Below are 144179 nucleotides of genomic sequence, written 5' to 3'. Positions count from 1 at the left end.
AGGAACAGGTTGAACTAAGTATGAAAACAATTGGGAAGGATGTATCTACACACTGTAAAACTTTCACACACGCAGAGTGAAAATTGTATTTTTACAAAAATAGTGTGCATTTCTTTTGGAGTGACCCTTGTACCTGGACTGGGCTTGTGATTGGTCCATGAAAGTGCTTAACCATCTAGGAACTTTTTCAAGAATTTTGTTTTAAATGTATCAGTCATTTCAAATGAAAAATTATCACAACAGTGCTACAGAAATCTATGAAATGCAACTTTCCTTCTCCTGGGAAACTTTTGATCAGAATGTTAGTCCACATGCCCTTACAGCTATTGGCAAAACTTTATTGTGTTACACTTTCTTGCGATTCTACTAATTTTCTATTTAAATCTAATTCATTATTTTTTTTGGTACCACAGTTGTTCTTACATATATTTCTACATCATTAACTTTGTTACTGAGAGCAGAAATTTGCTGATACCTTTGTAAAAATCTACTTTTTATTCTAAAAATCATCTAGTCTAAACAATCTCCACTTTCAGATTTAAGTTTTCTTGTTTTACAAACCTACACTATGTAATCAAAAGTATCTTGACACCCTCAAAAACATACATCTTTCATATTAGGTGCATTTTGCTGCCACCTACTGCCAGGTACTCCATATCAGCGACCTCATAGTCATTAAACATTGTGAGAGAGCAGAATGGGGCGCTCTGCAGAACTCATGGACTTCGAGCGTGGTTAGGTGATTGGGTGTCACTTGTGTCATATGTCTGTACATGGGATTTCCACACTCCTAAACATCCCTAGGTCCACTGCTTCCAATGTGATATTAAAGTGGAAACATGAAGGGACATGTACAGCACAAAAGTGTACAGGCTGATCTTGTCTGTTGACTGACAGAGACCACTGGTAGTTGAAGAGGGGGAGTCATAATGTGTAGCAGGCAGACATCTTTCTAGATCATCACACAGGAATTCCAAACTACATCAGGATCCACTGCAACTAATATGACAGTTAGGCGGGAGGTGAGAAAACTTTGATTTCGTGGGCGAGCAGCTGCTCATAAGCCACAGATCACACCGGTAAATGCAAAATGACACCTCACTTGCTGTAGGGAGTGTAAATATTGGACAATTGAACAGTGGAGTGATGCGTCATGGTACACAATGTGGCGATCCAATGGCATAGTGTGGGTAAGGCGAATGCCCAGTGAACGTTATCTTCCAGTATGTTTAGTTCCAACAGTAAAATTCAAAGGTGTTATACTGTGGTAGTTTTCTTCATGGAGGGGTCTTGCATCCCTTTTTGTTTTGCATGGCACTGTCACAGTATAGGCCTAAAGTGATGTTTTAAGCACCTTCTTGCTTCCCACTGTTGAAGAGCAATTTGGGAATGGTGATAGCATCTTTCAACACAGTTGAGCACCTGTTCATAATGCACCACCTGTGGCGGAGTGGTTACATGACAATAACATCCCTGTGATGGCCTGGCCTGCACAGAGTCCTTACCTGACTCCTAAAGATTGCCTTTGGGATGTTTTGGAACACCAACTTTGTGCCAGGCCTCACCGACCAACATCGACATCTCTCCTCAGTGCAGCACTCCATGTAGAAAGGGCTGCCATTCTCCAAGAAACCTTCCAGCACCTGATTGAATGTATGCCTGTGAGAAAGGAAGCTGTCATCAAGGCTATGGGTGGGTCAACACTATATTGAATTCCAGCATTACCAATGGAGGGTGCCATGAACTTGTAAGTCATTTTCAGCCAGGTGTCTGGATACTTTTGATCACATAGTATATACAAATTCTCAAAACTTTCAGTTTTTTTTTTGCAGTTTCTTGTGACAAATTTGATTCTACATTTTTAATTCTGTTGTCTGCTATAATACTTTCGTGATCAAATCTCTTTCCTTGTCATTGTTTGCTTCCTAATACGTAACAAGGAAATCTGGTTCTGCCTTGAGCAAACACAATTTTTTCTGGTTTTCTACCCATACATGTTTTGGAGAGTGTCTTGATTTCAGTGGGTTTTCAGAATGAAATTTTCACTCTGCTGTGGAGTGTGCACTGATACGAAACTTCCTGGCAGATTAAAACTGTGTGCTGGACTGAGACTCAATCTCAGGACCTTTGCCTTTTGTGGGCATGTGCTCTATCAACTGAGTTACCCAAGCACAACTTGTGAACCATCCTCACAGCTTTGAAAAGCAAAGGTCCTGAGTTCTAGTCTCATTCCAGCACACAATTTTAATCTGCCAGGAAGTTTCAGTGGGTTTTATTTATAATCTTGTTATTTAACATTGGTGTTCGTTATGGAACAGAAAACAGCCTCAGCCATTTTGATACTGCACATTAACAGTGCGACAATCAGAGCACAACACTGCAGAGGCTGTGCCTGTACACGATTTTTAATATAAAAACTGTGTAGCTAAAGCGTGATTAAGAAAATTGTTGATGGCTGTTAATACATATGACTATCTTAAAGTTTCATTTAACGCAACTTAGTAATAAGATATCTAATACATAAGTGGGAACTACTTCCAAGAGCATAACAACACCAGTCTACGTGCACTACGGCTTCTGACCAGTCATCGCATTTGTGTTTATTTACATCAGGTTTTTTCTTATGATGAATGGATTATAGTAACAACATTCTCATTTGATGATATCGAACTGGAACTTTGATCACTCTGCAGCAGTGTGTGCACTGATATGAAACTTCCTAGCAGATTTAAACTGTGTACTGGATCGAGACATGAACTCAGAACCCTTGCCTTTTGTGAGCAAATCATGCTGTTGTCTAATTCCTGCTTATTTGTGATGATTAACTGCTATAACAAACAGACAATTAAACTTGATTCACATAGTTCCTATGAAACACTTTACTACACTCACAAAATTTGGTTAAAAAATAGTTCTTATCTAATCATTGATGCTGTTGTCCACTATTCCCAGCCCCAAAGTTATTTTTCTGAAATTCATACCAGACTATACACAATTCTGACCATTTTATCTTTACTTGTTTGTGTCTGCTTGTAGTTGTTGATGCCCAAATCTAACTTTTTCTTTACATTACAGCTTGTAAAATTCTTAGTATGCTGTGGATGGTGAACTAATCTTTTTTTCAAGGTGGAACCAATGTCAAGAAGTTTGTTTTGGGTTGTCAGATAGATAACAGTTCAGATATGGTGATGGCTTGGTGTTTTCCATGTTGTTAAGAGACTCAACATTAGAGTGGCATCATTCAGTACAAAAGGTGTTCATAGATTTTACCTCCAGCATGGTTGCACAGTGTTTGTCAGCAGTGTAGCTACTGTTACACATGGCTGTGCATTCAGTAATTCAGTCACAGTGGGAACTCATGTAACAAGATACTCCTGCAATATTACATTAATAGTATATACCATAGTCTCTGTAGCACCCTACAGAAAATTATCAGGAGGTGTTAGATCTGGTGGGCATGGAATTGATCCCCATATAACAGTCCGCTGATTTGGGTTTGTGATATCTAGACAGTTCTGCACATTTGCATCAAAGCGGGCTCCTTCACTTTACAACCATATTGACATCTGTTGTGGTGTGTCACATTATAAGATAAAGCAAACATCTCTGAGGGGGGGGGGGGAGATAGATTAATCCTTTAAGTCTGATAGGCATTTGATATGATCCAATGATCTGATAATAAATAGTCCCAGCTCATATGTTCACAATGGACCTGTGTAGGTCACTTCAAGCCTCTTGTTCACATGGATTTCTGTTTGGCCAAACATGAATGTTGTGCAAGTTCACAAATTGTCTCAAGTGAATTTGCATTCATCAGTAAGTAACACCAAAGTTGGCCATTGGTGCTGGAGTATGGAGCACTGTAGATCCCTTTGCACAGACTGCTCTGATCATGAATAAACCTCCACTACTGTTGCCTGGATTTCTCCTGATGATGCTATGGATTTAGCTTTTGCTCAGTCCACTTTCCATGCTTATCTCAGTGTTTGTACAACTTGCTGAGTGCTGTGGGTGGTTCCTCTCTAAAGTGTTCCAAACATTATCATCAAATGTAGTGTTCCACAACAAAAAGCCTACTGCACTTCATTACAACCATGCATACAGAAAAAAAAAGTAAGAAATACAGAAAGTATACGTAGCTGTATGTTCAATCAAAAGGTCTGAAAACATTCATACAGAAAAAATGAGCAACTGTCTGGTCTTTCATGGACTTCTTACAGTTGCTGTGAACAACAAATGATGCGGACTATTTCTCTTGGGAAACAGTTACACATACAACCATGTGGAAACTGACTGAGAGAATTTTTTCAGAATTTATTATTAGCTTATTTGGTCTGAACAATTATGTTAAATCTTGTATTAGATCTGCAACTGTTTTTTGTAGGCTGTCTTCATCACATGATTTAATTAGGATATTTGTGTTGTCTGCAAATAGTACTGTTGTCTCTTAAGTAGATTTTTCTGATAGATAATTAACATAAAGAACAAAAAGAATGGGCCTAAGGACTGACCCTTGAGGGACTCCATATCTGATTCTTTTTTTGTGCATTACTATAAAAATTAGAAATTCCGTGCATTTTTACATCTCTGTGTTTTATTTGAGTGATCTGGTGATGATCATGCAGGTAAGAGCGGATCCACCAGTTTGGTAGCCCTCATATTCCATATCTTCTTTAAGATTAATGAATATGTCAGAAACATGTTGCTTATTTCCTACTGCAGTTAGAATTTCATCTAGGAAGGTAAAAATAGCTGTGTTGATCTGCCAATCCCAAATCCAAGTTGCGAATCACTTACTGTCATTTCTTTATTTAGGATGGCTGTTAGTCTCCTAAAAACAGTTTTTCAAGAGTCTTGCCAAGCCTGATAATGCTGGTACAGGCCTATAGTTTGCAGCCTCATGTGTGTCTCCTTTCTTGTACAGTGGTGTTACTTCTTCCATTCTCAGATTTGTTGAAAATATACCACTCATGAAAGATGGGTTTAAGATATCTGTTATTGGTTCTATGATAAGTACTGCACTTGATTTGATGACAATGTCAGGTATTTCATCAGCAACTGTTGAACATTTATTGAGTAATCTTTTTACTATCATAAATAATTTCTCAAGTATTATAGAGAATCAACAGAGTTATTGTATAAATATTTGTACATGAATGTATTGTACTGCTGTCTCTTTGTGAGCTGTAATGTTTAGTAATCAGCTGTTGTGCTGTATTTGAAAAGTGACTGTTAAATTTATTAGCCACTTCTGTGTGGTAAGTTATTTTATTGTCATTTTCATGAAGTTCTATGTTCTTGTGGTAAAATGATGTAGTACCTATTACTTTTTTGATGATATTCCAGGTTAATTTAATCTTGTTCCTGGAATTTTCTATTTGTTTATCATTTTCTGCCTTCTTTGATTTTGACATAACTTGTTTAAGAATTTGTTTATATTTTTGAAAATAAGTAATTAAAACAGGATTTGTGAACTTCTTTGAGGATTCATGTAATTTTCTTTTATTCTAGCACAATATTTTTATTCCTGCTGTTATCCATTTATTTAGATTGTGCACAGAATTTATTACTGCTGTTTGTTTAGGAAAAGCTATTAAAAAAAAAAAATTGTATGTGCCCATAAATGTATCAAACTTGTCATCTGTGTTGTTTGAGCTGTAAACATCATTACAGTTTTCCCTTCTCAAGAGAGAGCAAAAGTAATCTACATTTCCATCATTGTACTTCCTGACATTGGCGTAGATTTTTGGCGTTTTATGTCACCTGGAATAGCTATTGTTAGTATTTAGGCATAGTGATCACTAGAATCAGTGCTTACAATTTGTATGTTGCAGATATATTTGACTGTATTTACAAAAATCTGATCAATAGTTATTTCAGAAGTAGTAGTTACATGACTGGGTTAGTTACAGTTGGTTTTAAGTTAAAGGATTTCAGTAGGTCTTAATTTCATCTTTAAATTTATTGGGTTTGGAGAAATCAACATCAAAGTCTTTGCATGTGAAAATATTTTTCTTGAGTGTGTTGAAATTCTCTAACAGCTCATCCATATTATTATGAAAAACTGTAACATCACCTGGTGACCCATATACACAGTTGATAACTATGTTTTGATTTAGCAGTTCTACTACTGACACTTCTATGTCTGTTTCTTTGGATAAGCTATCAATTTTGATTATATTACTGAACTCTATGTTTTGTTGGACGTATATGCAGCTACCACCATGCCTGAATATTTTTGTACAAAATGTGCACACTAATTTCAACTAAGATAAGTATGTCAGTTCTAACACATCACTATTCAGTCAGTGCTCCGTGAAATGTCATATCAATCAAATTGTTTAACAAGATTTCTATTTCATTCAGGTTGTTGGAAAGAGACTGAATGTTCTAGTGGAGCAATTCAAAGTTTGACCAGAGATTTTATTGTGTCTTGCTTGAGCATGTACCTCTTTTTTTTATCTACATTATTAGAGTGTGAACAAAGGGCTGTGGGAAGGTGCAGCACAGTTGCAGGAATGCTACTGGGTACAATTTATGAATCCACCTTATGCTGATGGTTAGTAGATGCTGTAGCTACTAAACATTATTCAGATACATTGATGTCCCCATTGTCAAACTTCGGTGCTCCACAGCGCTGAAACTATGTATTTCTAGGTGAGGTTTCCCATCTGAAAAATTGGCCAGTTTACCATTATACCCTACATACTAAACATTATCAGTGTTTTTTTTTATATACTTTGTATCTCCTGGTCTATACAGTATTTACTTATGTCTTACATTATTCTATTCATACGTATTTGCTATGAATGTGTCAGCCGCTGTATTCATACCAGATTTATATACACATTTAGTTAATATGTAGTTAAATTATCCTTGTGGTTATATGGAATACAGACAGACTAAATACTTCAATTTATTTCAAATTTTTGAGATCCTGTAAACAAACTAAGTACTTAATTTAAGTTTTGCTCAACAAAAATTCTAATGATGCGATCTGATTTTGCTTTTATGTCTATTCTTATATAATGAACTGGGAAGCAGTGTCAATTTTGTTTTTAATTTCCTTAAATACTGTTGACTGGACTCAGAATTTAACCTAAAAACATGCACCACCTGACTTCAACAACGAAAGGGATTTGTGTTTGTATCATGGTGCCACTTTATGGTTTTTGCTAACGAATCTTTAAATGTGTCTTTAATTGTTTTATTCAGGTTTATGCCATGATAAATGCTTCTATATCACCCTAGAGCACTCATTGACATAACAAAGATGTGGCATATCAAAGCTGCCCTGAAGAGCCCAGTCTGTGTATTTCTCCTGTAATTCTTCTGATGACTGGAATGATGTGAGTGATTTTTCAAGTATCTGTTCCAGAAATCTTTTGCAAACTGTTGCCTGAAAAAGTGTGTGTGTGTGTGTGTGTGTGTGTGTGTGTGTGTGTGTGTGTGTGTGTTTTTCAGAATGATTTTGAATTTAATTCTGGAAATTGGTGGAAAGAATGATGATCAAGAACTTTACACTACCATCTCTCAAATAGTACCAATGAAAATTTCTTCCACCACCAGTCTTCACAATGGCTGCTGCCTTAGAACTGAGTGATGATTTCACAGGTGTGTGTTTACAAACTCTACAAAAGACATGGTTACATTCAACAGGAAAACTAACAAATACGCTATCAGGTAATCCTACATCTTCTCTTTTGAATTAGAGCCTGTCCAATCACATCTTTAATACAGCAGGAAGTTTCACAAGAGCATATAATCTGTAGAAGAGGGATCATTTTCATCCTGTATTGATATGCACTTGCACAAGAATATTCAAACATGTTTCTGACAAGTATTAGAGGGTTATCCTCTTACTTGTCCAGTTTATTGAGCATGAACATTTACCCTGTCTCAAGCCTTGGGTGTGCAGATGATCAATGTCAGTATAAATAGGTTACAGTCACTAATGGTAATCTCAGTCCAAACATTTTCATTAAGCACAAGTCTGATCTTTACCACAATGTCCAATAAATTTTCTTCATGTTTTGTTTTTCAAACCAACAGTAGCAGGCAATCACAAAAATTAGAATATTTCTGCAAGGAGTTGCTCATTGTAATTTATTGCTGGGTAATCAAACTTTCTGCAGTCACTATGACATACCACTAAACAGTTGTATTAGGATAACAGAGTACTTTGCTACTTTGGCCATTCTGCTTGTATTGTGGTAACATTTAATTTTCATCAGCCTTTCCATCACATAATTTGGAGCATGCAACTGCTTTGTTTTGGGTTTATTTCACTATCTACACTTTGCATCCAATGTCATTGTACTGCTTGCATACGAAAGTAATGCCTTCTTTCAAGCAGAGGTCAGACATTGATTCTAACATACTTCACAATTTGATGAGTGGCATGTGTATTTCATACACACACATTTCCTTTAATAACTTGCATAATTTTGTTTCCTATCAATTAGAATTTCTACATTACATTTACCTTATCTTTAAACATTTTGCTAATGATTCTCACTATTTCTACTTCTCAGCAGCTTTTGCTCTCTTACTTACCTATACTGCATGTTGTTTCACAATTACTATTACAGGATCCTAAGGGATGTAGAGGGGACTTACTAGGGGCATTCAGTACATAAAGCAACACTTTTTTTCTCAGCCAACTTTTATTGAAAATACGGAAGTTGCTGTGGGGTATTGTGTAATATTTCCACATCAGTCCTTATAGTTTCATGAAGTTCAGATATATGCCAGCACTACACATAGCTTTCAAAATGGCATCTGTAGTAGGGGTGCATTCTAAGCAGAGAGCTGTCATTGAGTTTCTTTTGGTGGAAAACCAGAGCATCACAGATATTCATAGGCACTTGCAGAATGTCTACAGAGGCCTAGCAGTGAATAAAAGCATGGTGAGTCATTGTGTGAGGTGCCTGTCATCATCACAACAAGGACAAATATATATGTCCGATTTCCCACGTGCTGGCCAGCTGCACACAGCTGTGACTCCTGCAGTGCTGGAACATGCGGTCAGTCTCATTCAAGGTGATTGATGGATCACTAACAAACACCTCGCTGTGCATCTACACATCTCTGTTGGTAGTGCTGACACACTCATCCAGCAGGTGGGGTACTCAAAGGTTTGTGCCTGCTTGATTCCTCGCTGTCTATCAGAAGACCATAAAGGGCAATGAAGGACCACCTGTACAGAATTTCTTGTGCCTTATGAGACTGATTATGACAATTTTTTGTTGAACATTGTCAAAGGTGATGAAACATGAGTTCATCACTTTGCACTGAAAACAAAATGGCAGTCCGTGGAGTGATGCCACATTACCTCTCCTACAAAGAATAAGTACAAAGCTGCACTCTCAGATGGCAAAGTCATGGCAAGAGTCTTCTGGAACTCTGAAGGGGTTATTCTGTTTGATGTCCTTTCTCATGGTGCAATGATCAGTTCTGAATTGTATTGTGCTACCCTCAGGGAACTGGAGAAATGACTTAAGGGTGTTCATTGCCACAAAAATGCAAACAAACTTCTCTTTCTCCTTTACAATACAAGGCATCATTCAAGTCTGTGCACCCAAGGCGAGCTCACAGGACTTCATTGGATTGTTCTTCCTCATCCAACCTACAGCCTGGATCTTGCATCTTCCAACTTACATCTGTTTGGTCCTATGAATGATGCACTCTGTGGGAAGCAGTAGGTGGATGATGGAGAGGTTATTGATGCAGAAAGACATTGTCTATGATGTTGACCAGTAAAGTGCTACCACCTTGCCATACAGCCCCTCACAATGAGGTAGCATAAGGCCATCATACTGAACAGAGATTATGTTGAAAAATAGAGTTTCTTAGGCAAAGAGTGGGGAATAATACTGTGAATTGGAATCCTGAATAAAACCAACCTGCTTTCAAAAAAAAGTGTTGCATTACTTATTGAGTGCCTCTCAAAGTAGATAAATTTTTGATAAGGAACCCATTTCTGGAAATATACTGTTTGGATGTAAAATAAGGTCAAAATTGGATCAGTCTCTCTCTTCATGGTATGCAGAAAGTGGAGTGAATGAGCAGATGATGATGATGATGATGATGATGTTTGGTTTGTGGGGCGCTCAACTATGCAGTTGTCAGCACCCGTACAAATTCCCAACCTTTGCTCAGTCCAATCTCGCCATTTGCATGAATGATGATGAAATGATGAGGACAACACAGACACCCAGTGAATAAACTCTGACCTCTGTGAACTACAGGAGCTGATCTATGTGGTGACCCTGCTGTTCATTGCACAAGGTGTATCTGCAACATGTGCTTTCATACAGAAGGTCCAAAACACTATTGCACCTCTGTGGAACACTACAGTCAACCCTACTGGTTACAAACGTACCAGTTACTTGCAGCTACTAATGTAATTAGATGACAATTGTATGTGATGTACTAAGGCAATCTGGAAAGTGTTCTTGATACATGTGTTGTGTAGCTCTGCCATTATGTACTGTACCCTGAAATGGGAGAATTGAAAGTAATCTGAACTTCAAACATATTTTGCATCCAAGTGGTATATTTCTGAACATGGTTTCCTCATTTAAAACTTTATCTGTAAAGTCTTCTCTACAACCCCTAGAACCCTTTAGTAGGAATTGAGAAACACCGTGTATATTTTGCTGCTTATTATTTTTAGGATGTAATGAGATACAAAAAATATCAGACATGTAAGATTTTTAGCATAATATTTGGTAAAATTTCTGCCAAAAAGCTATGAAAGGATAATTACACATACTGAGGTAATGTTTTATAGCTGAGTTGCAGGGAAATAAGCCATTACAATAGAGTACATACTAATAAAAGCTGTAGTGATGTAACTTTAAAATTTTAATTTTGATAATTATGAGCCCATATTGGTTCCTGGCTATGTGATGTTCTCAGATAATTTCATTCATGTAAAAAGTGCTGTTATTTTCTTTCACATGTCGATTTAATAATCCCATATTAGTTAAATGTTGATGCAATATTGCAAAGACAACCCTCACTTTTTTCAGTAATTAAAATAGTTTTGTACAGTAGTATCTTTACTAATGTAATGCTTTGTACTGCCTGGTTGACTAGTAATCGTGTTGTGGGATGGGCAAGTATGTTTGATTGCAGCCAGATGGTTATAAATAGATACATAGAGGGAAACCATCTACAGATATAATAGACACTGCACATTTCATGTGTCTCCATGTTAAAGCTGTGATCGTATGGCTGTTTACACTGATAGGCCTAAGCGGGGCAATTGCATCAGCTGCACTGTGTTATTTCCAGAATGTGTCCTCAATATTCACTTATGTGGTATATTCACAATGTGACGCAGAGTTATACACGGTCTTGAGGGCTCTGGAGCAGATGTGGTGTCTACCTGCTACCAAATTGCTCAGCTGCACCAACTCCCTAAGTGCCTTTCAAACTATCCTTTGCATATATCCAGCAGAAATGTATCTTCAGCTGATTCATGACACCCTTTTCCAGTTAGAGGCAGGGTAAGGAGGTGTAATTTGCTGGGTATAAGGGCAGTTGAGCATTCAGGGTAATGAAGCAGCAGATGATGCAACTAAGAATGCCTATTAGGAAAACTCACTGTTCGGGCAGAGGGCTGTGTCTGTGGGAGGAGCGGGCTGGTGTTGAGGAGCAACAAACTGTGACCAATGAAACCATTGACTTGACTGTGACATTTCCCCTTTCAGCTGCTGTGGTGGAGGAAATGCTCTTAAAACATCTGTAGATAGGGCAGTGTCCTCCGATACATAGATTCCTCCTCCAACAGCAAGATCCACCAGTATGCAGTGCTTGTTGTGTGCAGTATCTGTGTGCCACATCTTAACAGAATTTGTTTTATTCTTAGCCCTGAGGGCTGCAACCAACTTCCCAGCTGGCCTGGTCTCTATTTTAGGAAACACTGCATTGACTGTGATCCATGTTATAAGATTCTGTGAGGTGGCTGGTTTTGTCAATGGTTTCTTGTGTAGAAGAGTTTAATGTGTTCCAGAGCGGTTGTTTCATCTTCCATTTTCCAATTGTTCAACCAGGCACAATTCCCTGTTACAGTATCTTAGATCTTGTTTACTTACAGACTGTGTATTTTAATCACAAACCACCTTGAGGCACACATTTCATGGTACTCTGTGTGAAACCATGTGTGTGAGTGACAGAGTATCTCTCATTGTGACTGAAAACTAAATTTTATATTTTACTAACTGTTGCATACTTTCCATAAAACAAAACCTAATTTGTCTCCCATCAGTTGAATATGGGCGCTGATGACCTCACTGTTGAGTGTACTATACATATCACCACTACGACCACCACCACCACATTAAGCGATAGCCGTTCATAGCAGCTAGGATATTCCTTTGATATGCAAGGCCACAAGCCACCAACTCTGATATAATTCTGTTGAATTCTCTACTCTTTTTGTTAGTTAAAACAATCCATGTTTAATCAATTACTTCAGACAGAAGGTTCATTTTTCATCATAATCTAAATTTTGTGTAGTAGAAATTGGTTCTCATGTAATATAACAAACACATTTGGTTAAAACATAAAATTGCTTTTCCATATCAGTATTTTTACTTATATTTACTCTCTTTATATAAATTATTCCCAGCATTACTAACATTTAGTGGAAGCCATAACCACCTCTTATTCACAGTGAGATAACAGGATTTGTGCTGCAAGATAGGGTCCATGAACCAAACGCACAAAACATGATATGGGAGCACTGTTGAACTTGAGTTCTTGATGTTTGCTTTAAAATTTATTTTTAAGTAATTGAGCTACAACAGATATTTGGACCTATTTTAACAGTCAGGTTATTTTTCATCTAAAAACAGTTTTAATTAGTAATAAACAATCAAAACAACATTGAAATGCATCAGTAACTTAAGAAAAACTTTCCTTGTCAAAATACAATTCCAGATTTATAGTTGAAAAATCAGATGCATGTCAACCATATTACGTTCAGATTTTTAACATTTTTATAGTTCATTTCATTTTTTGTATGTTGGTAGCCATTATATCAACATGCCAACCTAGTTTAATCAGTGTATTATTAACATGATTTGCAAGCAAACAGAACCCACAGTCTATGACAGGCTCTGAATTCTATTTTGATCCACTGAATCTCATATAAAATTGTTCATTAGTGACATCTGAAATCGTACAAAACATAATTTGATTCAAAAGGAATTTTCTAATTACAATGTAATGTTTAGTTGATGTCATAAAAATGACATTACAAACTGCCGTAGTAAAAAGTAGCTGTCTTGGCTGTTAAGAGTAGATTGTCAATGAGATATGACAGCTACTAGCAGAGTCAAAGGAGCAAAAGTTGGTGCTTTGGTTTGACACTTTCTGTAGATGGTGGTGGTGATGATGATGGTTATTGAACAGCACACACAATTTTTTTCAAACTTCAATATCACCTAAAACATCAAATGAAGCAGTGCACCTGCAATCCAGGACAAAACAAGGACCACAAGATAAATATATCTATGAAGGATGTGGATTCTAGAAACTACTCAATGGGGGTTCAATTTATGGGTATATCTCAGCATCCTAGTGCACAGATTTTAATATGAGTACGGGAACACTGTTATTTGATATTCAAAGGATCGAAAAAGTTGTCTACACTGGTGAATCATGGAGTACATTGGTACTCGATAATGAGAGGATACAGAAGTTGATGTGCCCATGTTGGCAGCAGGTGTAGTTGAGACTGGCGGTTGTATCCTCAAATGGGCTATGTTTACACGTGAGGTCACCAACATGTTTACTAGCAGTCCTAAAGGCAAACAGTACACCAAAACTGCTGTCACATCATGTACGTTCAAGTTATTAATTACAACATCCTAGAGGGGACTTCAACAAGTCAGTAAACCACTCTATTGTTCCCAAAAAGAGTCACAGTGTATTGATTATACTCCTTTGCCATTACGTTTTGCATGTCCTTGGACATAACTTGGACTCAACACTACTGAGGACATACAAGATGCTGTTGAAATGGGTAATGCCATTAAGTCCATCCTTTGTGACTTTGGATGTGTGTTGAGCAATCTTTGGTCAGCAGACCCCACAACATATTCGGTGTCATGAGTTCATACTATAAGAAAACACTGTCATGGTCTGGATGTAACAAGTTGCAAGCAAAGAGGTAATGTTTCCCACGTTTTTCACTGTGGTATGATCTTCACAGAATTTTAGGGTTATGGTGAATTTCCAATCACAATCCACTTTTTTAGCTGTATCAGTTCACAGTGTTAATCATGCCTTTATCTATGAATGTCTGTGAGTTCGTAAATTTGCCTATTTTATCTCTATGGCCAGAAGTAATCTCATTTCATATAAATTACTGGTATGTATGCTATTATTTAATTTCTTATGAACTGCTATTGGTTCTTAAAAAAGCATTATGAATTGTTTCCTGTTGTGTATATTGATAATCACCAGAACTGAACAGAGCCAGGGATATGATGAATAAGACAGACTATGCACAGGTATGCTACACTAAAAATGCATACTTTTAGAAAAAAAAAATGTGTGATGGAACTTATTTACTGAATCTGCACAGTATTTCAACAATAAGGAAAACAGTCATCAACATGTTGGTTAGTGTGAACATAAAAATGCTTAGTTTCACTGGAGGGTTATATATTCACCCTCCAGTGGTGACTCTTACTTTTTAGGACTTGCACTGATGTAATACAACAGCATGAGAATTGTTTACATGGAATACAAGCTAAAATTGTTGCTGTGGACCATATTTGTCCCTTTAAGAACACACCTTTATTAAATGTCTGCATTTGATTTTGATTACTGTATCTTGGAGACTGTTAATATTGATTAGAAATAGTGCAGGATACATTGTTTTGCATGCTCAGAGAAAAGACTGATGCACAGTTTCAGAAGCACATGATGATCAGCCTGTGAAGCAGACAGTTTTGCACTAGTGTAGTGATGATAACATTTCCATCATTTTAAGCAGAGCTTGATTTTTTTTAGTGGTAAATGTGGTGTTGTGGACTGAGTCTCAGCAACATGATGATTAACAGCAGCAAAGGTTTTCTCTTTTGAGAAACACACTTTGATACAGCCTTGCAACCTCACATTAATTTCCCTTCATGTTGCCAAACGTAAAAAAACCATGCATCTACCTTTTTGTGATATGAATATTCCATTATGATTAACTGAAACACTTGTCAGGGAACACTCTGCTGTTTTACTTGAGATGTATGCAAAACAGAGAAAACTTGACACAAATGTCAAATATAATATACATACATTCTCACCAAGTATCCAGTGAGTGTATCTACAGACTGACTTGTATCAATAATATCTAAAAAAATTAATTTTAATTAATGCTTACTTAACTTCAGTCGCTGCATTTCACCATTGCACCAAAGTAATCTCTGTGGCAATAAAACATTACTCTCCACAATTTATGAGCTGTACTGAGGACTTCCACTGTGAGAAACTGGATTACTATATTAGTGAAAATTTGGATATTTATTTTGTTACTTTAGAGCCACAATAAATTTGTAAAAACTGAATTAAAATGTTTAATGCTCTAAAGAAAACATAACATCAGTGAATATTGTGTTTAGCCTTCATTTTTACTGATCTTCATATGACTTGTGTGATAAGCACTCTTACGGGTGTCAGATGTGAAATTATAGCCTGATTTGTCTATTGGATATGCTAACATAAGGTTATTGTATAGCTCTCAGAAAGATGAATTAAAATAATGAGAATTACACATTTTAGTTTTTTGATATTTTCTGTATTTTTTTTTATTTTTTTAATAGCTATCATTACATTCTTCTTCCTTTGCACATCAAGAGATACAAGAGTATCAGTTATGCCAATTATCCTCATATGTATTACACACACAGATACACTTCTATCAGCAATGAGCAATAACACCAACATTTTACAGTTACCTAAATAATCTCTATAAATGCATTATAATACTGCATTAGGTGTGCATAATATAGATAATGTTCAGAACATATTAATACTACTTAATTCATATTTGAACAGTAGAACATCTTGATGGATTAACAACAATATGTAAAGGATATACTGCTACTCACCTCATAGAAGGGGTATTGAGTCACAGGAAGGCACACTGAGAAGATTGCTAAAACACTAAGCCTTCTGCAGAAGGTCTTTGTCATGTCTTAGCAGTCTTTTTCATTTTTGCTGTCTGCAACCCAATGTTTCCTCTATGTGGTGAGTAGAAATGTATCATTTCCATATTGTTGTTAACTTACATTTGATTTCATAAATGCCTTACAATACTGCATCAACAATGCATTACACAGATAATGCTTTGACTGCAATGTTTCTTGGGCCTATTTTTTATGTGATGTGAACACTTCATAATTTAATTCTAAAGCTCACCTGTCTGTTATTTTCTTAAAACTGAAAGGGATCTCCACACCACTGGAGATCGGGCTGCCACAATGCAAGAGTTGTTGGTGAACTAAAGGACCCCCTGCATGCCAGTAATTTAATAACATTTACTATGAGGAAGCAGTTCCACATTAATGTACATAAGCTAAGTGTTTTTATAGAATTCCAGTCTTATGCTGGTGTAATTATCCACAATTGTCTTCAATTTTATTATTTATTTATTTTTCCATCTCAGTTGCATGGATAATTTTGCTTAATGGTGAGTAGTTTGGAACTTTTACATCCATTATTGAACTATTACCTGAGTGACTCTGAAAAGATTACCATAATCATTCATACATTTTGAGATACAAATAAGTTTGATCATTCTGTGCCTTAATATAAGTGTCTGTTTCACATTAAGTTACCTGTTAGCTAAAGTTGAACAGGTATTTACTGTTCAAAATTTGTGAATATGGGTATTAATCATTTTGGAACCAGTTGGGTAATGGTTTGATAATGGAAGAAAAAGTTCAGGACTAGTCACCATTAACCCAAATAACTGTGCAACTGTATAAGAAAACAAAAGAACTGAGGAAAGTTTTTAGTTGTTGCATACATGATCTAGTGTGCTACAGAGGGTGTTCACATTCAAATTGTGAGAGGTTTCTCCCAGTCTGAGTATTATTTTATCCTGTACATTGTACTGGCTTTGTTAATCTCTCTCATAGGCACCAAAAGAATATTTGCACATTAGACTTGTTAACTATAGTGAAAGAAAATCATCTCATAGTAGCAAATTACTAATTCAAAACTGTGAACTATCCTACATTATACATATAAAAATAGTATACCTATATAAAATGTAGTATTCATATAAAATAAATGTATGTATAAAATACATATAAAATGTAGTATACATATATGAAATAGTATACTTATATAAATAGTAAAAAAACTACGTTATAAATGTTAAAATGTTAGCTACTGACAAAAACACAGAACAGTGATGCAACTAGTCTCTAATTACATACCATGATACCATTGACAAAAAAATAAATATAAAAGCTGATATTGAATTTATAGGTTTCAGAATAAAAGAATCCATTTATGAAGCACAAAAGGACAGAACGAGAGCTGTAGGTACTTAATGTTGACAGAAACAACAAAAATAATGGTAAGTTTGTGGGAAATTTTAAATCTTTGTGAACAGATATCAATCCTACAATTCTCATCTGGTAAAACATAGACAATAAATACTACAGATCTGGTAAAAAGTCCTTAATTCAAGAACAATTCCATATCATATAACACCACAGTCTATAGAGTTATAATTTTTCCGTTGAAACTTAATTGTTATAGGTTTATCTTACAAAAGTATTCAGCTTTAGTCCTCAGCTTCATTCAATTTATAATCAATGTTTTCAACTAAAAAAATAAAAATAAAAATAAAAACACACTTACACACACACAAACTGAACCAATGTAGAGTAACACCTTACACATTCAGTCTTTGAACAAAAAGGAATTCCTCCTACTGAAAACTAATTATGTTATCTGAAGATCTTACAGTGGTTTCATTTAATTTTCACTAAAAAAGGGGCTTTTGTAAACTCTTCAAATGTTTAGAAAACATACACATTTGTACTAATCTCAAATGGCGAATTAACTTTTCCTATATTTGTTATATTTATATACAACAGTATTAACAGTTTAATTCATACAAGTCTCATTTGGTAGCAAATAGTGATAAACTGATAAATATAGTGTGTCAAAGAACTTGGGAACCACATGTGAGTTCAGCATTTCATTAATAAGTACATTGGCCTCAGCAAATTGGGGTACACACCCAGCTTTCTGAAGATGAATTTCATTTCTCTCTTTTTTTTGGAAATCGGATGGACTGCAAGATGCACAGAGCCAGTCTTGTCACACAGGGAGTACTCAAAAAATGAAAATAAATAGAAACTGCCAAAAACAAAGTTATGGGGTGCCTCCTATTCCTCATCCCTCAACTTTCTTACATCATGCAAGTGCATACAGGAGGATGATAGGATGGCAACTACCATCAATATTATCAATCCTACTACAACTGTAAGCAATCATGTTTTGAGCACATTTTCTTAAAAAAAAAAAAAAAAAAAAAAAAAAAAACCTTGGAAAGAAGTTTCTCAGGTTCATTTCAGTTGTGGTTCATGATCAGCTCATATTTTTCCCTAAACCTATGTCCTATTTCATAATGTTGTTCTATTGGTATTATTGAATTCTTCCTTAAAACTTGCATTTTGCAATTTTCTTCTAGTTGTAGACTGTTGATCCAAAAAAATCACTATGGTACTCAAATCTGAAACACTTAATTCTTATAAATGTACCACAGAAATTTATGCACTTCCTAGTATCATATCACTAATTTTCACAGCAAACATTACTAGAAAATTAATAGCTATTAATCTGGCGTATAATCTTGGTTTTTTTCTGTTTTCGCCGGTGCGAATTAGCAGTTTCTGATGAATTTGATGAATCATCAGATGAATCTGATAGTGTTGGTGAGGGAAAACCTGTGTCAGTTGGCCATTCATTATTAATTTGCTCTACTTGTCCATATTCGTGCTGACGTAGTTCACTTGGTGGCGGAACTGTCTCAGTTCTTGACTGGGATCTGCCAATTATAGGCCAAGATCCTTCGTTCATGTGTTGAGAACTTACTTGAGATGTGTTAGTAATGGGCCAAGATACACCTACATGCTGGGTTGGTATGTGGGAGTTGCCAGGTATGGACCAGGGTATTTCTCCTGCATGCTGGGATGGCATCTGAGATTTGATGACTGTTGACTGTGGTACTGTGAATTTCTGTGCAGCATGTGATGGGCCAGCTGTAGGCCAGGTTACTTCTTCATGGCTGGGGAATATGGGAGGTGCACTATCTGAGGGCCACTGCTGTGCTGCATGTGATGGGCCAGCTACAGGCCAGGTTACTGCATCTGCTGGCTTGGATACTGCTGGAGGTGCACTATCTGAGGGCCACAATGCTCCTTTTGCATGTTGAGATGATAGCTGTGGCACAACATTTATGGACCAGGACCTTTCTATTTGTTGGGGTAGTACAGAGGCTTGTGCATATGTTGTTTGTGGTGACTGAGATATCCCCATCATCAGGTGTGAAGACCCAGCAGTGGCTGCAATTACATCTGGTGCAGGTTGAGATGACCTTCCTGGCTGCTGATGAAACTCATGTCTTCTCAAAGTCAAATTGAGGGGCACTGTTAGGAGCAAAATACACTGATTGTAAGAAAGTTTTATGGACATAAATGGTGTTGATAATAAATATTAAGATAGCAAATAAATACTTAATGTTACATGCACAACAGTAAACTTACATTTACTGAGTTAATGTTACAGTCAAAGTAACCTTAGGCAAAAAGACTTCCTCAAGGCATCTTCCCCAACTCCTTGAACATGTTTTTATAATGATCCAAATTATAGTTTTTATTTATAATTCTTCTAAACCTTTTCTGTAATTTGAATATTGGGGTGATATTTTGTGCACTTGATCACCAAAAAGTGATAGTCATTAGCTATCATCACTGTACAAAGGAACAGTATGAAACTACCAGCCACTTGCTGTTACAAGCTGATAATAGGACTGCAAGAGCATAATGTTTGGATAACAATGTCTTCACTTCAATTGGTAGTCAATATTCACCCTTAAAAGGTTTTTGTAGTGTTAGTTTAAGGAAAAGAATACTGTCAAGGTAAATGTAGACAACAGTGCTGAAGATTGTTGCAAACTCTTTAGTGGCAAACACCGTCAATGTCAGCTGAAGTGGAATGAGCATGAGCACTAGCACTAGCACTAGCACTAGACAGAATGGCATGCTATTGTAGTCCTGTCATCAGTTTCTAACAGCAGCTGCCTGGTAGTTACATACTATTTATATGCACACATTATCATTAGCCATGATATTTTTTGGGGGATCACATCCACAAAATATGTCCTCAGTATTCATGCTACAGAAAAGCACCATAAGAAAACAACTAAAAACAACAATTGTGATAATTGTAAAAAAAAAAAAAAAAAACATTTACAGTGTTTAGATTCTAACTGCACATCTGAACGCACTTACCAATACATTATATTCATTAAGGAAAATGCTAGTAACTATTACTCTAATAGCTCCATACATGATCATGGAACAAGAGCCAAACTTAACCTACACATGCTGTGAAAAATTAAACAAAGATCTCAATATTTTATACTAAGGAATCAAACTGCAGAGTACATTCCCCAAGGCAATGAAACAAATTACAACACATACTCTCAGATTATAATGCATGATACTGAAAAATTGCATCCTGAAGATCAGTGATGGAAAATGTTAACCTCCTTTCATTTTTCTAAGTTCAACGTGTTCACTATGGAGGTATTCTGACTCAGTTTTTCTGCAAGACAAATAGAAACTCAAAAAATGTAATTGAGCGACAGGGGTAATATCACAGTTCTACTGTGAGCCAAATGGATGAGTCTGTAATATAGGCAGTGACTATTGATGGCATGTGAATGAATAGTATGTTAGTTTTGGGAATAACTAGACATTTAAGTAATTATGTTCATGTCTGATAAATTTTAATGATGTTTTATTATTGTATTAAGCTAATATCATACTAAAATGATCTATGGAGGAATAGAATTCTATCTGATTTTTTCCTGATACACATTTACTGCTATTAGGACTGTTAATTTTTAAAAGTTTGTTACTTTTGAAGGAAAGTTATTAATTGCTTAATTAAGTACAGTAATTATTGAGTACTGAATATTATGTTACTGGTATTAGAAGGAAAACTGTAAACCAGTTTTTGTGTTTTGACAAGTCTCCTGTACATTAAGTCAATGGCTTGAAATTGTAGGTAACAAGACAATAAACTTCTGTTCTATACTATTCTATTCTATTCTATTACAACTGCAACAGAAAATATCTACTACTGCTATTACCTCTAGTACTAGTATTACTAGTACTACAACTAATTCTTCTACTGTCACCATGAGCAGCACTACTGTCCTTGTGACCAGCAAATGAAATAAGTTATTTCGTGTTAGACAGGCCAGGTTATTTTGCAGATTTATCTCAATCAAGTTGGACCATTGGTTTTTACACACATAATATTTGCTACCAAATCTTATAACAGAAACAGTGTCCCTTTATTTGGGAACAACTTCATGAAACATCTTTATGATATGGGAGGGGATTCCACAAAAGGAAAATCAAGACCTCAATTGCATAAACTGATATCATCAATATCATCTGTTACACATGTGTGTAATATTTACAGGTAGAATAAATTTATTGACAGCTATTTGTCCAAAAACTGACCTCTTCCTTGGGAGACCAGATCCAACCTGCCATAGGCCAGGGAGAAACAGAAGAAGACCATTGGTCTAACTGGTCTGGCTAGTTTTAACTTCTAAGGGCCTCTTTCCAGACTTACGATGGAGACTGTAATGGTCTGAGAGATGAAAGAGACCAAGCAGTCATCAACAGTGCTCATATAACAGAAGCAACAACTCTTTTTGTTCTGGGGTTGTTATACAAAGAAGCTTCATCCTGAAAGATGATGGTATTTCTTCCTGTACTCACAGTTGGTGAATGTCAAGAAGACTGGTAGGGCAGCAGTTGTGCTATTTGCAGGAATGTTCAGGATGTCTGTATTGCCTGCAGTACTGTGATGTAGAAGACAATAGCGTATGCAGTACTCCATTAAAAATATCATGATGGCTTGGATTCTGGGTGACAATTGCACAGAAGGAGCTATCATACAAGAAAGGAATGCTACGCAAGGTTGAAAAAATTAATGTTATGGCACTAAGGCTCTGTGGGTAGCTAGAATATCTAAAACTATAAATATGAAAAGCCCAGACAGATACTTTAAGAATCAGTAGGATGCAATGGCAAGAAGAGGATAGAATTGTTTGTACTGTGGCAGATAACAGTAAAGCAGGAAGAGAATAATAGTGAACAGGGAAATTGACAATAAATTGCCGCGTTAGATTAGCCGAGCGGTCTAGGGCGCTACAGTTATGGACTGTGTGGCTGGTCCCGGTGGAGGTTCAAGTCCTCCCTCGGGCATGCATTTGTGTGTTTGTCCTTAGGATAATTTAGGTTAAGTAGTGTGTAAGCTTAGAGACTGATGACCCTAGCAGTTAAGTCCCATAAGATTTCACACACATTTGAACATTTTTTTTTTTGACAATAAATTAAAGGGTTATAAGTAGTAAACAAAACAAATGTTGACTACAAAACTGAATAGATATCCAACAGACATTGAAATCATACATGTACTACCAACCACAGATAAGGGTGAGAGAAAAACTTAAGTAGTTTGTAATAATGTTAAAGAAGTCAATAAATATTTCAAAGGGGTTATGATTTTGTTCATAATGGAGGACTAAACTGAAGTAGGAAACAGAAAATAATAAGACAGTTTGGTCTCGATGAATGAGATTGGCAGGGAGGAAAATTCATAAAGTATATGCATGAGTAGGTCAGTTGATTGAATTTTCCAAGAACCATTTGAGAAGGAGGAATATATGGGAGGTGTCAGATGGCCAAAGAAGACATCATAATGCTTTATTTTGGTATGACAAAGATTTTTGATCTAACTAAGGAGTACATGAATTATGCCAACACTGATATTGGTAGTGACCTACTAATGACATACCAACTGAATTTCAAGAAGTTGCCGGCCGGTGTGGCCGAGCGGTTCTAGGCGCTTCAGTCTGGAAGAACTGCGCGACCACTACGGTCGCAGGTTCGAATCCTGCCTCGGGCATGGATGTATGTGATGTCCTTAGGTTAGTTAGGTTTAAGTAGTTCTAAGTTCTAGGGGACTGATGACCTCAGCTGTTAAGTCCTATAGAGCTCAGAGCCATTTGAACCATTTCAAGAAGTTAAACAGGAAGCAGCTAAAATGCTCAAACTTAGACAAGTTGACAGAATTACAAAATCAGACTGCATTGGAAGAATATGTGACAAAAGGAATGGTGCACTTCAAGGAGCTACTGGTGATGAAAACCAATGGAACTGTCTTAAGAGTTGGTGTAAATGCAACAGAAAAAGCACTGTGATTGAAAATAGCAGTAAAGAGTGCCAAAGGTAACAGATAAGATTCTGGAATTAATAACATAACGAAAGAAATGTAAAAATGTAGAAAATGAACAGCAACAATATAAAGAGGAACTGATGAGAAGAAATGGCATGAGATAGATATAAAATTGAAACAGGGTAACACAGGTTCTGCACAAAGACTAACAAATAATCACTTTAGGGAGTACAGAATAAGAAGCACAGTGGTTAATACTGGAAAAGATAATTATGTATTAAAAGCACAAAGTAAAGTTAAAAATAGGAAACAGTACACAGAGAAACTTTGTAACTGCCTACAATAAATTACACTGATCAAAAATGGAGAAGACAATTGGGGAAATTCAATATTTACTTTAGAATTCCAAAAAGTTATGCATGAACTCAAAAGCTTTGGTGTTAATGAATTAGCAAGAGGCATCAAGATAAAGGGTGGAGCAAGGACTATAGACACATGTGAATTAAATTCATGAAACTAGTGAAGCTTCAGTAAAATTTGAAAAGAATTTAATTACACTTCAAAAGAAAGCAAGAGAGGTAGTCTCAAAAATGTTCATCTAAAAAGTTTCGGAGAAATTATCAGAGCTGCTCATTATGTTTCTTGGGAGGCTAATTAGGAAATTCAACTCTTCCACTTAGGATTCTTCCCAGAAATAAAAAAAAAGTTTTAAAAAAATCATAACAGTTTCTGTTCACTTTTGGAAAATACTGGCACTGTTATGTCATCAGTGACTTATATCATACTGACATTCTATCAATGACAAACAACTCACATGTGAATATACTCCTTTATTCCTCTCACTGCCTGTTCAATATATAAACTACACGAAAGTCATGATAATGAGCAACCCGGCCTTGCATTAGTTGTGATTTTGGACTTTTGTTCCATTCCATCAGTGTTGACTACATGTCTGCTTCACATAAAGAGAATTGACTTTATTTATTTATTTATTTATTTATTCAATACTTCAAGCTCCATAGCTCTATGAGCAAATAAATCACAATGATGTAGAACATATCAAGAAAATACAATAAATCTGCACATGTTATTGTTACACATTGGTCTGTACATAAAATAGTTTAATTTGTAAAGACAAATAAGTGTTAACAATGAAGTTCAAATTAAACATTTTACAATGCACTACACAATAATTCACACTGATTATACATGTTAATAAAATTTCATAAATAATAGAAATGATTTCAAACATGTAAGAATTGTATGTATGTATGTATGCACGTAATGTTTTAACTATTTTTTAAATTTGTTGATGTAAGTAATAATGGGTTTGGTATTGGCTGGAAGAGCATTAAACACCTTTGTACAGGAGAAGTGAATGCCATTCTTGAAATAGCTAGCCTCTCTTTAGTTCTCTGTACAAACAATACTCATGTATAGGGTTACAGTTGTGGCAGGCCATAGTGGTCAGAGACAGTGGCAACATGTGTGAGTTGTGCTTTTGCGAATGTGTGTTTGTTTTCTGTCTCCAAAGAAAATCTTTTCTCCAAAAATTAAATTTTTAGAAGTCTTTTCATTGTGTCTGTCTGTGACTCAGTGCCTACTCTATGTGGTGATTAGAAATCTATTCCTTTCATAATGTTGTTAATATGGTTGTGATATATGTAGTTCATTTTGTACCTCTAAGGTTCTTAGCATAACAGAGATAAGAGAAAGGGTGGTAACTGAGATGACATGATGAGGATGCTCAGTTGTTTGAAAAATTTTCTAAATGAACTCCTAGGATGGCATCTACAAATGATCCTGATCACTTGTTTTTCTGATCACATTTTCTTTTGATGTGATTAGTTGCACCAGAATACTAGGCAATAAGACATGATCTACTGGAAACAGCCCAAGCACATAGTGCTGGCTGCATCTTTATTACCAATAGAAGCCATAATGTGGGTACAAAATATTGCTGAGCTCTGACTTCACACAAATCAAGGTTGTGTAGAGAAAAATTTAGTTTTTTGTCTATATGTAATAAAGAGGACTGCATTTCCATGAATTCTTTATCACTATACTTTATTTTTATTATTCTTCCATTTCATGTGTTGTGTGAAAGTACAAGTTGTGTATTGTTGACATTATGTCATATTATTTCCAGTGAACCATTCCAGAATCTCTCCAAATGCTGTGTTTGCCATGCTCTCTGTGCTGCTGTTTATGGTTTCACAACGGAAACATCTGTTTCATCTGCAAAGAGAATAAAGTGTATATAGGTTCACACATACTGGAATATCATTTATAAAATTAGCAGATAACAGAAGCCCAGCATAGATAATTGTGGGATGCCACAAGTCATAGTACCCAAGTCAGATGAGGCAGTTGCCCCTTTTGCAAATCAGAACTACTGTTTGCTGTCTATCATTCATGATTTGAGTCATGGGCTTTCTTTTACCTCCCTGTAGCTGATACCATATTGCCACCAAGTTAAAAAATCCATTCTACATAATCAAAAGCTTTCTCCAAATGTATGAATACAATGAATGTTTCCATGTTTTACTGAATCTACCTTCTATCATTAGCTGCAAGACTAAAAATTGCTTCTCAAGTGCCCCTGCATCTGCTAAAACAAAGCTGATTATTTAAAGTTTTCTCTCCTGTGCTTTGGTAAGGTAACCTTTTAAGTTCTTTTTTTTCAGTATTTTTGATGTGTGGAATACTAGAATCCTCTGAAATATAAAAATAAGTGGATAAAAGGGACAAAATATTCAGATTTCTTCCAGATGTTTGCTCATAACTTGAAAACAATGCACTTTTTGAGTAGCATCATTTGGTACTAAATTAAGCAGGACTAATTTTCCTTCAGTTTTGAGAAAAATTATTTATTTTTTCTAGCACAACCATTTGGTTCAAATGAACACTGAAATAATTAGTTGAAAAGCACTGTTTGATACATGCATTGTTTGCTTTTCTTTTTTGTATTCTCCTTCAGCCCCTCTGCTCTCATTGACTTTGTCTCTCTATTTCTGTCTTTCCCTGTGGAGTCCAAGCCCTCACATGACCTATGAATGAGGATCTTTTGTTTGACTGTGACATTTTTCCAACTATCATTCCCCTTCTGTCCCTACTCTATTTTCATGAAGTCCTGTCAATTATTATTGACCTATCACCCTGTGCATTCAGTGCATAACTTGTTTTGAAAGATAATTCTGAAAATAATTCTGACTTTGAAGAGATTTTTGTGATAGAGTGTTGGATGGCAACAGTGCAATGTACAGTGGAAGTGGAGTGACAGATGAAAAACAAGATTCTTATAAACATTTTGGAAAGCAAGTTTGAAAAGAAATGCAGGAAAGAATGGTCATCTTAAGAAGCTCATAAAAAATATCAGAAACAATGAATCAATGAAATGTTTGTTTGCTGCCCATGTAATGAGTGTTCAAGAAGGGTGTCTGGCCCAAAAGTTATGATAAGTGACAGTAATGGTGAACTGCATCAAATCAATCTTAGAACTGATACTCAAAACAATATCTAGTCCAGAGCAGTATGCTCCTTTCTAGTTGTGGGATTTATAAGAATGTGGAAAGATGAGGCAGAAGAAATGTATGGTGCCCAAATGTAAATTTATTCATGTTGATTATATGTGTGAGAACTGTATGCCAAACTGATCCAAACTGATATTGAGTGCAGGTTCCCGAATTTTGTGGACAATGCTTTACCAATTGTACAATCTGAGCATGCCTCACAAGGACTCAAAGTTTCAACTTGTCACAGGCTCTTTTTCATTTCCTACCAAACTCATCCTCATTATAGATGTCAGTATGCAGCTTCATCTCAGCTTATCATCTCCTGGCACAGTGGTGAAGCTATTCCTGAAATTGTCAAAGTGAACAAAGACAATAACCTAGAACAGTGATTTGTTCAGGTAATTATATTAGTGACTGATCTTTTGTAAACCACATATTTCAGCTAGGGTTTGTTGGATGAAGGTACACTTCATGTGAATCACTGAATATAGGTGGTATCAAATATCAACACTAATATGAGCAATGTTAGTATTTTGTAGGAATATGATATAATAATGTATTAGAAAGACACTTCTTACTGACACTCATATGCTGCCTGTTCACTCCCATTTCTGGCTTGAGAACGATGATGTTGAACTCGTCCACTAAAAATAAGGAAAAAAAAAGGAAAGTGAGCAAGGCAAAAAAAAAGGGAAAAAAATACAGACATATGATTTAAACAAAGATTAAACTTGTGGGAAGGATATGAAACTAGAATGATTCTGAATGGCAGCAGGGTTAGTTGTGTTGCATTGCATTAAATAAGGACATAGCTGAGCTGTTTATTATTTGTCCTCATCTTGCCAAGAAATGGAAAAACATTTGTCTTGCATGCCTTAGTACCAAAAACAATCCACCTATATTAGCTATGGTTCATGCTGATTTTGTAGTGTTTTAACTTAACGAACATGGGTTTGCTTATTCAATTGGACTTAAAAATTCAATTAGTGCACTATACACTCCTCAGCAGAATGGAGTTGCTGAGAGGGAAAATAAAATCCCATGTGAGATGGCAAATTCTTGGCTCTGCTCTGCTGAACACATATCAGATGCATTGTAGGGTGGGACAATTCTAGCTGCAGTACACATTCTGAATCGAACTGGTCCCACAAAAATTAAACATCAAACTCCAGTTGAAATATTCTTGAAGAAGGAAGGTTGTTTTGATAATTTGGTCATATTTGCAGTGTAACATATGTGGATACAATCATGTAAAATTTAATTGCAAGCAATTACAAGAGCCACCATCTCAAGAGACTACAAGCATTGCTGATGTGTCAGACACAGATGAAAAGGAAGAGGTTACAAAAACCGAATGTGAAAATGTTGATTTTCAAGTCAATAGACAAGAGGCTTGTATAAACCAGCATGCAGCTCTGAGTAATGGGAATGAACCATTTGTGTGACACTGAGGGCAAGTTAAGATGAACTTGGGAGCAAGAAATGAAGACAAAGTGATGCACAATTTAAGTGGTTGGTGGAATTTGAAGAAACCACCTTGTCACTGTGAGCCCATCAACTGAGAACAATGCTTCTTTTTGAGACACCAAGGAATGATGATGAAGCGGTGCAGTATGAAGATTCTGAAGATTGGAAGAAAGCAATGAAGGCAGAAATGAATTCTCTTAAGATGAATAAAGCATGGGGACTACTTCATAAAACTAAAACAAATAAGATGATTGAAAATTGGTGTTTTTTTCCACAGAATTAAATTCAGATGATGAAGTGGGTTGACATAAGACTTAGCTGGTGGCAGAAGGATGTATTCAATGATTTGGAATGCTTTATGCAGACACATTTAGCTCTGTAGCAAGATACGAGGTCACTGGAGCCCTGTTGAGTGCTGGAATTCAACATGACTGGTGTACAATGTAGATTGATGGAATGATTGCATTTTTCAGTGCTATTCTGAAGTAGGAAATTTAAATGTGTGAACCAGAGGGCTATGCTGATGGTACTGGATGTGTAGGTAAATTACTGAGAAGTCTGTATGGTTTAAAGCATGACTCAAAATGCTTATGTGAATGTGTTGTTACATTTATCAGTGAATGGAGTTCATGGGAGAACCATTCAGATTGATTTATGTTATTATGTGAAATCCTGGTATTGCTTTTTAATGTTGATGATGAATTGGTTATGGGCCAATTGGATACATGTTTTCAGGCCACTGCGGAAAATGTAGATTACTACCTTGGCTTACAAATCATGAATTTTGACAACTGTATTCAAATAAATTAGTCTATATGTATGAAGACAATTTTATAGAAAATATGGCATGATGGATTCAAAACCATTATCTTTTCCAAATGAAACAGATACCAGGTAAATCAGCTGCTTTTACTAATACTAAACTCTGTCGAGAAATAGATGGAAGTTTATTGTATTTAAAACAGGAGACAAGACCAGATTTATTGTATGCTGCTTTCAGAGTTTAAGACTCATAAACAAAAGTGCATTTCACAGTGTGCAAACAAATATTCAGATATCATTAATTAACAACTACAGATCGTATTTAGTTAGAGAAGAATGAGGACTGTAGTGTTGCAACTTATAGTGATGCTGGTTGTTGTGGGGACACATGCACAAGATGATCAACAGATGACAGTCTTCTCATGTTTCAGAGAGGTCCAGTTATATGAAAAAGTAAATTATGTCTGTTTGTTGCTCTTTCTGCAAGGAACCAGGATATCTGGCTACAAATGAAGCTTCCAAATAACTTGTGTCATTAGACTGACTTCTGAAAGAAATTACTGCCATTAGAGTGTCCTCAGTTCCTATTTTATAAATAGATAAGTATAGTATTTTCAAAATTATTAATTGGTCATGATTTTATGAATGATCTGCATGTGTACAGACCATGTATCATTACATTCATCATCTAGTTATTCAGAAGAAGATTAGAGTGAATTACATACCAACTAGAAGAGAGGCAGTAGGCATTCTGACCAAACAGTTACTATTTCAAGAGTTATAGGTGGTGAAGGAACTTGTTCCTAATGCGTCTACCTTATGACATGTAAAACATTGTAGGAGAGAGTGAATGTTCTTGTTTTTTTGGTGTTAATATACAGGGCGATTCAAAGTAACTGTACACTCTTCATGGGTGTACTGTAACAATCAAAATAAGAGTGAAATGTTAAAGTTTTGTCTGAAACTGCTTTATTTCCGAGTTATAGTGCATAATATCATTTGCGGTAGGAAGTACATATGCGCCAGCAGAAGCTTTTGGCATGTTGTTCTCGCCTAACATCCACAGACGTTGCTTTGTCACTGAAGCCCTTCCACATTTCAGTTGAGAAGTTAGAGAGTACCTCAAAGCTGTATATCCCAGTAAGGGTGTAGGCTTACAGGTCGTGCAGGATCAATTACGTGGCCTGCCAGATCTATGGATCTTAACCCATGGACCTTTCGGGCTGCCTCATGGAGCTCGTATGTGGTGTTGCAATTGAGGATGTAGCAGAACTACAGCAGTCAATTGAAAATAGCTGTGTAGTTATGCAGAATAAGATTAACAAAGCATGCAACTCTCCAAGATTGGTAAGAAGTCAAGCATGTCTACATGGACATCATTTTGAATATGTCATGGAGTAACCATACAGTACATAGTTGAGTTGATTTTTGGGTCCCTTCGTGTCATTGCTTCCCTAGAGGAATTAATTTAGTGTTATTTGCATTGCACTTGTGATTCCTACTCTACTGTGTAGCTCTGAAATAAAGCAACTTGAGACGAAAGTTTATTTTACATTTTACTCTTATTTTAATGCATACATTACATTCACAAAGTGTGAATAGTTACTTTTGAATCACCCTGTATACAGTAATGCTATTTTAAGGTTTTGACTGGCAGTCAAATAATTCTTTGATTTGTTGTTGTTGTTCTTGATGCATGTATACTGGATGTCTGATGTCTTTCTGGAAGACAGTGAAAACAGAGACCTTTCTTTTGAGAATGCAGAGGAAGATGTAGTTTTTGATCACAAGAAGACATGTAATCTTAAACCCTGGAGGAAAATTCAATTACTTGGAGGATTATGAGTTGCCCTGTTGACAGCAGTGAATGATGAAGTCCCAGCACCTACACTGAAGCAGCCTTGTAGTGAAGCTAAAAATTGGAATGATACCATAGTAACAGAGCTGCAAGCCCTTGAAGAAAGTAACAAATGGGATTATGTATGTAGGCCAAATTATTGTGAAGTTATTGACACAAGAACAATTTTTAGGCAAAAAAGAAATGAAAAAGGCATTGTTGTTTCTTATAAAGCTTGTTCTTGTGGCAAAAGTTTTACAACAAAGATTAAAATATTCCGAGATATACATTCCAATAGCAAAACTAACTTAAGTGAGACTTTTCCTAGTTTTTTGTAATGAGAATAACTTCCCAATCTACCAACAGGGTATTTGTAGTGCATTTCTTTATGGTGAGATAGTTGAAGACTTTTATGTTAAATTACGTACTGCATGTTTCAGTAAAATGAATGGTAAAGTTTGTAAACTTAGAAAGGCTCTGTATGGTTTAAAGGACTCACACAACAATTGGAATTTTAAATTTTGCTCAGTAATAACTGACTTAGGATTTGTAAGAAGTGATTTTAAATGTTGCTTATATGTAAAGACAGAAAGTAACCACAAAGGATACACACTTGTTTACATTGGTGATCTGCTGATAGCTTCAACTTCCCAGAGTGTAACTGACAGTTTAAAGCTGTTATTGACTGACAAATTTAAAATGAAAGGTTTGGTATGATTAGGAACTATTTGGGAATGAATATTGTTCAAAATTTAGTGGAGGGTACTATTACTATTTGCCAAAGTACCTGCCTTGAAAAAGTGTTGAAAGCTTTTGACATGTTTGAACGTAATTCTGTTTCAACCCTTGTGGAGGAAAAATTGATCACAATATGTTAAAAAGAGAAAAACTTGAAACTGGAGACACTGAGAAAACTTGCAGATAATTAATAGAGTCACTGATGTATGCTATGTTAGGTTTCACACCAGATATTTGGATAGCTATAAGTATTCAAAGCAGGTTTCAATCATGTGCAAGTCTGTATTTATGGATTGCTTTGAAATTTGTCTTGTGTTACATTAAGGAAACCCTAAAACTGAATGTGTTATATGGTAGGGATGAAAAGTGTACTGATCCTATAATTGGCGATGTGGACTGTGATTGGGCTGGTGACAGAGTACACAAGAGGTCCACAAGTGGCTATCTTTTCAAAGTTTTGGGGTGCATTGTTTCATGGGCATCTAAGAAGCAACCCACAGTGTCTCTGTCATCAACAGAATCTGAATCTGTAGCCTTAAGCATGGCAACTAGTAAAGCCTGTTGGCACAGTAATTTGTATCATAGTCTTTCTGGCAGTCAAAGAGCTGTTGTACTTTATGAAGACAATGTGCCAGTAATAAATATTTGCAAGAACACACAGTACTGTCATAAATTAAAGCATGTAGATGTGAAAATTTAATTTGTGAGAGAGAAATCTTCTACTAAGAACATCTGCACAAATGACCAACAAGCTGATGTTCTAACAAAGTCACTAGGTAAAATAAAATTTGAAAAATTTAAGGCCTTGTTAGGACTTACTTGGCGCTTGTAATTATTTTTCACTGATAATTAATAATGAGAGAGGGTGTTAATGGTGCAATGTTAATGTTATCTTAAAGAAGCAACACATTTTTTTTATCTGTGTTATCTTCCATTCTTTAGATGCTTTGGCTGTTGGTGTTTATTCTGTGAGTGTATTGTTGTCTGCCATTAGTTGTAAGTTGTTACACATTACAGTAAACTCTGCACAAACAGGCTTATTTTTGTGCTTCATTTACTGCATCTGATCACAGTTATTTGTCTTTATCACTACAAATCTCACACTTTTAACAGGTTATAGGCCCCGAATAATAATCTGTGCAGTGACCTATGTAGGCCTATGTTGTGCAGGTAGGAATATAAATAAATGGACAAGCATATTGGATTATATAACCATGTTGTGAGTGATAATTGTTTAGATTTGTGTTTTGTCAAATTCATCACCATCTGAACTCCTGGTTTCTGAAAGAAAGCTGTTACTTGATTTAGTGCTTATGAATATGGGTTTCCAAAGTGTCTTCAAATGTAATTTTGACCAAAACCACTATTCTAGTGGTAGACTAAGTGAGAAACAAGGATGATTATGATAGCTTGAAGTTTGGAATGAAACTCATAGCAATGAGTGAACAATTATGAGATTATGCCATAGGTGCAAATAATGCTATGGATGCAGAAGAGGATATAGATGTGCAGAGATTTATTCTGTAGCATGTGGATACATCTCTGCATGCACATGTGAAAAACACAAAAAAGGCAAATGAAGCTTGGGATACTCTAGAAAATCTACTTGCCAGTAAGAATAAAACTATATGGACAAATCTCTGGGATGCTCTGTTAGATACTACAATACCCACATTTGAAGGAAATGTTGAGAATTATGTTACTCATATTCTGGATGTAGCCAATAAACTGCAGAGCCTGGACAAACTAGTTGATGATGGACTAATTGCATTCATTATGCTCAAAGGCTTACCAAAAGTTTGTCCGCCTTACGAGATGGGTATAGTATTCACTGCAATGGACAAAAATTTCACATAAGAAAACAACAAGGCAAAGTTACTAAATGGAAGTGTGGAAGAATACCTGAAGCTGGACAAAGATGGCAGCGACAGTGCATTATTCATAAAGCATTGCAAGAAATCACAGCAGGGTTTTTCCAAAGACAAGCAAGAAATGGGGGACAACGAAATGTTTCTGTTGCTGGAAGTATGGTCACTTCAAGTTCGACTGTCTCCAGAATCAAGAATTGCCAAAGGACTACAAGAGAGTAAACAGGTCGTTGTTTTTTGCACTTGGTATGTCAAATTTCAACTAGAATGAGTGGATCATTGATTCTGGAGCATCAACACACATGATATTAAGGAAGAAATGGCTTCAAGATATTGTACTAGAAAATTGCAAACAAAAAACTGTGAAGTTTGCAAATAATGTTGAATCAGTAAGTGCAGGAAAAGAGATATTATTGTCAGTTCAGGAGATATATCTTCAATCAAGAATGTTATTCCTGTCCCTGGCTTATCCACTTTCTTTCCAGTTTCTGCTTTGGTTAAGAAAGGCATAAAAGTGGTTTTTGACAAAGATGGATGTAATATGCTCAAAAGTGATAGGTAACTTTGTTATGGATAAGAGCCAAATGACATTTATAAACTAAAATATGTTGAACCTGTTTTGCCAGATGAGGAAGCTCTCACTTTTAAAAAATTTTGCAATATTGAAGACATATGGCAGACTTAGCCATGTTAGAGCTGACATCGGATATAAGTTACATTTAGATAGTGGTTACAAAGTTGGAGTGTTGTGGATCTGAAACCGTTGACAAGTATAAGTCATGTGCGCTTGTTAAGATGCCTAAATTCCCATTCCTAAGAGTGAAGGACAATACGCAACTGAATTGCATGGCCTTGTGCATGCGGAATTATCTGTCTCTGTGGATTAAATGTCACATAGTATGGCTAAGTTCATGTATATACTAGTGGATGATTATTCCTGAAGAACAGTCTGTTATTTTCTCATTTTCTCATAAATACAGAATTTAAAACTTGGGCAGAAAACAGAGTTGGTGCAAAGATCAGAGCAGTTAGATCAGACAATGGCAGCGAATTTGTGAACTCTAAATTCAATTCATTTCATAGAGAGAATAGAATAGAGCATTACATTAGTATGCCCTACAGTCCAAAACAGACTGGTGTATCGGAGAGGACTAACAGATCACTTTATGCGATGGTACGATGCATGCCATTTGAATCTGGTCTGCCTATGCAATGTTGGGAAGACAATAGTATCAAAAGGATAGATTGATACTCAATGTATAGTGGAGATGTTGAGTTTCAGACAGGAATAAGGAAAGACTGCAAATCAAGTAAGCTTCCAGCCACACACACACACACACACACACACACACACACACACACACACACACACACACACACGCGGACAGATACACTACTGGCCATTAAAATTGCTACACCAAGAAGAAATGCAGATGATAAACAGGTATTCATTGGACAAATATATTATACTAGAACTACATGTGATTACATTTTCACACAATTTGGGTGCATAGATCCTGAGAAATCAGTACCCAGAACAACCACCTCTGGCCGTAATAATGGCCTTGATATGCCCGGGCATTGAGTCAAACAGAGCTTGGATGGCATGTACAGGTACAGCTGCCCATGCAGCTTCAACACGATACCACACTTCATCAAGAGTAGTGACTGGCGTATTGTGATGAGCCAGTTCCTCGGCCACCATTGACCAGACGTTTTCAATTGGTGAGAGATCTGGAGAATGTTCTGGCCAGGGCAGCAGTCGAACGTTTTCTGTATCCAGAAAGGCCTGTACAAAACCTGCAACATGCGGTCGTGCATTATCCTGCTGAAATGTAGGGTTTCGCACGGATTGAATGAAGGGTAGAGCCATGGGTCGTAACACATCTGAAATGTAACGTCCACTGTTCAAAGTGCCATCAATGTGAACAAGAGGTGACCGAGATGTGTAATCAATGGTACCCCATACCATCACACCGGGTGATACGCCAGTACGGCGATGACGAATACACGCTTCCAATGCGCGTTCACTGCGATGTCGCCAAACACGGATGCGACCATCATAATGCTGTAAACAGAACCTGAATTTGTCATTGAGTACACCATCACAGGCGCTCCTGTCTATGATTCAGTGTCTAGGGTAACTGCAGCCATGGTCTTCAAGCTCATAGTCCATGCTGCTGCGAACGTCGTCGAACTGTTCGTGCAGGTGGTTGTTGTCTTGCAAATGCCCCCATCTATTGACTCAGGGATTGAGACGTTGCTGAACAATTCATTACAGCCATGTGCATAAGATGCCTGTCTTCTCGACTGCTAGTGATACGAGGCCGTTGGGATCCAGCATGCCGTTCTGTACTACCCTCCTGAATCCATCGATTCCATATTCTGCTAACAGTCATTGGATCTCAACCAACACGAGCAGCAATGTCGCGATACGATAAACCGCAATCGCGATAGGCTACAATCCGACCTTCTCAAAGTCAGAAACGTGATGGTACGCATTTCTCCTCGTTACACGAGGCATCACAACAACATTTCACCAGGCAACTCCAATCAACTGCTGTTTGTGTATGAGAAATCGGTTGGAAACTTTCCTCATGTCAGCACGTAGTAGGTGTCGCCACCGGCGCCAACCTTGTGTGAATGCTCTGAAAAGCTAATCATTTGCATATTACAGCATCTTCTTCCTGTCGGTTAAATTTCACGTCTGTAGCACGTCATTTTCGTGGTGTAGCAATTTTGATGGCCAGTGGTGTATTATACATCCAAGTCTGACTTCAGCAATCAGAGACTGTGGTTATGTGTGTGAGTTGTGTGTGTGTGTGTGTGTGTGTGTGTGTGTGTGTGTGTGTGTTTTCTCTAATTCAAGAGAAAAAAAACTTCTTTCACAGAAATTTGTTGTGCCTGTCTGCGACTCAATCTACACTATATAACGAATAACAGTGTATCCTTTTTATAATATTGTCATTATTCCATTCTTGGTTTTCCATTGTTCAGTATTGAGTAGAGGCAGGGAATATAGCTGTTTGCACTTTGTGTTATAAATTGTAATGGGACACCCTTTTCTAACTTAACCTTTTTTTTCAATAGAAATAGTCGATACCAAGTAACTTGCATAGGTGAACATTGTCTCAGCTGTTTAACTAAATGAATTTCATATGATTTTGTATATGATGTATTATATTGCAGGCTAAAATGTATAAAAAAGAAATTAATTTGTTACAATCGTTATGTACTAATCTATATGTGTGGTTAAAATTACTCATCTTTTAAAAATATTTGAAATTACAAAATATCTGGCATATTTAAAAATCATATTATTAATTGCACAATCTAATGCTAATTATTAAATTTATTCCTGGATTCATTTATAAAATAATGTTATAACTTGGTGATGATTTTCCTTTTGTCAAGAAAGTTTGTAAACTCTTTTGCTTTATAAACTCTTTGGAATATTGTGAGTACCACAGAAAGTAGATAGTAGGGGGCATGCCTGTGACGGAAATGTACATGTTTTTTAAATTTTGTCTACAACAATGTAATTGATGGTCATATGAAAATGGAGATTATGAAGTCATTTTGATATAGAAGAATGGAATAAAATAAAAGAAAATCATAGCAACAGATAGTACTTCATCAATTATTTAGTCATCTGGAACCCAGTAAGTCGAAATTTCAGCCACAAGAATGTACTCCTAGACGTGATAACTGAAACCAACAACAACAAAAACAACAACAAGAGAAAAATGAAGATAAGTAAAAAGTTTTTCTTTTTTATATCTTACGCCTCTTAAAGCTTTCGAAATCTATGAAGAGACAGGAAAAATTACTGTTGATGTGTGGGAGGGTAAGATTACAGCATGCAATGTAGCTATTTGCACAAAGAACTGTGTTCCTCACAGAGTGCTTAATGGTAAGACTCTACAGGTGTTGTGGAAGGGAAAAGTATCTTGTTTCAACCATTTAAAGGTATCTGGTTGTTGAGATATACCAGTTAAAAATAGAAGAAAGTGGGATGCCTAAGATAAAGAACTTTTTTGGATATTACAGTGAAATGACCAAAGGTTAGAGACTAATTGATCCACAGAACCACCAAAAAATTGTGAAAGTGGGAGTGTTGTTTTCCTGGAGAATGAATGCATGACTTACAGTACCAGGACACCAGCTGTATATAATGAACGTTACTGTACGTTCTCTTCAAGTGAACAAGATGCTCAATTGAAAGAGGCAGAGGAAGTAGTAGAAGTTAGCAGTGCTGGGAGTGACAGAGCCAACACTGATCGAGACCCACACTACATCCCAGATGCTCAGTCAGTAGCAGACATTCAGGAGATTGAGACACAGTCGACAGACCCTGATACTATAGAAGAGGACCAGCCACTCGGAAGGTCAGCTCGTGTACCCAAATGCAATGAGTACCCAGTTTACATCACCTATCTGGTAAGTGATGTTTCCAGTTTGGGAGAAGATGCCATGAACTTGGAGGATGTCATGTGAAGGAGTGACAGAGGAGACTGGATAAAGGCCGTGAAAGAGGAAATAAATTGATGCTAAGGAGTTTACCCAAAAGTTTAATACAGATTATTGTGAAAACTTTTTATTAAAAGGACAGGCAAAAGTCTTGCAATTGTTGCTTTGTAGATAGATAATTTTTATGTCTTGTGTAATAACAGTGTGATGAAAGACAAGTTGTATCAGGCTAGCTGAGCATTTTGAAGTTAAAGATTTAGGAGAAGGAAAGTCCTGTCTCAGTATCTGTATAACTAGAAAGTGGGAGGAAGGAAGTTTATAACTTGAGCAGAAGTGTTATATTGCAGATGTGCTGAAACTATTTGATATGTATGATTGTACTCCTGTTGTAACACCAATGATATGTGCATTAGGACTTTCAGATGTGCAAGGTGATAAAGTTCACATTCTATGTCAAGAAATTGTGGGATGTTTGCTATATATCAGTGCTAATACAAGACCTGACTTCTTATGCAGCTAGTGTTTTAAGTCAATATAATTGTAAATTTACTAGTATGCACTGGAAGGCAGAAGAAAGAGTTCTTTACTATAGCAATCGTACTATGAATTATGGCAGTGTGTTTGACAAATGAGATTTCAAAGATCTGCAAGTAACTGGGTTTGTTGGCTCAAATTTTGTAGATAATTTAATTACAGGGTTATCACAATTCACAACATGGAAGTGTTTTTCTGTTGGGGAAAAATACCATTTCATGGGAAAGCTAGAAACTGCGGGACAAAAAAATGGTTCTGAGCACTATGGGACTTAACTTCTGAGGTCATCAGTCCCCTAGAACTTAGAACTACTTAAATCTAACTAACCTAAGGACATCACACAAATCCATGCCCGAGGCAGGATTCGAACCTGCAACCATAGCGGTCACGCCGTTCCAGACTGTAGCGCCTAGAACCGCTCGGCCACTTTGGCCGGCAACTGAGGGACATTGCATAGGCAGCTTTAAATTCTGTGGCTAAAGAGGCATTCTATTTGCGACAGCTGATAGGTGAATTGTTAAATAATAAACATCAAAATACTGTAACCATTTTCCATACCAAGAAGAATTCTGCTAGACTACCCCAGAATCCTGTATTGCACTCCAGACTTAAAAAAATTTTGTACTAGGCCTAAAGGACATTTTATTAGACAACGTGTAAGAGGAAGTGAGATTGTTCATAAGTACTGGCAGTCAAAGGTAATGCCTGCTTATGTATTAACTAAACCACTTACTAGAGAGCAACACATGTATCTTTTTCATAAGCTGAAACTGTCGTCAGATTAAGTTGTAGTGAGGTTAGGTTGGTAATCTGGCTCCTTGGTTCATCTTGATCATTGCCATTTACAAGGTATGGGCTATCTCTGAGTAGTAGTTCTTTCCCTGTGTGTACCATGTGACACATATTCTGTGAATACAAGTATTACGAACAATGTAATTGTTATTTATCTTTATCACCACAAACCTCGCTTAGCTAATAGCGCTCGAGGGAAAATAAAGAGCTTCAGAATGTGTGGATGTGCACAGCTCTGTTGGGTTTCATTTAAACGAAACTTACTCCGACATTGGATCTTCGCGCACGGATAAGGAGATGGCAACACTAACAGCAAGATCAGCTGTTGCACGGTCGGCCATTTGGATGACGTCACTGGTCTTCCGCTGATGGCCGCCACGCTCCAGCGGTGGTCGGAGCGGGATGGCATAAGGGGCAGGTGGGCACTGTGGAACACTGTACTTCATGAAGAGGTGTGTCAGCTGCAGCAGATGTGCCGGTCGTGGCATTGGCACTTCCTGTGGGCCATCTACCAATGTCTCAATTGCCTGTGGCGCCCGGCGTGGGTCGCCGTACACAGTCGCTGCAACAACCAGTACAATCATGTTACTGAAATCAAACTATCATTCTTCTTTAATGAGTCACAGGAATTTTTGAACTGTCCACTTTGATTGGAGGTAGTTTACCACTAAATTTCTCCTAACTCTATAAGAACAGCACAAATGGTCACAGGTTTATTTTGCCTGTGGGAGAGCATCACGTACATGCTGAAAAAACTGAACTGTCAGATTCTTGTAAATAGGCGCAAATTATCCCGTGATAGCCTACTTACAAAGTTTCAAGAACAATATACTACAACCCCCTACATATCGCTCCAGTAGGGATCTCGAAGACAGCTATAGAATGTGAGACTTAAGCAATTACTGCTGGTGACAGAGAAAGGGATTCATGCGAGATTTTTCTGAATGTCTTCGCCGAAAATTAATTCGCGCAGACAGTTACATGAAGTCAATGTCTTAGGCGTCCTAGTACCGAACTAGCCCCAACTTTTCTTACCAGTAAACGTTAAGCAGGGAACCAGTGATAGCATCAATGAACCAGGAGAATTTAAAAGAAATAGGAAATATCTAAGGACTCTACGTCAAATATTCAGCTCTGAGGACGAAGATATGGAGCATAAATAGTTAAACTCAAAAGACTTGAACAAGTATGTACCGAGAAAAGTAATGAAAGTTAGAAAAGAACCATTGTGGTTCAGTAGCCGTAATAGAAAATTGCTGCACGAGCAAAGATAGCTGCATCTCTGATTTAACTGAAGTCGAAGCCCAGTAGGCAGACCTGAATGAAGTCAAAATGAGCGTGAGGAGAGTAGTAGGAGAAGCATTCAATTAATTTGAAAGTAAAATCTTGCCAACGATGTGACCAAAAATCGCAAACAAATTTGGTCTTATTTAAAGTCTGTAAGCGGATCGAAATCACCTTTTCAGTCCTTCTGACATTATACTGGCGCTGAAACAGAAGGTGACAGAGAGAAGGCAGAAATATTGAAATCGCTCTTCTGAAATTGTTTCATCGTATACGACCGTAATACGGTATCTCCTTTCAATCATCGCAAGAACGCCAAAACGACAAGAATTGAGATAAGATATCGCGGAATAGGGAATCAACCAAAACTGCTCAATGGTGATAAGGCAGCTGGACCGGATGAGATACCTGTGAGAATTTGCTCCCCCCTAGCGACAGCGTATCACAGGCTGATGGAGCAGCAAAGGGTACCAAGATATTGGAAAAGATCACAGGTCATTCCCTTTTTCAGGAAGGGTTATCGGTCACATGTCAATGATCCTGAATGTAAATAAACGTAACTCATTGTGCATAACTGGATAAACAGATGCATTACTGTTCGATCAAACGATTGGCGATAAATACTTGGAAACAAAAACAACAGTAAATTATATAGAAGAAACGATTCAGTGCGACCTAAGGTGGAATTATCTCATACAACTAATTGTAGGAATAGCAAATGGCAGGCTGAAATTCAGTGGGAGAATCTTAACGAAATGTAATTCAGCCACGAAAGAAGTGGAACACAAAACACTTGATAGACCGATTCATAAGTATTATTCGTCAGTGTGAGACCCTTACGAAATTGGACTAATATGGGAGGTGGAGAAGATCCAACGAAAAGCGGCGCTTTTCTTCGTGGGTTTGTTTAGTCGGCACGAGAGCGTTACGCAGATGCTCAAAAAACTCCAGTAGCAGACGTTACGAAAGAGGCGGTATGCATCATGGACAGGTTTACTATAGAAATTCCGCGAGAGTATGTTCCGGGAAGAGCCAGACAACATATCACTTTCCCACATACGACTTCACGAACTGATTACGACGAGAAAATCGGAGAAATTAGAGTTCATACGGAGCTTTACCGGCAACCATTCTTCGCGTGCGGCATTCCTGAATGGAACAGCAAAGGGTGGAAAAGATAGAAGTGCCAGAAGTCCCTAGTGCCTTGGGTGTCTAGGGTGGGTTGCAGAGTATAGATGTAGAAGCACAGAAGACTAGCTACGGCGCTCATTCCCCTCGTGCTCCACGGAAGAAGCCTTAATAACTGGTACAATGAAGCATCCTCTTACATGCACTTCACAGTGGTTTTCAGAGCATACAGAATGTCCTAGAGGTGTTGCGACAGACTTCGAGTGCTTGTAGAGAGTGTCTTGAGTAGCAAATCGAAGAGTTAACCCGTGTCTGGAAACGTCATCCAACGACGCTGCAGAGCGTCGGGTTTCCATACATAGTTTATTTTTCTCCTGGAGCCCTTTAGAATCTTCATTGTTTTTCGGTATGCAGGAGATAAATAAACTGCAGATGGAAACTCTTGTCCGAAACTATCATCCACAAGGGTAACAGGGCATCGCATTCATAGCAGACAAGGCCTTTCCACGCAGCAGTGTTTTTAAAGTTCTGGAAACAGATGAAAATGGGACGGAGCCAAGTCAGGACTGTATAGAGGATGATTGATGACAGTGAATCCAAGACCTGCCTAGGGCAGTGTTGGCTCAGGTGACTATTAAATTAGGGGAGTTATGTAGGAATTTCATCAAAGAGGATCAGGTAGTGTTGTGGGTGGAACTGGAAGTAGTCTTGATAGGGACGGGGAATATTATGTGGTTGATGTGGCATACTTCCCGTTTCAAGGGGTCCCAGGCGTGCTTAATAAGGTTAAATTCAGAAGATACAGTAGAGCATTCAGTTCGGTTAGTTCTCGCCCCCTGGGGAACACGTAATTGCATTATCGTCTTGAAAACCTTTAGCCGAAATACCCTTTAAAGCGATGAAACGTGTTGGATATGACACCGACCCAAAACGTGACTGACACACCCTGCTGACCTGTGAGACTGCGTGTCTGAGACGCGTCGTGGTCTCTTATCACCTCCAACTCTCCTACGGCGATCATCACGCCCCAGACAAGTCATGCACTTTCCGGTAAAGAGAACATGACGCCACTGATTCACACTCTATTCCAAGTCGTCCAGGTCATCCCTTGCCCACCTACTATGCGCACCACTGTGCTAAGTAGTTCATACTATTGCTCCTAATGAAACCTACAGACCAAATTGATCGTTGGGAGAGAATTATGTTGCATGTTGTTGGCCACGGACGACCACGGAGAGGCAATTTTTCAATATTTTGTGTCCCGCTATAGCGGCTGAGTGCTCGAATGACGTCGCTGTTGTGTACGTCAAGTCGGTGGGTAACGTCGCATATGACAACCCTTTCTGTTGCAAAACGGCAACGAGCGCACGCTTTAGGTTTAATTTACCTTTAGAGGGAGGTTGACAAATTCTACATTGTATACGAATCCACATTGTGCCGTTCACGACTGAATATACAGCGCGTTCTACCGAATTGCACTAAGAATTTAAGCTCATTCTTATTTTTGACACACAACTTTTCCCTGCTGTCAAAAGAGTATTGGGAAAGAGGTTTATGATTAAAAAAAAAAAACACATACTATGCAATTCACGAGGGCTATGTAAAACTTTTTTTGAGCAATTTATCATTAATTTAACTTAATTCCACTTACCACAGAGCGTTCTGGTGTCCTGATAGACTGAAGGTATCACATCTATTACCACGAGTCCACTTCTTGCACACTTCTTAAACCTTTGGAACTTTGAACGTGGATATCTTCTTCCCAGTCCGGTAGTTGGATGGACAGCCCGGAACACAGCGCTTATTTACTATAAACAGAGCTCTGCGCGGCTAAAATAAATGCTGTCGCATCCACAAGTCTTTATCAGTATCGATAGATGTTAAAATTTTGCAGATCTCCTTAAACCGTTCGTATCGAACGCTTTAAGGCGATTTGCAAAATTTTTTTGCCGGTGCTCTGACGGTAGTCCCGAACTTTTGTCTGCTGAAAACTAACCTTGTAATTTACGTTCTATTGACTAATAATGTAGAAGCCGATCTGGACAACACATTTTAATACAAAATAGGCTAGCATTTTCTTGATACGTTCCTTGAGTTACAGCTCCCTGTCACAGTTACTGAAACGGGACATTTCCGCTACAATAGGAAGTAAAATGAAGACATTACAGGTTGTCATTTATTGTATAGTGTCAAACGTTTGTAAATTAGTTCATTTATTAAATGTACGTTAATTCAGCACAAAATTAATTCGTGTTAACGTGCTACGCTTCTTAATGTAATAAGCGTTTCTTTGTGCACTTTTAAATATATGTTTAAGAGACATGTTGAGAGAATTTCTGATGTTGTGCAGTAGTTATTTATGTAGTATGCGAACCACAGAGAGAAGTCGAAATATGGAACGAAATTCCAAAGGAATAGCAGTCACTTCTCTTTGTGGCAGTTTCCCGTAATTTTATTAACGACAGCTGTTAACACAAACGAAACAGAAATAAACTGAAACTCAAGAATGTACGTGAAGTAATTTGAAAAAGCAGAAATATGGAAATGTCACCATGTTAACACTCGCAGGTATCGGCAATTCATCCACCCACTCCAGACTGCTTCCATCCGAAATAGTGGAATTCCATCCCGAGTGACTTAAGTATATGCGGATACTGTCTGCAAAATGTGGCGTGAATGCATGTAGTAAGACGTAATAAATTAAAACAACATGCCTTGAGGCTCGGGCTCCGTTTCGAAAGTGTTAACTTTTAACAACATTATTATTATTACTGTAGCTTTACGCACAGGGCGTGGCTGTAATCCAGAGAGTAAATATTATTGTTGGTAACCGCGATATAATAAATATACTTTCAGTGACTCATTAGTCGATGACAACCCACTCAGTTTAGTGCCATTGTCATTCTGCGAATCTACTCTGGCCTTGGGTGACAGTATCGTCTCACACAAAGTTCAAGTGCGACACAACTTTCAGACGATGGAAAACGGATTTCGGGAACCGATTTCCGCTGTCGTGTTTACATGTTAGTCCTGAATCGACTTTGCTGAAACATCGGTTTTCCGCGCGTCATTTGTTTTACGCGATTGGTGTCAACTGGCAGCAACTTCGTGATTCATATCCACACAAATGATAAAAATTGATGTACATACGTACGTATATATGCACGCATGTATGTTCCACATCTCCTCCTAAACCACTGGACAAAATACAACCAAATTTGGTAAACGTCTCTCTTACTATCGAAAGTATCGCTGTGGGGGTAAGGACTGCTTACCTAACAAACTGGTAGGGGTAGGGAAGAAAAAGAAAATGATGAAAGGAGAAAAGTTTGTCACTTAACATATTTTCGTTGTTCATGCAGTAAAACTGCCACATGAAGTATGACATTTTAATTTATTACTTCTTTACTACTGAATGTATTTGTAAAATGTTTTGGCAGACAGTATTCACGTATACCACTGAATATACCCGAAAAATTAAATCATTGTACGACACTTAATTCAGGAGACACGACATAAACGCTGAATGCGAAAACAGAAAAATATATATTGTACGACACATAGATCAGTAGATGCGGCGTCATATACACTGTGATGCGTGAGAAACTGCCTCACCATGCATGACGTTTTAATTTATTACTTCTTCACTACGTTTTAATTTATTACTTCTTTACTGCGTTTTAATTTATTACTACTTTACTACTAACATTTCCGAGACTGTAGCTACATATACCACCGGACGTACTTGCAAAATTATATCGCTCTACAGCACATAGTTCAGGAGATACGATGTTATAAACACTCAGCTGCGTGAAAACGAAACTGTAGGGCGATATTCGCTAGACATGCAGGAGAAATATGTGTACAAATACGAGTGAAATTTGTTAAATATTTGTCAAATTTACTCGATGTCGTGTACGAGCAAAGCCACAGGCAAAAAGCTCATTCTAAAGCCATGAAACGATTTCAATCAATTTGGTACATATGTTAGTTACAATCTGGAAAGTATTAGTTAGAGTCTGGAAAGAAGTACTGTAGGTGTAAGAACCACCAGCCTCGTATTGGGATGTGATAATGCAGAGAGAGAAGGCAAGACGAGGAGACTGGCAGGCAGCGAGACGGGAGAAGGAGATCGGCCCAGATAGAGGAGGGGAAGACGGAGAGAGATGGGTGAAGGGGAAATGGACAGAGAGACAGGAGAGGAAGAGTCGGAGAGAGAAAGGAAATGGGAGGAGATTAACAAAGAGAGAGGACAATAGGAGATGGATAGAGAGAGGGAGAAGGAGGAGATGGACAGAGAGAGGGAGGCGAAGGAGATGGACAGAGAGGGAAGTAGCTGATGGATGGAGGAGGAGGAATGGGATCACAGAGAGAGGGGCAGGGGGAGATGGACAGAGAGAGGGAAGTATAGGAGATGTACAGAGAGAGGGAAGTATAGGAGATGTACAGAGAGAGGGGAAAGGAGGAGATGGACTGAGGGAAGAGGGAGGAAGAGGTGGACTAATAGAAGATTGGAATAAATAAATGCCCGGGCAATGCTGGGTTTCTCAGCTAGTATTTCTAATAAGCAAAGAATATGGTTTTAGTACGAATGTAAGTGAACTCGTAAGGAGGAGGAGGAGGAGGAGGAGGAGGAGAAGGAGAAGAAGAAGAAGAAAGAGGAGGAAGAGGAGAAGAGTGAGATTGTTGAAGAAAACATTTTGAAAAATTGTATCAACTGCAATTAATGAGCGCGAAACTATTTTACCACAAACAAATCGATTATGCGCGTCGCGGAAAATGTGCGAAACGTGTTGAGACCTAGAACGGTTACAAAACTCCCTAATGAGTAAAGAAACCTTCTTAATCCTGGGGTAGAACTTGCGAATACTTTATGGCCTGCCAACAATAGGTTGTTTTCCTATGTCAAAAATATGGTTCGTATTGTTGTTATTCGGATTGATTACAACACTCAGATCAAATTTATGGTCAGTATTCTCACAAAATATCTGTTATTTTCATGTAATTAAAGCTTAAAAATCATTAAACATCAGGATTTGGTCACGCGATCGAAAACGCACTGTTATTGGCTGAAGCGCTGGTGTCGTCACAGACTGGGAGTAGAAGCTATACGTGTGTTACAGGAGTGTTAGCCAAAGTTACTATGTTTTTATGTACTTTTCCAGCAAATAGTTTAGCTATTTAGTGATGGAAAACGCATTTACAACTTTTAAGTGATAATAGAGAGGAATTTTGTTAACACTAATAGTGGATACCTTGCGAAAATTGATGTGTTTATGCTTCACTTATTTACAGCGGCGATATGTTGTGCAAGGACGGACATTATTTTTCTTGCTGCCTGCAACATCATTAAACCCGCTCAAAACTAAGGAACTGGGGAACTTTTGCTAATGGGTCCATAACGTATATCTAGATTGTCGACTATCAGTCATGAAAGACGACCCAAAGCACAATAAAATTGTTCTTGGCAAGTTGTAGTGCTGATTTCCGGCGTACAATAAACTCAGCTGAAAAATCTGCAGCAGCACGCTGTCTGTGGCACATCGGATAGCGTATGTAGCTGTGGATAAAGAGCGCAGGCTCGATCGTGCTAAGGTCATACATTTTAAAATTTTCACACGAAATATGAAAATAGCGTTAGCAAGAACTAATTGTAGCAATTGTTTCGATGGTGGGATGTATTGTATACAGCTTCACATTAATCTTAGTCTGAAAAATGGACAACAGGGGATAAACGCATTTACTTTGCTTACAAGCAGTTACTATTTTTGGAAAGCACTACTAGTAGTAAAGATATCACCATAGTCCTGCAGTACAAATAGGTGTAGGACTATGAGGTTTTGTATGCGGAGAGATACAATGGATGTACATCATGCAGGTAACACAAACGTAAGGGCTGTGCTGATTCTGTGTGTAAAGTAGCGTCAGTGTGCGAAACAAAATTAAAACAATAGGGATCCTAGGTTGAGAGTACGGTGATTTGAAAAAAAAGCACTGTTTCTAATAAAGTAAAAAGTGTGTGCTCACATTAATTAGAAAATATGTTTTTGAACGTCACATGTGAGAACAGCTATTGCAAATGTAAGCGGATGTAAATGCCATGGAAGATACGGTAGTACTCTATTTCTAATCGGTGAGGTGAAGTTTTGTGATGGTGATTTGGTTTTCATATGAAAGGACTGTCGATTTGTTTCATAAATAAGTTAAAATATTATTACACGCAACATTCGAACCAGCGCCTTGCGGATATCATCTTTCAATATTCAACGTTCCACCGCCCTATCAACCGAGCTACCAGCGGTGCACACGTAAGCGGAATAACGATAATTCTTACTATAAGTTTAATTTCGACGACTGCGCTATCTTTTGTAACAGTGGGATAGCGTATCTCTCGTGTACATGAATGTTAACTTCAGAGTGCAAGGCAGTTTTAACTAAGTGAGAGAAATTGGGCATCGATGTGGCAGCGTTTTGCCGGTACGGAGCAATCAACTTTTACAGACCTTCTCACTCTCTGAAACACTCACAACCAATTTTTCAAGAGTTTTTATGGATGTATTTGTACAGTGTGGTACCACACACCGTTTGTAAACCATTTTCCGAAACGTGCATTCCAAATCGACATATCACTGTGAGTTAGCTTTTGACAGTAGGGGCAGTGAGCCAGCCAATGATGTCACAGGCATCACATGATTAGAATGGAGAGTTTTAGCGGGCTTTAAAATTATTTGAATTTAATTTCCGTTTTTATAAAAGAACACTGAAATACAAGAAGGAAACAAGCATGCTAGGAGCATAAAACGACATAATTAACTATTTAAGACGATTTCCAGGAAACAGTCAAATACTCTATTGCGTATGAGAGTCTTTACCACTAAAAGCGAGCGTGGTTGTAGCAATTCCCCCTCCCCTCCCCCTCTTGATGGTCCACTGAAGACTTTCCTTCACTTCACATACAATTATTTCGTTCACAGTATCCATCATTTAACACTGAAACGCCAAAGAAACTGGTATAGGAACGCGTTTTCAAATACAGTGATATACAGTTAGAATACACCTATATAAGACAAAAAGTGTCTGGCGCAGTTGTTAGATCGGTTACTGCCGCTACAATGGCAGGTTATCAAGATTTAAGTGAGTTTGAAGTGGTGTTTTAGTGGGCGATGGAACACAGCGTCTCCGAGGTAGCGATGAAGTGGAGGATTTCCTGTACGATCGTTTCACGAGTGTACCGGTAAAACATCAAACCTCCGACATCGATGAGGCCGGAAAGAGATACTGCAAGAGCAGGACCAACGACGACTTAAGAGAATCGATCAACGTGACAGAAGTGCAACCCTTCCGCAAATTGCTGCACATTTCAATGCTGGGCCATCAACAAGTGTCAGCGTGCGAACCATTCAACGAAACATCGTCGATATGGGTTTTCGGAGCCGAAGGTCCACTCGTGTACCCTTGATGACTGCACGACACAAAGCTTTACGCCTCGCCTGGACCTGTCAACACCGAAATTGGACTGTTGAAGACTGGAAACATGTTGCCTGGTCGGACGAGTATCGTTTCAAATTGTATCCAGCGGATGGACGTGTTCGGATATGGAGACAACCTCATGAATCCATGGACCGTGCATGTCAGGAGGGGACTGTTCAAGCTGGTGGAGGCTCTGTAATGGTGTGGGACGTAAGCAGTTGGAGTGATATGGGACCCCTGATAAGTCTAGATACGATTCTGACAAGTGACACGTACGTAAGCATCCTGTCTGATCACCTTCATCCATTCATGTCCATTGTGCATTCCGATGGACTTGGGCAGTTCCAGCAGGACAATGCGACATCCCAGATGTCCAGAATTGCTACAGAGTGGCTCCAGGAACACTCTTCTGAGTTTAACACTTCCGCTGGCCACCAAATTCCCCAGACATGAATACTATTGAGCATATCTGGGGTGCCAGAATGAAATTTTCGCTCTGTAGCAGAGTGTGCGCTGATATGAAACTTCCTGGCAGATTAAAACTGTGTGCCGGACCGAGACCCAAACTCGGGACCTTTACCTTTCGCGTCAAATTCTCTACCGACTGAGCCAGCCAAGCATGACTCAAGACACCCCTTCATTAGGGGGCGAAAAAGAGTCACATTATGAACGTTAGTGCGAAACTAGTTGCAGAATAATAAAACAAAAGGTTTTATCAGTTTTCTGTGGTTATTTTACAGCAAAATGTGTTTTATGCAAACTGTGGCGCATTTTTTAAAATGCTTCCATCAAAGTTCTGATATACACTACCGATCGAGACGTCACAGTACACGTGTCCCGTACTACAGTGTAGCTCGAGATAAAGAACGCCTGCTGGGCAGCCATGGAAGCTATCCTATACATTTCAGTTACATATCTAGTGTTATATCAATCCCAGGAAACTTACAAGAGTGTCTCTAGATTTTTAATGACATTTCTTTTTTTTTTTTTTTTTTTTTTTGCTTACAAAGACATACTATACTGTTGTTTCAAACAGAAATCCAAGAAAGTCATGATGGTTGTTACAGTAAATATTACGGTTCTCTGTCAACAATTAAAATATGTACAGGTAAATTTTCTGTAATTGAAATGCTGTTTTTACTGGATGTTTTAAATAAACAAAATTATCTCTCAATTCTTTCAAAGGGTCTGCTGTTAGCTTACATGCGACATTCCGTTAACGAAAACCTAGAAAGCCGCTTCCTAACACGCCAAGGACGCCTATTTTCTGGTTATTGCAAGAATGTTTGTCCGTTTGCGTTACAGTAAACGCTTTGTGACATGTGGAAGGACTCCTCATCATGCAGGTGAGGATTACTCTGATTTAGGGTCTTACTGAACTCTCCAAACGATAAAATTTCTGCAAAAATGCCTAATTCCCAAATTCTGTTATTAAGTCGCGGAAAATTCTGGCTATGATTTAGTGTACTTTTCATAAAGCTAGTTTTAAGGATAGCAACGGTAGGAAGAAAATTTTTTTCTTTCGATTTCCGTAGCTCACAAATGGTTCCGGTAAAGATGTTTTCTAACTAATAGACGTTCTCCATTTAGAGCATGTCCCGCAAATTCTTGTCATAAATTCCATTGTGACAGGTATATTACATATTTAATCCAGAATGATAATTCAAATAGTTTCAGAAGGAAAAGGTGCTGACGAAACGAAATTCAGCACCGTATCATTAAGTACACTATACATACACGAAATTGACTTACAGTGCCAACCATATCATGGCACATGTGTTTTCCGTTTATTCATGTAAGAAGCTGAATGGCGGCAGGGAAAGGAGAGAAACTTTATTAAGACCAATGCATCAGGCCTGGTGTCGAGTGGACATCAGAAAGCGGGTCAGCAGTCTGTATGAAGTGAGATTTTTTGTCAGCATGCAGAGGAAACGGTGTGACGTAATGGCTAGGCGAGCGACCAAGCTGACTAGCAGACGATGGAATACTGCCAGAATGTTCGAGAACGTTCCGGTAGGTTCTGGAAGAATCGTTAGTAAGATCTTCGGAAGAGTCAGGGAAAACGTCTCTAGAGGAGAAACTCGCATGTAAGTCCCTTTTTTAAAAAAAAAAAAAAAAAATAGAAACCGCCAGTACAGGGGACCAATCCATTCATTACTATGGATTAGGAGAAGTGATTACCAGGAAGCAGCTAGTGGCAGTATAACAGCTGAGTCATCGGGAGCAGTTAATACAGAGTGCCGGCCGCTGTGACCTAGCGGTTCTAGGCGCTTCAGTTCGGAACCGCGCTGCTGCTACGGTCGCAGGTTCGAATCCTGCCTCGAGCATGGATGAGTGCGATGTCCTGAGGTTAGGTAGGTTTAAGTCTAGGGGACTGATGACCTCATATGTTAAGTACGATAGTGCTTAGAGCCATTTGAACCAACCATTTAGTACAGAGTGACACTTCGATGCAGATCCACTAAAAAAAATCAGGTAGGGAAGACATGTGTGCCACCTGTTAGTGACTCGTTTTTCTGTGTGTTATCATATTTTAACTGTTTGTGAATGGTATTTTCTGAGCTGAAAGGTCAAAAACCTCCTAAAAGATACATTTAGCTACGTCGGCGTACTGGACCAAGTGTCGTTAATTCACAGCGCGGATTTGAGATAGATCTGGCTCATTTCCTCATACTGGAAGCTAGCGCGACACGTGTTGAATTATCGGAACAAAGTGTAACAGTATAAGCAGGTAACACACCTGTGAGGAAGTGTATAGATCTGACTCGCTTAGCGCCCGTATAGCTTCTTTCCTAAAGGAGTAAGCTCTTGTTACAACGCAGTTAACACTGATGAGGACTTTCATGAAAGGCCAAAACTTCCTTCAGGAGGAGTATCCCAGTTTAGTTGTTTGCTTTATGATGATGTATCTTATCCATCAGGGATATGTAAACATGCTTGAGGGACCGGAGCTCAAACTTCGATCCATTAGCAATTCCCAACTTTTTCGTAACCTCCGTAGAGCCATTCTCACTGATCAGCTTGTTCTGCCGCCTCCGCAGTAAAGATGTGATAAAGTTCAGTGGAGGAGAACAGCTTGGGGCGAGTCATAGAAGGCAGAAAGAAGGAAACAGAAATTCAGTAACTGTATGAGGTGGTTTAAATGATGGAATGCTGCACACAAAAAGCAAACATATGAAACTTCCTGGAGGATTGAAACTGTGAGCCGTACCGGCACTCGAGATTGGGACCTTTCCTCCGGAAGTTTTACTCCCGCAAGGTATTACGAGAACTTCAGTGAAATTTGGCAAGTAGGAGAGAGGCTGGTCGTAGTAAAGCTGTGAGTGCTTGTTGTGAGTTGTGCTTCGAAAACTCGGTCGGCAGAGCACTTGCCTGCGAAGACAAAGGTCCCAGTCTCGAGTCTCGGTCGGGTACACCCTTGTAATCTGCCAGGAAGTTTCAAATAAGCGCACATTTCCCTGAAAAGTGACAACTCACTCTGGGAGCCCTAAGTGGATTTATTCCACTCAGGAAAATAGTTCTGACCTCTCATAAATGTCCAATTTTTGTCCTGTTCGGATAATTGCTTTGTGGCGTGTCTTTCTTTTTGCCTTAGAGTGTGCATTATAGCATTACTGTTTCGGTTTAGGTTCGAGGTAGCCGATGTGAGATTATCGGTGTCATATACAATATGCTGCACTGACATTTACACAGAGAGTCGGTGACTTGTCGCGTTTTACCCTATGTGATTAAAAATATCCAGACCCCCCCCCCCCCCCCCCCCCAAAATACGTTTTTCGTATCAGGTGCATTGTGGTGCCACCAAATACCAGGAACTCCATATCAGCGACGTCAGTAGTCGTTAGACATCGGGAGAGAGCAGGATGAGGCGCTCCGTGGAACTCACGGACTTCGACGTGGTTAAGTGATAGGGTGCCACTTGTGTCATACATCTGTACGCGAAATTTCCACATTCCGAAACATCCCTAGGACCACTGTTTCCGATGTGGCAGTGAAGTGGAAACGTGAAGGGACACGTACAGCACAAAAGCGTACAGGCCGCCCTCGTCTGTTGACTGACAGAGACCGCAGACAGTTGAAGAGGGACGTAATGTGTGATAGGCAGACATCTATCCAGAAAATCACACAGGAATTCCAAACTGCATCATGATCCGCTGCAAGTACTATAACAGTTAGGCGGGAGGTTAGAAAACTTTGATTTCATGGTCGAGCGGCTGCTCATAAGCCACACATCACATAGGTAAATGCTTGGTGTAAGGAGCGTAACCATTGGACGATTGAACAGTGGAAAAACGTTGTGTGGAGGGACGAATCACGGTAGACAATGTGGCGATCCGATGGCGGAGAGTGGGTATGGCGAATGCCCGGTGAACGTCATCTGCCAGCGTGTGTAGTGCCAACAATAAAATTCGGAGGCGGTAGTGTTATGGTGTGGTCGTGTTTTTTATGGTCGGGGCTTGGACCCCTTGTTGTTTTGAGTGGCAGTATCACAGCACAGGCCTACAATGATGTTTTAAGCACCTTCCTGCTTCCAACAGTTAAAGAGCAATTCGGGGGTGGCTATTGCAGCTTTCAACACGATCGAGCACCTGTTCATAATGCACGGCCTGTGGCGGAGTGGTTACACTACAATAACATCCCTGTAACGGACTGGCCTGTACAGAGTCCTGACCTGAATCCTATAGCACACCTTATGGATGTTTTAGCCGACTTCGTGCCAGGACTCACCGACCGACATCGATACCTCTCGTCAGAGCAGCACTCATAGAAGAATGGGATACTATTCCCCAAGAAACCTTCCAGCACGTTTCCCTGTGAGAGTGGAAGCTGTCATCAAGGTTAAAGGTGGTCCGATACCACACTGAGTCCCAGCTTTACCGATGGAGGGCGCCACGAACTTGGAAGACATTTTCAGCCAGGTGTTCGTATACTTTTGATCACATAGTGTATTTCTCGTCTGTTCACTTCAAATTTGTCTAGGGTTCTCTCATGTAGAGTACTTGAACGTTATTATTGTCCACTTTTCCAGCTTGTGCAAAAGAACTGAGAGACAACAAAAAATGATTCAAATGTTTCTGAGCACTGTGGGAATTAACATCTGAGGTCATCAGTCCCCTAGAACTTAGAACTACTTAAACCTAACTAACCTAAGGACATCACACACATCCATGCCCGAGGCAGGATTTGAACCTGCGACCGTAGTGGTCGCGCGGTTCCAGACTGAAGCGCCTAGAACCGTTCGATCACAACGACCGGCAAGAGATAGCATCTGCATCGTAAAATCACCTTACAATAAGCGCATTACTTACATACGTAGTTCAGACATAAACCTAATGTAATCAGGTAGCGACCATAATGCCAATATAAAGAGTATTCCAAAATGATACCGAAAAACTTGGACGTACTGTGGAAGGTACTTGAAGGAAAAAGTTGTTGTTGTTGTTGTGGTCTTCAATCCTGATGCAGCTCTCCATGCTACTCTATCCTGTGCAAGCCTCTTCATCTCCCAGTACCTACTGCAGCCTACATCCTTGTGAATCTGCGTAGTGTATTCATCTCTTGGTCTCCCTCTAAGATTTTTACCCTCCACGCTGCCCTCCAGTACTCAGTTGGTGATCCCTTGATACCTCAGAACATGTCCTACCAACCGATCCCTTCTTCTAGTCAAGTTGTACCACAAACTCCTCTTCTCCTCAGTTGTATTCAATACCTCCTCATTAGTTATGTGATCTACCTATCTAATCTTCAGCATTCTTCTGTAGCACCACATTTCGAAAGCTTCTATTCTCTTCTTGTCTAAACTATTTATCGTCCATGTTTCACTTCCATACATGACTACGCTCCATACAAATACTTTCAGAAACGACTTCCTGACACTTAAATCAATACTCGATGTTAACAAATTTCTCTTCTTCAGAAAAGCTTTCCTTGTCATTGCCAGTCTACATTTTATATCCTCTCTACTTCGACCATCATCAGTTATTTTGCTCCACAAATAGCAAAACTCCTTTACCACTTTAAGTGTCTCATTTCCTAATCAAATTCCCTAGGCATCACCCGTCTTAATTCGACTACATTCCATTATCCTCGTTTTGCTCTTGTTGGTGTTCATCTTATACCCTCCTTTCAAGACACTGTCCATTCCGTTCAGCTGCTCTTCCAAGTCCTTTGCTGTCTCTGACAGAATTACAATGTCATCGGCGAATCTCAAAGTTTTTATTTCTTCTCCGTGGATTTTAGTACCTACTCCGAACTTTTCTTTTGTTTCCTTTACTGCTTGCTCAATATACAGATTGAATAGCATCGGGGAGAGGCTACAACCCTGTCTCACTCCCTTCCCTTTCATGTCCCTCGACTCTTATAACTGCCATCTGGTTTCTGTACAAATTGTAAATAGGCTTTCGCTCCCTGTATTTTACCCCTGCCACCTTTAGAATTTGAAAGAGAGTATTCCAGTCAACATTGTCAAAACCTTTCTCTAAGTCTACAAATGCTAGAATCGTAGGTTTGCCTTTCCTTAATATTTTTTCTAAGATAAGTCGTAGGGTCAGTATTGCCTCACGTGTTCCAACATTTCTACGGAATCCAACTGATCTTCCCCGAGGTCGGCTTCTACCAGTTTTTCCATTCGTCTGTAAAGAATTCGTGTTAGTATTTTGCAGCTGTGAACCGGCCGCGGTGGTCTCGCGGTTCTAGGGGCGCAGTCCGGAACCGCGCGACTGCTACGGTCGCAGGTTCGAATCCTGCCTCGGGCGTGGAGGTGTGTGATGTCCTTAGGTTAGTTAGGTTTAAGTAGATCTAAGTTCTAGGGGACTGATGACCACAGCTGTTAAGTCCCATAGTGCTCAGAGCCATTTGAACCATTTTGCAGCTGTGACTTATTAAACTGATCTGTCAACACCTGCTTTCTTTGGGATTGGAATTATTATATTCTTCTTGAAGTCTGAGGGAATTTCGCCTGTCTCATACATTTTGCTCAGCAGATGGTAGAGTTTTGTCAGGACTGGCTCTCCCAAGGCTGTCAGTAGCTATAATGGAATGTTGTCAACAAGGAATAAGTAGAGTATATGAATTTATGTCCCTACACCCCATCCAACAAAGTTGCGAAGCATCGAAAACTTAGGGACAGTGGCAACCTATAGGCCAATCGATCAACACTTCTTGTCGTGTTCTCCACCTGATATTGCAACATTGTCAAGATCCATACTAAAAATGTAGGCATTAAGAACTCGTCAGTTTTCTTTAACGCTTAGGAAAGGAAACATAAACACGAACATAAAATATAATTAGTGACCGAGAAGTTTCCGTCTTAGGGCGTTGCTGCAACGTATATGCAACGTGCTGTGACTCCGATGCGGGTATATAAGCACCGACATATATGCAAGGGATCAGAGCGACATTCGTGCCTTACCAACGTGCTCGCAGTAAATGAGAAAACGTAAACTATGGTGACGTTATTACCAAATGAGTAAAACAGGAACAACAAACAAAACCAGGTTAGGACTACGCTGCGCCGTTAAACAGAGTTCAAGGCTCTTGTTGCACACGTTCGTGTTCCATTAGAACGCTCGAGTGCTGTTCACAGGTTTTCAGGATCAACGTCAGCAAATTTTGCTCCACCACACGCGCACTGATCATAAATTTATGTGCAATGGAAACATTTCTTCTTTCACAAGCATTGATTAATTTTTCTTAAGTTTTAAAGCAGGCAAAGATTAAAAGTATTAACAGTAAGACTTCACACTTGTCTTGGACAGCAGCGAGTTGACATGGACACTGGAGGAGAACGGCAGAATCTTGCTACTCGACATTACCTATCACCAGCTACCCCCCCCCCCCCCCCCCCCCCCCCCAGGGAAAAAAAAGATCTTCAGAACGCGCACTTTTATCCTGCCCTGTCACAGGACAGACGTATCAGTTTTAAGAAAAACGGTAATATTTAATGGATACTGAGTAGTAAGTTGACCCAGAAACATTTGCTGTGAAAAGCCAAAATTATCACACCGTGAAACTAATACATAATATGAATTTCCGCCTACCTCCTTCCCCACCTAGGTTAGATCCTGGATATACTCTTAGCAAACAACAGAGTTTGGAAGCTATGGCATCTTGCGTGATAATAACCGTCTCCACGGGCTCCAGACAATGAGTACGAGGCATCGATCAGAGCACTCCTCTCTGCATAACTATTGGGACTACTAAGTACGATATCAGATGTTTCGTTTGAGATAAACACAAATGAGCCAAAACATTATGGCACTACCTACCGCGTGACTGAATGCCGCCTGGTGGCGTGGCTGTCACGTGACACGGTAAGGAACGTATAGAGGATATCCTGGCAACCAGCCCTCTGACCGAACACGCTGAGCTACCAGGACTTGAATCCAGGTCTTCTGCTTACTAGACAGATATGCTAATCACTACACCACCGTAGCACTGTGCCCACTACAGCTGCACATACTACCGTACTCCAATGCACTGCCTAAAACACACTGCAATTCACACCTTCAGGCCATTTTCCCTTTCTCAAACCGTCGCTATTGCGGAGCTATGCGATATTGGAATAGCATCTCATCTTTGTATGTAATGGGGAGATTCTGCCGGTACTTCAGGCGTAGGAGACCTGGGTTCAAGTCTGGGCTGTGGCACAAATTTTAATTTATTGCTTCAGATTCAATCCTTAGCGACGGTAGTGTTGAGACTGATATGTCTTCAGGAAAAATCCCAGCAAATTAATAGCATGTTATAATATTTTTAACTGTTGTACACATATACGTATGTAAACACGACAAGTTAATGAATAATACAGAGCATAAGAAACAACATACATTGAATGTTTTCTATCTCGGAAACCATTCGGGATAGGGCATAAATCCATATGGAGGGTTTTTTTTTTTTTTTTTTTTTTTTTTTTTTTTTTTTTTAACTGATCGTTCCTGTCATATCCATGAATACTGATCATTCCTCCTCGGACACCCTGTACAACCGGAGCAGAGACGGATGGGGAATCATTCTTGCGACGATACAGGCTGCAAGTGGGGAAATGTACAGACATATGCAATTTTGACAAAGGGCAGATTGTAATAGTCGAGAGTCTGGGAACAAGTATCTCAAAATCGGCGAAGCTGTCAATAGAAAGTGGTTGAAGGACAGTGAAACCACGAGTTGGCGACCAGGTGCTGGACATCCACACCTCATCACAGAACGTAGAATAGGAACCTTGTCCCTCTGTAAAGCAGAATAGGCAGCGGTCTGTGGCAGACCTGACGACAGACAATGCTGTTGCTCGCACAGCTGTTTCAGAGCATACCGTTCATCACCCGTTGAAAACGGGGCTCCGCAGCAGACGACCCATGTCGACCTGACGACATCGTTGATTACGATGAAGTGGACACAGGGTCATAGAGATTGGACCGTAGACCGATGGCACGTGTTACCTCGTCGCATGAATCACGTTTCTTGTTGCACAAGGTCGATTGTCGTATCCGTCGTACAGGCGCATGGCTGCTCGAAACGGGCATCGCGCCACGTACGCTGGCCGATGGGGACAGTATTGTGCTATGTGGGACATTCACAGGGGCTTCCATGGGATCTGCGGTAGTAATCGAAAGGCACCATGCCTGCTGTTGACTACATGAGCATATTTCGGACCACCTTCATTCCTTCATGCTTGATGTCTCCTCCGAAGTTGATGCTATCTCCCAGTGGGATTGCAGTCCTTGTCGCAAGATCAGGATCGTGTTAACATGGATTGAGAAGCATGATAATGAACTCAAGTTTGCTATCTGGGCCGCTAGATTTGCCGATATGAACCCGATGGAGCTTATCTGGGGTGCTATAGGGCACCTGCTCCGCGCCCACAAACGATCGGCCCGTAAGTTTCGTAGTAGATATCTGGTGCCACATACCTCCGAAAAGCAACCAAGAACTTTTCGAATCCAGGTCACACAGAATAGCTGTAGTGGCACATTCCAAATGTGAAGCAACATGCTATTAAGTAACTGGTAGTAATGTTTTGGCTCATCGGTGTATATCGTCTTCTTTGCTTAACATAGATAAGTAATATCAGAGCAGAACTGAAAGCAGCTACAGAGGTGCGTCATTAACATACCTATTCGTGGGAGATAGGTCCAATGTAGCTTTTGAACAACAAAATGAATAGCTGGAGGGTTAAACAACAGTGGGGCGAGCATCTTTACGCGGTGCTCTGCTGGAACTGGCTTCACTGCCACTGGAAGCTTCTCCGATGGTTGCACCGTAGTACCTGCCACATATTTTGCAGAACGTTGGCCTCGAACTCGTCCCAAATTTTTGCCCATACGTCGCCTCTGTTGTTGCATCTTGGGCTCTGGCGGAGCTTGCTGTGGGAATTGTTCCCGGTTTTTTTCCAGAGGCGTCTTTGGCCGCTGCGCTGCATGTCGAATGGATGAAAGACCTGTCACCTGTTCTGAAGACTGAGCAGGAGTTGTAGGTGCAGGCTGAGCACAACACTGAGCTGTAAGCTGTGGAGAACATTGTGCCGTGGACACGACTGAATATTGGGCAGGGTATCTTGCAGACCCTCTCCTGCAAGGTCGACCTCGGGGCCGCCGTGGACGTCGCTCCGACGGCGTTCCCGCAGAGGTTCCCTGCAGTGACGGCTCCGTTTCTGAAGTAAGATTACGTATTTTTTGTCGTCCCCTCTTTGGTACACATGTAGAGACAAGCTGCGGCATCACATCTGCAACGTCTGACTCGTGCCAAAACGGTATCTTGTTCGCCAACGACTTTGGCACGTATGTAGAGTTCGGTGGTGGCATCAGATTCGGCATGTGATCTATGTCCGGGGCTATCATTTGATTCAGTGATGGTTTTGAAATACATGTATGATTATGCATTGCCTTCAGTACTGTCTGTCTCGAAGCCAGGGGTATGAAAGGATTCATCACATCGGTGGATGTAATCTGATGCCCGTTTCTAGAAACTGACGGTGGCACTGTTTTCGGCATTTCAGGCACAACTGAGAATGATGCTTGCCAGGTGTCATGCGTGCCAGCGCGGTCCTCTGCAAAAATACCAAACAGTTCTACGGTCCAGGAGCGAATATTCTGAAGTATAGTGAAAGAAACATAAAGTAGAAGCGTAAATATAATTACTGGTGAAGTAATTATGACAGCAGCAATATAAGATCTTAAAAAAGATTTTCCATTAATTATCACGTTAAATATGAGGTGTCTAAATACAAAACCTGATATTCTTAGTCCTCAATGAAAATAATTTCATATGCCCGCTACGTATACACGCCAGTACTCCGATTAAATTGTTGGTAAACATTGTAAAAAAAGTGTTATAAAATGTGTAAACTGTATGGTAAAGCAAATGTAATGAACATGAACTTATTTTCTACACAAATTAAAAAAAAACAGTCAGTATAACTTTTTTTCTGGTTTGAAAAGACTGGAAAACGTGCTGTAATAAGCGCAAACTCTATAGCATATTTTACCATACAAAGAAGTAATACGTTTCTATAACCAATCAACGTTTTAAAAACATAAACACGTATTTTGAGCAACTGTGCTGTAGTTCTCAACTAGCTGCTTCGAAACTGCATTATGAGTTACCTTTAAAAATACTTGTCGAGAGATGGATCACTTAAAAAAATCATTTTCTTAAGGAACTTCTTTTCTGCCTCCCAAAATTGGAACTGTTAATGTAAGAATTTCAGGATTGCATTTAGACGCCGAAAATTCAGTTTATATGTGATATCTGCACGAGTGATAACGTCGTTTTTGCAACCATAAAGCAAGTGTGACACATACATACAAACTAGCGGAAATTGACACTGAAAATTAGAAAAGCTAATTTACTTTCGTGAAAATGCAGCTGACTTGAGAAATTAGCTGGCAGTATTTAGTTCGTCATCACGGCCGCAAGGGAGATAACGAGTTACGTCCTAATTAAGAGGACTGTGATCGTTGCATCAAAGATTTCTGATACATTGGTGTGGGATACTGCACCACTTGATTCCAAGTGTGGTCATATTCCTGGCAAAAGTATGGCGTGTGTGTAGTGTGTAGAAACGCATTATGTTCGATTTTGTTGTTAGATGGGAACAGTAATGCGTGAATAGAGATTTGTATATAACGTTGGTTTCCGAATTTCCTTGGACACACGCTTGAAGCAAGTAAACATTATTGGAAATCACAAGTAATGGCGTCACGGGACGAAATGATCAAATGTAGAACTGAATTTCACACAGTGGATGTTCCTGTTCAGTATCTGCTTCACTATCCCTGTAATCATTTGTTAACGTCAATCCAGCCCTAAAAATCGTTGCAGTTGTGTTCGGGTGCAGTGGTTCTGACTGCCCTTTATTCTCGACGATACGCTAACCTTCTCATGAAAGTGCAGCACGGTTGGCCGACTATATTGTGTATCTCTCCTTGAGCGGATGCAAGAACTGTGGATATTGTCCTCTTCACTGATGAGTCACTGTTTACTCTTGAGGGTATGTCTCACCTACGTTCATCTGGCGCGTCACTGGGATACGTTAAAACCCCAACATCATTTTGAGAAGGGACTCATATGGCGACGCCATTTTCTTGTGTGAGCCGGTATTCCGTTAGGAGTGTGTACTTATATGAATGTCTTTAGTAGGAGGTTGGCTACGACTGCAGTCTGTAGGAATATCACGCCACAATATGTATTCATGGTGCAGATGTACATGGGATCCACATGATGGATGATAATGTCCTGCCACTCAGGTATCTGGGAAATGAGCACGTCACGCATCTAGAGCTCTAATTTCACGTCAGACCGTTTGTAAGAATACGAGACAAAAATTTAGTCACCCGTAAGAGTCATCAAGCTAAGATTATGTAACACCACCTCTACCCTTGATAATGGCCTCAATTTGGTGAGGCAAAGTGCCTAGAAGTTTCTTCAAGTCTGCCATTTAGAGCTGATGATTAGATGTTGGTTGCTGTGTTTCAATCACAGCTCCAAGTAGTCCATGACACTTCTAGGGGATTATAACGGTTGATACATCGGGCCAGCAGAAATGCGGTAGGATGACTGATTGCTCACCGAACACCTTGTCATCTTGGAAGACGGGACGTTCATAGAATACTCATAAGAGGATGTAAACAAATGGCTACATTTCGTAATCGTGATTGTTGACACAAATAACCTGACACATGTTCATGTTAATATGAATAATTGAGCCCAGGTCATGGTACGAAAATCATCCCCAAAACATCACCGAACGACCTCCGGCCTGATCTATAGCCACCGCACATGGCGGGTTAAACGTCTCATTGGCCGGAAGTGAACTCGGCGCATCGTACATTTGAAAAGAGGGAAAAATCACGACTCGTCGGCCCACACTACACACCTCAAATCAGCTTCTGTCCAGTTTCAGTATTGTTTGCCCCACTGAAGGTGAGCAGCGTTATGTGCTGTTGAGATCAACGGCCTTTTGCGAGGTACCAGAGTCCAAATGTCCAAAGCATGCCGTTCCCTTCCCAACGTTTACTCGGAAACTGGTTGAGATGAACTCGCATTTGCCGACAGCCAGTGGTCTGGAACCGATTTTCATTGACAAGGCTTGACACTCGTGTCCGGTTCCTGACGTTTAGGTTTTCTTTACGAACATTGTTTTTAACGTAATGTGAAATGTTTACTAGTGGAACATCATTCTGCATAGACACGTTGGACAGAATGCGTTGATACAACAACAAATAGAGTACTTCCTTGCTGTCACTCTGTGACGTCTTCATGTCTACACATCTTACTGGACTGATTCCTTTATGGAATCACGGAGTCATGGATTCCTGACTGCATAGGTACATACCTTCAACATCGTGACATTCGCCAGCTGTGGAGGGTCACATGATCGCTTGGTACCAGTGCTACACCAGCTACAGAGTTCCAAATCGACCACTTTACTCTTTTAAGTGGATGACTAATATTTTGTTCTGTGAGATTACACATGTGGGATCCATAGAGCGAAGAATTCCAGCTCTAATAGCGCCGTAGCGAACCATTTTCGATTTCTGAGTGTCTCTTGTTATGCTGTGGTGAAACTACTGCATCCATGATAGAAACCCTGATCCAGTTTGGAAGCGTTCTATATTTTGTATTGCCATGCGAGTACATGGGACTCCATGCTAACATTCTCTATACGATTGGTGGAGCGACACAACACCGAGGAAGAGTCCCCGGGGCCCACTGTTCATTTCCGGTATACCTCGCACACTGATGAGCAGCACGTAAGGACGAAAGTAACTTCCGCATGATGTGTCATCGCTAAGTAACATAGCTCGATTAAACTTGGACCATGCACAGAAATAACTGCTACAGTACAAAGTAACTGAAAGAAATGCGCAATCTGACGGACAGAAATGACGCTGTAATCCAAACACAATAATTACGGTGAAGTCACCACGATCGTTCCCTGGACAGTGTAAAAGGCGGGAGATAGTTCTTAATAGGGTGTATAATCACCACGTACGGGACTGCATGCTCTGCAACGTGCTCCCATGCTGACCACAAAATAAGTAAGAATTCTTGTGGTAGGGCGTTCCATTCCTTCTCTAGCGCGGCTGACAACTACTGGATGGTCGTTGGTACATGTGCAGGTACTGCAATAAGTCTCCCCAACGCATCCCACACGTGTTCCATACGGTTTAAGTCGGGGGAACGGGTAGATCAGTCAATCCGTTGAATATCTTCTCGTTTCAAGAGCTCTTCCACCTGCACTTTTCGATGCAGTCACTCATTGTCATCCACAAAAATGTAGTCAGGGCCAAATGCAAACGTAAAAAAAGGCACACAGTCTCACAATAACGTTGACTGATGAATTTGCCGTATTCAAAGATTTGGAGGTCATTACGCGCATGCAACATTATTATTTGCCACACCTTAAAAACAGGACAACCAAAACGATAATGTTCGACAATGTTACTGGTTGCATTACGTGCTCACACCACTTGCCATATGAGGAACAGTGTCGAACATGATCATTTTGGTGGTTTTGGTGTTATGGTGTGGGCAATTACAATGTTGTTTGGGCATATTTAATCCCGTAGACCACGAGTGGAATGCGCTATGGAGACGCACTGAAGCAGGTCCACACCCACAAATGACCATCCAGAAGTTTCCAACGCGCTGGTGGGGGAATGGAACGCTGTACCAAAATAACTCCTTACCGACCTTGTGGCCAATATGGGAGCGTGGTGACCACACGCCCTATTACGTACCGTGTCCCGCCTTCTGTAATGTCTAGAGGATCATCGCAAATTGCGGTGACCTCAGCGTAATTATTGAATAAAGTCCCCCCCCCCCCCCCCCTCCGTTAGCTGAGTCGTCAGCGCGGCAGAATGTCAATCCTAAGGGCTGGGGTTCGATTCCCGGCTGGGTCAGAGATTTTCTCCGCTCAGGTACTGGGTGTTGTGTTGTCCTAATCATCATCATTTTATCCCCATCGACGCGCAAGTCGCCGAAGTGGCGTTAAATCGAAGACTTGCACCTGGCGAACTGTCTACCCGACGGGAGGCCCTAGTCACACGACATCTACATTTTTTTTTATTGAATAAAAGTGAAAAGTGTAGTTTCTGTTAGTCTCATTGCATATTTTTTCAGTCGCCGTCTGTGCTAGAGTGTTGCAGTTGTTTCTATGTACGGAAAAATTTTAATGTGCTATGTCACATGGCTGTGACACATCATGTGAAAGTTACTTTCGTCCTTAAGTTTTGCACTCACGTGTCACAGTTTTAGCAGGCCACATTTTAGTGTGTACAATTTCATCGTTTCTCATAATGTTTCGTCTGTTTAAAAAATGCCCTCACAAACATGAGTGAACGTATTGGTTCCATAGAACTAATTATTTGAGTGACTGTTAACTGTCATGGGACATCAAATCATAGCCCCAACTGAAGTCTTCCTTGGTTCTTTGTTTCTGTTTTCCGCTAGTATATGTATGAGTTTTTCGTTACAAATGACACATGTCGACATATTTATCACTCAGGCAGAAACACTCATTTAGTTTTGACAAGGGCTGCGAAGAATTTGACCACGCATTGGCTCAAGAAACCATGCTGACTGACTGAAGAGATTTAGGACTCTATAAGTGAATTCCATTAAATTGTCAGGAATGTCATGTTTTATACTTACACAGTTATCCTACCGGAGACATTTGAAGTGCTTACTATCAAAAGTTACTTACAGATGAGGTTCAAAGTGAGTCTCATACACTTTGTTGCACAGAGTGTGCTAACCTATTGGATTTCAGTGCACACAGTCAAAACTGACACGGAATAAATAAATTTCAATTTCTTGAACTGCTACTAGAATCTGAGCAACCAGCGAAAAATTTGGTCAAGCATTAGTCAGGCTTACAAATGGCCAGCTGCTCACTTCTTTGAAACCTATATTATTTGAGTTAGGTATTTGTGTTAAAGAATTTATCATCAATGGGATGTTGATGAGCCACCACTATATTTCACTCACTTACTGCGGGACAATCTAACTAATAGTAATTGACGGGATGGTTTTGTTATGAAGGTACAACTTTATGCTTTCCTTAAGAGCTATACTGAACCCGGCTGGATTAGCTTCCTTAAAAGTACGCCTGGCATGTTTATTATTCAAATGTAAACAGCGACTAAAATTTGGTTGACTAGATTTTGGCACAGCTTAAGAAACCGATTCCGCTGCACATGACTTTCAATGAAGGTCCAAACATACGGAATAGGTTCCTAGATATGTGAGTGGCTCGAAGACATTTTAAGTAGTATAAGGGGCAGCCCAATGAAAACGAAACAGTTGGGAAAAATTAAGCAAACAGTTTATTATTTCGAAAGTAATCGCCGTAACAGTTCATACATTTTCCCACTGTGAGACGAGACAGTTAATGTCTTCATGGTAAAATAGCTGCGATTGTCTACCGAACCGTGATTGTACCCAAGCATGCACTTCTTCATCCGAAGTAAATCGGTGGCCACGAATATCTTTCTTCAGGCTTCCAAAAATATGGAAATCCCATAGGGAGACATCGGGTCCACATGTTGCCATGATTCTTTCGACTAAGCTGCAGAAATTTCACTGGGAAGCCCTTACACATCATCCATACAGTCCCGATCTCTCACCACACGATTTCCATATTTTTGGAGCCCTGAAGGAGGACATTTGTGGCCGTCGATTTGCACTCCTGGGTACAATTATGATTCCGTAGGTAACAGAAAAAAATTTTTTCATGAAGGCAGTGACATTCTTCACTCGCAGTGGGATAATTAAATTAACAGTTATGGTGATTACTTTTGAAATAATGAACAGTTTATTATTTATCTCCACCTGAGTCGTTTTCATTAGACTGTCTCTTATAGAATCCAGTATGTTGTCCTCGACGGTGAGTGTTCATTTTAGGCAAAAGTGTCGTCAGGACTGCCCCAGAAAAGTGTGAGAGGACCGCTCTAGTTCTCAACATACATAAATGATCTGACAGTTATGGCGAGCAGCAATATGAGAATGTTTGCCGATGACGCTGTAGTACGTGGGAAAGTATCGAAGCTGAGTGGTTGTGGAAGGATACAGAATGACTTAGGCGGAATCTCTATTTGGTGTGATGAATGGCTTCTTCCTCTAAATGTAGATAAATGTAAGTTAATGTAGATGAGTAGGAAAAACAATTCTGTAATGTCTGCATACTGTATTAATGGTGTCCTGTTTGACGCAGTCACAACGTTTAATAGTATTGACGCAGTCACATCGATTAAATATCTAGGAGCAACATTGCAAAGCCATGTGAAAAGGAACGAAAATGTAAGGATGGTAGCAGGTAAGGCGAATGGTCGACCTCGGTTTATTGGGTGAATGTTAGGAAAGCGCACCTCATCCGGAAGGATACCGCGAAGAGAACACTAGTGCGACCCAGTCTTGTGTACTGCTCGAGTGTTTGGAATCGTCACTAGGTCAGATTAAAGGAAGCCATAAAAGCAAATCAGAAGCGAGTAGCTAAATTTGTTACCAGGAGGTTCCATCAACTCACAAATATTATAGAGATGCTCTGTGAACTGAAATGGGAATCGCTAGAGGGGAGATGACGCTCTTTTTGCGAAACACTATTGAGAAAGTTTAGAAAACCGACATTTGAAGCAGACTGACTGTATTGCTACCAACACACACTTCGCATAAGGGACGCGAAGGCAAGTTAAGAGAAATTAGGGTTCTTAGTCGTTTCCCCGCACTCTATTTGCGAGCGAAACAGGAAAGGAAATGACAAGTTGTGGTTCAAGGTACTCTCCGACATGCACCAATTTTCAATTGTTACTACCAGATATTCTCATATGGATTATGTTGGGATATCTCAGAAAAATGTTCAGATATGCTGAATTCGTAATATATTGAATAGGTAGAGAAATTTGAAAATTTTTGCCCGGCCACAAGCCGAACTCAGAGACAATGCTTATTGCAACCAGTCAAATTAACCATTAGGGCACATGAAAACGCAATGGCCTAACAGAAAACCACAAGTAGAACTGACGTAAGCAGCCGCCTCAATCGTTAAGCAATAAAGACATGCTACACGGACTACAGAAAACCTAAACTGTCTTGATGATTCCACTAACTATTTGGGAATTAGCACTACTGTGAGTAGTTAGTATGTTGAGGCTGGGGCATACCATGCAACAAAGTAAATACAATGTTGTGCAAAACTTAAGGACGCAACATGGAGCGTGCATAGAAACAACTGCAACAGTAGAGTGTAGAAAGAAACTGAAAGAAATACGCAATGAGACGAACAGAACTGACACCGTTATTCCATCACAATAATTACACCGAAGCCACGGCGATTCATGATGGTCCCCCTGTACGGGAATGACATAATGTATACGAGTGCAGGTTGTGACGCATGAAAGACGACATATTGAAGTTTGGATCTTGCCGCAATCGTGCACAGATAGCCAAAGCAGTTAGGTGACCGCTCTCGTAAAGGGGAAAATCAGCGTTCGAATCCAGGTCCGGCACAAATTTTCACTGTCGCCATTCCAATATACAGCCTATGGTATCCCATATTCGTAACTGCCAATAAATTTCATTTATTGCACGTCGACCGTAGTCGCCGTTGAATCTTACTTCTTAACAACATGGGCATTGAAATATCGCATTTGAACCTGTTTACTGTACTCGTCTCTTGGTCTCCCTCTGCAGTTTTTGTTGCCGACGTTTCCTTCCAATACCAAACTAACGATTCCTTGATGTCTTAGAATGTGCCCTCTAACCCGATCCCATCTTCTGGTCAAGATTCTTTTCATCCCAGTTCTGTTCAGTACCTCATCATTACTTCCATGCTCTACCCATATAATCTTCAGCAATCTGCTGTGGCACAACATTTCAAAAGCTTCTCTTCTCTTCCTGTCTGAACTGCTTATTGTCAATGTTTCACTTCCGTAGAAGGCCACATTCCCGAAAAATGCCTTTAGAAAAAACTTCCTAACACTGAAATTAATATTCTGTGATAACAAAATTCTCTTTTTTCTTGCCATTGCCATTCTGCACTTCATTCTCTACCTCGGCCTTTATAAATTATTCTACTACCAAAATAGCAAAACTCAACTACTACTTTTAGTGTCTCATTTCCTAATTTAATTCCATTCACACTATCGGTGAAAAATTGCTGGAACAGTAACTACCGTAAAATATCTGAATCTGAAAGAATCTTAAGGAAATGAATTAATCCACGGAAGAAGTGGCTTACGAAACACTCGTTCGACGAATTCTTGATTACTGCACATCAGTCTGAGACCCTTACCAAGGTGGATTAATAGACTAGATAGATAAGGTACAATGAACAGCGGCTCGTTTCGTCACGGGGTCGTTCGGAGCGAGAGCTTAGGGACATGCTCAATAAACGCCAGTGGCAGACGCTAAAAGAGAGAAATTGTGCATCACGGAGAAGTTTGCTGTTGAAATTTCGCGGGTGTAAGGTGCAGGAAGAGTCGGACAACGTATTACTTCCTCCCACATACGACGAGAAAATCCGAGAAACTAGAGCTACTACGGAGGTCTACCGAAAAGCAAGGAAGAGGGGATCAGACAGTGGTAATAGGAGTACTCACCGCCATTACGTGGCTTGCGGAGTATAAATTTAGATGAAGATATGAGAAGAGCGTGCATAGTTGCTGCCTAAAATGAAAATTAAAAAAACGGTTCATATAAAGTGACACATATCTACGAGAGCGAAACGGAACTTAGACAAAAATACTGAACGAGACCAGTAACTGCTGTTTCTTAGAAGATTCAGGCAATTGCAAGAATACAGATATACGTTTTTCGTGATTTCCCTAAATAGAACAGGGGAAATGCCAGTGTGGTTCCACTGAAAACATCATGGCCGATTTCGCGTCTTATTATTCCTATTCCGAGCCTGCGCTCCGTTTCTAATGACATCGTTGCTTATGGGAGATTAAGTCACTATGTGAGTGTGTGTTTTTAATGTTCTGTAGATCATACATTCGCGAGAACTCATCATGTGTAAGTAATCTATAACAGAATTTGATAAAAGTAAATCAACCTTATTCACACGTCTCTGGAATAAAAAGAGTTGTCAACTAGAAAGGATTCGAGACTGTTTTTAAAATTTTCATTAGGGAACTGGTTAAGTACTTTTATGGCCTTCCCTTCCTTGTTCACAGGGATGTTATTAGAGATTTTATGATAGGGCTCTAATTAGGACTAATTTTCTAAAATTGCATGGACAGAAACGGGAACTGAAAAGGGAAATGTTATGTCTGACGGAACCTGTAACACCTCATGATGACCCTGCCGAGTAACCACGTGTAATTGATAAGTGGTTTTCAAGTTTATAAATTCAGAGGGAGACTGATTATGTCACGACTTTTTCCGAAATATATCACAGTAGATATGCTGTTTAACATGTAATTTAATATTTAGGAGGTTAACCGATTCAGATGTTGTGGAGCTAATGCGGTAAACTCGTATTATGGAGGGCTGGATTTCGTATGTAATACCATGGCCAAATTCTTCGCAGTCCCTCCTTTGAAACAGTAAGGTACATACAAAAAAATTACACATGAATAACAATTATAAAACTTTCACGATGCAAGACAGATTTCTGCTAAGTTAATTTGGAAAAGCAGATAATGTGCCACGCCTGCTCTGCCAGTGGTGAATACTGAAAGCGGGTTAGCTCTAAATTAGTAGTAAGCGCATTCCAGGACTAAGCGGGACAAACACGAGGGAATGACTCTTCAAGTTCTAGAAGCATAAGTAATGAATCATGCACAGTCATGCAAACATTATGTAATGATATGTACTACTTGAGTCACTATTACAGAACAGAGACTATATAAGTTCACACTGTGAATAATTCCACAAAATCTCGAAAGAAAATAATCAGCATTGGAAGATTATGTGTCAGACACCTGTCCACGGGAAAATGATTCCTTACACTTGTTGAACACCTCTGTCAGCTACCTTGATTTGGAAAACAGGAGCACGTCCTGTCAGAGATGGGAAAAAATCTCTAATATAGTTTTCGAAAACAAGGAAACGAAAAGAAAACATAGTTTCAACTTTTATGCTCACGTAGGCCGACGGGACGTTATACACAATAACAAATATGCGAAAGTAGAGAAGTTACATTCAGTCTGCACCACTTTCAGGGTAATAATATTGCAACAGGCGAATAAGGTTCATTATTACTATGTTCCGAATGTTGTCTGATGAAGTGAACTCATTATTAGACTCTTCCTTCATTAAGAAATGGTCAGCCTCGTGGATGGTGATAGCTGCGCATACGCAGGTTACTGATCAGATGAAGAAATGTGTAAGTGGTGTTCGACAGCCACAGAACACAGAAACACAATCAGGGACAAGTACTATCGAAAAGCAGTGATGTCTGTAAGAACGACTGAAGTGCTGTATTGCACCGCAATGGAAACACATGTGATTTACGTGTTCAACACAATCATATGAAGTAATATGCCACTCTCCGGTAAAGAAAGTCACCTACACCTTAAATGCTTAACTTTCGGCAAAAGACGGGCCTGCAATATTGGTAAATAATGTACAATGACAACAGAAAACTTGATAATAATATTTGTTTCCAGTAACTTTTCAAAATGTGAATATTTTAGAAAACATCATCAATCCTCCATAAGTTCGAGAACAGTTTTCATTTGGAAAGGATAGCTAAAAAAAGACTGGAGAAAATAATCCCTAGAGTTAGCATAGCGAAAAAAGTTATTGTCCCTCTTACAAATACGTCTACATATGTGATAGTAAAATAAAAACGACAGGAAAGAGATACTTCAATTTTGCACAGACGATTACATGCAGTCACGAGATGACGAGTGGTTTGAGCATCACCAAGCACCGCTGGGTATTGTTCTCCCGAAGACAGTATGATCTTACTTTTCTCTTGTTCAGAACTGGCTCATACAATCACTTATAACAGGAACTATATTTTAATGTGGTCTTCAAAGCAAACTGTCGCTTGAACTTTCATTTACACCAACACCGCCGAAATAAAAAGCCACGTTAATTGAGAAAAAACTGAGCATCAACAGGGGATCTAACAATGAATCTTTACTATTATAACTGATCAATTAACTGCGAATTCACTAATCTCACTGTCTTTTCATTTTAGCATAAAGAAGATCCTAAGCAATTCGGCCATGTTAGAAAGAAAAATACACAAGATTTTTTCAGTTACTAAAAACGATATGAAGGTTAAATTTTAGTTGTTAGCACTACACATGGGTGTAAAATAGTATTTGCAACAAAATAAAATACACGTAGCTTGAGATACTACAATAATTCGTTACTATTCGACGAAAGATATACACGAAGACAACGTCCGTTACAAAACGTAACTTACGACTGTGTTGCAGAAATTATAAAATGTGGGAAATTACTTTAAACAAGACTAGCAACAAAATTTAGTAGAAGCAAAGTTTATAAATCATGCAACAGAGAAGATTTTGTTTGAGGTACAGATATTAGTGTTTGTATATGAAAAAGGATGATTTACTCGGCTACTGCATTAAAAATGCTGTTAATTAGTTTTCGCTAAAGGTTGTAGCCAGAAATGCAAGAGTTAATTCGTGCACAAACCACTGATGTAAGCTGCTACGTTAGGGAGCCTTACCTCGGCGCCGCCTCTTAGAACTCTGTGCTCTGAAACCCTCCATATCGTCCAGTCACTTCGGGTGCGCTACGCCGAATGCGACCGATGGCGACAGTTGAGGGCTTATCAGTGATTCGCAAGCAGTAAAAAACACGTCCATCCTTACGCGCCCCGCCTCCCGTAAACGGAAACACAGACGCGCTCTGCTGTACGGAGTGCCAAGCGCTATCCTCCACGATACAGATCTGTGCATACTTCTGCTTGGAGACCTAATAGTGGTGACGGGTGTAGTTCACCCGCTGAAAGACCGGTATTCGAGTCTTCTTGCGTCCACCTACCTTCAGAATTTCAACAAAGACAAATTCCGGGGTTTCTTTTAAAGTCCTTTTTGTATTCGGAGAGGCGTGACTAATTCAAAACATCTTAGAACAACGAGTATCGAATTGCGTGACAGACAGTAAGTGACATCCTTTCTTTTTGTCATTTAAGTTTTGACGTAATAAAACTAAAATTATGTGCATGTGAATATCGTTTTATTGCAAGCCAAGCATCATATTTCCACCACTACAGACACACAATTGCAGACTAGGTGAGGGAAAATAAAGAGAAACAAATCCAGTCATGCTACATAAAGAGCACATATGCCAATTTTTTTTTTCTTAATGACTTGCCGTTGTTTCAACTGGATTTTTTAAAATTCTGTACTTCTTTGATCCAATGTATGTTTGTACTCGTTGTTACATCGACATTATTATCTCGTACTTGAAATAAGCATCATCTCTGTACGAAATGTTCCTGCAGATTCCAGTAACTATTAACGTGTGACACGTCTATAGGTAGACACATAACAAAGATGCGTCGCGTTTTCGTCAGATTTATGTTATTATTACAGTTGATGGCTCTTGTTTATATAAGAAAACTCAGTTTAAAGTACATAGAAAGCAATAAACAAGTTATTTTAACCAATTATCTGTTCCAAAATATAGGTTTCATTCAACAAACTGTATTGAAAGTAATTGCTGACCATGCGGAAAGACAAATGCTTGAATGAGGCTATGAGATGATTATTGGTGTGCTATTAACTGTGCTTTTCAACTAGGCACAAGAGACCTATGGAAGAAGTTCAGGAATCGTGACGCTTAGGATAATGTCACAGGTGCGCTACGTCTGACTGACATTTTTGTGTCTTGATGTACCCTAGCTACCGACAGAAATTTTTATTTTTCGACTTAACGTCACCTACATCTACATCTACATTTATACTCCGCATGCCACCCAACGGTGTGTGGCGGAGGGCACTTTACGTGCCACTGTCATTACCTCCCTTTCCTGTTCCAGTCGCGTATGGTTCGCGGGAAGAACGACTGTCTGAAAGCCTCCGTGCGCGCTCTGATCTCTCTAATTTTACATTCGTGATCTCCTCGGGAGGTATAAGTAGGCGGAAGCAATATATTCGATACCTCATCCAGAAACGCACCCTCTCGAAACCTGGCGAGCAATCTACACCGCGATGCAGAGCGCCTCTCTTGCAGAGTCTGCCACTTGAGTTTATTAAACATCTCCGTAACGCTATCACGGTTACCAAATAACCCTGTGACGAAACGCGCCGCTCTTCTTTGGATCTTCTCTATCTCCTCCGTCAAACCGATCTGGTACGGATGCCACACTGACGAGCAATACTAAAGTATAGGTCGAACGAGTGTTTTGTAAGCCACCTCTTCACGTTGAGGTTAGTACAAGCGTGTTAAACTAAGCGCTTTTAATCGAAAGAATGTAGGGTAAAGAAGAATTTAACTGATGTAGGAGTACCTCACTTCGACAGCGGAGTCATTAGAGGTGGAATACTTACAGGAAGATCTGGTAAGATGGCTTTGGTGTAGAAAAGATTCCAGCGTTTACCTGAAACTACGTGAGAAATCACGGAAAAGCCAATAGAAAACAACCAAATCAATATTTTAACTTTACCTCTCACGACTACACCTCCATTGTCCTCCCACTCCACAATCTAGCTATATGTTCATGTACAATATGGGTTAAATTTTTACGTTTGTCAGCAGGTTGAGGTGGAGAGCCCAAACGAAAATATCGAGAAACGCTGTCGGGAACGAGCTGACCCACTGACTGCCAGTAATGTACAACAGAAACTGCCGAAGAGAGTAATAACTTCATATACATAGCAGGACATGCAAATGACGGTAGAGAGTGCATCACCTGGCTAGTGATTTCCAATTTTGATCCGAGATTACTCTATAGTTATTTCTGATTTTTAACTTGTATTGTCATTCTTTCATTTGGCTGCGAAAATATCTCAGTTTGAATGACGTACATATCAGGATTACAGTTAATCTGAGTAGCATTACATTCCGGCAAACAGCTGCTACAATGTACTAATTACTAATCCCCACGTCGAAGGCTTTCGATCGATTTTTCCTTAACTGGCCAATTAAATTTTTTTTCTAGTATCGTGTCTTGTATCAATCACGTTGTTCAAAGCCGGCCGGGGTGGCCGAGCGGTTCTAGACGCTAAGGTCTGGAACCGCGCGACCGCTACGGTCGCAGGTTCGAATCCTGCCTCGGGCATGGATGTGTGTGATGTCCTTAGGTTAGTTAGGTTTAAGTAGTTCTAAGTTCTAGGGGACTGATGACCTCAGAAGTTAAGTCCCATAGTGCTCAGAGCCATTTGAACCAATTTTGAACGTTGTTCAGATAAAGCAAAACGCCACATTTGTCAATGACGGATAAGGCTAATGTAAGAAACACTTGTCATCTAGGGAAATGAGCTCAGTAACAATACTGACTGCAATGACTGCACATCAAAAATGGGGCTATATCCGAGTGATTTTGACTGAGTACGCAATAAAAGAATCTCGAGGATGAAACTTCGTTGTCAATGTGATGTTTAACTCCAATTTTAATTCCTTCCTTTTTTTACCCTCTGCATAGTATTTTGGTGCCCTTCCAACAACCATTTTTTTGTACATTCGCTGAATTGTCATTCTCGTTGGACACCATCTGTATGGACAGCTACGTGCGTACATCTCAACTGTTCCCATCGCGTACTTTCTGCAGTCTTCATAAAGGATAAGCATATCGAAAAACATTCATTTTTTTTCGAGTTAGACAGTACCCGACAAACGTGAACTACATACAGAATGAAAGCTACATTTCCGCTGTACCCTTTTACACAGGTATCGCGGTGCTGCAGCACCCTATCCTCCAATCTTCCTCCCCCCCCCCCTCCCCCCCCTATCTGAGGTGATGTATTTTCTTATTTTTATGTGAAGCACAGTCTAAAACAAATAATAGACCCACCATGGAGGAGTTATCCGAACGGGATGGAAATTGTTAGATGTGATGTAAATGTACAGAAAAACAAATGATTACAGTTTCAGAAAAATTAAATGAATTATTCAAAAGAAAGAGTTTCACAAATTGAGGAAGTCAATGATGCATTGGTCCACCTCTGGCCACTACCAGCAGTTATTCGGCTTGACAACGATAGAGTTGTTGGATGCCCTCCTAAGGGATGTTATGCCAAATTCTGCCCAATTAGCCAGTTAGACAGTCAAGATCCCGAGATGATTGGAGGGCCCTTCACATAATTCTCCAGACATTCTTAGTTGGGCAGAGACTCGTCAACCCGCTGCCCAAGGTAGGGTTCGGCATGCACGAAGACAAGCAGTAGGAACTCTCGCCGTGTGCGGACAGTCATTCCCTTGGTGAAATGTAAGCCCAGAATGGCTTGCCATGAAAGGCAACAAAGCGACGTGTCTAGTATCGTCGAGATACAGCTGTACTGTAAGGGTGCCTGAAAAAAAAAATAGACCCCAGACCATCACTCTTGACTGTCGGCATGTATGGCCGGCGACAGTCAGGTTGGTATCCCATCGCTGTTCGGTGCGTCTCCAGAAACGACTTCGGCCTGGAACCTCATTGACTTGAGTGTAATTGTGTTCAGTGGTGAGTCCCGATTCGAACTGAGTTTCGATGACCAGTGAAGACGTGTCTGTAGGCACTCTGGACTGCGGTTGAAGTGAACTCGGCCGCCATACGGTCGACAATCAGGAGTGACGGTCTAGGGTGCCACACCATTTCATATCAGCACCCACCCCTTTGGCTGCCATCCAAGGCACCCTTACAACGTTGCGGAACATTGACGATATTCGAGACCTCATTTTGCTGTCCTTCACGGCAAGCCGTACTGGGCTTACATTTCAGCAAGATAATGCCCACCCGCACCCGGCACCAGTGCTCTTCAAACGCTACCTTGGCCAGCAAATTCGCCGGTCTCGCACCAACTGAGCACGTCTGGAGCATTATGGGCAGGAAGCTCCTACCACCTCGAGATTTTGACGATCTAACTCGCCAATTGGACAGAATTCGGTACGATATCCCTCAAGAAGACACCTAGCAACTCTATCAATCAATGTCAAGCCGAATAACTGCTTGCAAAAGGGCCAGTGTTATAGACTTGCTCAATTTCTCAAGCTCTCTCTCTTGAATAAATCATACAATTTTTCTGAAGCTGTAATCATTTGGCCGGCTGGTGTGGTCGAGCGGTTCTAGGCGCTTCAGTCTGGAACCACGCGACCGCTACGGTCGCAGGTTCGAACCCTGCCTCGGGCATGGATGTATGTGATGTCCTTAGGTTAGTTAGGTTGAAGTAGCTCTAAGTTCTAGGGGACTGATGACCTGAGAAGTTAAGTCCCATAGTGCTCAGAGCCATTTGAACCATTTGTAATCATTTGTTGGTCTGTACACGTACATCACATCTACCAATTTCCGTCCCATTCGTATAACTCTTTCGTGTTGCGTCTTTTTTTTAAAATGCAAATCGTGTTCAAAACAAATAAATCTTAAGTTCTAAATATTGTAATTTCTCCGAAACTAATAATCTTATTTGGAGGAGTTAAACCCAGCAGAATCCGCCCTCTTTCGGAACTATGAACAAGCAACAGAAATTAATATAGTTCCATTTGAAAGTTCTACGTAGATACCGATATTTCTGTAATTTATTTCGATAAGAAAATATACTGTAAGTCGTTTAGTGAAGACTTCCTCATAAATCAGTAGGGTGAAAACAAAATTGCGTTTACGTTGAACACTTCTGGAAATTATAAATGAAAAATCCAATGTTGTGTATGTTCTACAAAGAACAGAGCACACCTAACATTGTTCTATTCAATTGTAATTATGTTGTTGTATCAAGAAGGGATGGAAGAATCAGTTAACATGGTTCCGAAAACATGCGAGTTGAATAGCTTAGCTGAATCACGCTGCATAGAACAGGCTAAGTAAATTACTCCCCTTCACTTGCTTTAAGGAAATGATGTGTGTCATAATTTTGAGGAACATTCAGAATCGTATCAAAACTTGAATTTTACTTTAAATTTCCAGAGAGATTTCTTCAGTTGTTATTGTGTACTGACTTTTCAACTCCTTTTCATAGTACAGACGACAACCACATAATCTTAGTGGTTGCACAGCATACCGTTGTAGTTATTTGTTTCTGTCGGTTATTTTATGATAGCATCTATGGTGGCGTGTCACAGTAAAGTGACGTAATTTTTATGACACAGTTCTCACATTGGGAAAGAGCAAGGTTTCACTCATGTATGAGTCAAGTTACGTTGAAATGTCATCGACGAAGAAATCATCTTCAGGGTCGCTGAAATTAGTAGTCAAGTGCGTATTTTCAAATATTTTGCTTACCTATGCAAAGACCAAGTGAAAATGATAAGGTTTTCCATTACATTAATTGCCTAACATACTTAATAAATCTACTCTCTTCTTAATAATGTGTTTTTTCTTGGCGATGGCATTACTTGCTCTTGCTATATTGTAAAATGGGGTATGAACCGCTGCAGACACATGTCAACATGAATAGTTGTCTTTATGAAACTTAAACCACGAAACAGTGGGGCACAAGGGTTCATTTGTGTCATGACTTATTTTAGCCTCAGAAAACATGCTGGTGCACCTACCAACAAGTCATGGTGCTTTGTTCATTGAATGTATATGTAGGTCCTTACTCAGCTTCTGCAGTTTCACAGTTTCAAACAAGCCCTCTATCTTATTCACGTTATTTGTTTTATCAAAAAGCATCGCAAGCACCCCCCTCCCCTGCTCGCCCTGTTGTCTCGTTTGTCAGTACTTAATTGTCGTCCACTTTCTTTTTTAATTTTCTAGGAATCTGCGCTTCTCTGTTACACTCATGTTTTGACTGTAACTACATTTTTCCAGGACTCAGGGACAAATCTGAGAAATTGACAAGTCTATCTGCAAACTGAAAAAATTGTCCTTGGTTGACAGCATGTTCTGGCTTTACTGTAGTTGACTTAATTTTTCCTTATGGGTGATGTACATACTTTGAATTGAAGCTGACGTTGTTTACCTTCTTGTACTGTCTAAACATGAAAACTCAACCGGCCGCGGTGGCCGAGCGGTTCTAGGGGCTACAGTCTGGAACCGCGCGATCGCTACGGTCGCAGGTTCGAATCCTGCCTCGGGCATGGATGTGTGTGATGTCCTTAGGTTAGTTAGGTTTAAGAAGTTCTAGGTTCTAGGGGACTGATGACCTGAGAAGTTAAGTCCCATAGTGCTCAGAGCCATTTGAAGCATGAAAACTCACAGAGATGCAGGGTGTTAACTGAAGGTGTTCTAATTTTAAATGTGTATTCACATTGTTAAGAAAAAGATAAAATTCAAGCTAAAACACTAGTATACGCACCAATAGTGCACGAAATGATTGGCAGAGAAAGATCTGTATTACAATTTATTTAGCATTTATTGATAGACTGTGTACCAAAACAGAGAATATTCTGAAGAAAAGGATACATTCTGACTTAATATGCCACAGCGGCAGTAGCTGAAAATTGGTTTAACTGCAAATAGAAGAGGCCCCAATGAACAAAAGTGGAGTGTGTAAGATCAGTTGTATAGAGTGTGACTTATGTTACACAGGAAAAACAGATAGAAACAGATAGAAACTTCACAGGCCTTGGAAGCTGCAGAAAACAGGCATCACCATTTCGCAGCATTGTCCATAAACCAGACACAATTATGTAGCAGATGTAGAAACAGTCCACTCTGGTACAGTGGGCAAAAACTGTCACTGTTTGAAATACTGGAAATCAAGATGCGCCACAAACAGCTTCCGAATGGGTAAACAGATTTCACTTACTCTTCTCTACTTGATTTTGGTAAACGAAGGAAGGAGGGATGAATAGAGGTTAACGTCCCGTCGCCGGTGCGGTCATTAGAGACCGAGCAGAAACTCCGATTACGAAAGGATAGGGAAGGCAATCGTTCGTGCCCTTTTGAAGGAAACCATCCTGGCATTTGCCTTTAGCGATTTAGGAAAATGATGCAAAAAGTAAATATGGATCGCCAGAGGAGTATTTGAAATCCTTCCGAATGCGAGTCCAGTATGATAACCAGTGCTACACCTCTCTCACTATTCGTAAACCAGATAGAATGGGGATTAAAATTTTGCTACACTGTGCCCCACTATAATTCTATTGCCACTTATTTATTTATTTATTCTAGTGTTCTTCAGCAAGCACGAAAGAAAGTTCAACAAAAATTTGGAGAAGGAATTAAAGTTCAGGCAGGAGAAATAAAAACTTTGGCGTTTGTAGATGACACTGCAGTTCTGTCAGTGACTGTAAAGGACGTGGCAGAGCAGTTGAACGGAACGGGCATTGTGTTGGAAGGAGGATATAAAATGAACACTAAAACAAGCAAAACAACGGTAATGGAATATAGTCTAATTAAATCAGGCGATACTGGGGAAATTATGTTAGCAAATGCGACATTAAAGTGGTAGATGAGTTTTGCTATTTGGGCAGTAGAAAAATGATGATGGTCGAAGTACGGAGGGTATACTATGTAGAGTGACAGTGGCAGGGAAAATATTTCTAAAAAAGATAAATTTGTTAACAACGAACATAAATTTAAGTGTTAGGAAGTCTTTTCTGAAGGCATTTGTCTGGAGTGTAGCCTTTTCCCGAATTGAAACGCGTACGATCAACAGTTCAGCAAGAAATGAATAGAAGCATTTGAAACATAGTGCTACAGAGGAATGCTGAAGATTAGGTGGGTACATCGCGTAGCTAAGGAGGAGATACTGAATAAGACTGGGGACAAAAGAAATTTGTGGCTTAACATGACTAAAAGAAGGGATCGATTGATGTCTTCTGAGACATCAAGGGCTCACCAATTTAGTGTTTGAGGGAAATGTGTGTGTGTGTGTGGGGGGGGGGGGGGGGGGGGACAGGGAGAGGGATTGCAAAGGGAAACCAAGAGACGAGTACAGTAAGTAGGTTCAGATGGATGTGGGTTGCAGTAGTTAGTAGGTGATGAAGAGGCTTGAACAGAACACAGCAGCGCTGAGTGCCGCATCAAATCAGTCTTCGGACTGGGGGGCACAAGAACAAGATGATTAAGAACGTATTATTTTGCTTATTGAGTATTAACAGTTTATTTCTTTGATGAAAAAAATTCTTTGCTCTTTACGTGTGTACCTTTACGAACGACTACATTTTTGCTAGTATTGCTAGACAGTTGGTTAATAACCAGAAACTGAGGTGGCAAACAAGTGTGTTTTCTTTCTCATAACAATGTTTAATTAATGTCTAGTATATTTCAATTACAGTTTTTCTTTATTATTCGCATTTTATATCTTTTACCAATTCACAGTAATTCTTTGAACTATCTACGTAAAATTAGTTGTTTGTTTGGTGGACTCGATACAAATGAGGACCTTGTAGAATGACAGAAGCTTTCATGACATGAATAACGGCATCGGTATTGCTGGAGCATAAAGGAACGCATAAATCTGCAGCTAATGTGCATTTTCAGTGTCTGTGACTTGCGTCATGACCCGATTTTGGAAGCAACAAGTGTGATGAACGATGGGTACTGAATACGACGAATCGTACATTGATTGTCAGCAGTCAATCATAACGTTCGTTCTTAATTTCCTATTGTTCGTAAATAAAGTTAGTTTTGTTGTGTTTGGTTATAATTGAATCACATCGTCGGAATTTTCAACAAAATTGTTAATAAGACACAAATATCAATCTGTCAGCACATCTAGTTTTTTTCGTTCATATCAAAAAAATTTCTTATCTTCGATTAAAAGAAATCATTAGATTCACCGATTCTCATTGACTACTCTATACTATCACCCAAACTGGAAACATTAGCACGCAGCGCAAGACCTGTGGGCACCGTAAATACACGTTATACAGTTAGCCACTTGTGTTTCAAGATGTGTTCTTTTCAGAGCATTTGCCGGACGTGCAGTATATGAAAACTCGGTATGTTGACAGTGTTATTAGTAGTGTGCCCTTCATTAAGCGAAAACAGATTCTCTTCTTTACCGCCTGTAAGCGCAGTGTGATGAATAAACGCCTATCTGTCTCCTTTCTAGAAAAGGTAACCACTATGGCCTTTAGCGTGTAATTTCGCAAATTAACTGAGAAGCTGAATCAGGATGCCTAGCGAGGAAATCGATATCGGTTTGCGAGTGGACATGGAGAGAGTAATTTCCATGAATATAAAATTTAGTGCACAGTACAGCTTATGTCACCCAAACGGAAGTTTTTCATTATTTTCCTACTGGTTTTTGTGCTTAGATATTCTACTGGAGGAGGAAATGCGATTCATTTACATGCCACTGCGCAGTGTTTGGCGTCGACAGCTAAACTTGCCAGTTAAACAACAAACGGTTCAAAAATACGTATGCGTTTCAACACCGTTACACACAATTTTCAATATCATTTCGACAAATCTTGTGCCATGGTCTGACAATGTTTCATTAGTTGCTCTCATGTTAGAACTTTTTCAAGGTATTTTACAATTTGTTATTTTTTCTGGTATCGAGAAACATGAAGCCACTTGCCTACTTCCCGGTAAAAGCACTTTATTTCGTTTCTAAGAGCTACAAATAGTATATTAATCTTAACTCAAGTAATCTAATGTAGTATCAAACTTAAGTCAACCTTTTAATTTGAGAATTAAATGGAATAGTCTACGCGCACACTTTCAACAGTTTTAATGGACTGTGTGAAAAAAGGCTTTCCGTTTCCTGCATTGTAATATTGCTAACTGGTGCAGTTCCGATGTAATTTCTTATACTGAGACAAGTTTCATTCGCCGACTCGAGAGCTCACCTGTTCAAATCCCCGCCCGGCAATCCTGATTTTGGTTTCCCTTGATTTCCCTAATTCGGCAAAAACCGGGATGACTCCTTTGAAAGGGCATGGTCGATTCCCTGCCCTATCCTTGAAACATCCTTGCTTGTGCCCTGTCACTAACGACTTCGACGCCGACAGGACGTTGCAGCCTAATCTTCCTTCCTTCTTTCTTTGGCCATTACGCATAATGATTCTGTCAACGTTATGGATAATTTGTTCACACACATAGGATTTAGGTATCTGATATTCGTGGCTTGCAATGAAAGAAGGCGAGAATGAGCGTGTTACAAAACAGGAAGATGAGGCAGAGGATACTTAGTAAACGATTCACGGAAAACACTATAGGATGCTGGGATTTATTTCACGTTTTCTGTTGCATTACGTTAGTACTACAATTTTTACAATATTTATTAAACCGTTAATTTAGTTTTAGGTTTCAAAAAATACTTCAAGACAATAGAAAGACGCCTCACGAAGAAATTATCCGAATGGGACGGAAATCGGTAACATGTACAAACAAGCAACTGAGTACAATTTCGGAAAAATCAGCTGATTTATTCAAGAGAAAGAGCTTCACAAATTGAGCAAGTCAATAATGCGTCGGTCCACCTTTGTCCCTTATGGCAACCGCTATTCGGCTTGGCATTTATTGATCGATTCGTTGATGTCCTCCTGAGAGATATCGTACCAAATTCTGTCCAACTGGCGTGTTAGAGCGTCAAAATATCGTGCTGGTTGGAGGGACCTGCCCATAATGCTCCTAACGTTCTCAATTGAGGAAGGATCTGGCGATCTTGTTAGGCAAAGCAGGGTTTGGCAAGCAGGAAGACAAGCATTAGGGTCTCACGCTTTGTGCGGGCGGGCATTATCTTACTGAAATATTAGTCCAGGATGGCTTGCCACGAAGGGCAACAAAACGGAGCTTAGAATATCGTCGAAGTACCACTGTGCTGTAAGGGTGCCGTGGATGACAACCAAAGGGGTCTTGCTATGATAAGAAATGGCACCCCAGACCATGACTTCTGGTTGTCGAGCTGTATGGCGGGCGACAGTCAGTTTGGTAACCCACCGCCGTCCGGGGCGTCTCCAGACACGTCTTCGCTGGTCGTCGAGGCTCAGTACGAAGCGGGACTCACCACTGAAGACAACTGCACTTCAGCCAATGAAGTTCCAGGCCGAAGACGTGTTAAATGTACAATCTTGCACAGACGCCCCACATAGACACTAGACGGAATGTAGGGACAAAACACTGGGTTGGCTAAGGATTACATTGTCACAAAAGTCATAACAAGTACAACCTACATAGAGCTTCGGCTCCAGAGTCCTAATATAATAAAGTTCTGTAAACAATGAGCAACTAAAGCTTAACTTTCAAGTCGTCTCGAGCACAAAGGGCGGTGAATTTGTGTTTGTAACATCTTTTACAAAGTTTTCGATATCGAACCTCTAAAATAAACGGACTGCAGAGGTTATGCAGTTATTTCGTGATCAGAATGTGTCAGAGCTCCCTTTTCGTCTCCACTCAGAAGTAATGTCGAACTTCATTAGTTATTTACAATGCATCGTGTATTAGTGAAGACCATGGACAAGCCCTATAAACGAAAACACGTAGCTACTGAAATAATCCTTGAATCTGTATTTGTATTAATGTTTCTAAACGTCAATTAATTTATAAAACCCTTTGGAATGCTTAGCTGTGAGATGTTGAAAGTCTATCACCTTCATTGGTTTTGTGAAACAGAAGTATGAGATACGGTGTTGCACATATTTATTTGCTTAGGTCAGTTGTATGACTCACAGGTGTTGTAGCCTGACACAGACCAAAAGTAGAAACAGCTTAATAAAACTTGACACAGTTAAATATGGAGCACACCGCGATTATAAAATAACAAAAGTCTTAGTTTCTCAGTACTGAGCGCGAAATAATAACTGATTACCAGTGTGATGAAACCGAGAGTCAAGGTTGCTCTTTTACGAACAAGACAGGGAAACAAAATGCATTGCAGAAACAGTTACCAAGAATGCATTGTGTAAAAAGTCGGAATACTTTTGGACTGACTTTTTAGATTAAAATAGCAGCTGTGGCATTGTAACAATCGTCTGTGTACTCGAGATCGCTTGTTAAGGTTAGCACATTGATCCTTAAAGGGGAGGTATCAATTTATATTTCTGGTGGTGAAAGATATTTGGGATTTGGCCCCCAAGAGAATGCGGTGGTGACGCTTAGTTCCAGACAGCCAGATTGTGCGCCATTTTCCTGTGCTAGATTTGCAACTCTCTTCCCAACGTCTCGTGGGGGATGTATAACAACGACAGTAATAATGCGAATGATTTACGGGTACCATGAAAAACCTAAACCTGAATACGCGAATGGGAATATGAACACCAATACCACCCCCTCCTCACCCCCCGCCCCCTCACTCATCTTTTCCCACCGATACGAGTCGAGTGGTTCGACCGTCTTGCAAAGGACACTCTGTGCGATGCAACAGGTCTTACGCGTCCAATACTGCAATGTGAGGATAACACCTGTTGCTGGGAACACGTTAACTGGGCGCTGGCGAAACAGCCACGCAGATAGCGTGGGGTAGAACTGGTAAAGCTGTTTTATCGTAGATCCTTAGGTAAAACAGTATTTTATACTCTTCATATCTTGGAAGCTTAACTGGCGGTACGAATGTTGTACCGCACGTCGTCACTACCCTGTGTTGCACCGTATCACAACTATCAACGTTTGCGATGAGTTTTATTAAGAATTAATACGCTGTCAGAATGAAGTATGCGACTTAATAATGTATATCTGATAATTTATTGAGCCAAGATCGCCTAATAACTGCAGTATTCATATTACTGGTTTCCGAAATTTATTGTAATCTTCAGATATGCTTAATCGACTAAAAGTTTCCTCATGAAACATAAAAACTCACGTTATGCTCTTTGAAAAACATTAGGTGGTATAAAATATGTCATTGAATTATGTATCAAATCGTTACACAGTAAAAGAAAGCTTTATAAGCTGCTTCCAGGACACCATGCCGAATAGACATAGGTTAGTTGTAAACACAAACAAGTACAGATCTGTAATCCACTTGCTAAAATAAGGATTCTTTCTCAAATGACCCGTTGTACAATGGCACGTTGCATCATTCACATTCTTTGAAGTAACTCTAGAGGAAGCTATTTATGGTCATTTGGCAGTAAGTAATAAAAATGAAGAGAATATGGGTGAAAACTTTGCAGTACGCATACATGATCAGATAATGAGGAGAACTGTTTGAAACCTGGTAAAACACGGTCTTCAGAACTTAGTGATAACATTTCAGACACTGAAATCCACTTGGTTTCTCCAAACTGGCTCCAAAGGACACAGATATTGAAAGTGATCATACGAGACAAATAATTAATAAATTTAGATAGTATCCAAAAGGCTTTTTATGTTAAGTTCTACATCTTGGTCAACGTACACCACTCAACTGCTACATTCCCCATGCCCAGTGCCACAGCCAAATAAATTTTATCAGCAGCTGCCTGTTATATTATGAATCTCAATATTTATTCCTAGGTATTTTGCTTTTAACATTTGTATTCCTTCTTCTGTCTACATCGTAAAAGCTGAGCAGACAGTTTCCTTCTTCCTTTAAGGTAAGAAGTATGCAAGGTACAACGATTATTTACTCAATAACGTTATCTTTTTTTATTTTAAAAGTATTACGAGACCAGAGGTAGGTGAAAAGAAGCCAGTGTGCTCTTTTGTGCGAGAAGTAACAGCTGCATGTGCTAGAATAATCTGATTGCACTCATCTTATACCACTGATGGTAAACACGAAAAGTTTGATTCCTGAAGAAATTGCATAACTGGAATAGTTTTGAAATACAGAGAACTAAAGTATTTAGTTTCCTGCCTCCCAAGGGAAAAGGTTGCTGTTTTCAGTTCCGATCTGGAACAATGTATTAATTTGCCAGGAACTTTCTGTCGCGCGGAGTGGTCGCGTGGTTTGAGGCGCCATGTCACGAATTGCGCGGCCCTCCCGCCGGAGGTTCGAGTCCTCCCTTAGGCAGGCGTGTGTGTGTGTTGTTCTTAGCATAAGCTAGTTTAAGTAGTGTTTAAGTCTAGGTACCGACGGCTTCAGCAGTTTGGTTCCTTAGGAATTCACATATCCACCAGGAACTTTTAAATCAACGTTCACTTCGGCACACGGAAAATTCATGCTGGTAATGTACTATCAATGTCAACGGCCTTGTCGCAGTGGTAACATCGGTTCGCGTCAGATCACCGAAGTTAAGTGCTGTCGGGCTTGGCTGCCACTTGGATGGGTGACGGTCCGAGTCTGCCGAGCACTGTTGACAGGCAGGGTGTACTTGGCCCTTCTGAGGCCAGTTGAGAAGCTGCTTGACAGAAGTAGCGGCTCCGATCGCGAAAACTAACAACGGTCAGGAGAGTGATGTGACCCTCCACTTACGCATCCAGTGACGCCTTATGGACCGAGGTCGACCCGGCGGTCGGTCGGTACTCCTGGGCCTGTCAGTTGACTGCCGCATGAACGACCATTCATCAACAGACTATGCTTCACAGTAAGGCAATTCGTGTTCCGTAATGTGCTTCGTACATCATTTCGTCAGACGAAAGCTAGCGAACAGGCGTCGTAGTTTATCATTCGAGTGAAGGACGGATGATTTACTGCGCAGAAATGCGTTATCAACCAAATGTTGTTACAGGCTGAAGTATATTATCATGGTACACGGCAAATTTCAGCTTGTAGCAGTGGAATTAATTCTCTGAAATATGTCATGTATAAAGCTGATCAAACAACTGCAATTCGATGAAGGAATCATTGAGGACCAAGGAACGGTTGGAAAATTACTGAATGAATTAAATTTCAGGCCAATACTCTTACATCATTTCCATAAAATTAAAACTTAGTGAAACTGCTATGATGAGAAAAAAGACCTTCTGCTGTTACAGACTCCAGTTCAAAGAGTTTTTGGGCGACTGTATGCCAGTTTGTTTCGAGCTGAGCCCACATTTGCTGCTGAGGTACGCATATACGGCAGTTACCAAGCGATCGTAAGCTATAGGTCGGCGAAATTTCTTGTAATCTACAAGGTCAACGATGAAGCTTTTCTTTTTGTGCTGTGGAGGAGACTTCGACAGCCTGAGTACCATGGCGTTCGGTGTTATCTTGTTGGAACAAAGCTTGAGGACTGAAATGAAAGCAGGACATGAATGTGACCGTTTCAACTATTCTAGGAAAGGGTTTGCTCTTGAGAGTCCTCCAGGGGCTACCCATAGGTCATCCCCTTATTATGCCCAATACGTAGCCAGTATAACCCATAACCTGAAACCAATCATGTTTGGTTTAGACGATGATAAATTTCACATTCGGCGACTGCTATATTATCATGTAAATTTTAGAACTTCGTAGGAGAAGAACGGCTAGATCTGCGTTGCATTATGTGGTAAATATCATGGGCAGCGACGGCTATTACGAACTGATGATGCTTCGCCACATTTATTACGGCTGCGAAGCTGGCTAGTGAAAATTTATTCACGCAGTTAAGCATATATCTGAGACTATTTTTCAATAGGACAGCACCCCGGCAATACTTCACGGGCTTCGGATACTTTTTCTTCCCTGACTTTTCAGTTGGTCTAGCATATCATTACTAGAAATATAGGGTATAAGGTAATGTAGAAAGGAATCAAATACTGTCCGGCGTAAGTACGCACCGACTTGAGAATCAGACAGAAAGAGTGTGGAAAGTACTTAATACGCAAGAGACTTAATTGCAGCTCAACATGGCGTCATATAATATTCCTTTACGGCAGCATTATATTTGTAATGCCCTATAACTATAATCATGTGTTTACACTTTAAGTATGAATTTAATGCTTTTCCGAAGAGAAAAATAAGTCAGATATTCATAACAATCATTAAAAATATACGTCGACTGCTTCTACACACTTACGCAGTCATCAGGTCATAGAAGGCTGTATCCTTTAAAATACCTCTAGATCGAGTCACTGGTCACACAACCTCAATGTTGAGCTACATTAAACCGATCAACAACAAAATCGACGACTGGATTCACAGGCTTCTATAACAATTTCGTGAAGTGTCTCTGCGTTGGGAATGTCTGCTGCATGAATCAGTTAATAATTATCTTTCACGGCGCACAGATAATGATAAAAGAGATCGAGGTCGGCAAAACATACAGGCCATAAATTATCCTCCTCCACTCATCCATTTGTCGCTATAGATATCATCCAGCGCACCTCTAACAGCGCGATCGAAATTTGATGGAGCCCCATCATCAATAAGCCATATACGTATTGTTTTCTGGGACACATTCTGTACCAATTCTAGAAGAGGAGACGGAGGAGGTTAGTATTTGACGTTCGGTCGACTACAAAATCGTTAGAGACGGAACACAAGCTCGGATTAGGGAAGGATATGGAAGGAAATCGGCCGTGCCCTTTCAAAGGAATCATCCCGGCATTTGTCTGAAGTGATTTAGAAAAATCACGGAAATTCTATGTAGGATGGCCATATGCGGGTTTGGATCGTCGTCCTCCCGCATGCGAGCTCAGCGTGTTAACCACTGCGCCACTTTCCTCGGCCAATTTTGGAAGAATGTCGTGTATGAAGTTCTTGTAGACAGCAACTGTGAACCAAGCTAGGAGAGTATATAATCCTACCAGACAGTCCGCTACAGTTCCAACCAACGCATTACCCATAAACTTTTGCTGGTGTCTAACCTTAATTGCACAACGAGGATTTTCATCCGGTCACAAATGCTGGCTGTGAAAGGTCACTGTTCTCTCTCTAGGAAGTAGCGCATAACTTGAAAACAAAGCTACGGATACAAAGAACAGACTCACAGTTTGTATAACAAAGCATTGGGAAAAAATAATCTCGCGATCGATGATCGGCAGGCGAAAGATCCTCCACATACTGGATGTGATAATCATACAAAAATTGTCCTTGAAATATCGCACGTGAGGTATTATGAGATGAATTAGACGCTTTGGCGACGTCTCATGATCTCATACGTGTATCTTCTGAGACAGCCTGCAGAATGTTTTCTTCGTAGTCAGGCCTACAAGCGAATCGTAGTACATCTAAATCCATCATTTGTTGTGCAGAGGAAACTGCCCAATCGACGTGACAACAAACAGCGGAAAACTCGACCGTTTTCTGCCTGGAAACGCGTCCTGATACAGCCGTACTGCCTTGTGTCCATTATCATTCACGCCATCACACATAAAAATCATATCTGTCTGCCTAGGAAATGAGTAGCTTGCTGTTGGTAAACGGATCACTTACCAGGTACCTTAGTACTACCACACACGTGAAACGATGATGATAGATCAGCCACAAATCGAAGATACAATGAGTTCATAAGCCGTCTGACAAGTATCGACAATAACACTACTTACAAAAATTAACTCAGTTGTTAGAGTTTACGTCGAAATGTGCTGAACGTAACCTTTCATTAATAACATAGAAATAGGATATTCAGAGATATTTTTATGTCGACCTTTTTCCTTGTTTCTAAAATTCGTGAAAGTGTATAGTATATACAGTTCGCACCATAGGATGAACTCACAAAATTAAGAGAAATTTGTTGTAAGAACTATCACATATCCTACAGTGAATATTTAAACAATATTTGAAGACCATTAAAAACCTACAGTGACAAGGAAACTGCTGTACGCATGGTGTCCACGTCTATCTACTTCCTTTTGCTCTTATCACATAAACAGAATGTAAGTTAAATATTAGCATAAACATAAAGAACGTGTAGTGCAGTGACCATTACGGTTCGACATGTAGTGGCGGTGTTGAACATAGTTGATTTAGCCAATTTATGGAAAGCGTGGGCACTTATCGTGTGTGTTGAAGAGCGGACAATACGGTGCACTGCTTAACACATCAGACATGCATTCAAGAGGTGCAGGGTACGAACCTTCGTCTAGCCACTCAGACTGAAGTTTCAGGAAATCAGTTAATGTAAATACCAGCTTCGTTCCTTTGAAAAGAACAAGATCTATTTACCCTATACTTTATCATCTCGTCGTCCTAATTTTCTACCTTTTCTTTTCTGGAGAGCAACTTTCCCTGATTAGTTACGAACCGGCAATTTTTCTGTTAATCTAACTGCCCTTGCACTGTTCCACAAATGTATTGTTCTACTACAGAACTTTATTATCTGTGTAAGACTGTAAATAATATTCTGATGTACAACTTCCTCAAGGCCCCTGCCATTTCATGAAGCCGTTTCCGACGTGAAACACCCAGGCATTTGCATTTTTCGCATGGAGTCCAGATAATGGATTAAAACCCGTAAAATTAAGCACTATTTCTGTGCGTCTGTAGAAGTGAATAATTCCAGAACTTCTTCTCCATCTTTGTCTCGTGTCCCCACTACGAGCACCGATAAACACGCCAGCTTCGACCATCCACAGGTAATGTAATCCCCCCTTTCCCCACCTCATGCCCCTCCTACTACACTTCTCTCCCCACCACGTGGCTGTCTTGTCCATGCTACTCGTGCCACTTCCTCACTGTCGATTAGGTGCGTCCATGCAGTAGTCGCCGAACCATGAACTGCGTGTATTGTAAGATACGCCAAAAAAATAATAAAAAATAAATTAAATGATCGTATAGCATTGATGGCCGGCGGGAAATGCGGCCGCCGAGTTGTAAGTCATTTCTGTTGACGCCACATCGGGTGACTTCCGTGTCGATGATGATGAAATGATTATGAGAACGACACCCATTCCTGGAGCGGAGAAGATCTCCGATCCGCTCGGGGATCGCATGCGAGCCTACTGCATGGCAATTAGACGCGCTGAAGACTCAGCCAAGGGGGTGGACATACGTTCCAACAACAGAAAAAGAGCGAGAGCCAAAACATAAAATGACAGAGACAGGGTGAGTGCGTGAGAGAATCTACAAATTTAATGGACTTTTACTAACTCTGAAGGAACCGCGTGATCCAGAGAAAATCTGATATTGTAGTTAATAGTAAATGCTAAATCATTATGTGTTACATGAGGAATAATGCCCATATCGCATATCCCTGGAGCACACCTGACATAAATTAGTATCTGCGTAGAACTCTGCTTTTGACATAATGTAGGGCACCGTGCCTGCGAATAAGTTTTAAATTCAGTGCTAACTTGTGTGGTTATCCCAAACAAACGTGTTTTCTTTGGTAGTCGTCGGTATGATGCTGAAACGAACGTTTCTGAGAGTCTATTCACTTTATTCGTGGCTCTTAGGATACCACGTGTGGATTCGAATTAGCACATTTTTTTGTTATACGGAGTAAGTCGTTTTATTCACGGGAGATCTTAACTTTGGGACTCAAAATAATTTTAAAAATGGCGGTAAGTGATACATGGTAGTAGCTGTGTGGTTCTGTTGATTTTCTTGTGTGACTTAGACAGTCACTTGAGAACATGTCGAAGGGTTTTAGACTTAATCCGGCCTCCGATTAAAAACTCAAAATCTGATTAATAACGTTCAAGCAGCTTTCCTTTTTCTTTTTACTAGTTAAGCTTTAGAATCATGGTACAGTGATCTGACGAGCATAGTAGTGAACTCAGGTAGATGTCTTGGTCACCAACGTCGTCTGATTTGAAGGCGATGAAACACATCTGGGATGTTATTTGGCCCCAGCTACGCGTCACATATCACCGGTCCGTAATTTACGGGAATTGCATGACCTATGCGTGGGCGTCAAATGCCACATACCTCTGTAGTCACTTGTCGAATTCGTGCCATGCAGAATCGCTACTGGATTGTGTTCCATTGGTGAACTAGGACGCTATTAAACAAATGGTTATGCGTTTTGGCTTCCTATGTATTATGTCGTCTTGTCTCCTTAATTTTTTAAACGTTTATAGCAACTTTCTATGAATTATATAGTTATTCATTCCATTACCGAGTAGCTGTATCTTGGTTACAGGAATAGGAACAGAAGTTTAAAAATATGAAAGACATGTCCACTGATTTATCATCATTTACCGGCAGCGCTGTGAGTTGTCAGGATCAGGGGAGTGGTCAGCGTCTCCTGAGTGCCAGAGATCGATAACCGGCACTGCAAACTCTATTCCAATAGCTAAAGGACTATTAGGGACTCCCTTCACCTTTGTGACAAAGACTGGAAACTGCTTGAAGGAAAAGAACTGGCGCTGCTTCCTAGCGTTGGCGTAAACACCCCGATCCTGGTGCACTAATGCACCCGTTGGTTAGAATATGAGTAAGCATGCTGTTACGTCGTTCTTTCATTAGTGCACAGTGCCGTTATTAAAATAACGATGCAACGACGTCACATTTCCTGACATTTTTGGACAATAAATCGTACCAAAAATCGGTGCGCTTTCCAGAGATCTTTAATGTGGTGCTGCAATTAAATATTGTATTTTCTTAACACACGAGTAAAAATACGAAAATGAACAAATGCGCCACTCTAACTTCACAACACACAAATCAATATGGAGCCTGTTGGATTTCCTTCCATCATCCACTTACAGCGCAGGACATGTGACTTTACGTAAACGTATTTCTGGAGGTACGACAGAATACTGATAATATGCACCACCGTATTTATTCAGTATTAGTTCTACTATTTTATGAAATGAAGTTTGTGATGACACTTAACCCAAGGTCTGCGCTAGGTTAAATGTGATATTTTGGTTTTGGTTTGGAGAAGCCAACGTATGTGATATGACAAAAATCTGTGTATTGGATTTGTGATGACAGATTGATCTGTAGAGTAGGCTGAAGTCTGGCTTAAGCATAAATGCTATAATCTGGTTGTGAATTGGCGCAGCCGATGAATTTGATACCATACAATGTGATCACACTATTCGTGCAGCACGAATTAATTTAACTTCTCATGGTTGCGATTCACAGTTATGTGAAATTTTTTAAGAGACACCATAGTCGTCACTAACTGTAGAAATGATGTATTATGGCGGTTGCAAGTTGGGCCTTAAGGTCATTATCACGTTAAAGACTGCCAAAACCTGTGATTTACCACACAAAGAAATTTAAAAACCTCCGATATGTATCCATGTCTTGGTCGTATTAGAGCCTTTTAACAATGCTAACATCTTTAAGATAAATCCCAAGAACAGAGAGTGGATGGATGTTAAAGGTGGTAACATTCTTAAAAGGCTCAGATACCACGATAGCATGTGCACATGTCAGAACATTTTTAAAGTTTCACAGGTGCTAAATCACAGTCTTTTGTAGTAAACGACTTGATAATGGCCCTTAGGTCGAAATTTCACTAGTGAAAATGAATTATTTCTACAGTCAATGACGACTATGACATCTTTTAAAATTTTTTTTATAAAAACACGAATTAAATTCATACCTCCATCGTAACTGACGATAGTGACCTTTGTGAGAAATCACGCAGTCTGTCCTTTTATTGGCTGGTGAAGTCAGGCTGAGAAGGCACTATGTTGGTTCAGCTGTTTGTGAAGCTGAAGTGTCCTGTTTGATTGTTGTTTTCTATACACTTGCGTACTGCGAAAGAGTGACGTGTAACTGCAGCACAGTATTTAAGATCACTAAAAAAAACTTGTCGTTTCTGGTACGAAGTGTTGTGAAGAAATCTCGGAGAATTTGACGTCGGGGTATCGTAATGTTACCGAGTTATCTGTTTACGACGTCAGTTGGTAGCAGTTAACCATTTCATAAGTTATGGAGAAATGTTTCTTTCAATGCTATATTCAATAACGAAATTTCCACGACTTACTACTCGAAAAACATCTGTTCATTCCTGAGGCATCTGCAGATATAAACTCCTGAAATACTGTAGGAGGCTGATAAGGAGAAGCCAGGAGCAGAGAGGAGTGAAACGAATAAAAGGGAAGAAACATGGACCACACGCATCGTGGAGGAAATAACGAAGGAATGTGCTGTGATACTTGTATTTCTCGATTTTTCCTTCACAAGAAAGAAAACTGCAACGCGGAACCACACGTATCACAGAAAACAGCCAAGAGGGCGAAAAAAAAAAGGAGTTCATTAGCATCGTCTCGTCTCCCTCAACCCCCCGCCCCCTTTCCTCCTCTCTCCCCACCAGCGGCTACGATACACAGAGGCGGCACAAGGCGTCAAACGTGCAGCCAGTGCACGGCGGCCTATGCCTCAGCTGGAATGCGCCTGCGCCAACACCGACGCGATAACACTCTAGCTCCTCCTCCTCCTGCCTTACCAGTTTCACGTGTTCGCTGCGTTGCGAAACCAGGCAAACATTTTTCGACGCGCGGTTAGAGGCGTCATGTCACGGATTGCGCTGCCCCTCCCGCCGGAGGTTCGAGTCCTCCCTCGGCATGAGTGTGTGTGTCGTTCTTAACATAAGTTAGTTTAAGTAGTGTGTAAGTCTAGAGACCGATGATCTCAACAGTTTGGTCCCTTAGGAATTAACACACACACACACACACACACACACACACACACACACACACACATTTAGCTAGAAAAATATCAGAAATTTACAGGGGTCGATAAAAATATGGAAACACCAGAAACAACACACAGTCATGCCTAATACGGTGTAGGAAAACCGTCAGCACTAAAAACAGCTTTCAGTTGTCTGAGATTGGATAAATAGGTTGAGAAACTTCACCATTCTTCTTGCAAGGTAGTAACAACTTCAGGTAACGATGATAGAAGTGGATAGCGATCACACACCCTTATCTGCGAAGTAGACCACAAAGTCTCAATAATATTAAGATTTGGTGACTGTGGTGGCCACGTGATATGAGACAATTTGTCCTCGTGCTCAAAAAACCAGTCCTGGACGATGCGAGTTGTGAGCAGGGGCTCGGTCGTCTGGAACACAGCTTCATCACTGGCAACAAACATTGTGCTATAGGATGGACCTGATCAGCCACAGAGATCACATTTTTCGTGGTAGTAATGTGATCTTGCAGAGTAACCATGGGGCCCCCGGAATTAACATGATATGGCTGCCTAATTCATCACTGAAGCCCCGCCATACTTCATTCTTTGGACGTAAATTCGGCCAAAAGTTTGAAACTGTGTGAAAGGCACTCCCATTGCTCCATAGCCCATGTTTTGTGGCTTCTGCACGAAGTATCACTGATGATTGGTTTTCAAATTCCAGCTCACCCTGCAATTCCCTACTATAGAGATCCCTGTGCGTTGTTTTGGTGCTGATAAGGTTGGCGAGTACGATATGCAGTATTGGTGATAACTTTGGTAGCTGCTGTCCCCTTATTTTCGGCACAATGTTCTTCAATGAGCGTCTGTCACGATCACTCAACACACAACTTCGTCCTCGTTGTGACTTAGCGAATGATGGTTTTTCGATTTCCCTGTGTGCGGCACAAATCTTCGATACGGTGCCTCTTGAAACACCAAACACTTCGCTACCTTGGTTACGGAAGCACCCACCATACGAGTACCAACAATTTGGCCACATTCGAATTCACTTAGCTCCGACATAATGCACTCACAACAACATAGAATACTGTTGTGACCACGGCTCATTCCTACAATGAACTGAGGATATTCCACAAGTGCCGTTTATAGTCAAACACGACAGAGAAAACTGCAGGATTGGATAGCATTTGCATTTATATTCAAGTATGCATTGCTAGTGGTGTTTCTATATTTTTGTCCAACCCCTGTAATTCGAAGTTGAAATTCAAGCTTGGTCGTTATGGGTTAATTAATAACGCCTTATAAGTCTTAAGTGCAGGTTTCAGAGCCTGTGCCTATGAGGTAAAAATTTTGCCCAGTAAGGCAAGGCAAATGGGTTAAAAGTTAGAAAGGAGAATAAAAAAATAACACTTGGTAAAAGTTTTGCCTTTGAGAAAAAAGATTCTGGGTTCAAGTCTCTGCCTGCCACACTATTATAATTTGTCAGAAAATTTCAGGACAAAGTTTATATCCTGGAAGATAGCTGAAATAACGAGAACCTCCATATAAAACTGAATAACTCGAGATTAGTAAGGAGTATACGTGACGAGTCTACCGTAGTCAAAGGAAAACTTGTGTAACAGATTCCAGGAACATTTTAACAGAAACAACAACAAGAACAACTTTATCCGTACAGGCCTCGGAATGCCCAAGGTTCCCGACCGTCCAGCGTGTCATCCTCAACCCAAAAGGGTCACTAGATACGGATATGGAGGGTCATATGGTCAGCACACCGCTCTCCCGGCAGTTGTCAGTGTTCGTTTCCTTCTCAAACAAGTGGCTCCTCATTTGGATTCAAAAGGACTGAGTGCAACCCGCTTGCCAATAGCGCTCAACAGACGCAGGTGGTCACCCATTTAAGTGGTAGGCAAACCCGACAACGCTTAAGTTCGGTGATATGACGGGAACCGCTGTTACCATTGCGGCAAGGCCTTTGGCCCTCCGGGAAAAATACTTATTGTTAAAACCACGCTTGGTGGTTTTTGTTTTGTGGACATTAGGCCGTGATCTAAGGCATTTAATTGTGCCTAATATTTCGTCTCTTAATGCTGGAGGAATCTTGAGGCTATAAATAAAGCAAACAGCGCCAGTCCTTCATCATTAAAGCACCATAACACGTCGGAGGGACGCCGCGATCTTTAGCAGCGGTCTTGTGACGTCACGACCCGATCGTTGCGCAGTTACGCATAAACAATTCCGCTTGCTGTACTTGTTGTGTTTCAGAAGTAACCAACTGTATCTGTAGTCTGCTTACTTAGCTGAGTGGTCAGCGCGTCTGACTGCTATGCGGGGCCCAGTGTTCGATCGCCGGTGCTGCTAGAGAATTTTCCTTGATGGGAGGACTGGGAAGACAGCCTCGGGAGGCCAACTGTGAAGCTACTAGACTGACTAGTAGTGGTTCCAAAATCAAGGAACCGCTCAGACCGGGAGATCTGTGTCCTGTACACATGCCTCTCCACACCGCATCCGATGACACCACTGGCAGAGGATAACGTGGCGGTCGGACAGTCCCGTTTGGCCCGTCTAGTGCCAAAGTGCGTTGGTTAACTTGTCATTACAAATATGTCTGTCGCCTCTGAGGGTATCTCTAAAATGAAGAGATGGTAAATAAGACAAGTGGTGCAGATGAAAATGCCAGAAGATACATACTGATAGCTTCCGCTCTCCGGGTCGATGTCACACACACAATCAACGGTCACTGACACCAAGGCGGAAGCTATTCTTCTCACTGAACTCAACTTCGCGCTATTCATCCTTTCAGATGCGTCTCCCGCTATGTCATCGAAAGCGGGATGCGAGCTGCAGGCTTGCGCGTATCCCATCTTCTGACAATCTATCCCTAACGTTCCTGTCTGACACTCCGGTAAGAAATTGCTGCTGAAGTTACCGTGCCGTCGGCAAAGCTACCCGTCTGATACAGTGGTCAATGCGTGACTGTGCATGCCACTGCTGTCTGTAACAAAGGTGATGAGTACCTTCCTTAGACCACTGACACAAACATCAGCCCACAGTTCACGTATTCGCCACGAAATTTTCCGGTACCACAGCTCAGCCTTCTACAGACACATGCTCTCAAAAATCTAGTTCCTGCACCAACTGTGCTCACTGACTACGTCGGACCTTGTATACAATGTTTCCTTACTCAGTGCTGTGTTCGAGACAACAGATCACTGTTCAGCAAGTCAAAAGCACTTGTTACAGGTAGTAACATATTAGCTGAGTACCCGGCGTTGCCCAGTTATGTCATTATTCCAATCAGCCAATCTCCTCCTCCTCTCCTCCTCCCTCTCTGTTTATCTCGTCCTCCTACCTCTGTCCGTGAATCTCCTCCCCTTCTCTATACATCTCCTTCGCTCCCCCCCCTCCCCCCCGTCTCTGTCCATCTCCTCCCTCCCTGTTCCTCTGTCGATTTCCTCCATTGCCACACTAACTGTCCATCTCTTCCTGCCTCTCTCTCTGTCTATCTGCTCCTTCCGCCACTCTCATTCCATCTGCTCCTCATCTCCTCCCTCATTCTATCTGCTCCTCCCCCCTCTGTCCATTTGCTCCTTCTCCATCTCCTACTCATACCCTCCAAGTCCATCTCCCCCTCCCCCATCTCCATCTCCTACTCTCCCTCTCTCTGTCCATCTCCTCCTTCACTTCCTGTCCGCCTCTTCCAACCCACACTCTTTGTCCATCTCCTCCTCCCCTTCTCTCATCCATCTCCTCCTCCTCTGTCTCTCTGTCCACGTCCTCCTCTACCTCTCCTTGTACACCTCCCCCCGCTTTCTCTGTCCATCTCCTCCTTTTCCTTTCTCTTTCCAATTCCCCCTAACCCTTCTTTCTCCACATTACCGCACTTACCCCAACAGGAGGCTGCTGGCTCTTACTCCCACAGTGTCTCTTTCCAGGTAGTAACATGTGCAGCAAGTTTGTTTGAAGCTGATACAGGGGTTTAGGAGGAGCTTTTTCCCGCAGCTTTGCCCACGTGCGCACTTGTCACATGTATTTCACATATATTTAACATATTTCACTCATATTTGTACACATATTTCATCCGTATCTCTAGCGAATTTTGCCCTGAAGTTTCGTTTTCACGAATCGCAGTATTTATGACGTCATATCTCCTTAACTATGTATCGTACAGTCATACATTTTCGCATGTACATTCACTGGAAATAGTGGATACTGTCTACACAATGTGTTGCGAATAGATTTGTAATAAAGGAGTAATAAATCACAACGTCATTCCTGATGTGGTAGTTTTACTGCATAACCAGCGAATATGTAGTAAGCGATAAACATTTTTCCTTTCATCATTTAATTGGAAATTTCAGTGAGAAAATGTCTCACAAAAGTTTGAAATTATGTTTAAAGTTTGTTGCAAGTCACTAAGTGCTCGCATTTTCAAATCCTGCGTGAATATAGTCTCCGATTTGCACGCCGTGAGCTCCGATGCTTTTTCACCCCCAACCCTTTGAGAGGGTGGTGGTTCTTACCACCACGGTGGTTCTTTCCAGACAGTAAGAGATACGTACCATGTGTGGTTGGAATCGATCCAACGGTGTAGCAGGAGATGTGGGACATACCCAGACTCACACATCCCTTTATATAACATGTATGGATTCTGAGTTCAGACTGGAGGTATCTCAAATAGAGTGAGCATTAGAGCTGCCTTACGTATTAAAATGTAGCCCATAAAATAAATACACTCTGTCATCAATCCTCCCGTGCCACTGAATCTCTGTAATTATAAAAGAGATTATCGAAGTCAGAATCTGGTTGATGACAATTGTCACTCAGCGTTTACACGAGAAAGTACACATACACGCAATTAGCGACACCTGAAAGGTAGAGTTTAATATAAACGATACAGTAATGACTTTTATTTGTAACACTAAGTTTATAGCACCAAAATGCAATTCAAAACTCAGTTTTTATCACCTCAAAGTGTTTTTTCTGTGTTGGTCGGAGGTTAGACGTTGCATCCGAACTGATGTTCCGCACTGTTCTAGTTCGTATTTATGTGAGACTTCTTTCTCGTTAGCGAATACACACTCCTTGAAGATTCAAAATGTACCTTATATTGTTTCCAAACTTAGTAGAAACGACGTTGTAGTTTCCTTTGGAGCTTTTAATTACGGTCATCCACACACTCCTGCACCAAAAAAGAATGATCACGAAAAAAACCATGTATTTTGTACAGTCATTCCTTTCACAGTCTGTGTTGTCATTGACTACATCAATTTCCAGCGGTTGCTTCACACTTAACGTAAGTTCTTACTACAGGTTAACTATAATACAAACAAATTCTTAAGGAAATATTTTCATAAATAGCGTAATTTTTCACGAAACACAAAAAATGTAGACATTACGCTCTCGGCCTACAATTTTATACTGTGAAAGATGACCTACATAAATCTGTAGCCGATAGGTTTTACGTCTGTCTATGGGTATTTCACACGAACGTCACTATAGTGGATAGCATGTCTCATGAGAGTATCATATGAACACCCTGGATAGCAAGGAAGATGCCTAGAACGTAGTCCATTCCTCCCCAGATGTGTCCCATCTTGTCTCCCGTTCTTCGCTTCAGTGCAAGTGAAATGCAGTTGCACGCATCTCGTGGTCGTGCGGTAGCGTTCTCGCTTCCCACGCCCGGGTTCCCGGGTTCGATTCCCGGCGGGGTCAGGGATTTTCTCTGCCTCGTGATGGCTGGGTGTTGTGTGCTGTCCTTAGGTTAGGTAGGTTTAATTAGTTCTAATTTCTAGGCGACTGATGACCTCAGCAGTTGAGTCGCATAGTGCTCAGAGCCATTTGAACCATTTTTGAAATGCAGTTTTTCCATCCATCGAGTTGTTATGGTACAAGAGGAATATAAACAAATCACTTATTGTGTCGTTACAACAAAAAGAGAGCACTGGGTCGAGCAAGGTGATCACACCGGCCAGAGTAGCATCTTCATATTCCTGGCACTCGGGTAGAGTAGCAATAGGATGTTCACAAACACAGATGCGAGGGAATATCGTATCGCTGAAGGACAGAAGTAGCACGTCCTCTTTGTAGATGATTCGTTCATAGCCATTCTGTTGACATGTCCGGGTAGGTGAGGTAACTGACATTGGTCTCTGTAGAAAAGAGGGATCCGTAGGTTTTCCCTCTTTTCATTGTGCAAATGAAGTTCACTTTCTTAGGTCTCTATTACGCAACACAGGGATAAGCAGGCTTCCTCTGACTCACAATCTAATCCAGGGTGTATCATAATTGATGACATAAACGCATACACTTCAGGGAACATGACATCATTAGCAAAAAAGTCCAGAAGACATGGGTTGTAAAATGCGTACCTGAAGAACTAAGGGAACTTTTGATCTTCGATACTGTGAAACACATCTATTCGACTGCAAACGCTTTGCTTTCCACATTTTGAGATGAGGCAGTATGGGTCAAAGTAAGAAAACATTCTCTAATAAACATGGGCTCCAAAATCCATACCTTAAGAGCTATTCGCACTTGTTCAGTACAAGATATGTGTTTAAAGTATCGAAGATGGAAATTTGCCCATAGCTCTTCAGGTATACATTTGAGAGCCCACGCTTACAAGATGGTTCAAATGGCTCTGAGCACTATGGGACTTAACTGCTGAGGTCATCAGTCCCCTAGAACTTAGAACTACTTAAACGTAACTAACCTAATGACATCAAACACATCCATGCCCGAGGCAGGATTCGAACCTGCGACCATAGCGGTCGCGCGGTTCCAGATTATATCGCGTAGAACGCTTACAAGACTTTTTTCCATGCGTTTACGCCATTAATTATGAAACACCTTGTATATGGTACTTGCACTGTGTTGGTATCTCGTCATTGCAGACTAGCCTACCAGGGAATCCACCGCATTTCAGTGCAGAAGTAGCGCTAATTTCAATCTCTAATCCATCTGCAATCTATATGGGTATAAAACAGACGATTTAGTAGAAAAAAAAAACATTCAGTGGGTTGTGGTATATTTAACCTGCGACTAGTCAAGCTCACCGATTTCTTTGCGTTTCTGAGATACGGAACTCGGATTTATCTCATTTGTTCTCTCGATATCTGTCAGAGACGATAACTTTTCACAGGGCACAAACATATAGCAAATTCCAACTGTTGTATTGCGCGTCATACACAAGGTCTTTCAAAAAGATTCTTCTGTTTTCTAAAGACTATATCTTCTTTGTAAGTGAATATAGAAACTTTCAGGTAAATTTCAGCTCACGCATCGAAACTAAAAGTTTACCTTGAAGCCAGTTGTACGTTTTCCATTAATGTGACTATTGCTAGGTGTCCCATGATACAGCTTGCTTGCTCTTTAAGTGCTCGATGTGTCGAGATTTGCGTTGAGAGTACAGCGCTACACCTCTTACAGCTCAAAGCATGCAACGAAGGCATCAGCATTTTCAGTATACTGGTTGTTTCTGTAAGAAGAAATCTACAGTTCCGTGGGCTCGTTCAAGACGTAAAGCCCATTCAACACAGCTTTGCGCGTAGTCCACAAAAGTCTACACGTTATCTAACTTAGAGTTAGCCACTCCTCATGAGTCTGGCGTGTTTTGCTGCAACATTTGTGATTCAGCTCATACAATATTCACTTGCTGCAAGTCCTTAATGGCGGTGAAACCAGCAACGTGTAGAGTTTTGTGAATATGTTCGGGGCATAGAGATTGAAAGTAAAATTTCCTGTCGCATTTAGTGTTCGGCGATGAGTTTAAATTCCATTTAGTCGAAAAGTGAATAGCAACAACGTAAGAATATTGGAAACACAGTAGCCACGTACCATAACCGAAAACAGGAGGAACTCTCCGAAGTTTCATGCGTTTTGCGTATGAAAAAGACATTTACAGAAAGATACTTGACATCTGGCTGTTTCTAAAGCTACGAAAACGGGCTAAAAAAATCTCATTTTTTAATATGACGGAGTACAACCTCACTGGAGCCTGCAAGTAACATCATTTCTTAACAGTGTACTGCCTCTGTGATAGATTGCCGTAAGAGTTGTTCGGATCTCGCATTGCAACATTGGCGTCCAAGGATATCTGATCTCGAGGTATGTGATTTGTTTCTGTGGGTGTTTGTGAAGGACGCCGTTTGTGAGGTTCCGCTTCCAACAACTTTGGGTTAACTGTAGCGTTGCAGAACAACAACAGTGAATGAAATATCTGCAGATACGCTCCCAAAAGTATGAGGCGATTTTGACTATCGTCCGGATGTTTGCGTCTGGCATCGAGTACGTGAACCACAGAGACAGACATGAAATATATCGATAACAGATCTGTGATGGTCGCCAGTCTCTATCATTGTTGATCTTAAATATCATACCAGTAGGAAATAAATCAACTTCACTTTTGCAACAATCTTGCTGAATATTATTGCGGGTTGACAGTGTTAAATATCCTAGGTGCAGTAGGTGAGTCGCTTTTGCTGGTGCCCACCGCGCAGCGGGGACGCCTCTCAGTGAGCGTATGCTGGGATACGAAAGCGACACGTGGCAGTATGAGGCACACAGGCAGCGAGGCTGTGTCTCTGGTTATCTACTGCTGTTTTCGTCGGTCACCCGGTCGGCACGACGAAACCAGCGTTTATCGCTATTGTTTTTAAATATAGACACCAATCCAGTCCACTATCCATGATTTGTAATTTTACGCCATAGTTGAGATTGATTTCGGGTAAAAACGCTCGATCTTTAGTAATCTAAATCCAAGTAGCAGATGTTATTAAAGTTTACGAAACGACATTAACAAACACTGGAACACAAGCAACAACTGGCGTGATCAGTGGTTCTGCGATGTCCATGGAGACGCGCTTTTACATACGAGTCAATGATACGCATTTGTATTTACGTCTACATAAAACAGAGTTTTCCTAGGAGCAGTAATTCCGTGCCACTCGAACTGGACTGGGCGTTTTTCGTCAGCAAGTACGGAAAATTTAATAACGTTGCGCATTTGCGTTTTCTCAGAAAATGAAGCCACTGTCTAGCCCACACGTGCTGTCTGTGAAGTGCGTTAAAACGAAGTGTTGTTACACATATTCAAGCGACCCGCCGGATACAATCAGTTGTTCTTACAGCGTAGATGATAGCGCACGAGACCGCTCACCCTTTGGCTCGGGTTCGATCCTTACTACCGTCCAACGTCCAATATTTTTATCGCTGTCTTCTTCGGTTTTATGAAACCACACGAAGGACACATTCAGCGACACCGTTCCTGGCAAGCCGCTTGATTTGCGCGCAACGGTCTGATGGCTAACTTCAATGCTAATTAACTTGGAATCAGCACAACGTATCGAATTTATTTCTTAAGAATTATTTCTCAGAACAACGTAGCCTGCAACGTCCTGACAAACTTTTCATACTGTTTCTGAACGCCCTGAATAATGGACGATGAGGAAGAGGATTATTTGTTCCAGACTTACGCAAAGCTCAGAGAACCAGTTAGTAATCGGTTTTTGACACTCTGTCAATTAACAGTTCATCTTCTTCTGCACTGAAACATACTATTAGCTCCTTTGCACACTTGTTAGCCATTTTACACATGAAATTTACCCGACTTGTAGCAATTGCTTCACTAAAACGCAGCGCGCAATGCAGACTCGTCCAGAACCAGTTGGCCTGTCACACCTGACGTAAGGCGTTGGTGCACTACGGAATGCATTCCTTCACTATTTTAACAGATCTGAGAGGACCACGCACTACGCCTGGCGCATTACGCACAACACGGCGCCAGATTCCTGCTCCTAGGGAAATCCGGCTTAAGGGTCGCCAAGAGTAGCGTAGTTCGCTCGCATTTCAGAGAAATCGCGATAAATAATTGAGGAGTTCACCATACATCTAGATTCTCTAATTGTAAGTGGAGTACTCACCCAAATACGGCAGTGGCCTCGAACTCAGCGAGTAATGAGGAGGCAGGCTGTCTGATTTCTTCTGAGACGCAGATTCACCTGAAAAGATGGCCTCTGGCGGCACCATTTGGGCTGCCGACTCTTGTGTCGTAGTCCACGGCCATGAGACCTGTGGTGCATCGTCCCTTGGATTCCAAATCTCCGTCCTTGTCGCTCTCGGAGGATCCGTGGTCGAGTCAACTTCAGTAAGCAGCGGTGATTGGGGACGTCCTGATATAGGCTGGTACCAGGCGCGGTTATCAAACTGACCACGCACAGAACTCGCTGCGCGGGCTGCCGTGCCGTGTGGGTCTTCCCAGGCGCGAGCAAACGCTTGCTTCTCTTTTGTACCTACATCAAGAATAAAACTCGATCAATGCTTCGACCAGTCTCTTTCAAATTAAAGAGTAAGTCTGTAACGTTCCTATTTATTTACATAGTTAGGTTAGCTGACGGAAAATTATTCTGTTACGTAGCCCTGGTACATTATTATGTGAATTTAAATAGGAATTTTATTACAGAAGCTATCTCGGGTCGCCACCCGACTTGACTTACCACTTAATTACCCTGAATGTTTGCTAGGAAAGAGAAAACAGTTAGTGGATAGGCTTCAGTTCAGGAAAAATTAATGACAATTTAATTACCTCGATAATTCTTGATTAATTCTGTAGGAGAATCAGCTTGGGAAATGCTCTTAAATGTACTAAAAAGTATTCCAAGTGTGACGAAGCTTACCTAGAAGTGCCTGAGTAAATAGCGATCGGGTTATTGAACATCAAGAGTGGCTTTTACTATACACATATTTCATGATTATATCTTTAAGAGTGAAGCACATGAACAAACGCATATTTAACAGAATAATCTTAACCTACCATGGTGTTTTGGTTCTGAATGTTATTTTTGAAAAGGTCCGAAATGTATACGTGAATAACACGATTGTTTGAAATCGGGAGTCCCACGGGAAAGATGGATTACACACGCACACATTCAGACTAACCATTCATCACAGGGAAAGAAGTAGTTCAATAATTTAATATGGGAGACAAGATCCACATTGGGTTGGAGAGACAATAGTCTCGATGGTCGAATACTTTAGCAGAAAATTATTCCCAAATTTATACAAAAAAAAGTTTACACGAGATTGCAGTTAAGAACAATGAACAGGACTAGGTCCTGTGAGTAATTATTGCAAAGTGTAGAAGCCACCAAAAATTGATAGTAACCACGTAGCTACCCACTACAAAGAAAATTCCATAAAATATAACAAAAATTCGCTGTAAAGAAGATCACGAAATCAAACAATAAACGCGAGAATGTACTTAAGCAAGGAAACTGGTTTAATTCCTAGCAAAGAATATTGAAGCACAATCTCACGAACAAAACACGTTGTAAAGGCTACCAACCATGCACCAAGAAAACTCACTCGTATCTGTACAAAACACAGTAGCTCTTTTCTTAAAATAACTACCGAATGCTAAAACCACAAGCACTGCTCAAATCAGTTACACGATTTATTCAGGAATCTAGTCATACTCATAGATCAACATGGCCTCTTGGTTCAAATGGTTCAAATGGCTCTGAGCACTATGGGACTTAACATCTATGGTCATCAATCCCCTAGAACTTAGAACTACTTAAACCTAACTAACCTAAAGACATCACACACATCCATGCCCGAGGCAGGATTCGAACCTGCGACCGTAGCGGTTACGCGGTTCCAGACTGAAGCGCCTAGAGCCGCACGGCCGCACTGGCCGGCTCAACATGGCCTCTTGCCCCACAGTCACAAAGTTATGGAGCACAAAGAAAACACTTTGACCTACTGATAACAAACAGACCCGAACTTTTCGACTCTGTAAGCGCAGAATAGGGAATCAGTGATCGTACGGCCGTTGCAGCATCCCTGAATATGGAAGTAAATAGGAATATGAAAAAAAGGGAGGAAGATTTATCTGTTTAGCAAGAGTAATAGGAGGCAGATTTCAGACTACGTAACAGATCAAAACGAAAATTTCTGTTCCGACAGTGACAATGTTGAGTGTTTATGGAAAAAGTTCAAGGCAATCATAGACAGGTACGTGCCGAGTAAAACTGCGAGGGACGGGAAAAACCCACCGTGGTTCAACAACAAAGTTAGGAAACTACTGCGAAAGCAAAGAGAGCTTCACTGCAAGTTTAGACGCAGTCAAAACCTCTCAGACAAACAGAAGCTAAGCGATGTCAAAGTTAGCGTAAGGAGGGCAATGCGTGAAGCGTTCCGTGAATTCGAAAGTAAAATTCTATGTACCGACTCGAGAGAAAAACCTAGGAAGTTCTGGTCTTACGTTAAATCAGTAAGTGGACCGAAACAGCATATCCAGACACTCTGGGATGATAATGGCGTTGAAACAGAGGATGACACGCGTAAAGCTGAAATACTAAACACCTTTTTCCAAAGCTGTTTCACGGAGGAAGACCACACTGCAGTTCCTTCACTAAATCCTCGCACGAACGAGAAAATGACTGACATCGAAATGAGTGTCCAAGGAATAGAAAAGCAACTGAAATCACTCAACAGAAGAAAGTCCATTGGACCTGACGGGATACCAATTCGATTCTAGACAGAGTATGCGAAAGAACTTGCCCCCTTCTAATAGCCATGTACCGCAAGTCTCTAGACGAACGGAAGGTTCCAAATGATTGGAAAAGAGCACAGGTAGTTCCAGTTTTCAAGAAGGGTCGCCGAGCAGATGCTCAAAACTATAGGCCTATATCTCTGACATCGATCCATTGTAGAATTTTAGAACATGTTTTTTGCTCCCGTATCATGTCATTTCTGGAAACCCAGAATCTACTCTGTGGTAATCAAAATGGATTCCGGAAACAGCGATCGTGTGAGACCCAACCCGCTTTATTTGTTCATGAGACCCAGAAAATACTAGATACAGGCTCCCAGGGAGATGCCATTTTCCTTGACTTCCGGAAGGCGTTCGATACAGTTCCGCACTGTCGCCTGATAAACAAAGCAAGAGCCTACGGAATATCAGACCAGCTGTGTGGCTGGTTTGAAGAGCTTTTAGCAAACAGAACACAGCACGTTGTTCTCAATGGAGAGACGTCTACAGAGGTGAAAGTAACCTCTGGCGTTCCACAGGGGAGTGTTATGGGACTATTGCTTTTCAAAAAAAAAAATGTTCAAATGTGTGTGAAATCTTATGGGACTTAACTGATAAGGTCATCAGTCCCTAAGCTTACACACTACTTAATCTAAATTATCCTAAGGACAAACAACACCCATGCCCGAGGGCGGACTCGAACCTCCGCCGGGACCAGCCGCACAGTCTATCACTGCCATTGTTTTTCACAATACATATAAATGACCTAGTAGATAGTGTCGGAAGTGCCATGCGGATTTTCGCGGATGATGCTGTAGTATACAGAGAAGTTGCAGCATTAGAAAATTGCAGCGAAATGCAGGAAGATCTGCAGCGGATAAGCACTTGGTGCAGGCAGTTACAACTGACCCTGAACATAGACAAATGTAATGTATTGCGAATACATAGAAAGAAGGATCCTTTATTGTATGATTATATGATAGCGGAACAAACACTGGTAGCAGTTACTTCTGTAAAATATCTGGGAGTGTGCGTACGGAAAGATTTGAAGTGGAATGATCATATAAAATTAATTGTTGGTAAGGTGGGTGCCAGATTGAGATTCATTGGGAGAGTCCTTAGAAAATGTAGTCGATCAACAAAGAAGATGGCTTACAAAACACTCGTTCGACCTATACTTGAGTATTGCTCATCAGTGTGGCATCCGTACCAGGTCGGGTTGACAGAGGAGATAGAGAAGATCCAAAGAAGAGCGGCGCGTTTCGTCACAAGGTTATTTGGTAAGCGTGATAGCGCTACGGAGATGTTTAGCAAACTGAAGTGGCAGACTCTGCAAGAGAGGCGCTCTGCATCGCGGTGTAGCTTGCTGTCCAGGTTTCGAGATGGTGCGTTTCTGGATGAGGTATCGAATATATTGCCTCCCCCTACTTATATCTCCCGAGGAGATCACGAATGCAAAATTAGAGAGATTCGAGCGCGCACGGAGGGTTTCCGGCACTCGTTCTTCCCGCGAACCATACGCGATTGGAACAGGAAAGGGAGGTAATGACAGTGGCACGTGAAGTGCCCTCCGCCACACACCTACACGATCACAAAATTACAACACTAAGGACTAAAACTAGTCGTTAGCTGATAGACGACACCCAGAGCAGAGACATTGGTCGCTGCTCTCTACTCACCACGGACCGGAAGCCGGCGCACAGACATTATCCATATTCTACCTGTGCCAGCTTAACAAAACCGACGAATATTCCTCGCCGATGTCTCTCTGAGCCAGAAGAGTTCCCTCTTGCTACACACTAAAGTTGGCCAAGCTGACCCCAAGTCCAAAGACATATAGAAACGCCAGCAGACGACAAATACTCTTTCAAATAGACAACCAGAATGATGGAACAAGGAAAATATAGGGTGACAACGAAAATATATGATGATTTGCTTTTCTGCATCAACTTAAACTCTTAATATACATCTAGCTAATGTGGATGGTGATTTGGATATAAAATACAATTTATATATGATTATTTAATGTTGAAATGTCACTATGGCTGCCAGATGTATCACCCAGCTGACCGTCTTTCTCTCAGTTTGAATTTATATGAGCACCGACAAATAAGCGATGCTGTTCAGAAATGTGAAAGTGGGTATCAACGCAGAAAGTCAATGAAATTGCTTATATAGAGACTCCTCAAGATATGGCGACTGTACCAGATAAGAGGATTTTCTCTGATAAGAGTGCAAAAAATATGTTCGACTTTTTATCTGTTTCTTATCCACAAATACTTTCACAGGGAGTTAATGATGGTGACGATCATACCAATGTTTGTGCGCGAGACAGTGAAGCCGACTCTAGAATCTTACTCTTGTAGTGGAGGACGTGTTGCGTTCAAGCGATTTTTCTTTTCTAGGTTAGGAGAACCTGTCGATTACGAATTACGTACAATAATCGAAAAACAAACACTTCCATCATTCACATTAATTACGCATGAGAGATTCAATAAGTACAAGTGCCTGCTCGGGGACAGCAACATATTACTGAATTGGTGCAACGTAGTCCAACTACCAAAACACGGCGACCTTGTGCATGTATCAGTATCCGACGAACACTTGCATGGCAAACATTACATCCAGAAAACCTGTGCACGTACAGCGTGTCCACAATCTTCATACTGGTGGCAATGCCACACGACTGGTTGAATAAAAATCGTCACTTGCTTCTATTAATACTGATGAAGCTACGTTTGCACGGAATTGAATCAACAGCACACGCAATTACCATCGATGTTCGCATGAAAATCCACACGTTACAGTGGAAATAAATTTCCGAGTTCTTTTTACGATCAGTTTTTGGTGCGGAGTTGCCAGGTCCAGTCTTTTTAGAAGAGCGAATGACGGGACAGAATCACTTGCACTTTACGGAAAATTTGTTTGTTGAACACCCTGAGGACGTCCCTTTGGCCACGACGATTGCAATATACTTCCAGCATGACGGAGCCCCTCCACATTTTACCAGGCGTGTGAGGGAACATCTCAACAGCACTTACCCTAATTGTTGGATTTGTCGTTTTAGTACAGTTAACTGGCCATCAAGATAGCCAGACCTTATGCTATTAGATTTTTGTTTATGGGATTGGATGAAGCCTGAGGTGTACAAACGAAAGGTGAATATGCGGGATGATCTGCTTGGTCGCATCATGGACGCTGCTGTCATCATTAGGGTACGTGCAGAGGCACTCAGACAAGCAACACAACATGAGCTCCTAAGAGTGCACAAATGCGTTGAAGTTGACGATGGGATATTCGAACATTTATTGTTAATTGTACAATAGCTACAATGTGACATGTATGATAATGTTCGAAGGGGCATGTGTTATAATTACGCATTTTTCAATAGATACTTTGTGAAACGCATGTTATAATGTTTATTAATTGTACATGTGTATATGTGAAAACTAGACTGTTGATATTTTTATAAATACCGATATTTAAAAAACGTCATTGATGGCACTCTATATGTCGAAAAACGTATCGATATATCGATATGACTACGGAAAAAATATCTACGTGCCTGCCTATAAAAAATACCGGCAATAGAATGAGATTTTCACTCTGCAGCGGAGTGTGCGCTGATATGAAACTTCCTGGCAGATTAAAACTGTGTGCCGGACCGAGACTTGCCCGCTTAAGGCAAAGGTCCCGAGTTCGAGTCTCGGTCCGGCACACGGTTTTAATCTGCCAGGAAGTTTCATACTGGCTATACATTGTAAATATACTGCCAGTTTAAGAGCTGCATATTTAAGTAGTGATTTATTATAAGATATTCTGTACATCAACAAGCTAGCAGCCTGCGTATCCCCCTTAGAGCATGAATTGAAAGGAAAACGATGTACGTTCACGCTTTGCGACAATCACTTTGCTAACAATGGTAACTGTATGCATGTGGCACAATAAAAAGTGTTCGATGGGTCAGTCATTCGGTTTCCTCACATTTCGGGTTTGTTTGGAACACTTCATGTCGACTTACCTTTTTTTCATTTCTGCCAACGCCAGCGACCTAGCAGTTGTAGTGTCAAAACTGCATGGTGAAACTAAACATTGCAGTTTCTGTTGGTAAGACAGAGGCCGATTACGTCAGTGTTTCCCCTCACACGTCTCCGCACACCATATAGACCAATCTTATAATTTACATTTTTGTTCATAATTTTCAGCAACTGTTTTCGAAGAATGCCGATATGAAGAAATAGCACACAAATTGCGTTAAAAATGCCTTTTAACGCAACTGATGAGTTATTTCTTTACATCGGAAGTCTTGTTATCAAGAGAAAAATTTCAGGTGATCAAAGCTCAAAAAGTAGTAAGATTCCTTCACACAGTGAAAATAAAATTATGTTCTACTGCGATTTCAAAAAAACAACTTCAAATATTTACCGAAAATTGTGAAAAAAAATATAAAATAAAAATATCGGCTTTTGATATTGCCATGTTGATATCGATGTATCGAGTTATCAGCCGTCGCAGGTCGCCGACGTATATCGATATTTTCTGATAAAAATTCGATATATCAGTAATTTTTATACAGCTCTAGTCTAAACTTGAAAATGTATCGAACAGTGCAGAAAATGAATAACAAACACATTAAATGTGTTTTCTATCGCAAACCATTCGCAATAGAGCGTATGTCAATATGAAGTTTTTTGCTTCAAACTGTCGTTTTTGCCATATCCCTGAATACTGACAATTCCTTCTGGATACCCTGTGTATGTAGCAAGCGACATTCTCCGACGATGTACAAAATCTTTATTTCGTCTTCCACTTTAGTCTTCGCCGAGACCAATCGCTTTACTCTCTCTCTGTTGTTTACTTATTAAGGTTCACGTACTAATGAACAATTCTCAGGAACTTAATATACAAATGTTTCATAAGATATCTCCGTCATGAGTATATCAGCTCCGTTTGGATTCTTCGGATAAATCTATCTGGAATCTCGCTTCCCTACAGCAACATTTGTCTGGTGGTTCCACCTTCAATCACTTCTACATGGTTGACCGCTGTTACTGTTTCCATGTACTGATAAAACGATATCGGCTAATTTTGTTTGTTTACAAGTAGTACGTTACATGTATTTGTACTTAGGTCTGTCAGTCTTTTCACCATTTGCTGAGTATCTACAATTCTCCCCGTATTTTGTATCACCGTCTCACTATTGGATCGGCTAACCAATCGTAGAAGATAATTTTTGCTAATGACGATTGATTCAATGTTGCAAGTAAAATTGTCTCGTATTAAACGATTGCATCTCCCAGACTATAGTTGCAAAATGAAGTCTCCTCTTAACATAATGACATGATTAGAGAATGTTTCTTAGATTTCCGTGTAATGGTTACGGTGATTGCTCACCATTTTTCCTCCATTATGCTTCATATCTGGACGGTAATGTATAATCAATAAATATGATTTAAGTTCCATTACGTACGATCGCGAAATACGCAATTTGGAACGTATGACTGTTGGAGCGGACTTACCAGAATCTGCTTCTACAAGCTGAACCGATGAGTTGTCGGACGGAAGCTGAGAGTGTGTCGGCGTGGCTGACGCCGTACGTAACTGAGGCTGCGGTAGTAGTGAGTTGCCAGCAGTTGTGGGAGGCTCCAAATACCGTCGGAAACTTGACACTTTTTGAGTTTGTGGCGTGGACTTCCGCGGCGGTGGTTTCGGGAATTCCGTCGTTGCAGCGGTACGCTGTGTTTCATGTTTGTGTAGTTCCAATAAGCTAGCAGCTGCCGCTAAGGTTTCTAGAGAGTATCCGCTCATCGGCTCTGGTTTGTTCACAAAGGTGGATGTTTGTTGTTGTGTAATCAGCGAATCAAACGTTGGTGGCGCTGAGTCTGTAGCCTGTATTTCAGATCGTTTTGATACTGACTGTTGCATTTTCACTGCGCAGGCAGTTGCAGCCAATGTATCTAGCGAACTTGTCACTCCTTCGTTCACGAATCTGGACGTCTGCTGCTGCGTCGTCGGTGATTCAAGCGTCTCTGATGTTGGACTGGAACGACGTCTTTCAGATCTTTGTAATTCTGGCAGCATGTCTGAGACTGTCTGCTGCTCCGTAGGTGGGGAATCTGTTACCAGTGGTGCGCGTAACATCCACTCAGTTTTCGGTTTTCTGTATCCTTTACAGTGCGGGCGTACATTGCTAGTAGCCACAGGTGACTGTATTGTGCTCTCTGATGCCGGCTTAGCTGATAGCAATGCACGCAACAGCGGCTGCCTCTCCTCCTGTACTGCAGAAGCGAAAGGCGCTCTTTCAGTCGTCGGGTCATCAACCGTCGCAGGGGCACGCGGTTGGATTCGTTTGGCATCTGCCAACCTTAGGTGGCGTGCTGGCCCATCGGCGGCGGCTGCAGTGTGGTGCATCTGTCCAGCATTCCCTGGAGTTCCCTGCACCCGCACTAACGGTTTCTGCTGCTCCATTGCCCGACTGCCTTTGCCCAAACCTGCAAGAAATTCAGTACATTTCACATATGTGGTATACATAGAGTTTCGCTGTACCAAAATTATGGTTCGGTAGTTTTGATACACTAGCTAAATGACTTAGTAAAAGATAGGATTACCGGTAGCACTGGTAGAATTGGTATGGAAAGAGACATAAATGAATGCGTAAGAGAGAAAATGGGAGCCGACGACTTCTCCGTTTTCTTTTTTTTTCTTTTATGTTTGTTTTGTAGATAATTAGAAGTGCACGTCATTCATTGTTCGTCCAGTGTGAATTTTATATACTTACAGAATGTAACCTTTATTTCATAAGTAATAAAAATTAGTTGAGCGAGTAACTTCTGCGTTTTTGTGTAACAATAATTTACACGCAGAAGCATAGCATAAAAAATACGTATATAATAATAATTGTTGTTGTTTTGTACTGCTGGCCGGGGTGGCCGAGCGGTTCTGGGCGCTACAGTCTAGAACCGCGCGACCGCTACGGTCGCCGGTTCGAATCGTGCCTCGGGCATGGATGTGTGTGATGTCCTTAGGTTAGTTAGGATTAAGTAATTGTAAGTTCTAGGGGACTGATGACCTCAGAAGTTCAGTCTCATAATGCTCAGAGCCATTTTTTTGTTTTGTACACAAGAAAAATTTCTTCATCACGAACAAAGGCAGAAGTTTCCTGTTTTTTTGATACATGCGGAAGTTGTTTATGAATAACAAACACATATTTTATATAAGTTCGACAAAATACTAAGGTGATGTGTGACATATTTTTGTGTTTCGTTTTGTTTTATATTCCGTTTTTGTTGAGAAAATTGCGTTTTCTAGCGCTATATGATAAATCTGTAGCCAACGCTCTTGCCGCAGTGGTAACACCGGTTCCCGTCAGATCACCGAAGTTAAGCGCTGTCGGGATGGGCTAGCATATGGATGGGTGACCATCCGGTCTGCCGAGCGCTGTTGGCAAACGGGGTGCACTCAGCCCTTGTGAGGCAAACTGAGGAGCTACTTGATTGAGAAATAGTGACTTCAGTCTCGGTAACTGACATACGGCCGGGAGAGCGGTGTGCTGACCACATGCCCCTCCATATCCGCATCCAGTGACGCCTGTGGTTTATGGACTGTTCGGGAGGAGTTTAGTTTTAGTTTTATATGATAAATCTGTATTATTTTCTTTATTTTTACTACAACATCCCTCTGCTTCATGTAACAAATCAACGATTTTCGAATAAAACCTGAATTAAGAACCAAAAGTTTCAATTTTGCCATAAATACCGCTTATTCTGAAGTAACAGAGAGGAGGATACCTATGTACAACAAAAGTGTTCTGCAAGTTACCTGTCCCTTTGTGCATCCTCACTCAGTTTATACAAGGTTCACCACTTCCGGCTTTTAAGGGAATCCAGAGAGACTATACACAGGAAGAGAGTGGCCATAGGTGAAATCGCATGTGATTAGCTGAGCCGGTGCGACGCCATGTTTATGCCACAGATCTCTCGAGTGCTATTGCTCTGAGCACTATGGAATCCTGCCTCGGGCATGGATGTGTGTGATGTCCTTAGGTTAGTTAGGTTTAAGTAGTTCTAAGTTCTAGGCGACTGATGACCTCAGAAGTTAAGTCGCATAGTGCTCAGAGCCATTTGAACCATTTTTGTGTTTGCACTTTACTTGGAGAGCTTTTTGCACAAAATTTACGCGTGCGAGGTTTAATATGTGATCAAACAAGAAAGTATTTTGTAAAGAAATGAGTACTGGTATGAAGTAAGCACAATATCAGTGGTACAATATGTAGCCGGCTGGAGTGGCCGAGCGGTTCTAGGCGCTACAGTCTGGAACTGCGGGACCGCTACGGTCGCAGGTTCCAATCCCGCCTCGGACATGAATGTGTGTGATGTCCTTAGGTTGGTCAGGTTTAAATAGTGCTAAGTTCTAGGGAACTGATGACCTCAGCAGTTAAGTCCCATAGTGCTCAGAGCCATTTTTTACAATATGTAGTTGACATCCTTTAATTCATTCTGCAGACATTCAGATGTACCAACAGAGGCGAAGGTGGATTTCGTATGTTTGTATTTCCGCAAAATGAGGAAAGAAAAAAGCAGTGGGTAGCGCAGTTAACAGGGGTGATGTAAAACACATAGGATCCTTGTGGAAACCGACGAACTACTCTTATCCATGCGAAGTAAGTGGTTTTAACTTTACAACTGCATACAACTTGAGTTGTAAGCTAGATGCTATTGTGAGATATGACACATGGTATGTGTATTGACAGTGTGCAATTTTCAATAGCACATCTAATTCTTATAAGCATAGAATTAAAATGTAGCTATGCACCAGATGTCGACAGATTCTTGTCATTCCAGATGACTGGACTATTTGTTTATCAATTTATTATTACTTCTGTTTGGGCAGGAAGCTTCACAGTCTTTTTAGAGTTTGTGTCTCTCTGTTTTCTCTCTAGTGTATTTGTTCAAACATGTTTTTCATATATCACTTTACCACAGCTCCTTTCATTTGCTTCTTTATTATAGAAACATTTCACTGGTGACCAGTGGGAGAAAGTGAGGGTTGATGGCAAGAGGAAGCTCTAATCCAACGCCATACCAACAGTTTTTCTCACATAGTAGCAAAAGTTGAAAGACGGAAAATTAAACTATGCCATTAGCATCCAACTCAAGAAAGGGAAAGCAGTAGTCCCATAGCAGAGACTGTTGCAGAAATCCAGCAGCAGTGTAATGAAGATTCCATGTGTAGTGTACAAGATAGTGATATAAGTGAACCAGTAGAATGTGAATGCACAGAAAAAATTACATAAACTAGAAAGTTACGCTCATGTACAACAGAGACAGATTTCAGCTCTAAAGAAGGTTAGTTGTCTTACTTTCAGGAACACAAGACTAAAAAAGAAACTCCGCAGTATGTGTCACTCAGTTCCACATAAACTAAAAAACTGTTTAATGACAATCAACTGGAGAGTTTAAATAAGAAAAAACTGAAATGAGCAGCGAGTAATGTGAAAAAAGCTCTTCAGTTGAAATTTGCATGTGGTAGCAAAGGATTTGATTTTTTAATTAGTTCAAGTCTCCCATTGCCATCACAGCGTACACTAAGGAGGAGACTTCAAGATTTGAATTTCAGTATTCTAGACCATGTCTTCACACTTCTCAAAGAAAAGGTGAACGTATGAGCGAAAAAGAACGTCACTGTGTTCTACTGCTTGATGAAATGTCAGTTACTCCCAGCAGGGAATTTGATGTGGTAACAGGTGAGTTTCTGGCCAAGTTACCCTTTCAAACAATGAAGGTGTTACCACACATGCTTGCGTTTTTCTTTTGGGCGGTATCTCTTCCAGATGGAAGCAAGTAGTGATATATCATTTTGCTGGAAGTAGTGTAAGTGGTAAAGTTTTGTGTGACATTGTTTTACAAGCAATTAAATGCAGTGAACATGTAGGACTACGTGTACAGCATGTGACATCAGATATGGTTGCTGCAAATCAAAGCATGTGGAGATATTTTGGAATTGTTTCCGGAAAAAACTCTGTCATTCAGAATTACATTCTAAATCCTGAAGATTCAGTAAGAAGAATATACTTTATTGCAGATGTGGCACATCTTTAAAAAAAACATTAGATAATGTTTACAGTCCCACACTGTTACAAACATTTTCGAGAGGATAATGATTTGAAACTTGTTACCAAGCTAACAACAGATGTAATGGAATCACCACCAGTTTTTTACGAAGCCTGTATCCGCAAGTCCTCACTGGTAACGAAAAGTTTCATCAAATGCTTTGCAGTGGGCGTCCGAATTTGTGACGTCAATTTGAGGTTCATTTGCGAACCAGAACACGAGGCATTTTTTGTGTTTCACTATTATTATCGCCTGAGTGTCGACATGTATAAATTATTAACACATGTTTTTCGCATTTGTAGTTCGATGCGTCAGCACTGTTCACTTGAAAACTTTTTGCTGAACTTGAAAACTTTTCCGTTCTGTGGCGTACCGCGTCAGCAGATTTACTGAATTAGGTTTCTTGTTATATTTGTTCGTTACTGCAGGGCATTTAACATCGCCTGATATCAGTAAAGTTTCTTAGTGGTGAATTTACCCCATGAGAAGCATTCTGTCTGTGAGAACGTCTTACGAATACTTTTTGTCGTGTCTTCAAACATTTTTGCGCCTTCAAGTGACACGCTGCTTATGATTTTATTTTATCAGATGTAATGTGTGGTGTCACCGCCAGACACCACACTTGCTAGGTGGTAGCCTTTAAATCGGCCGCGGTCCGTTAGTATACGTCGGACCCGCGTGTCGCCACTGTCAGTGATTGCAGACCAAGCGCCGCCACACGGCAGGTCTAGAGAGACTTCCTAGAACTCGCCCCAGTTGAATAGCCAACTTTGCTAGCGAGGGTTCACTGACAAATTACGCTCTCATTTGCCGAGACGATAGTTAGCATAGCCTTCAGCTACGTCATTTGCTACGACCTAGCAAGGCGCCATTATCAATTGCAATTTATCTTGTGATGCATGTACCGTCAGATCGATGTTCACCAATTATGGATTAAAGTTAAGTATTCCAGAAGCTACGTACTATTTTTGCCACTATAAAGACCTTGTCATTTTCCAGACCTCACGCCAGCCTGCGTGAGTTTAAACGCGTGCCTTTCGGCTACCTGTCATAGTGAATTGGCTGTCTTGCCAGTCCACAACATAATGTGTGGTATATTTTTCACGTTTTGCACTTGAGATGGAAAACAAATCCCACAGTGCCTATATTTGTTGTTTACGTTCTAGTTATTGCCGTGATTTGTCTTTCAAACGAGCTTTAAAGCAGAAATATCTAGGTGCCGAATAGTTGTCACATTCACTGTAGGAAATTGTACTACTAGAGATATGTATTACTGATCCGGTAAGCATCCAATCGTTCGAAAAACGTTTACTTGATTATTTTTCGCAACTGCATCTCGTGTTTTTGTCTCACGGACAGAGGTGTTTCCGCGGACTTTGCACTCCACCATTGCACGTTCGAACTCTACGCCTAAGTTTGGCAGAAACGTGGCTGCCGTAGCGGCGTTGGCCCTATACAGGCTCTCTAGGGGAATCTAGTAAGACACTGATCGTATATGTAAGGAAAGCGTTCGTTATAAGGTAACGCCCAATACGTATGCAACACACTCAGTGTGTAGGTAACGCAGCTACGACCTTAACTGACCAAAGCTACTAGGAAAACTACCGTAGTCTATGCTTACTTGTTCAAATGGTTCAAATGGCTCTGAGCACTATGCGACTTAACTGATGAGGTCATCAGTCGCCTAGAACTTAGAATTAATTAAACCTAACTAACCTAAGGACATCACACACATCCATGCCCGAGGCAGGATTCGAACCTGCGACCGTAGCGGTCGCTCGGTTCCAGACTGTAGCGCCTAGAACCGCACGGCCATTCCGGCCGGCTGCTTACTTATGATAGTCTACGGAAGCCTACAGTAGTTTTATAACTAAGGGCATACATAGTCGCGAAGTAACCGTCCTTGAACTGACTTCCTGGAATGTCTTGTGGTGTTTCAACCTTTCAAGTCTGTCAGTGACGATAAACAAATAGTTATGGTAGTATCCCAGAAACGTTGCGACAGACTTTGAGGGGCAGTAGAGACGGTCTTGAAGAACAAATCGAGGATAGGAACCCGTGTCAGGAAACGTCATCCAAGGACGCTGCAGAGCGTGTAAATTATAGGTGCTGGTGCCTATCACTAGGCTACCCCTCCGGCTGCTAATACGACTTTGTACGTTGACGGACAGTAGGCGGAACGTCTCGCAGTGTTGTTTATTATTCATTGATAGCGACTGATTGCCACGGTTGCCAGTGGAGAAGATGGAGGCAGCTGCTGCTTAGAAAGGCCTTGTTCTCTATGAATGCGATGCTCTGCTGCCTCGGTGTATGAAACTTTCCGACACGGGTTTCCATCCGCAGTTTATATTTCTCCTGTAACTCCCTAAAATCTCCAAGGCTTTTCAGTATTCAGGAGAAAAATAAAACGTTCGTGGTCTAATACAACACTGCAACTTGGAGGATTGCCTAGCATCTGCTTTTGTGTTCAAGCATGCACTCCTAGAGGTGTTCCCATATTTTAACCCAAATCCTGTAGTTCGATCACAGCGAGGCTATCTTGATGAGATTTTGTTGAGCCCAACCTACATAGGTAGGAATGATCATCAAAATGAAATAAGAGAAATCAGAGCTCGAACAGAAAGGTTTAGGTGTTCGTTTTTCCCGCGCGCTGTTCGGGAGTGGAATGGTAGAGAGATAGTATGATGGTGGTTCGATGAACCCTCTGCCAGGCACTTAAATGTGAATTGCAGAGTAATCATGTAGATGTAGATGTAGACACTAGGATAAACCTTGTCCTCATCTCTAAGATTGTTCAAGATGACTTTCAGGATCGGGAGATTTAGCTCTATTCTGGATCCATACGCTATCTCTATAAAAAGTCTACTATGAAAGTGTATTAACAGTTTGTACGGGGAACTGGGTCCTCGCCAGCCCCGCCAGTGCTAATCTAAAAGCATAAAATTCGAACTCTGTGCAACCTGTAAACTCCTGTTCTACAATAGCTCAGGATATCACTCAGCCAGCGCCACGTTACGTAGAAGCATTTGCTGGTGCTCGAGTCAAGTTAACTTATCAATAATCCTTTTTCTGAGCTCTTTTGCAGCGCTGAATACTATATGTGGTACTTTTTTTATAGAAATAGTAATGCTCACTGTTAATCTTCTTCCTGTGATTACTTTATTCAACTTATTCCCAAAACAGGGAGCATACGCTACGTTTAATGTAACAAAAATTATGGGATTGTTACATAAAAATGATCAGAAAAAAACATTACAAAAGTTAGGAAAACTAGTGTTCGACCGTTATGTAACTTACCGCCACTCTTTGACCTCGTGTTTTTGTAAGGTCCCCCCTTTCTGGAGGTTGCCGGCGCTCTGGAGGGTCCAGCTACTGCGTAATCTGTTGTCTGCAATGGGATATCGTTCGAGGTCGAATCTGAAACATAAGCATATCTTACTGTTAGAAAATGTTATCGTACTGTTAACAGTTGTCGGGAAGATGAAACCTGCAACTCAAGACGAGACGGAAGTGCCGTACTACAGCTACTGCCTACGTAGAAATAAGCAAAATACTCCGGCATGAGTAACCGCTCACGTTCTTTCAGATATCGAGCATTTCCTCATTCACTACATCATGTTGATATCATCAGTTTATAGAACTCAAGCGAATCCAGTAATGTTCATTTACCATCAGAAGAAAATAAAGTTTTCATTCAAAAAAATAACTTGATGTCTTTCACGAAGACTGAGTGTAGCATACTACTACGCCTCGAGAGGAAACCTTACGCCCTTAACTGCGAATTCTGTACAAAAACCATAAGCAATGGCTGCTGTAAGAAAACGTCCACTGGTCTCAAGTATTTATTAATGTATAAGCATATTTGAATAAAAGATTACATTTCTCTCAAATAGCAAACTCTTCAATGTACTCAGATCTTCTCGAGTACATATCAACTATTTCGCTGTGAGAATCAAATAACGTTTCATTATTAGTCCACTATCAATAAATCTACTTTGTTTTTGATTCCTCTCCCATTTTGAGCCAACTACCTCGCTGACACTATCTATCCTATTTCTCCATTTTGTGAAGCGATTTCAGCCTCCTTTAAAATTATTTTTTGTGCTTAGATATTTCTTGTTAATATGCGCATAACTGCTGTTAATAAGGGAGGTGAATTATGTGATCCCATGCAAATGGAGTTGTTCATGATCAATGACTGTGATAGATCGGTTTAGAGTACAGAGAGTATAGTGCTATGTTCGTGCCCCTTCTGATGGACTTATCTCCAAACGATGAAAAGGCCATCAGCGTTTAATGTTCTACGCCGCAAAGACTAGGAATAAGTTTAAGGCTTAACATGAGAAGGAGGCATATAACACTGATCAAGTACATTGCGATACAACTCTTGTGGCTAAATTTCCGTGATAAAAATTCGTTTATCTCTGAAATTACATCCAGATATCTGCGAGTTTAGCGTCACTGAAAAATAGAGATTCAGCGACGAGAACACAGAGTCGCATAATGACCTCGTTTTACTTCTATAGAAAATACGCGTCCTGCCAAAGTGGAAACCGAATTTAGTTTCTCGTAGCATCACAAAAATTCCAGTCACTGCACGGAATGCCATTTCCTCTTGCTTGGTCGTCCTTGCTAACGGTTGAATTTCTAGGAAATGCTTGGGCTGGCGCGCCCAGAGGTTCAGGGGTTGGCGTGGCCGCACGGCCAGCGTTGGGTAGGAGGAGAGTGCAGCGTTCCGTGGGAAAGACCAAAAACAGTCGTCGCTACCGCCTGATCCACGTACTTCTAAGGTGCTGCGTATGACCTCCAACACTACACGGAGCGAAAATGGGCGTAGTATGGCAGCTGCAAGAAGGCAGACGACAGCTCCAGTCTTCCATGTAACAGAAAATTGTCCAGCCTCTCATCAAATATTTGCCTGTAGTCTAGAGATACAAAAAGGGAACCAATAACGACGTTAGCTGCGTCTTCACAATATTCAAAACATTACAATGGCCCACATGCATCTGAGGATCCATATTTACTGGAATGTCTTTGTTTGTATTAATGTATACTTCACCTGCGTCAGTTTAACTGTTAACTGTGAAAAACATTGCGTATATATGCGTGTATCCGAGTTCTCTTCGAGGGATACCATGAGTCCCTTGGCAGAATGCATGGTAGTTACCTATAAGCGGCATGTAACTGCCCCGTCCCTGGTTTCCAGAGAAATGGGTGTCCTCAGCCAGTATAAGATATGCGACAGAGGTTGCTTTTATTGTGGGACTGAATATACTGACACGAGTAATAACTAAATTTGACCCGCCAGGTTAGCCGAGAGCGCTAATGCGCTGCTTCCTGCACGGCGCGCTGGCCCCGGATCGAATCCGCCCGGCGGATTAACGACTAGGGCCGGTGTGCCAGTCAGCCTGGATGTGTTTCCACATCCCACTAGGTAAATATCGGGCTGGTCCCCACGTCCCGTTACACAAGTCGCAGACATTTGCAACACGTTCACACCGTTTCATGATTTACTTTAGACGCAGACACATGGGGTACACTGATTCCGTCCCTGGGGGTACGGGGTGGCGGCAGGAAGGGCATCCTGCTACTCATTCAAATTAACCATGCGGAATCCGATTGTAACCATGCCGACCCTGCAAAAACTGCGGGACACAGGCGCAAGCAAAGTAAGAAGAAGAAGAGTAATAACTGATTTTACAGCCTTTGTTGGCGGAAAATGGAACAGAATGTACATACAAATACACAACAAAATACATTACAGAACTTAGGAAAACTTCTGTGTGGCAGTACTGGAACTTACCGTTATCGCAAGACTGACGGTCATTCGGCTCTCTGTAGCGTCCCCTCTTTCTGGATGGTCCCAGCACTCCGGAGGGTCCTGCTACTGCGTAATCCGGCGGCTGCTTTGGGGTATCGCCTGAGCTCGAATCTGTAACATAAGCACATCTTACTGTCAGAAATCATTAACGTACTCTTAACTGGTGTCGGGAAGACGGAAACTGCAGCTCAAGATGACTCGGGAGCATCCTGCGACAACCACGACCCACGTACAAATAAGTGGAATGGTCCATTATGAGTAACTGCTCACGCTCTTCCAGAATTCGACGCTTCTCTCATCCGCTACATCATGCTGATATCATAAGACTGTTGATTAGAAGGCTCTTACGAATAAATTTAGAAATACTGCCACCACATTTCCAGACTGCTTTATTCAGATTTCTGAATCGCAGTTTGAGATTATCTGGAACAAGGTTTTCGATTACAGTACCAGTTTTTTGTCTTTGTCTTTTTTTAAATGCAAACTGTCTCTGTATCTTTAAATTATCTATTTATCATTTTGTGTTTTGTCTCAGTCATGGATCATCACAGTGTTGGTATTTGTGGATAATGTTGTAATAAACTATTATGTATTTTTGTAAGAGTGGCCCTCTTTCGAATGATTCCCAAAGATGTATGGTAAGATTTAGGCCCGAGGACCTCTCAGGACATGCCACTGTCTACCATATCGCGTGACTCATGGGAACGCACGTTGTCGTTTGCACAAAGAAAAGAAATTCCAATGGCACAAGCTCGTGGAAGAACAAAGCATTGGTATATCTTACGCTGCACCTTCGATACGTCAACGAACGTTTTCGCACGACGTGATGTTCCTTTCATTTGTCTGCTGAAATTCCTGCCCGCCCGACCACTTCGCGACTTTGGTATTGTAATGCTCGCCACACTACTGTCTTTAACGCTCTAGCCAGATGTAAATGCTTTTCGTTTAAGTCACGTGTAAAACTGTAGTGCCCTGAATGCAACATACTGACTTCTATCCAGCTGTTCAATTGAACTTGTCGAAAAACGACAGTTACGTATGTTTTCGTCGATTTTGTAATACACAATTAGAGACGTAAATTCTTACTTGAGCCAAGGAGCAGAATGTTTTTTTCTGTTGTCATTGGATAACATTACCGATTTCAGCGGATACACACAAACTGATCGAACGACTGAACGCCAATCGAAATGTTGTTCGGAGTGAGATACAGTGAGTGAATAAAAATACAAAAATATGGATACACCAAAAACAAAACACATTACCATGCATAGTATGGTGCAGGAAAACTGTTGTCATTCAAAATAGCTTCCAGTCGTCTCGTAATTGATAAATACAGGGCCCGTATGGCTTTAAAGGGAATCTTATACCATTCTTCCTGTAAAATAGTGGCACGTTCAGGTAAAAATGATGGAAGTGGGCAGCGATCAAGCGCCCTTCTCTGCAAAGCCGACCTCAAAAGCTCGATAATATTTAAATCTGGTAACTTTGGTGGCCTGAGGAGATTCGACAATTCACCCTCGTGGTCACAAAACCAGTTCTGGAGGGTCGCAGGGCTCTGTCGTTATTTAACAGCGCATCACCAAGGGGGAAAAAATGTTGTAACATGGGATGGACCTCATCAGCTAAAATGATCACCTAGCCCATGGAATTAACGCGACCTTGCAGAATAACTATGGGGCAGATGGAATATCACGATACAGCTGCCCAAATCATCACCGAACCCCCGCCATTTTTCACTCTTGCCAGCGAGAAGTCTTCATCGTAGGTTTGGGAGGGCGAAAGCCAGACGTAAACTTGGCCAGAAGTTGGAAAGAGTATGAAACAAGACTCATCCGACAAAATTACATTCTTCCATTGCTCAATGATCCAAGTTCTATAGCTTCGGCACCATGTTTTCCTGTTACAGGTTCTTGCGTCAGTAAAGTGCAGTTCACCTAGCAATTCCCAGCTTCTGGAGCTCGCTTCCTCTTGTTTTGATGCTGACAGGTTTCGTGAATGCGACATTCTGTTCTGCAATGGCATTTTGAGTCGCCGTCCTCTTATTTTTCGTCACAGTCCTCTTCAATGAACGTCCGAAACGATTACTCAACGCACACTTTCAACCATGTTGTGACTTTTCGGATGATTTTTTCCGCTTTCTCTGTACGCGGTACCAAGTCGATACCGCTTTCTTTGAACACCAAACACTCCGCATCACCCACCATACGGGGACCAACAATCTCACCATTTTCGAATTCACTTAGTTCCAACATAATGCACTCACAACTACACAAATACTGTTCTGACCACAATAATACTTGCAACATACTGAAAAGAATAGATAATTGCCGTTCGTGGTCAAATACAAGAGTGCAACCGGGAAGCTTGGCTAGCATTTGCATTTAGTTCAAGAATGCATTCCTCACGCCGTTTCCATGTTTTTGTCAAACTCTATAGTTCGAACACTGCGAAGCTATAGTGGCGATATATTACAATAGGATGAACAAAGCTCCGTCTCCACGCAGGTTCGAATCCTGCATGGATGTGTGTGATGTCCTTAGGTTAGTTAGGTTTAAGTAGTTCTAAGTTCTAGGGGACTGATGACCTCATATGTTAAGTCCCATAGTGCTCAGAGCCATTTGAACCACTTTCTGAAAAAAATTTTCATGAAGACATCCTGGATCGGGAGATTTAGCTATCCTCTGGACCCACATGCTTACTCTGTAAAATGTTTTCTGCGATTGCATATTAGTTGTTTGTACAGGGAATGGTGCCCTTCGCAGCACCGCCAGTGTTCACCAAAATGCAACAATTCCGAACTCTATGCACCTGCAAATGTCTGCTCTAAGAAGGCTCAGGATATCACCCAACCATTGCCACACGACGTGAAAACATTTGTTGCTGCTTGAGCCAACTTCCTGTGCTACGCTGAATACTACATAAAGTAGCCTTTTTTATCAGTAGTATTTTTTACTGTAAATTTTATTCCTATGGTTCCATTATTTAATCTATTTTCCGAACGGGTAGAATACACTACCTTTAACATAACAAAAACTCCGGAGTAATACATCCAAATAAATTGAAAAACACATTAGAAAACTTAGGAAAACTTCTGTGCGGTAGTACTGGAACTTACCGTTATCGCTTGACTTGCGGTCATTCGGCTTTCTGTAGCGTCCCCGCTTTCTGGATGGGCCCGGCACTCCGGAGGGTGCTGCTACTGCGTAATCCGGCTGCTGCTTTGGGGTATCGCCTGAGCTCAAATCTACAACATAAGCACATCTTACTGTCAGAAATCATTAACGCACTCTTAACTGGTGTCGGGAAGATGGAAACTGCAACTCAACATGGCTCAGGAGCATCGTACGACAACTACGACCCACGTACAAGTTAGTGGAATGGTCCATCATGAGTACCTGCTCACGCCCTTCCAAAATTCAAGGCTTCCCTCATCCGCTAGATAATGCTGATACCATCGAATTGTTGATTAGGGGGCTCTTACAAGGGAATTTAGAAATACCATCATCACATTACCAAAATGCTGTATCCCAGTTTAAGGTTATCTGGAACAGTTTTTTTAATGATGTTATGAGTTTATTATCTTTATCTTTTTTTAAATGCAAACTGGCTCTGTATCTTGAAATTATCCGTTTATCATTTTGGAATTCATCTCAGCCATGGCTGCCCGCCGTGTTGGTATTTGTGCGTAATGATCTGATAAAGTATTCCATATTTTTCTAAGAACGTGGCTCTCAGCTGACGAACAGTCTGTGAAGATATTGTCAGTGTCAGTGTTACAGTTACCCTGAACTTCGGTTAGAAAGTACTTTGTATCAGTTTATGTGACTCAAGAGCATCCATTAATATACATTTCCCTTGAGAAGATAATTTAGTCTTCATTAAAAAAGAACTTGATATCTTTCATGAAGACTGAGTTTAGCACACTACCACGTCTGGAGAGGAAAAGCTTACTCTCTTAACTGGGGAATCTATACACTGTCATAAGCACCGGCTACTGTGTGAAAACGCCATACACTTGTGCACAGGGCTTCAAGTATTTATTAGCATGTCAGCATATTTGAATAAAACATTACATTTCCCACAAGTAGCTAATTCGTCCATGTACCAAGAACTCTTTGAGTAGATGTCGACTAAAACAAATCCCTTTTTTTTTCTTCTCTGCATGAATTATGCCGGGAGAAAAAAATGGTTCAAATGGCTCTGAGCACTATGGGACTTGACATCTGAGGTCATCAGTCCCCTAGAACTAAGAACTACTTAAACCTAACTAACCTAAGGACATCACACACATCCATGCCCGAGGCAGAATTTGACCCTGGGACCGTAGCGGTCGCGCGGCTCCAGAGTGTAGCGTCTAGAACTGCTCGGCCACTCCTGCCGGCTATGCCGGGAGAATCAAATAAGGTAGCATTAGTGGTTCAGCATGAATAAGTCGATTTTATGTCAGATTCCTCTCCCATTTTGAGCCAATTACCTCGTTGACACCAGCAACCTTTTTTCCCCATTTCCTGAAGCTATTTCCGCCATTAAGAAAATCGCTCTTAAGCTCTGAGCCGTGCTGGTTTTAATTTTGTCAGCATGGCTTTCTGCTGGCGCCACTAACTACTTTGGTTGCCGATATCAACATGATCATATGTCTGAAGTTAGGATCTTTGGTCGAGGCGTGTGCTGTTGGTATGGCGGGCCCTGGAACGGAGGGCACGTGGCTACCAAGTTGTGGCTTTTGGGGGACTCCTGCTGTGCGGTACGTGCCCCGAGGAGCCGCAAGTAGTAAAATCGGTCGGAGGCAAGCCTTGCCGGCACGCTTAGGGTTTGATAGCGACGATTTGCGGGAAGAGTAGTGGACGTAGCATGCAACCTGGTCGCCAAGTTACCGGCCTACTCTGCAAGCTTAAATTTTACGGCACCTCGAAGGCCGCGTGTACGGATTGAAGGCAATAACACCCCGGCTTAGAATCCTGGAAGTCACGGCTCCTTCAAACCTGAGTTGAGTTAAGCGTCCTTTTTTAGGTAATTTTTATCTTAACGCCACGTCTGAGTTAACGTGGAATTGGACCTATCGCATCTGAGTAATTATGTGTATGAACATCGGTCAGTGTAACTGACGGTAATTTGTTGTTCCAGGCCATATTCCGTGCACGTGTACGAGAATTATCTATTATAAATTGACTTATTGAAATTAAATTTGTAGCATAGTCTGTGTTGTAAATGAGTATGCCCTAGTCATTGCATTGACAGGTGCTGATATTTCGCCTTGTCATTTATAAGTAATTTTAAGGAGTGTTAAGTTTGTAACCTGTATGTGTAGTAGCTTCCGCTATAGGTCAATATTCTCTTCGCCTTAGGCATTCTCGTCTCTGGCCTTATTTGGGCAAATTACTGTTCCCTTCTGATGTGTGGTGGCAGACCTTAGGAAAACTTGCGTGGGGCAGTTATGTAACTTACCATCATCGCTTGACTGGCGGTCTCTAGGCTTCCTGGAGGGTCTACGTATTCCTGAGGGTCCCGCTACTGCGTAACCCGCGCTCTGCTCCAGTGGCTGCAAAGGGATGTCCTCTGAGCTCCATTCTGCAACGTAATCACGGCTCACTGTTACAAAACATTATCGTACTGTTACCTGGTGTCGGCAAGATGGAAACTGCAACTCAAGATGAGTCGGAAGTGTCATACGACAACCACGACGCACGTACAAAAGTGGAATGATCCATCGTGAGTAACTGCTCACGCTCTTTCAAAGTTCGAGTACTGCTCATCCGCTACATCGTGCTGATATCATCAGACTATCGATTAGAAGGCTCTTACAAATAAATTTAGATATACTGTCACCACATTCCGAGACTGCTTTATTCAGATTTCGAAATCCTAAAACCCTGCTTTACTTCTATTGAAAATACGTGTATTGACCAAGTGGAAACCAAATTTACGCCACCTCCTCGCACTTGATCTTCCTTGCTGACGGCTGATTTTCTAGGAAGCACTTGCGTTGGGACTACCACAGGTTCAGAGGTTGGCGTGGCCGCATGGCCAGCGTAGAGGGAGCGACCAAGAAGCGTCGTCGACACCGCCCGATCCATGCACTATGAAGCTGCTGTGTAGTGGAAGGACGGGACTGGAGGCGTAGTTTCTTGGAAGAAGTCGCGACAGTACAACTACAAGAAGGCAGACGACATCTATTTCCGTCCATGTAACAGGAAATCCTCCAACATCACATCAAATATTTTCCTGTAGCCTAGAGACACAAACAGGGAAACAACAACGATGTTAGCTTCGTCCTCACGATATTCAAAACGTTACATTGGGCCACATGCTTTCGTGGATCCAGATTTTCTGAAACGTTTTTGCTTGTATTATCGCAGATTTCACCGGTGTTAGTTTTCGCTGTTAACTGTGGAAAACCTTGTACATACACTCGTGTATCCGAGTTCTCTTCGAAAGATACAATAAGTCCCTTGACAGAACGAACGTTGGTTAGCTATAAACTGCATTTAGGCCGCCGCATCCCTAGTTTCCAGGCAATGAGCGTCTTCAGCCGGTATGAGATGTGCGATAGAGGTTGCTTTTAGTGTTCTCGGCGGTTACTGTCATACGTGGTGGGACTAAATATGCCAAAGCGACTAAAAATAGAGTTTACAACCCCAGCAATTATAGCTGCATTGACCCATGATACAATGTATATAAAATAATCTAATACCCTTATCCTCAAAACGACACAAGGGGAGCTGCCTATAACTGTAAAAGATGCTAAACTGAACTTCTTGTCAAATTTATGTATGCGACGACTTAATTTCAACTTCATACCTAGCTGGGCTCTATGGAATTTCACATACAGTACTTCATTTAGTGAGAGGCTATTGATAACCTATCATTGGGACGTCGTGGATTACTCGGATAGTTTGTACGAGTGTTTGTGCAATAGGACAAAGCTCACCTCGTACATCACGGTACGTCGATCGAAGAACTCAGTACCCTCCAAATACTGCGCTTTTGTTATGATAATATAACAGGAAAATTTATGCACTTGCGGTCGCAGCACTACCAAATAACTGACGAAAAGTAGCCAGTGAAACAGTGAGGCAAAATCCGCAGATCTACCTAAGGCACTTAATGTGTAAAAACCAAACAGTTTCAACTCGTTTTAAGTCAAGAAATACCTTTATCCAACGGACAGAAGCTGAGGCCCGCCGCATTATCTTTATGGTCGGACTCTCTGAACATTCACAACCTCCACCCTAAAGAGGAATTAACACAATGGTGGCAACCACAGCACGCGGAAGTTACTGAATATGTTAAGAACAGAAGTCGTAAAATGCAAACTAAATGTGGTTAAGCCTGGCTGCTCTGAAGATGATCAGCGCAGATGCGGAGAAAAATAGATGACTCATGTGAAGGTTGGAGTTTTTTGCACAGCGGAAGTACTATTTTTATGCAAAGACAGGGCCATTAAAGCTGCAGTATTTTAGAAGAAGAGAGCTTAAATGTTGTCTCGTGGTCAAGCAAAGTAACTAAATGGTGTAAGCATATCACCGAAAATCTCAGAATAATTTTAAATAATTCGTAAAAAGACCTTCGGATTTCTTAGTTTTGTTTTAAGGATGCTGTCTTATTACACCATGAAGTTAATGTACTAACCACGACAATATACCAACAGGTATATTCGTGCACACAAACGGATGGTGACTTTTCATCTGGAGGTACGTTCAGCGAAACATTTCTGGTTCTTTACGAACATAAAAGCGGAAAGCGTTTGAGTTTTTTTTCTTAATATGTTGGATATGTAATATGGAAAATATGTTTTGTAAGTTATAAACGATGTGAATAAGGCAACACATGAACTCCAAGCCAAGCATCCTTCGGAAGAATATTTCCATCTTCATCAAAATTTCACGCTATGGCTATCTGGTCACATTAAACTGAGTTACCACGTTTCTTGCTGTGTCTGCAAGAGTAAAAGTTAATGATCGAGAATTAAATATCAGAAGGTCAAAAATGTGCTTCAGTCAGGAGTAGTATAACTGAAGAAGTGTGATAATGGCACTGTCTGATCAAAAGTATCCGGACAACTATTAGTGGACCGTAATATAAGGTGTGTTTGCCCCTCGAATTTATGACGGCTTCAACTCTTTTGGGGACACTTCAAACGATGTGTCTGAATGTGTGTAGAGGAATGGCAGTCCATTCTTCCGTATAGCTGAAACCAAAGAAGGTAGTAATGGTGGACGCTCTTGCCTGGAGCGAAGCCGAATTTCGAACTCATCCCAAAGGTGTTATTTGGGTTCAGGTCAAGACTCTGGACAGACAAGTTCATTTTAGAAATGTTATTGTCTACAATCTGTAGTGTAACAGATGCTGCTCGATGACAGGTTGTATCGTCATGCTGATGCAAACGAAGTGTTCCTTTACTGTACATAGGACACAATGCTGTACAATATATTCATATCGTTCCGCATTTAGCGTTTCCTTAAGCGCCGTAAGGAGACGACACGCTAACGGCGAAAACCACCCTCATACCGTAACACTACTTCTTCAGTACTTCACTACTGGGACTACACATGAAGGCAGGTAACGTTCTCCGGGCATTCGCCAAACTTGTACACTCTCATCGGATTTTCACAGGGTATAGAATGAATCAGCACCCAGTTCTCTCGTTTCCAGTCATCCACTGTCCAAAGGTGTCGCTCTTTACACCACCGCAAGAGTCGAATTGTGTGACTTATGAGGAGCTGTTCGACTATTGTACCCCATTCCTTTCAATTCCCTACGCACATTCATTGTGCTAGCTGGACCTCTGTTAGCACTTTGGAACTCACAATGATTCTGGGTTTAGCAGTGGTTGTTCCTTAGAGTTTCCTCTTAACAATAACGTCATCAGTAGTGAACTTGGGCCGCATTGGAATGGTTGAAATTTCCCTGACGGATCGGTTCCTCAGCTGACATCGGATAAACAAACTACTTTCGAAGTCGCTGAGCTCTCGAGACCAACCCATTATGCTGTTGCTGCTTTTTTACTGGCAACAGAATACTCCTCACGTCCTTTTATATTGCCGTGTCTGTCTCTCATGACATCTAGTAATCAACTCCGCATTACATAGGGATGGCGGATATTTTTGATCAGATAGCGCACATAATCCTTGCTTCAGCTACTTTTGGGTAAATAAAGACATTCAGCAACTGATGTATGTGGCAGTATGGTCTGTGATCTTAAAACAATAAGAATATGAAATAACTCACGTCTAGGTCTTCCAGGAAGGGCCCAGGTTGAGCGGGTTTGGCGATTTGGCTGACAATCTGGAAGATACAGTTGGATATCCGGCAACTTTACAGCACCTGTAACAGTTTTCACTCAGCGTCAGTTGCCTCATTCTAAATAAAAGTGATGTACGGTGGCACAGATGACCTATCGATATTTGTCGTGGACTCATTTACTCACCGCTGCTTCGACGTGGTCTCCCTCTGCCGCGTGAAGATGTCCCCGGTGTCGGTTTTGTTGTACGAGGCCGCAATACTCGCGGCTCCAGCGGTGGGGGAGAGTACTTCGGTGACTGTGGAGGAGTGTGCTGTGGAGAAACAGATGGTTGATCGGGAGGATCTAAATCCTCTGTTTGTTGCCCTTCGTTCTGCTGATAAGTATCCATCTCTTGCTGTGGAGAAACAGATGGTTGATCGGGAGGATCTAAATCCTCTGTTTGTTGCCCTTCGTTCTGCTGATAAGTATCCATCTCTTGCTGAATTATACTCATTCTTTCCTTAAGTAAATATATCTTCTGCTGAATTTCCCGGCAGATTTGCGATTTTCGTTTAGGCGCACTCACATTCAGCTGCAGTTCATTCAGTCGCTGCTGAAATGAAATCATTTGTTCCTGAAGCCACTGAAATTTCTGCTGAGCTGAAGATGATGTTTCCTCCTCAGATGATGTGTCTTCTTCATCTTCAGATGAGGACGACGACGTTTCCCTTCGCATCCTCTTTCTTGAGTGTTTCGAATGCCCCACTGTATCTTCTGTGAAATGAAGAACAAACATCAATTTTCTTTTAATAGTTAAGATTTTATATTTTACTCGCAGTATAGTCATCAAACATCAAGCTTCCTAGATACCATCACGAGGAGGAAGCCCTTTGCAACAGGTAACAGCTATGATGAATTGCTTCTTTTTACTATATTAATAACGATCTTTAAGGGTGAGCTGTATACATTATCTGTCAAAAGTACTTGTCACACTCGATTTCACAATTCTGAAACACAGTACATACATATTAGACGTGGGGTGGTATATTTATAACGAAAAATGGTGCAGATTTCACCTTGTGGGAAAGCAGGATAAAAGATGTAAATATCGTTCATGTTTGACACAGGTCAGAGTCGCAAAACAACGGTGGATATCCGAGTCCCAGTGAGGGATATGCCCTCCTCGGGCACTAACACACATCTTGCGTCTGTTATTCATGCTGGCCTACTCTCCCCCCCCCCCCCCCCCTCCGCCACCCATGAACCATGGACCTTGCCGTTGGCGGAGAGGCTTGCGTGCCTTAGCGATAGAGATAGCCGTACCGTAGGTGCAACCACAACGGAGGGGTATCAGTTGAGAGGCCAGACAAACGTGTTGTTCCTGAAGAGGCGCAGCAGCCTTTTCAGTAGTTGCAGGGGCAACAGTCTGGATGATTGACTGACCTGGCCTTGTAACACTAACCAAAACGGCCTTGCTGTGCTGCTACTGCGAACGGCTGAAAGCAAGGGGAAACTACAGCCGTAATCCTTTTGGGTAAAATATTCCTGAGGTAAAATAGTCCCCCATTCGGATCTCCGGGCGGGGACTACTCAGAAGGACGTCGTTATCAGGAGAAAGAAAACTGGCGTTCTACGGATCGGAGCGTGGAATGTCAGATCACTTAATCGGGCAGGTAGGTTAGAAAATTTAAAAACGGAAATGGATAGGTTAAAGTTAGATATAGTGGGAATTAGTGAAGTTTGGTGGCAGGAGGAACAATACTTCTGGTCAGGTGAATACAGGGTTATAAATACAAAATCAAATAGGGGTAATGCAGGAGTAGGTTTAATAATGAATAGGAAAATAGGAATGCGGGTAAGCTACTACAAACAGCACAGTGAACGCGTTGTTGTGGCCAAGATAGATACGAAGCCCACGCCTAACACGGCAGTACAAGTTTATAAGCCAACTAGCTCCGCAGATGACGAAGAGATTGATGAAATGTATGATGAGATAAAAGAAATTATTTAGGTAGTGAAGGGAGATGAAAATTTAATTGTCATGGGTGACTGGAACTCGATAGTAGGAAAAGTATGAGAAGAAAACGTAGTAGGTGAATATGGAATGGGATTAAGGAATAAAAGAGGAAGCCGCCTAGTAGAATTTTGCACAGAGCATAACTTAATCATAGCTAACACTTGGTTCAAGAATCATAAAAGAAGGTCGTATACATGGAAGAAGCCTGGAGATACTGGAAGGTCTCAGACAGATTATATAATGGTAAGACAGAGATTCAGGTACCAGGTTTTAAATTGTAAGACATTTCCAGGGGCAGATGTGGACTCTGATCACAATCTATTGGTTATGAACTGTAGATTAAAACTGAAGAAACTGCAAAAAAGGTGGGAATTTGAGGAGATGGGATCTGGATAAACTGAAAGAACCAGAGGCTGTAGAGAGCTTCAGGGGAAGTATTAAGGAACGATTGACAAGAATGGGGGAAAGAAATACAGTAGAAGAAGAATGGGTAGCTTTGAGAGATGAAATAGTGAAGGTAGCAGAGGATCAAGTAGGTAAAAAGACGAGAGCTAATACAAATCCTTGGGTAACAGAAGAGATATTGAATTTAATTGATGAAAGGAGAAAATATAAAAAATGCAGTAAATGAAGCAGGCAGAAAGGAATACAAACGTCTCAAAAATGAGATCGACAGAAAGAGCAAAATGGCTAAGCAGGGATGGCTAGAGGACAAATGTAAGGATGTAGAGGCGCTTATCACAAGGGGTAAAATAGACACTGCCTACAGGAAAATTAAAGAGACCTTTGCTGAAAAGAGAAGCACATTCATGAATATCAAGAGCTCAGATGGAAACCCAGTTCTAAGCAAAGAAGAGAAAGCAGAAAGGTGGAAGGAGTATATAAAGGGTCTATACAAGGGCGATGTCGAAGCAAGGCCCCGGGAATAGACAACATTCCATTAGAAATATTGACAGCCTTGGAACTGCCAGGCCTCACAAAACTCTACCATCTAGTGAGCAAGATGTATGAGACAGGAGAAATACCCTCAGACTTCAAGAAGAATCTAATAATTCCAATCCCAAAGAAAGCAGATCTTTACAGATGTGAAAACTACCGAACTATCAGTTTAATAAGCCATGGCTGCAAAATACTAACACGAATTCTTTACGGACCAGTGGAAAAACTGGTAGAAGCTGACCTCGGGGAGATCAGTTTGTATTCCGTAGAAATGTAGGAAAACGTGAGGCAATACTGTCCCTACAACTTATCTTAGAAAATAGGTTGAAAAAAGGCAAACCTACGTTTCTAGCATTTGTAGACTTACAGAAAGCTTTTCACAACGTTGACTGGAATACTCTCTTTCAAATTCTGAAGATGGAAGGGGTAAAATACAGGGAACGAAAGGCTGTTTACAATTTGTACAGAAACCAGATGGCAGTTATAAGAGTCGAGGGGCATGAAAAGGAAGCAGTGGTTGGGAAGAAAGTGAGACAGGGTTGTAGCATATTCCCGATGTTATTCAATCTGTATACTGAGCAAGCAATGAAGGAAACAAAAGAAAAATTCGGAGTAGGTATTAAAATCCATGGAGAAGAAATAAAAACTTTGAGGTTCGCCGATGACATTGTAATTCTGTCAGAGACCTCAAAGGGCCTGGAAGAGCAGCTGAACGGAATGGACAGTGTCTTGAAAGGAGGATATAATATGAACATCTACAAAAGCTAAACGAGGATAACTGAATCTAGTCGAATGAAATCGGGTGATGCTGTGGGAATTAGATTAGGAAATGAGACGCTTAAAGTAGTAAATGGGTTTTGCTATTTGGGGAGAAAAACAACTGATGATGATCGAAGTAGAGAGGATATAAAAAGTAGACTAGCATTGGCAAGGAAAGCGTTTCTGAAGAAGAGAAATTTGTTAACATCGAGTATAGATTTAAGTGTCAGGAAGTCGTTTCTGAAAGTATTTGTATGGAGTGTAGCCTTGTATGGAAGTGAAACGTGGACGATAAGTAGTTTAGGCAAGAAGAGAATAGAAGCTTTCGAAATGTGGTGTTACAGAAGAATGCTGAAGATTAGATGGGTAGATCACATAACTAATGAGGAGGTATTGAATACAATTGGGGAGAAGAGGAGTTTGTGGCACAACTTGACTAGAAGAAGGGATCGGTTGGTAGGACATGTTCTGAGGCATCAAGGGATCACCAATTTAGTACTGGAGGGCAGCGTGGAGGGTAAAAATCTTAAAGGGAGACCAAGAGATGAATACACTACGCAGATTCACAAGGATGTAGGCTGCAGTAGGTACTGGGAGATGAAGAGGCTTGCACAGGATAGAGTAGCATGGAGAGCTGCATCAAACCAGTCTCAAGACTGAAGAACACAACAAGCATTGCAGGCTTGCGTTATAGGGTTTACATCCCGGAGGGAGGGGGGGGGGGGGGTACATAGGCCATTCCATGTGTTTAATATCTTCGTTTTTAATTGTTTCCGACACCTCAGCTATCCTATGTGAGCGGGAATTGTCATCCATAAAGAGAACGTTGTGATCTACCACACCTCTAAATAAACGGACATGATCCAGAATAATCCCCCCGCAATACCGCTGTGCTGTAACGCTACCAAGCCCAAAGATATGCAGTTATGTTCGTCCATTGTGCATAATGCCTACCCACACCATAACGCCTGGGCCACACCGATGACGTTCATGAGCATTCTGTGGTGTGTAACGTGTTACCCTGGTGGCCAAAATCACTCACCACATTGAAGCGGGATTTATCGGAGAATATCACTCTGGACGACTGTTACTAACCCCAACCAACATGCTCTCTACGCCAACGGACTGTTTCTCGACGATGTTATGGTTGAAATGTGATGGATTTAACAGGCTTCCGAGCATAAAAACCTGGCTCATTGACTCGCCGTGAAATGGTTCTGGCAGAGACACGTGTACAGGTAGCGGTTGCATGGTCGGCAGCGATCTGCCTCGGAGTAAGATGTCTGTTCTTTTTCTCCACTAGGGCTACGTATCGACCTTCTTGCTGTGTAGTGGTCGTCTACGGCCACCGGTATCGTTTCGCATAATATTTCTTCCTACAGTGGTCTTTTATAATCGCGGTATGATACTTTTGGATACACCCATCACTGTGGCAGCATTTCTCTGACTGGCTTCGGGCCTTCCAAATGCTCGCCCATGATTGTAAGCACTCAAAAGATGTCTTGCAGACATGTTGCTGGACCACACACAGCGTCGCACTAGTCGGTTCCACCACAACCTTCGTCAAACACCGTACTGCATGAACTGTCGAATGCTTACAGAGCGTTCGCGCACAGATTTGGCTGCAGTTAACACGTACCACTCTCTTCATTTCTTTTACTCTCATTGGTCGGGTGTTCCTTAGCAAGTATCAAGTGTTCCTTACCAATTTTTAAGCAGTGTATAATTAGCAGGAAAAGCGAACAAGCAGATTCCTTCATTATTATAATTTTCAGCTGGTTTTCATCTACGTCTACAAACGTTAATATTCTACTGTGCAAGGAACGTTTATTTACAATGAACTTTATTTCCATCAGTGCTACCGGTGGGTTATAAACTCACAATTCTAATACTCAGGTTTACCATTGCAGCACTGACTGAAATGTTCTTTAATTTAATTTTGAGCTTCTGGAGACTTCTAGCTTGTGTGGGTAACTTGTTGAAAAATTTTGCACCACATGAAATGACACGCCTGTATACCTCGGACTAAATGCAAAATCATAATGGAAAATATTCTTAAAGTTGCACTGGTTTAGTTTAAATAGAATTATGTAAGGATTAATTTTTGACTGTTTTGGCATCTTTACGAGATCTGCATACCTTTACCTACAGATAACAAGGGAAACCAAAATTAGAATGACTAGTTTAGAATTAGAGCCACAATCCACAAGATATTAATTCAATTTTTTGTTGATAGCTCTCTCAGCTGACAGTAAAGAATTCTTCCTTGTTGCGCTATAATGGTACTGGAAACAACAACTAACCCAAATCAAGACAACCAACGAAAATTCACATCGTGCTTATGAGTTCAGAATTTTATTACTGTTTCCTGTCTCTTGGCTGATTTCTTACTTGAATAACGGAATAAATGATTAGTGTTTGAAATGTTCTCGAATTCAGTATCAGTGGTGAACTGCTTTCAAAAAGGTTTAGGCTGACACTCGTAACTGGCAAAGCTTGAATTATGTTCAGAAGTACGAGTACATCATAGTGATCGTGGTTATCAATTCAGTATAAGTCGATTGGTCCTCCCCTCCGTCCTACATATGCTGGCGTCATTGAAAAACACCTGTAGGAGAGATACGAAGGAAGGCAAAGCCGATCCTCCTACACGGACACGAACTTTCTGCAGACTGTACTATATCATTTCTTGATACAGTGTTAACCATTGCTGTGTACTTAAATGCTGTATGCTGCTCATCTTAATACATTTCATTACAATCTTTCTCTTCGATCGTTACTATTTTTTACTCGCCAACATCGTTAAATTTTGCACATTATCTCTGTTAAAATATTTGATAGCCATACTGGCAGATGGGTATTAGGTATGTAGGTATTAATGAAAGTGAAAACTCCCTAGTTTCAGAAGTCAGGGAGGTTAAACAGCAGTGTATGTCTCAGTCTTATCTGGGACCGATACTGAAGCAAAAAAAAAAGTGTGTGTAATCTTATGGGACTTAACTGCTAAGGTCACCAGTCCCTAAGCTTACACACTACTTAACCTAAATTATCCTAAGGACAAACACACACACCCATACCCGAGGGAGGACTCGAACCTCCTCCGGGACCAGCCACACAGTCCATGACTGCAGCGCCTTAGGCCGCTCGGCTAATCCCGCGCAGCAACGGAAACAGATTTCGTTATGTTACTCGTGTGTGAACACACGTTTTACCTACATTGTTGCAGACGTTGCTCATGAAAAGTTAAATTTGACTATGCACCTACCTTCAGTCTAAAAGTTCCAAACTCGATGGTACTATTGAATGAAGTTTGTCTTTGCCATTAAGAAACTGTACTAAGATGATCTGAGTAATGCTGAGATACGTCATTCTGTGATGGTTATTTACTTAAATATATACAGAACTGAATTTCTCTAACGACTGTGGAAGTTCGGTTCCTGGGAAGATATAATTTTCCAATTGAGGTTTTCGACAGCGCTAGCACACAGCCACAGTCTTGGGTAAAAATTAATTTTGTGAGAAAAAGTAACATAAAATCCTTGCGAAGTTCTTAATCAAAAAAATGGCTCTGAGCACTATGGGACTCAACATCTGTGGTCATCAGTCCCCTAGAACTTAGAACTACTTAAACCTAACTAACCTAAGGACATCACACATATCCATGCCCGAGGCAGGATTCGAACCTGCGACCGTAGCGTCTTAATCATGTAATAAACATGACATGGGAGTTAGTGGCACCATAATGGCAAAATTCCCGTAAATGAGAAGTTCCACTACTGGGAAAATGCAAGATTCCGTTCACGAAATGGTTTAGGAATTTTCAGCGTTGTTTCATATTTTGACAGTGTACAATTTTGTTCCTGATTTTTTAAAGATGCAACAGACTTAGTTATTAATAAATTATTATAAATGACTAAGTTATTCTAATAACAAAATGCAATGCTGCATCATGTTAATATAGGTCATTTTAACTTTAAACTTTAGCAAAAGCTCCATTTTCACAGTTACTTCAACGCTCCGAGATCGCTTCCCGGAAAATGGAATGTTTATATTGTAATGACTAGGAATTCATCTGTGATGAATGGAAACCGGGTAAACTTAAGCATTATGATTTTCGTTCGAATATCTCAGCTTTGCTTACCGTATCCAAAATATGACATTCTCAGGAAAGATTTATTTATTTCAGCCTCATGATTCGCATGCGTTGTGCTTTTTTTTTTTTACTGGGAATCTTTTTCTAAGTTCTCTTTGGACTGCACGAAATTGCAGTGCACAGCCACCTACGCAGTAGTGTTAAAAGTAAACCTGCATCCTCGCTCATTTCAGAAGACCGTGGTGTGTATTCAATCATGAAAGGAGCAACGTAATTTAGACCTATGGGAATATCACTTCGAGGCATGTTGATAGACTGAACAGCATACATATCTTTGCGAAGACCATACTATATAATTTACGCCATCCTTGAATTATTGAATTAACTATCCTAAAAACTTTACTTATAGAGTGGTTTTCGTAGGACGTTTCCTGACGTCTGCTGCTACTTAAATACACTACTGGCCATTAAAATTGCTACACCACGAAGATGACGTGCTACAGACGCGAAATTTAACCGACAGGAAGAAGATGCTGTGATATGCAAAAGATTAGCTTTTCAGAGCATTCACACAAGGTTGGCGCCGGTGGCGACACCCACAACGTTCTGACACGAGAAAAGTTTTCAACCGATTTCTCATACACAAACAGCAGCTGACCGGCGTTGCCTGGTGAAACGTTGTTGTGATGCCTCGTGTAAGGATGAGAAATGTGTACCATCACGTTTCCTACTTTGATAAAGGTGAGATTGTAGCCTATCGCGATTGCGGTTTAGCGTATCGCGACATTGCTGCTTGCGTTGGTCGAGATCCAATGACTATTAGCAGAACATGGAATCGGTGGGTTCAGGAGGGTAATACGGAACGCCGTGCTGGATCCCAACGGCCTCGTATCACTAGCAGTCGACATGACAGGCATCTTATCCGCATGACTGTAACGGATCGTGCAGCCACGTCTCGATCCCTGAGTTAACAGATGGGGACGTTTGGAAGACAACAACCATCTGTACGAACAGTTCGACGACGTTTGCAGCAGCATGGACTATCAGCTCGGAGACCATGGCTGCAGTTACCCTTGACGCTGCATCACAGACAGGAGCGCCTGCGATGGTGTACCCAGCGACGAATCTGGGTGCACGAATGGCAAAACGTCATTTTTTCGGATGAATCCAGGTTCTGTTTACAGCATCATGATGGTCGCATCCGTGTTTTGCGTCATCGCGGTGAACGCACATTGGAAGCGTGTATTCGTCATCGCCATACCGGCATATCACCCGGCGTGATGGTACGGGGTGCCAGTGGTTACACGTCTCGGTCACCTCTTGTTCGCATTGACGGCACTTTGAACAGTGGAGTTACGTTTCAGATGTGTTACTACCCGTGGCTCTACCCTTCATACGATCCCTGCGAAACCCTGCATTTCAGCAGGATAATGGACGACCGCATGTTGCAGGTCCTGTACGGGCCTTTCTGGATACCGAAAATGTTCGACTGCTGCCCTGGCCAGCACATTCTCCAGATCTCTCACCAACTGAACACGTCTGGTCAATGATGGCCGAGCAACTAGCTCGCCACAATACTCCAGTCACTACTCTTGATGAACTGTGGTATCGAGATGAAGCTGCATGGGCAGCTGTATCTGTACACGCCATCCAAGCTCTGCTTGACTCAATGCCCAGGCGTATTAAGGCCGTTATTACGGCCAGAGGTGGCTGTTCTGGGTACTGATTTCTCAGGATCTATGCACCCAAATTGGGTGAGAATGCAATCACACGTCATTTCTAGTAGCATATATTTGTCCAATGAATACCCGTTTATCATCTGCATTTCTTCTTGGTGTAGGTATTTTAATGGCCAGTAGTGTATTTATTGCCCTACAGAAGCACATCATTGATAACCCGACTTCCACGTCCCACGGCAGCATAAATCACTACATCTTGTTGACGAACTCAAGCGTTTAGCATAGGGGAAGGTGTTTTTGGGGTTCTGTATCTCATTCGGTAGAAACGGAACACTTATTGGTTAACTTTGTTGTCTGTCTTTTAAGATCCCTTTCTCTCAGGAATGGGCAGAGGCATCAAGTTTTGCATCAAATACTAAGATCTACGGTTCCTTGGCGGTGTATAAAATGTGAGCTTATGAGTCAATACCGCCTAAATACAGTTAATACAGACAAAATATTCGTCTATTTACGTCATACATTTTAATGCAAATGCACCCATCAAATCCTGTAGAAGAACTACCTGTACACATAATTAAGTTTACACGGAATACTCAGAGCGTGAATCCTGCTCGCACTTTATCAAAACGAAACGCATTTTAGAAATTATAACACTACTACGCTAAGTAGCTTCAGCCTCCATAAGAAGGGTGACCCTAATTGGGAAAGACCAAAAGATGGTATGGCCACCTGTAAAGGATCTTCACAAATTCTCAGCTCCCTGCCTCTCCTCCAAGCTACAAGCAGCAACTGAATTGATGCATATACACTACAGCACCAAAGAAACCGGTAAATGCATGAGTATTTAAATACAGAGATATGTAAACAGGCTGAATACGGTTACAATGTCAGGCTATCAAGATTTAAGCGAGTTCGAACGCGATGTTACAGTCGGCGCACGAGCGATGGTACACAGCATCACCGATACAGCGTTGAAGTGGAGATTTTCCGTAAACCATTTCACGAGTGTACCGTGAATATCAGGAATCCGGAAAAACATCAAATCTCAGACATGACTGCGGCCGCAAAAGATTCTGCAGCAACGGGACCGACGACGGCTGAAGAGAATCGTTCAGCGTGACAGATGTGTAATCCTTGCGCAAATTGCTGCAGATTTCAACGCTGGGCCATCAACTAGTGTCAGCGTGCGAGCCATTCAACGAAACATCATCGATATGGGCTTTCGGAGCCGAAGGCCCACTCGTGTACCCTTGATAACTGCATGACACAGAGATTTACGCCTCGTCTGGTCCTGTCAACACTGACATTGGACTGATGATGACTGGAAACATAATGCCTGGTCGGATGAGTCTCGATTCAAATTGTATGGAGCAGATGGACGTGTACGGGTGTGGACACAACCATCCCGCCCGGCTAGCCACGCGGTCTAACGCTCTGCTTCCCGTGCGGCAAGGTATGCCGGTCCCCGGCACGAATCCGCCCGGTGGATTAATGCCGAGGTCCGGTGTGCCGACCAGCCTGTGGATGGTTTTTAAGGCGGTTTTCCATCTGCCTTGGCGAGTGCGGGCTGGTTCCCCTTATTCCGCATCAGTTACACAACGTCGGCGATTGCTGCGCAAACACTGTCTCCACGTACGCATACACCATCATTATTCTACCGCCCAAACACTTGGGGCTATACTCGTCTGGTTTGAGACGAGACGTTTCCGGGTGGTGTGGGGGTGTGGGGGTGGAGAGGGGGGAGGGAATCTACTGGTGGCCGAACCGCACAATAACACCGAGTTTGGTGTGGGGCGGCGGAGAGATGGGTGGACTGCAGTGGCCTGTTGTGGGGTTGTGAACTACTGAGGGCTACGGC

At 40.8% G+C, this 144179-nt stretch overlaps 1 protein-coding gene across 1 annotated transcript; it reads right to left on the bottom strand.

The window, feature by feature from the left end:
• Positions 1 to 39763: 39763 nt before the first annotated feature.
• LOC124556185 (nascent polypeptide-associated complex subunit alpha, muscle-specific form-like) lies at positions 39764 to 133570 on the bottom strand. Its single transcript, XM_047130180.1, has 9 exons — positions 133039 to 133570; positions 129057 to 129200; positions 126727 to 126855; positions 123594 to 123722; positions 113201 to 114172; positions 105070 to 105438; positions 87772 to 87917; positions 59497 to 60472; positions 39764 to 40065 (listed from the first exon to the last, which is right to left on the bottom strand). Exons 1-9 carry the CDS (start codon positions 133568 to 133570, stop codon positions 39764 to 39766), a joined length of 3699 nt encoding a protein of 1232 aa, XP_046986136.1.
• Between the last annotated feature and the right edge of the window lie 10609 nt (positions 133571 to 144179).

Source organism: Schistocerca americana, chromosome X (assembly GCF_021461395.2).
Source record: "Schistocerca americana isolate TAMUIC-IGC-003095 chromosome X, iqSchAmer2.1, whole genome shotgun sequence".
Taxonomy (NCBI): Eukaryota; Metazoa; Arthropoda; class Insecta; order Orthoptera; family Acrididae; genus Schistocerca; species Schistocerca americana.
This window is presented reverse-complemented; position numbering and strand designations above follow the sequence as displayed.

What these genes read in the sequence shown, in the direction of transcription:
- LOC124556185 (XM_047130180.1), bottom strand. Translation starts at nt 133,570, where the DNA reads ATGCGAAGGGAAACGTCGTCGTCCTCATCTGAAGATGAAGAAGACACA. An exon ending in CCGCCAGTCAAGCGATGATG is followed by an intron (nt 126,856 to 129,056) that starts GTAAGTTACATA and finishes CTTATGTTGTAG; the next exon opens with ATTTGAGCTCAGGCGATACC. An exon ending in CCGCAAGTCAAGCGATAACG is followed by an intron (nt 123,723 to 126,726) that starts GTAAGTTCCAGT and finishes CTTATGTTACAG; the next exon opens with ATTCGAGCTCAGGCGATACC.